Below are 144,179 nucleotides of genomic sequence, written 5' to 3'. Positions count from 1 at the left end.
CAAGATCATGGTTACCTGCTGCCATCACATGCTACTCCTTGGGGTGAAGCATCAAGAACATGGTTACCTGCTGCCATCACAGGCTACTCCTTGGGGTAAAGCAACAAGGGTTACCTGCTGCCATCACAGGCTACTCCTTGGGGTAAAGCAACAAGAACATGGTTACCTGCTGCCATCACAGGCTACTCCTTGGGGTAAAGCAACAAGAACATGGTTACCTGCTGCCATCACAGGCTACTCCTTGGGGTAAAGCAACAAGAACATGGTTACCTGCTGCCATCACAGGCTACTCCTTAAAGCAACAAGAACATGGTTACCTGCTGCCATCACAGCTACTCCTTGGGGTAAAGCAAGAACATGGTTACCTGCTGCCATCACAGGCTACTCCTTGGGGTAAAGCAACAAGAACATGGTTACCTGCTGCCATCACAGGCTACTCCTTGGGGTAAAGCAACAAGAACATGGTTACCTGCTGCCATCACAGGCTACTCCTTGGGTAAAGCAACAAGAACATGGTTACCTGCTGCCATCACAGGCTACTCCTTGGGGTAAAGCAACAAGAACATGGTTACCTGCTGCCATCACAGGCTACTCCTTGGGGTAAAGCAACAAGAACATGGTTACCTACTGCCATCACAGGCTACTCCTTGGGGTAAAGCAACAAGAACATGGTTACCTGCTGCCATCACAGGCTACTCCTTGGGGTAAAGCAACAAGAACATGGTTACCTGCTGCCATCACAGGCTACTCCTTGGGGTAAAGCAACAAGAACATGGTTACCTGCTGCCATCACAGGCTACTCCTTGGGGTAAAGCAACAAGAACATGGTTACCTGCTGCCATCACAGGCTACTCCTTGGGGTAAAGCAACAAGAACATGGTTACCTCCTGCCATCACAGGCTACTCCTTGGGGTAAAGCAACAAGAACATGGTTACCTCCTGCCATGACAGGCTACTCCTTGGGGTAAAGCAACAAGAACATGGTTACCTGCTGCCATCACAGGCTACTCCCTGGGCTAAAGCAACAAGAACATGGTTACCTCCTGCCATCACAGGCTACTCCCTGGGGTAAAGCAACAAGAACATGGTTACCTCCTGCCATCACAGGCTACTCCTTGGGGTAAAGCAACAAGAACATGGTTACCTACTGCCATCACAGGCTACTCCTTGGGGTAAAGCAACAAGAACATGGTTACCTGCTGCCATCACAGGCTACTCCTTGGAGTAAAGCAACAAGAACATGGTTACCTGCTGCCATCACAGGCTACTCCTTGGGGTAAAGCAACAAGAACATGGTTACCTGCTGCCATCACATGCTACTCCTTGGGGTGAAGCATCAAGAACATGGTTACCTCCTGCCATCACAGGCTACTCCTTGGGGTAAAGCAACAAGAACATGGTTACCTCCTGCCATGACAGGCTACTCCTTGGGGTGAAGCATCAAGAACATGGTTACCTCCTGCCATCACAGGCTACTCCTTGGGGTAAAGCAACAAGATCTTTTATATGTACTTTCTCATAGACAGAACAGTACATACCATTGTCTTTGTGGATGGGGAAAAGAACCAGAGTCCATTGAGGGCTTGACTTCATGCACCTCTGGCAAGTACTCAACTGAGCTATGTTCCACCTGAAAAAATTAATGGTGCAATGTACAAGTTTATACATGGAGTAATGTCAAGCTTTTGAATAATAGATATTACTAGTAGAGCATTGTGGTATATTTTGAATTTAGCTTTTCTGTATTGAAACAGGTGGGCAAATGGGGGCAGATCACTGTCTTTAACACCCCTCCTAGAGCCAACACTTCTGTCCCAGTCAGACGTTGTTTTTTTGAGAGAGTGAAAACCATAATCTTGTGAAGTCAAAACATATACAAAATGGTAACAGGTTTTAATAATACCAATCTTAGTAATGTGTAGTCCACAGCATCAGTGCAGCACATCAATATTTGGTTAGTTTAATTATAGCATATTATATTGTATTCTTGTGCTTTATTATGTTTGACTTGGATCTGAGACAATTATCATCAATGAGCAAACCTTCATTGATTTCCCAAAATATTCACAGATAAAAATATTTTGTCTTTGTCAACAGTTGGAAAATTTGTTGGAAGGCGATGAACATATTTTAATTAGTGATTAATCAAGAGATTGAGGTTGGTTCATGCTTAGCCTATATAAAACATTTGTCTTGTGAAAAAATGATTCTGCCATGTACTATGTTGGATGAGCTTTTTACATAGGCTGGCATCCCTCTGTCTCTCAGTCTGTCTGTCTCTATCTCTCTGTTTGTCTGTCTCTATCAGTCTGTATGTCTCTATCTCTCAGTCTGTCTATATCAGTCTGTCTGTCTCTATCAGTATGTCTGTCTCTATCTATCTGTCTGTCTCTCTTTCATCTCTCTCTCCCTCCATCCCTCTCTCTCTCTCTCTCCTCTCTCTCTCTCTCTCTCTCTCTCTCTCTCTCTCTCTCTCTCTCTCTCTCTCTCTCCTAACACTCAACTCTGTCTCTCTCTCTCCTGAGAACTGATATGTAGTAATATATTAAAAAAAACATATATTTGTTGTGAATTATTTTCTGCAACATCACAACATAACTATGTTGATGTAATGCTAGGGCTATTGTGATTTAGCACTATCTTCATAATTTTTAAAAGCACACCTACCATACTTATCCCGCTATGATCGTATTACCCTTCACATTTTTACTTTTCTAACATACATTTTTATTACAACCCAAATGTCAGGAAAGTGCATCTCCAAGTATAGCATTTCAAAACAAAAATGTCCCAGGTGAGGCATACCATGACTACCCATCCCTCCACTGTGGGATCTATAAGTACCTGCATAATAAAATATGTTAAATTTTAAATGCTGTTGATGATGGTGGAGGTGGAAAAACATCGAGGGAATAAAAGCCGAGGCTCTACCAAATGGAGGAAATTACAAAACAACATTCAGCATGGCGTCAACAACGAGCAAACGTGTTGTTTACGTTGGTTTGTAGCTGTTTTATCGGTCACTTCTTTATTAATTATTGTGTATTTATGTTGTAAAAATATTTTATATATTGTGTATCAGACGAAGTAAGTTGATAAAGGTATTAATTAGACTAACTACTGTAAATGGCACGGTAAAGTTTCAAGTTGGGCTCGACCGTAGTCACGTTAGTGTTACTGTTAGTTCATCAAGATTAACCTCGAATGCAAGTGCAAGCACAAGCCAAGGTTATTTGGAGTAACGCATTGGCATGAGTTCGACCCTTTCAGTGGTTAAGGTTAGTGTTAGGGTTAGTCTTTAGAGCTTTGTTATAGAGGAGTGCTGTTCAAACTCTTTGCAACGCATTATGATTATCATTGGACGATTATCATTATGCCTGTAGCGAGCTCTGAACGGTTCAGAGCAATTTTGCTCGGAGTGGAATTGCGGTCAGAATAGCGACTACCATCACGTTTTCCCACCCTAATTGTGTATTGTGATCTATTTTTCGAGCTTATGGAGACCAAGAAATACTTACTTTGAAACGATCTTCACTTTGAATTAAAGAAAAAAAGTCTGACTGTGTGGGGTTTTTTAAAACACATGGTTATTGTTATCTGCCCGTATTGGAGGAAAATAAAACTTTGATTAGTCTTGTATGAGGAAAAGGATCGGTGAAGTCATTTCTAAAAGTTTTGCTACGCCATTTTCTGTCTTCTGATGTGAACAAGCGGGTGTCGGATAGATTACTATGCGACACCACAGACATAATAGTAATAATACAAAATATTCAATTAGCATAATAGCGATCTCGTTGGCTAAAACATTTTTGTTATGACTAATAAAAATCTCATTTGGCTAATGTTTTGGCTACATGTATTTTTGATCCAGGATGAACACTGTTTGGTAATACACCATTAAAACAAGAAATATAAATTTTATTATGTCATTTACTTTTTTTTTCAGGTGGCCTAGCTGAGGAAGTTGATGACAAGATTATTCAAGAAGCTTTTATCCCATTTGGAGAATTGGTTGATATAAACATTCCACTGGATTATGAAACAGGTATTAGAGATGGCAAATCAGGGGTGGATGCAGAAAATCTTCCTTTTTGTTTAAACATATTATAAAATCTATTTTAAAATACTATATATTGTACAGAGAAGCCTTCACATAGGCTATGCCTGTTGTAAAATGTGAAGTGTACGGTGCAGTAAATTGTTTAAACTATGAGATTAAGACTAGTAACAATAAATGTAATCTTTCTACTGCACTATATATAATTGATAGTGCATGTTACTAGTTTCTTCGGGATGCTTCTAAAGCATGTAACGAGCCTTATTCTATTTTGTAATGGAATGAACTGAATAAGAATTGTGTTAGATATGTATATCATGTAGTTAGGCTCCTGTTTCATTCTAAGCTTGTCTATACTTTACATAACTGGATTCATTACTTTGGGTATTTTATTTGAGTTATAAAATTAAGCTACTAATAATTATGATGAGTAATTAATTATTATATGGTGATTATAGTGAAATATTTGTATCTGATGTTTTACAGAAAAACACAGAGGCTTTGCATTTATTGAGTTTGAATTGGCTGAGGTAAGATAAATTTTTGTGCTAACTTATAGTATTGGATTTTTTTTTTAGATGTACAAACTTTTTATTATTTTATTTAGGTTGGCATTACAAATTGTTAAAAAAAAACTTTTAGCTCACCCTGTCCATTGCCAAATTAGCCAGTTGCTATTTTTTATATAAAGTAGCTATAATATTCAGTCTTTGGTTAAAATACTTCATAAATTAACCACATTTTATTAACTTTTAAAGGGACATTCCTGAGTTTGCTGCATTGTAAGATGTTTCCGACTAATAAAATAGTTCTACGATTAAACTTACATATTAAATATATTTTCTTGTTTAGAATATCAGTGTCTGTATATTCAATATGTTTCTGGTCGTCTTAATATTTGAAAGAAGCCCAAACTGGATTTTGTCTTCAAATAATTTCGTACATACGAAAAAATAATATTTTAGGAAATAAAATGAAATTTAACCTAGTACAAATATTAGAACAATCAGAAACACGTTTAATATTAGAACGATCAGAAACACGTTTAATATACAGCTACTAATATTTATGCAGAAAAATATATTTGATACGTAATTATAATCGTTAAAAAGTCTCCGTTAGTCAATAACATCTTTAAAATTGCAGCAAACTCAGGAATGTCCCTTTAAGGAAATACTCTACATATCTGAAAATTGGATAAACCGATATTTGACCCAGTGTCAGCCCTGTAACTGATCCTGCTTAAATTTGTTTCAATGTGATATTTTTCAAACACTTTCTTTTGTTTTTTTACAGGATGCAGCTGCAGCTATTGACAATATGGTAGGAACCTTTATAGTGTTACCTATAACTAACACAGAGTTAGGTTCAGATAGCTCATTCTGCCTTGGATTTTTATTGGATTTATTGTTCTTTTTATGAGATACAAACCAGCTGTATAATTTTCTAAGATTTAAAACTTTTTTATTCAAAGGTAGACATTTTTCCTAAATAATCATATTGATATACTTACCTTTGTTTGGCTGATCTGTCGTTAAACATTCATTCATTTATTGGTTCACATTTTTCCTTTTAATTATTTCAGAATGACTCTGAACTTTTTGGAAGGACTATTCGTGTGAATTTAGCTAAACCCATGAAAATGAAGGAAGGAGCATCAAGAGCAGGTTCGATAAGCATTAACAATAATATCTTGTTACCTTTGTAAAACTTTGTGATCGCTTTGTTTAGTGATATGTGGGACATTCTTATATTGACTTTTGTGTAATGATTTATGCATATTCAGAGCTTCTAGATTATGGTAGCCCCACTCCCATGGCTAGTGATATTCAATGTTGAGCTAGTAAATAACTACTATTGCTATGCCTGATGGCTAGTGAAAACCATTTGTCAAATGTTGCAGTTAAGTCTATTTTGTAAATCTGAATATCCTTCCCTCTCCCCAAACCCCCAATGTTAGTGTTTTTAAGCTCTATCTCCCTCTTTAGGTGACATATCTGATTATTACAGTAACTATTATTTAGTAAAATTGTATTAACTTAGAGTAGGGCTAGTAAATTTTTAAAATCACTGATCCCATGGCTAGTGGATTTAAACAAAATTCTAGAAGCCCTGCATATTATTACAGGTTGAAAAAGATTTGTATTAGACATGTTACAATTGTTACACGACAGGACCATATATATTCCAAGGCTAGCTTTGGGTGATCAGAATATTTCACCAAATTGTATAAAAAATTTAAAACCTATAGTTATTTTCCAACAAAATATCAATCAATATATAATTTTTTTCCTCCAAATTAAAATAACATTTGTCAAATTTTTTCTTAAAGTTATTTAAACTTAAAGTGGCAAAATGAGCCCTGTGTTCTGTTTAAAGTCATAATGAACTCAAAGGTCTTGTATTTAAAGGTGGATTTACAGAGTGCAAACCTTCAGTATAGTCACCTAGGCATAGATGGCAAGCTACAAGATTTATAGCATGTTTCACATATCGCCTGGGTAACCAAAGTAAAGTTTAAGAGTAGTTTGTTGAATCGGTTATTTAGGCCCGTAAGTAGCTGGGTCCATAACCTTGTACTGGTGGGTTCAGCCAGGGTAATTACATATGTCATAGAGCGGCACACATTTTGCTTCAGAAAAAGATTGTTGGATGACTTCATTGTTGTGTCAGGGTGGGACATAGGCAACTTGTAAAGCGTTTGCTTGATGCACAGTCAGTCTAGGATCAATCCCAGTAGATGGACCCATTGGGCTATTTCTCGTTCCAGCCAGTGCTCTACAACTGGTGTAACAAAGGCCGTGGTATGTACTATCCTGTCTGTGGAATGGTGCATATAAAAGATCCCTTGCTGCTAATCGAAAAGAGTAGCCCATGAAGTAGTGACAGCAGATTTCCTCTCGCAGTATCTGTGTGGTCCTTTACCATATATTCGATCCCATATAACCGTAAATAAAATGTGTTGATTGCATCAGTAAATAAAACATTTCCTCCTCCTTCATTGTTGTGTCAGCCATGATATGTGCTATCCTGTCTGTGGGATGGTGCATGTAAAATATCCCTTGCTACTAATGGGAAACTGTAGCAGGTTTCCTCTTTAATTATTTGTCAAAATTACCAAATGTTTGACATCCAATAGCCGATGATTAATTAATCAATGTGCTCTAGTGGTGTTGTTAAACACAAACAAATAATTGTTATGTCATGTACTGTAGTGGTAGTTTTATTTTGTATTGATCAGTATGGTTTTATTCTGTGTTGATCAGTCTGGTTTTATTCTGTGTTGAACAGTGTGGTTTTATTCTGTATTGATCAATATGGTTTTATTCTGTATTGATCAGTGTGGTTTTATTCTGTATTGATCAGTGTGGTTTTATTCTGTATTGATCAATATGGTTTTATTCTGTATTGATCAATGTGGTTTTATTCTGTGTTGATCAGTGTGGTTTTATTCTACGTTGATCAGTGTGGTTTTATTCAGGATTGATCAGTTTGGTTTTATTCTGTGTTGATCAGTGTGGTTTTATTCTGTGTTGATCAGTGTGGTTTTATTCTGTATTGATCAATGTGGTTTTATTATGTGTTGATCAGTGTGTTTTTATTCTGTATTGATCAATGTGGTTTTATTCTGTATTGATCAGTGTGGTTTTATTCTGTATTGATCAATGTGGTTTTATTCTGTATTGATCAGTGTGGTTTTATTCTGTACTGAACAATATGGTTTTATTCTGTATTGATCAGTGTGGTTTTATTCTGTATTGATCAGTGTGGTTTTATTCTGTTTTGAACAGTATGGTTTTACTCTGTATTGATCAGTGTGGTTTCATTCTGTATTGATCAGTGTGGTTTTATTCTACATTGATCAGTGTGGTTTTATTCTGTATTGATCAATGTGGTTTTATTTTGTGTTGATCAGTGTGGTTTTATTCTGTATTGAACAATATGGTTTTATTCTGGATTGATCAGTGTGGTTTTATTCTACGTTGATCTGTGTGGTTTTATTCTACGTTGATCAGAGTGGTTTTATTCTGTATTGATCAGTGTGGGGGGTTTTCTGTATTGATCAGTGTGGTTTTATTCTGTATTGATCAGTGTTTTTTTTCTGTATTGATCAGTGTGGTTATATTCTGTATTGATCAGTTTGGTTTTATTCTGTATTGATCAGTGTGGTTTTATTCTGTATTGATCAGTGTGGTTTTTTCTGTATTGATCAGTGTGGTTTTATTCTGTATTGATCAGTGTGGGGGGTTTTCTGTATTGATCAGTGTGGGGGGTTTTCTGTATTGATCAGTGTGGTTTTATTCTGTATTGATCAGTGTTTTTTTTTCTGTATTGATCAATGTGGTTATATTCTGTATTGATCAGTTTGGTTTTATTCTGTATTGATCAGTGTGGTTTTATTCTGTATTGATCAGTGTGGGTTTTTTTCTGTATTGATCAGTGTGGTTTTATTCTGTATTGATCATTGTGGTTTTTTCTGTATTGATCAGTGTGGTTTTATTCTGTATTGATCAGTGTGTTTTTTTCTGTATTGATCAGTGTGGTTTTTTTCTGTATTGATCAGTGTGGTTTTATTCTGTATTGATCAGTGTGGGTTTTTTTCTGTATTGATCAGTGTGGGTTTTTTTCTGTATTGATCAGTGTGGGATTTTTTCTGTATTGATCAGTGTGGTTTTATTCTGTATTGATCAGTGTGGGGTTTTTTCTGTATTGATCAGTGTGGGATTTTTTCTGTATTGAACAGTGTGGGCTGAGGACTCGTGGTTACAGAAGCATGCCGGTGAAACACTCAACAACAAGGACACAGAAGAAGAAGAAGAAGGAGGAGATGGGGATGGGGAACAAGGCACTAAAAGATCAGCTGAAGAAACAGATGAGGTGAAATGTGGTTCACTCCATGTTGGTTTTATATCAGACTCTGTACAAAAAACTCATTTCAGGGCTAGCTCTGGGTGTGTAAAACAATTTGCCTAATTATCTATTAAATGCTAAAAATTGAACAAACCCACCATTATTTTGAACAAAATATCAATTATTACATGAAATGTTTTCACCAAATTAAAATAAAATTTGCCAATTGTGTTTAAAATTTACAATATTTGCGAATTTGGCAAGTGCCAGAGCTAGTCCTGCATTTCTTGTTACTTTGATTTATAGTAAGAGTGAAACAATGACTTTAGATATGGAAATACATATAAATCCATACACTGCCTCTATAGATATCATGGTTTTCTTTTAGCATCATAAAGAACTGGAAATGTGGGGACCAAAGAATGTGTCAGTTTACACAATACTATATTTAATTATTTTTTATTTACTAACTACCAATTTGTTATTACAAATTTAATCCTCAGAGATGCCAGTTTAGAAAATAGTTTCTTTTTATTTTATAAAATTTGTTAAAATATTACGAGTTTGCTTGTTTTTGTCATACAAAAGATGTAGAAATTTGAACTTTAGCTCAAAGATGGCCTGTTTATGATCAGTCTGTTTTATTTATTTCAGTCATCACAGCCTGTAGTAAAGAAATCACGTGAAAATCCTCAGGTGTATTTTGATATTACGATTGGTGGTCGTCAGACAGGGAGAATAGTCATTGAACTGAAGGCAGACGTCGTACCGAAAACTGCAGGTTTAAATTAACATCATATTATTGTTATATTGTTTGCTGCATTCTTTTACTACATTTGTTATCTCTATTTATAATGCATGTTTTCAGTACTACAGCTGGTTGTTAATTATTGTTGTAGAAGTACTTTTGATATTGTTAAAGCAATTTACATAAGTGCTTCTTTACTCAGATTGATAATTATCTTTGTGTCATTACTAATAAGGGCACAGAACAAAATTGGTTAGTTAGAGAAATAAGTTTTTGATGAAATATCTATCAGTCTTGCTTGTCCTCTTAAAAACAATTGACTATGAAGTCAGCGATGCTTTTATAATGATCCCATTAAATATACTTTATTTAAATGTATGCAAATTTTAGTAGATAGTATTATGAACAGTTTCTTATATTTATGTGGTTCTGATGACATATAACCGTAATTAAAATGTGTTGTGTGTGTGTTGTTAAATAAAACATTCTTTCCTTCAAGTGGGTTTTAAAAAATATTTATCTTTTTCGTCATTTGGTCACTGTAAAGAGATATCACAAGCAATGGTTGTCCATATAATAATTCATAATTGTCTGTGTTTTACAAAAGATATGTATCTTGACAAATATATTACAAGAGTATCTGATGTAATACTTCAAATATGTTTCTTTTTTCCTTAGAAAATTTCCGATGTTTGTGTACTCACGAGAAAGGCTTTGGCTACAAGGGCAGCACATTCCACAGAATTATTCCCTCTTTTGTATCCTTTAATCTAGTGTACCATGTTACTACTACCAGTCCAAACATTGTTTAATATGCTTATACAAGATATAAAAGAAGATAGTAACATTATACTTGTAAAAGTCATTTATGAAATTTTGACTTTTTTTAATGGTAACTCTTTCAACTAAAGTCATACCTTAGGGTGACTAGTTTCTTTAATGGTAACTCTTTCAACTAAAGTCATACCTTAGGGTGACTAGTTTCTTTCTGGATGTTTTAACTAATCGTAATCTTTTAACACAAATTTGAGGGACAATATTTTTTAATATTACTATTTTATTCACGAAAATGTATTGAACTAATTTTTATATCTTTTATGTGTAGTACATAAGTTTATGCTCATCCTTGTTGATGTAGGCAATACATTTATTGCAGTGTACAGTTCTGGCAAAGCACCACAACTGTTTAATGTTCATAATATATGTCTATTTGATTCCTTGTAAACCTTAACAGTGCATAGATGTGTCAAGGAGGAGATTTTACAAATCATAATGGTACTGGAGGAAAATCCATATATGGAAAAAAGTTTGAAGATGAAAACTTTGTCCTGAAACATACATCACCAGGTAATTATTATTTTTTTTCTTCATTAAATGTGTAATTGACTTTATGCCGAAAAGTATCAAGAATGATTTCAAAGCATTAATTAGTCTCAGAAATTCAATAAACTACTTTCAGTCATAGTGATTATTAGATTTTTAAAACTTTGAGGTGATGTAATTATTTATCGACATTAAATGCATTAAAATATAAAGTTCTTACATATACGAAAGACTTGGAATTACATCCATTATGATATAGAAAATGAACATTGTGATTTCCTTTTTTTTCCTTTTTGGGGATTTTTGTTAGAAGTTTAAGTCTTTCATGTTGTTGTTTTTCAGGTACTTTATCCATGGCAAATTCAGGGCCCAACACGAATGGATCACAGTTTTTCCTTACTACAGAGAAAACAGACTGGTATGTTGGTAATCTTTAATTAAACTGGTAATTATTGTGTGTGTCCATGTTTACTACAGAGAAAACAGACTGGTATGTTGGTAACCTTTAATTAAACTGGTAATTATTGTGTGTGTCCGTGTTGACTTTCATCTTGACAATGTTATTGCAATCTGACCAGAGACATTGTCACTTCATATCTAATCTAACCCTAAAGTGTTTTGATATATTTCTATTTGGATAGTCTCCCCATTCAACCAGTGATCTTAGCGAGCTTAACCAAAAGCGAATACTGGTTTGCCTGGCCTTAAATGTAAAAATAATCTATAGCCGCATAAGCAGTAAAGGTGTCTTTTAACTAAAATATTTGTTTAAACAGGACATCAGTGGTTGCAAAATGAAGTACTAGAAGGCGTTGGAACTGTCGGAGTAGGAGTTGGGGGAGGGGGGCTATCAAGAGCTACAGACACTCAGTAACGGGGGGGGGGGGGGGGGGGGGGGAGAGGGGGCTCTATGGGCCGGAGTCGGTTACCCCACAAGTGTGCAATGTAGTCCACTAGTAATGCATATAGTTGGTGAAATTGTTGGCCCAAGATTGGAACAAGTATGACTCACATTTCTATCCTTGAATGTGATTGGTCAGTGCAGGAATAAGCGATATCCAACTGTTACAAGCGTTCCATGTACATGGTGTTCTAGATTTTTTTTTTTTTTTTTAATTCACTTGCCATAGGACCAGTGGATTTGAAAATTTACTGGTCATGGTGAAAAATTCACTTGCCCAATTTTAACTGTTTATAAAACACAAAACCCCATTAAATTGAAATAACTAACTTTTTAATATACATTTTGCATACTAAGATTATGTTAAATCAATTTGTCAATTTACACATAACACAACATGCTCATTGTGCATATTTTATGGTATGTTTAGAAAAACATGCAAACAATTGTCATCAGTTTAGAATAAAGTTACTTATTAATATTTAAAAATATTTGTTTCCAATAATACCACCTAAGTTAAAAAAACTATCCATGTTACCTATTAGAACAATTAATAGCATTAAAAACAAATTAATATTTTATCACTTATAAATGTGTATATATATATATATATATATATATATATATATATTTATTTACTTATAAATGGCAATTCCTCCCCCACCCACCCCAAAAAAATAAATAATAATAATAATAAATAAATAAAAAACTCAAAAAGAAACAAGAACCTTTATTAGCATAAACTGTACATGTGTTATAGGTTAAGACATACAATTCTACCCCACACATCAAATTAGTAATTTTTCAATGTAGATACTTTGTTAAATTTATCTATTCCATGATATTGTGTATTTAATTTTATATATATATATATATATATATTATTTATTTTTTTTGCAATTTATTTGATATTTTATAAATTAAATTAATAATTTCTACTTTTAAAGTTTTGCAAACGTAAATGGTGGCTTGCAACCTTTAAACTAATAAAATACTGGTTACCGTTTGGCACTCTATTAATATTAGTATCAAAGGAACAACTATTTGGATTCCAGTGCAAGAAAAACAACAAAATGGCAGCGATACGATGAACTTTTGTTTTTTTCAATGTTTACATTTTATAACTTGAATAAAGTTACATCGGTAGGTATATTGATGTCGTGGATGAGTCAAAGATTACTGGTGATCAACTATTTGTCAGTAAAATATTGCATGTGACAGCAAATCGAAAAAAGTGGCTTTTAGGTGTTTCTTTTGTTTTCGTACGATAGTATGTGTTCAAGAAAATATGAACTGGAGTCTGAGCAACTGTGGTGAAAATAGACGTTGGAAATGAGGGTAGTAAACGTCGCATGCGACGCCTTGTTTTGCAATCGCTGGACATACCATGGCTTTTGATACATCAATTACAGAACACCCTATGTGTGTTTTTGTTGATATAAACACACAAATTCATATAATTTTAGCCAGCAAGATGAGAAATTTATGACAGTAACACCATGCACAAGCTAATTTTAATTACAACACTTAATTTCCAAATGCTTCGATTTCAGGTTAGATGGCAAGCATGTTGTTTTTGGCCGTGTCACAGAAGGGATGGATGTGGTGAGGAAAATGGAGGTTGGTACCTGTTTTCGCTTTGTAAACTTATGACAGACATGTTATAAATAAAACAATGACTTTTATTATCAATTTAATTAAAAATGTATTTATTACTTTGCAATATTCATTACTGCATGAAGTAAAATTTTACATTTGTTCGGTTTTTGTCCAGTAGTACCCGATTATATAGAGAATACTACATGAGTGGCTGTTATATACCAGTTAGATACGAGTTGTTTTAAAACGTATCTAACAAGCAAAAGTGAGTTGGATACGTTTTTAAACTAGTTGTAAGATAAGTGGTATCTAACGGACATAAATGTTGTATTCTATTTTTTACATATCCCCAAAAACCGATTTTAAAATAAATTTAAATGCCTTTTCTAACGCAAACCTATTTATGGCCCTTGTGCTTATAGTTAACTTGTACATAACAGACAAGACAATTTCAGATCAACTTGTACGTCACAGAGTGACCCGATTCAATCATTATTTTTTTCATTGGATGGTATGACATTGATGACGTTATTGCATATATATGTGTTAACAACCATGTGTTATCAAAAATAACAAGTGATGTTTTCACCAACAGGTGTGTAAGAAATTAAAATAAAGGTAGAGCCATATTTTTATTATACTAGCAACAATAATCACCGTGTTAAAATTTACATATTAATTTTTTTTTATTATTTACTTCTTTGCAGACTTGTGGAAGTAAGGGTGGAGAACCAACCAATAAAGTCGCCATAGCTAATTGTGGAGAGTTTGTTTAGCAGTGACTTCAGGTGTGGAATGTGTACAAATACATTATGAATGGAATCAACGTAAGCACACTAAATGACATGTAGCATTGTGGTCAACATAATTCAGTTTGTCGTCAAAGACATTAATAACTGTCAAGAGGACAGAATGGCTTGTGCTACTTTACATAAAGTAAAATGCCAACAGTTTTTACCAAATTACTTTAGGGTAAGAATAAAAGTTCATTTTTAATGGATGGATGGATGGTTCTTCCTTTAGAAGTGGTGGTGACTCGGTCATTATTCTTCCTGAAGGAAATACTAGTTGTACCTTACAAAAGTAATGTTGGTCAACAGTTTGAGTGGACGTCACAAACACGACACGACTAGCCGTCTGCTGTAGTAAGTAGTTGCAGTGGGTAGCAGCTAAAGTGTTTCTTCATTTACAAATGGAACAGCGATTAACGGAAACATTTTAATCAGTGATAAAGGGAAAATTTCTTTTAGTGTTTTCCCCATCTTCATTTCTGGAGCAGCAGTTAATTGTGTGAACAAAAATATAACATAAAAACAGATGTTATACCAAACTGCTGAAGAGTATTCTGCTCAAACTTCTTTGAAAAAGTCTGTTTACATATGTGTTGTGTAATTGTGAAACTTTTAATTAAAAAAAAACGTATACCAAACAAGAAATGCATTTCTTTTGATGTTTAGTACACTTAACATCATGTTTCAATTTTTTTTTTTAATTTTTTAAAGGGACACACCCTAGTTACGGTTAGTTGTTAACCATTACGGCGTTTTTTTTCGCTATTAAACCCATTTTTTCACAAATAAAATTGCACTTTATTTACCGTTTATTATTTAGAATATACATTTCCATTCACCTGAAGTGTTTTTTGGTAATCCTGGTTTTTGTAATACCACAAAATGCATTTTTCGTATTTCTTAAAAACGGACGCACATTTGAGAAAAAAACTTTGAGCAGACAAGGTCTAATCTATTTTTAGATGGGATATTTCCATTTCAATGTCACAGACGTTGGTATACCACGTGATCATTATCATTTTGGTTTGGTTTGTTTTCTCGTGCACGGTTCGCGCAATCAACATCCGATTTGTTGTTCATTTGTGAGATTTTTCTTCACAGTTCGTGAACATTTTCAGTAACAATAAAGTTCAGACAAGTAAGTGTCTCAATACAAAACGTTACAAACCCTTAAAACCAATAATTTTGCTACGTCTTACGATATCTGGAGAGGGGATACAACCAGGACAGAACAGTTGGAACATGTCCAGGAGAGGTGAAAAGAACGCACCCCAAGTCTGTGCGAACTCTGTGAAATTTGTCGTGACGTAGGCATTGTTGTGCTTGAGCAACATCTACCGGTGATATCAGAATACTAACTTTCAAAATTATTTCAAGCAACTGGGACATGGGGATTCCCATGGTATTTATCGATATAAAACCTGCTTTTTCACTCCATTTGATAAAAACGTGATCTAAGTGTGTTACAGGTTTGTAGATTAACCAAATTATACTTTATTTTCGCTGGATGGAACTAGGGTGTGCGGCTTTAATACATGATCTACATGTATAGTTTGATACTAGTGGTATCATTAAATTAAGTATATGAAGCTTAATGGATCATCAAATGTTTTATTGTACCAAGTATCATTATTACGTTCTGTCCCACAATTCAACTTGGAAATCATACTTTCTAGCTGTTATAGGCAAGACATATATGATGTTCAATTCATTATAATGGAGTAGGATATACCGGTAGGTCACTGGCAGAGCACTTGCTGAAGGTTTGATGGATCATAGGATCAATCATTCACAATGGACTGTTCACCCCCCCCCCCCCCCCAGCCCAACCAATGATCCACAACTGGTACATCGATATAGGGAAGTGCATATAAAATAGCCCTAGCTGCTTTTGTGGTAGGATTAACCTAAGTGGCATCTCCCTCTCTCTCCCCCCCCCCCCCCCCCCCAAGTGTATGTTAGACACCAAATAGCCAGAGTTTATGTTAATAAAGAAATATTCATTTCTTTCCTTCATTTAAACATGTGTGCATTACAGATGAGATATTGTGAAGCTTTTTGTTGAATATGTTTTGATTCAGTGAGTGAAGTCTGCAATTTGTGTTGTATTTTACGTTATACCAACGTGTGGATTATATGTAGCTCTGGCTGAACAATGATCTGCAGGTTAAATGGCCATTTCTGTCGCTGGTCCACAAGGAGATAATTTATTAGTGTGTGGAAAACAATCAATGGTCCTCAACTAGTATATTTAAGGACATGTTATTTTGTAGATTATGGTAGCTTCACTCCCATGGCTAGTGAAATTCACTGTTGGGTTTGTAAATAACTATTATTGCTATGCCAGATGGCTAGTGAAATTTTGTGGATATGAATATCCTGCCCTCTGCCCAAATGTTAGTGTTTTTAAGCTCTCTCTCTCTTCAGGTGACATCCATACAATTTTTACTTTTATTTAGTAAAATTGTATCAACTTAAAGTAAATTAGGGCTAGAGAATTTTAAAAATCACTGATCCCATGGCTAATGGATTTTACAGACTTTCGTTTTTGACAGGCCCAAGCGCTATCACGCCCGTGAACCCCCGTCAACTCAATCCGACAGGCGTGAAATAACGTGCCCCTAAATTGAACAAATCACGCTTGTATTTTTATTTATTTTTGAACTCCATTTGCCATTTTAATTGTTTATTGAATCCAATCCACAATGCCACAAACCTTTCCATTCTGTTCACAATGAACTTCCTAGAATACCTTTTATAAATTGAAACAAGATTGGTTGGTTATCTTTACACTGAGCCAATCAGATCTCGTCAGTTTTGTTGTTTAATTTCGTACAATGCAGGTAACATCGCAAAATATATTTTACATTGTCGTTGTTTTGATCACGTACAGAAAACATAATATGGTAGGTGTGTTGTCCAATAGTTTTTTTCTTTTCTTAAGTTGCTATAATTCATGTTAATAGTATAATAAATGACATGTTAACTACGCGTACAGTACACCGATAAAGTTAATCCTGTTTGTAAAAATATATATTTATAAAAGATGTATTTGGGTAGAAAACAATAGCTGTTGACATTTTCTCTGTTATGACATCATTATTTTTTTAAATAGAGAATTTGCAGGTACATAACATGTATATTATGATATGATATATGTGATAACCCTGTGCCATGTGGTTGTTACACTTTTACATTCAGTTCACAGGTTTGTGTCCATGGAGAAATATGATTCTGTAATGAAAACTAAAATTATTGTACTTGTTTAAATAAAACAGAATAAGTACAAACAAATCAGTTTCAATTCCTTATTCATAAATAGTCAACAGATTATCATGATTCAGAATTTTAATGCAACATATGCACATAATACATAAGAAATCGACAAATGTTGTGTTCATGGTAGTGTTTTCCCTAGCTTGTTTTAGCATGGTGCAGCACCATGCCTCAGTAGTCTAGCACCATCTTGCCTTAATCAGCACCATGTTGCCACGAGATTAAACAAGCCTTTTTTTAGAAATTAATTCTAAAATTGCCTTTATAAAACACCCAAAAAGGTATTATTAGTTAATAAAATATTCCTTTTATATCTTTTGCCATTCATTTATTAAAGCAAGCACATAAATTACATTAATGTTTATTTCAATTAATTTTTGTGTATTTTTAATTTAAATACAAATGCCCCGAAAATGGTGAAAATGCCCCAAAAGTGTTTGGTCTACCATGCCTTGCCAAATTTCAAGGGAAATCACTACATGGTGTTTCTTTTTCTTGTGTAAGACTGCAATGACCCATTCCTTCCATCTTTGAAAACAACCATCATATATATTAGTTAAATTAAGATATTTATTTTGAAAACACAAAACATTAACCCTTAAGATATTCAATTTAGAAACTATTACTCCTCAAACTTAATCATGTTCATGGGTGCAATTCCTTCGTCTCTTGCTTCTAATTCTGATTATTTTGAGGGGTGCGATTTCCACCCCCCCTCGTAAGCATTTTGAGGAGTGCAATTTTTAGCACTCACGTTTTTTTTTTTTAAATGAAAGTGATTTTATAAAAATTCTAGAAGCCCTGCAAAAAGTATTGACTATGTAATAAAAGCAGATATTTTCTGTCTATATGTCATAACTAACCTGTTTGATACTTAATATTCTTTAAATAGATATTTTCTGTCTATATGTCATAACTAACCTGTTTGACACTTAATATTCTTTAAATAGATATTTTCTGTCTATATGTCATAACTAACCTGTTTCATAACTTAATATTCTTTAAATAGATATTTTCTGTCTATATGTCATAACTAACCTGTTTGACACTTAATATTCTTTAAATAGATATTTTCTGTCTATATGTCATAACTAACCTGTTTGACACTTAATATTCTTTAAATAGATATTTTCTGTCTATATGTAATAACTAACCTGTTTAATAACTTAATATTCTTTAAATAGATATTTTCTGTCTATATGTCATAACTAACCTGTTTAATAACTTAATATTCTTTAAATAGATATTTTCTGTCTATGTCATAACTAACCTGTTTAATAACTTAATATTCTTTAAATAGATATTTTCTGTCTATATGTCATAACTAACCTGTTTGACACTTAATATTCTTTAAATAGATATTTTCTGTCTATATGTCATAACTAACCTGTTTAATAACTTAATATTCTTTAAATAGATATTTTCTGTCTATATGTCATAACTAACCTGTTTGACACTTAATATTCTTTAAATAGATATTTTCTGTCTATATGTCATAACTAACCTGTTTGACACTTAATATTCTTTAAATAGATATTTTCTGTCTATATGTCATAACTAACCTGTTTCATAACTTAATATTCTTTAAATAGATATTTTCTGTCTATATGTCATAACTAACCTGTTTGACACTTAATATTCTTTAAATAGATATTTTCTGTCTATATGTCATAACTAACCTGTTTAATAACTTAATATTCTTTAAATAGATATTTTCTGTCTATATGTCATAACTAACCTGTTTAATAACTTAATATTCTTTAAATAGATATTTTCTGTCTATATGTCATAACTAACCTGTTTGACACTTAATATTCTTTAAATAGATATTTTCTGTCTATATGTCATAACTAACCTGTTTAATAACTTAATATTCTTTAAATAAACATTTCTATTTGATACTTTTATATTACATGCTGCACACAAGTGGAAAAATATATAATTTGTTGTGATGCACCATTTAGGCTACTATAATAATATAGCTAAAACAAACAACAACATTAGATGAGTTTATGTTTATTACACTGTAAGTTAACAAAAGATCTTGATAAAATAAACAGACCTGTAACGGTAAAAGTATTCAATGCCTGTGATAAAAATAGAAATTTAAAAGCATCCCATTGGACTAGTCATAGCAACACAATTTTGTTAAATATGAAAATGTCATCAGGGAACATATCTGATGACATCATGTTATATTAAAAAGAAAGAAATAAGTATGTTCATCGTGGTATGAACAGATTAAAAAAAAAAAAGGCAATAGTTTCTGGCACTCGTCCTTTTGTAGATGGTTTTTCTGACACTCGTCTCAAGAAAATCAATCGTTGGAGCAAACTTTAGCGAGCTCCAAGGATTGATTTTCTTGACTCATGTCAGAAAAAACATTACAAAAGGACGAGTGCCAAAAATATTTTCTAGTTCAATCATACTTATAATTTTAGTATAATTATTATAAAATTCACTGCTCACAGCTTATATATATATATATATATATATATATATATATATATAATTTGATCAGTGGTATGCCACACATAAAGATACATGTTCTAAAAATCACCATGGATCTGCCGGGGCAATGGAACCTACATATGTGCAGAATATCTATGCAAGATCAGAAGTAACACATAATTTGCAATACACAGGCTACATGGGTCATGGTGATTCCAAAAGCTATTTCCGGTTAGTGGCATCGGACCCCCTGGTCTATCCAGGAAAGACGATTCAAAAACTAGTGTTGTGGACATGTCCAAAAAATAATGGGTCAACGCCTGACGGACAAAATCAGTCAGTGCAAGAATAAAACCTATACACATAACGGAAAAAACATATAAATGAATAGGGGGAATTGGCAAGCTAACAAAAAAGGCAGGGACGTTATGGGGCGGCCATAAAGAATAACTCCGGAAACTTGGCTGCAATGAAAAAGGCAGTGTGGGCGATATGGCACCACTGTAAAGATTGTCATAAGACCTGTGACTCTTGGGTGTCCTGCAACTAAAGGGGACTACGGCTAAGAAAAACGTGTTAAATGAAATTAAGCCAGTTTTCGAATTTCTTGGCAGTGACAAACTATTGTTAAAATGTCTTCATGGCGGTACACAGAATATCTGGAACCTGTTCTCAAAAGAAGTTTTTGTTGGAAGGAGGAGGTTGGAGATAGCTTTACAGCTACTGTACTGTTTAATGATGGGGAATGTGCCAGCGCTGCCTTTCTCAGACAACTTGGAATAGAGCCAGGACAGTACTATTTCAGCATTATGAAGGATCGTGACACTGGTCGAATCGCAGCTGCCAACATCTCCATAAATGAAAATGTCATACTTAAAAGAAAGAAAACACAAGGGAAAAACAAAGAAATTGACACTGTTGATGACTATATACCTGGTGGACATTAACACGTAACTTATATGTAAGGTATGCCCATTTTGCATTGGTATAAACTTTAAAGGACGTTTTCTCATTTTCACCATGTTTTATCATGTAAAAATACTGATACTCCAAAAGTTTTATAGATATCAAGCTACAATTTGGAGGACATAATCATGACATGCAAGTCTTAAAACTGAACTACAATCAGCTGAATAGATGTAATAATTATTAGTTTTGTTATGTGGCAAATACCAGTGATAACACATAATATTTCTTGATCGTCAGCATTTTCGAAATAATTTTTTTTTTAACATCATTGCAAAGCCATGATTTTAGTTCATTTGCAAGAAGACATACTGTTAATCATTTCTGCCAAATTTTATAAAATTTGTGCTATTATTTTTGGAGTTTTAAAGTTTTATTATATACACACATAATTTCGTGTTCGGCCATCTTGGATTTCATTACTAAATTTCAAAATGAGGCTTAAATGTAACGTTTGTTTAATACTATAAATAATAACATTATCCTGAAAATTTGAAGTTATTATCTTCATTATTAAGCATTTTAGCCCTCTAGGGTTTGGTCTGACCTTAATGAACAGGTGGCAATGGTCATCTACCTCCTAAACGATTAGAAACCAATTAACCAATGAAAAGGGAGCCTTTTCATCTAGGGGACATGCGCTAGATGATCTTTCTAGCACGGCTTTCTGGCACCTTTCTACAGGTTGATTGAACTAGAATATAGTTTCTTTAAGATTTAACATTTACGGTCATTTCTTATTTAGTGATAAATGCACACAAACCATGCACATAAGGCCCTGTATGTCTATATCAAAATATGCAGGACCACCTGCCTATTGGTTGCATTATTTAATGGGAGTACATTTTTTTTATTCCAAAAATAAATATACATGTATATTTTACAAATTATTATTACATTCAAATTCCATATAACAATAGAGTACATGTTATTGTGACTAGAATAATTTTTCATTTGCAACAGTAATTTGCCTACAGCAAATCTCTTTAATCTAAGCAGGGCTTCTAGAATTCTATAAAAATCCACTAGCCATGGGATCAGTGATTTTAAAAATGTACTAGCCATGATTAAAAATTCACTAGCCCTACTTTAAAAAAATACAATTTTACTAGTAGTAATAATCAGATATGTCACCTAAAGAGGGAGATTGAGCTTAAAAATCCTTAGATTGGGGTGGAAAGAGGGAGCAGGATATTCATATTTACAAAATATGTAAATGCAGCATTTGACAATGGGTATTTCACAAGCCATCGGGCTAGTTATAGTAATTATTTACTAGCCCAACACTGAATATCACTAGCCATGGGAGTGGGGCTACCATAATCTAGAAGCCCTGCTAAGTATGTTACAAAAGAATATAAACATGTTTATCATCCAATTGAGTATGATTAGTACTGGAATATTAAGTTAAGGTTATTTCAACCTGAAAATCATGGGATACTCTAGATATAATGATTTACTTGACAAATTAATCAACCCCAAAAATTACAAGTTAAACAAATTTATCATGTGGGTTGTTGTTGTTTTTTGCAATATTTCTTCAAAATTAACACATTTGTGGTTGTATTCATTCTGAAAGACAAATATTCAACCAATTTATCAGATGTATGCCATTACTGTGAAATAACTTTTTTCGTGGTGATCTAATTTGTGTGCAATTCGTGAATAAGTGCAGTCAACAAATTTTAAGAACAAAAACAATACATGTGTAATACAAATTTATGATATTACCGGTACCTTTTCGATTCACAAATTTAAGTACCAAACGAAATGTATTTTCTAGCAAAACTATCAAAATATAATCTCACAAAAATAAAGGATTTCACAATAGCTGTGATTGAGGACACTCGTAAATTTACATTCAATTATACATTTCCATATTTAAAAAAAATATCTCTTCAGTCCTAGATTTTCATTTATGTGCAACCTGAATGCTATAAAATATAATATAAAAAAAACCTATGCAATGAAAGAATTTAATTTGGGATTCTTAACCAAGAATTGTGTTCAACTTTCCTGAAAACAAATATAAACACATGTTCTGAGTAGATCTAGTATGATCAGATATGTGTTAAGGCCAAACTCTACATAGCTGTTTTTATGGATATATATTTCTTGCATTGGTCTTTATTTACGTTTGATGTCATACCAATGCCATGACACCATGCCTTTAATAATGTTATTAGATTATCGTCAGTTTATAACTTTTAATGTTTTATTAGTTTATAGAAAATTATGTAAAGTACAAGAACGCTGAAGCCTATTAAATGTCTGTCTGTTGCTATTTCTGTTGTCGTTATCATGGCTGTTAACTGTCAAGTGAATGCTTTACCACTGGGTTACGTCCCACCCCATTTCAGGTAGGTGCTGCAAGGGTTCTTAAAGCTGATGTGTCAATAACCATAACCAGAATTTTTTTTTAAAACCCACTAACAATCAGTGCTGGTTTATATAGGCATTCATTTCATGAATGAACAGTATGCTGATTACATGAAAAATACATTGGCTATTGGGTGTCAAACAAAGGTTTGTCCCAACAAAGAAAACGGTAGACACATATTAAACTGATGTGGTGGATCACACTGGGGGAGTGGATGCCCAGTAGCCAAGCAATAACTATGTTTTTGTATAAAACAGGGATCAATGATCTACATTTTGTATAAAACAAGGATCAAAGACCAATTTTTTTTTTTTTAATTCTTCTTTTCTTGTTATAATCAGCAGTTTTACTTAAAATACAATTCTGTGTATTTCTTAAATTATACAACAGCCAATGTAATATTTAAAAAATTTAAAAACTGTCTCTTGCTATTACAAAATATAGATTTGTTCTGCAGGAGTACTAAACTATGGTTTCTTCCTGTTAAACATGTGGTATTGATAGATTTACTGATATGTTCTCCAAAAAGACCAATTTGAAGACACATTTAATGGCAAAACCTCATCAACAGCTCACAGATGTTTGCATGTGGTGCCTTTTCATCAATAAAGGTTTTTCACAGATCACTAGATCAAGAGAGGCACTGTATGGAGTGGAATGGAGTTAAAATTGCAACAACTCGGGGAAGCAGGGCTAACCACAAGCAAACTATGAGAAGTACTATGTTTGAGTTATAAGTAAGTCAGTTGAGGATAACAAGGTGGCCTGACTCTTTAAGGTAGTCATGTTAGGTTTAAAAAGCCAATTCATTCTTTTGGTGAATGGATCTGATCTGATCTGAATTGGTTTAACTTGCTACGGTTTCAAGCATGTCTGTCCCGGGACAGAAAATTTAAGGGGGCAATTTAGATTATTATAGCCAAAAGGAAAAAAATAAACAAAAAAATAAAAATATAAAACTCATTGATGATTTTGGCTCAATTTAGAGCAGGCTTCCCAAACTAAAATAATATATTCAAATTTAATGTAATATTAGCCCTTAGGAGGTCGGAAGAGCACCATTCGTATTGGGAGTGTCAGTGTGACCAGCCGGGGGAACCAGACAAACCTAGCTCACCCTATGGCCGAAACTGCCTACACACCCTACCCCTAACTTTCCAGTGGAACAACACTCCCCCCCCCAGTGAGTCCAACCGTTGTGCCCTCCAGTCATGGCGCTCCTTAAAATTATGTAAAGAGTCCAACGTTGGCACCACTAGTAGAGTGGTGCAAATCCAATGCTGGTATTGTAGAGAAGAGGAAAGGTTTTAGGAAAGTTTTGCGTCTGGTGAGCCGTGAGGAGTGAAACGCATTTTGTAGATCCTGAAGAAAAAGAGGCGCCTCTCTGTTGACCAAGAGAACAAAAACGTTATGTCATTCAGTCGATGCTGACGTCATTATAATGTTTAAAAACCGAGCAGGGGGTGGGGGGGGGGGGGGGGGGAACAAGGTAAAAACCAAGCCTCCCTCATCGGCATAAGATAGTATACCGCCATAATTAATGTTTTTTTGTTTTGTTTTTTTAAAGCAAGTATGTGGTAAAAACAGAATAAGAAATATGATAATTTTAAAAACAATAACACCAAATTAAAAATTAAATAAAAATGGTTAAGCCAGAAAGCGGGGAGTGTATCACTGCCAGGTAATATTCCTCCCCCCCACCCTAAATAAATTCACACACATTCAAACAACACAAATAAAATACAAAAAATAAAATCTTATGTAGAAGAATATTTAATTAATTTTATATATAATAAAAATATAAAATATAATGTATGTACACATTACTTTAATAATCAATAATAAGTCTGGTAGAAAGTTTTTAAAATTAATAATTATACATCAACTGGCCAGGCGCGGCGATATACCAAATGGGTTAAAAGGAACAGCCTGTCAAGGCCGTTATAGCCAGACAAAATGGCTGTTCTGTCTAGACAAGAAAGGTACAGCACCGAAAAACAAGGTATTAACAATAAATAAGGCCATAAAAGCCAGACAGAATGGCTGTTCTGTCTAGACAGGCAAGGTAGAGTGCCGAAAAACAAGAGATTAATAATAAATAAGGCCATAAACGCCAGACAAAATGGCTGTTCTGTCTAGACAGGCAAGGTAGAGTGCCGAAAAACAAGGTATTTACAAAAAAATAAGGCCATAAAAGCCAGACAAAATGGCTGTTCTATCTAGACAGGCAAGGTAGAGTGCCGAAAAACAAGGGATTAACAATAAATAAGGTACGTGATATAGTAGGATTAATTAACTAATAATAAATAATAAACTTCCCATCAGACCCCTACCAGCCAGGCCCCATTTACTTCCTCATCCCAAGGAAATGTGCCATTTTTGGAATTTGCTGCGAAGCCTTGCCACAGTAAATTAATTACCTGATAGATGAGGGGATGTCATCATCAAAGGGGTCAAATGCTGTTATTTCACTTTCTCTGAAACCAGTGTCTTGAAGAGACTGATTTGGACCTCCACTGTGACAATTGTTCAGGATAGAACAAAAGTAAGTACATGATTTGGTACCTCTGCTGGAGAGTACTCCATCAACTTCACAGGTCAATAACCTTAGATTACTGGACATCCAAAATTTGCACCAGATTGGGGTTTTGGCTTATTTAAACAGACATTCAGGAGGACCCTTGTCAACACTCTTGACGACATCAGCAAGGTGGTACAAGCTACAACCCTGATAGGCGTGAACAGACCCCAGCTAGTTGATAATGAGGGAGGCCCGGCTTTCGTTAAACAGTACGACTGGCAGGCACTCTTCACACCCTAAAACTTGCAGGAATAAAGACTTCACAAAATAAGGTATGTAAGGCCTTTTAAAAAAAAAAATCTGGTAACCCGGTCATACCTTAAATAAAAGCCTGACCATAGTTTTTTTTAATAATATGTACGTGAAAAGAGTGAAAGTATATAGTAAAAACTAAAAATAAAAATAATAGGCAACCTACCCTACCTAATTATTTTTGGCATGTTACAGGAAACATGCAACATAATTTTTAGGGTCGGGGGATAGTTTGGGCTTCCACTAATGGCCGACTTACCGACAGATGTACAGCCAAGCTTATTTGAAGGTAATGACGTTGATAAAATTATTTTGCCAATTGAGAGCATCCTAACTATGCTTGGTTTGCACATGGCCGCAGAAACAAAAGAAAAATAATTAAAGGAGAGTATGTAGGTTTGGCGACCTTATTTGGGAATGCAAATTTAGAATTTAGAATTTTGTTATCGGGAAAGGGTGTCAGCTGATCACAAAAGAAAAAAGCAATACTAAAATTACCAACATGGAGACCTGGACAAATTCATTTTTAATCTCTATTAGCATTTATGTGGCAGTGCATCAAAGCAAAATTCAAGAGCTCTTGAAATACTTTCATGACATCAGGCTGGTGGCTTCGTGTACCGGTTTGCTTCGATGGAAAGTTTATGATGAGCAATTTCAAAAATATTCAAGCAGAAACTTCTGAAGAAAAGGAAGATCTGTACAAAGACCTCGAAATGGACGAACTAGGCAATCTTTTGAGGGCCTATCAAAACGACATTCCACCTACTGAGCACCCAGGAGAAGAAAAAGACATGGACACGTAATTTCTGGACAAGCTTGTTGTTCCCTGGAGTACAGAAAACAACAAAAACAGACAGAGAAGAAGAAATTAACAAGTTGACCACCTGTGTCTCCAGGATGGCAACTTTTCAGGAAAGGGCAATGGCCTGCCATGCCTTTTTTACAACACATATCGGTGTCTTTCGCACCTCAGACAGCACAGAACGATGTGCAGTCGAAGAAGACCCGACAAAGACGACACCCCACCTGCAAAAAAATCACAAACGGACAAACCTTCAATGTCAATAGAACCCCCAACCAAAAAACAAAGATCCATCAACCAGTTTGGCGGTGCTGGTCCAGCAATGAACGTAGACAACAACCCATCACCTTAGGACTTAAAAAATAATAATAATAATAATAATAAAATAAATAAATAAATTTTAATAATTAATTTTATTTTTTTAAATATAATATAATTTATATTCAATATATTGAAATTTATTAAAAAAACGGTAGAAAATTTAAAATTTAATAATAGTACATCAACCGACTAGGTGCAACGGTGCAATGAACGGATAGGGAGGAATATCCAGTCAAGGCCACAAGAAACCAGACAAAATGGTTGATCGGTCTAGACAGGTTTAGTGCAGCACTATATTGAGGAAAAGTGTGGACTCATCAAGCATTTACTCGATCAACTTGATAATTTGTAGACCGCACCCAATCTCTACTCGAACATACACAAATTCTATCCGATCATACCCGACTGCCTCAATATTCTATTCAAGGATCAATGTCAATGTCAGTGGGCATTTTGGCAGGGTTTTTCATAACTTGCCGGGATTCCATCGAAGCTACATCTACCTTCTGCTAGAGGTCACCATGCCAAGGGGAAGAAAGAACAGCCCAGCTGCTGCTTAAATCAATGATGAGGCCGCCGAGGACAGCAGGTCGCCGTCGCCCCCAGAAGTGCACAACACCCAGAAGAGGAAGGGGAAGACCAGCACTGCTTCCTGTAGTACTTCTGCCAAGAATACAAGGACCCAGACCAGCCATGTCTCTCCTGAGAAAGAGGTAAATTCCTATATATTTTGTATATGCTATAAATTTACTTAAGAATATTATTCATGTAGTTATTATTGTACCATTATAATTTTGTTTTATTATATTATTATGGAACAGTTTATATACCTGTAAACTGACAAAAAATAATAAATATTTCTTACATAAACTAACAGGCAAAAGAAACTTTTAAAATAAGTTTATCTGAATTAAAGATACTGCAATAAGTTTGAAAGTAATGAGAAAACATTCGCCAAAACACTGTGTTTCCGAAAAGTCACTGTTTCTGGATTTAGTGAATTTCGTGCAGTCATGAAAAATGTGAAAAACAGCATAATTTGAATTTGTTAAAAATGCTCATGCATGATTGTTGCATAAATACCGGTGTGGGACAAAGCAAGAGCAGTATCAAAAAGAACATCAGAGAGATGCCGAGACTTACCCAAGCAGAACGCAACAGAGCTATCGGTATGGCCGATATGGGGCCCTCTCAATGATAGATTGCAAGAACCTTCAACTGCAGTCAAGCCGCCATCAGTAACTTGTTGAGCTGTTATCAGCAGACAGGCCAGGCACAAGACCGTGCAAGATCAGGAAGACCAAGGGTCACAATGCCAGCTGAAGACCCCTACATCTGGACAATCCACCTGCGGAACCGATTCGTGACGGCGATATCAACGGCACTGGGACACCCCATCAGCAGACGAACAGTCTTACGAAGACTACGCAGGGCTGGTATCAGAGCTTTCCGCCCCTTCCGTAGAATGGCCTTGACCCCTCTACACTGTCAACGCAGATTACAATGGGCACGAACTGTACGTTGGTGGCAGTGGCGTGATTGGGAAAAGGTGCTGTTCACGTATGAAAGTCACTTGAACATGTTCCGAAAAGATGGCCGAGTTCAAAGACAAGAAGTTTCCAAGCCTGATCGCCCAAGTGCCGAGTTCTGGATATGTACAGAGGGACCACTTCAGTCGATCGTCCATACAATGTCTGGAGTGGATCCAACAGAAACACCCACGCACATTGAGCGGCAGCAGATACCAACTTTCAGCTCTATGGGTACTGCACCAAGATGAACACGAATTTAATGAATGCATGTGGCATGGATGTAAAATGCGATAAACGCCACAAAACGTTTATAGCAAAACGCGATATATCATCTTGACCAATCGGCGCCGGTAATTTATTCGACATGGCCGCGCCCATGATTTAGCGTGTTAGCGTTATTTCGCTAATCATTGTTCACCAAAAATTAACAATTTTGATGGTTCAGACGAATCTGTGATGGTTTCTGCAGGAGGTAGAAAATGTAAGTTAAATAAGGATGGACATTTTCGTGAGAAAAAGAAGAAAATGCGACATTCTGGTGGGGGAACGTTCCCTAATTTTGAGTGTAAACACACTGCTGAACTGAACTCTCACTTTTGCCATGCTAATAAGCTAACAAACAGCGATCTTGCGTTGAACTTTAACAAATTTTACGAAACACCAAACAAAACTGATCAGGACAGGACGTTGGTGCAATTGATGACAATAACCAAGGCGAAACGGAGACGCAAAACGGTCGATGCGGAAGACCGCAGAAAAGACCAGAATGTCACAGTAAAATATAGTCTGCTGACTGAGAGCCACCCAGAGAAACTGCCTGTTTGTAAAGATACTTTTATCAAAGTACTAGGTGAGTATTATTGTCTTTATTTCAAAACTATTTTCCTTCAACCCTTGCACGACCCTCGTTTAATCTCTAATGGTCACATTCCTATCACACGTAACTTTCCAGCGTTACATTTTTCATGACCCCAAGTAACATTAGTTTGTTAGAATGCAGTGACGTAACTGGGGGGGGGCCTGGGGGCCCCCCCACACATGGCCCCCCATTTGACATTTGATTGTACACAATAAATATGACGGAAAAACTGCAGTAGCATATAGCAGCCCCCCCCCCCCCCCCCCCCCCCCCGACGAAGGTCTTGCCCCCCTTTGGCCCCCCCAAAAATAAACTCAGTTACGCCACTGTTAGAATGCTGAATAAAATACTTTAGATGGTATCATAATTTATCACATAACAGCCTATGATTATTGACACAACAAAACGTAGTGGTAAAGAAATAAACACGCCCGTTTAATTCTATCAGCAACATTCTAGAATTTACGGATGCATTCATAGTTATAAAACAAAAACATTTCAATAGCAATTTTAGATTGTAAGTTGTTCAACATTCTGAAAATAAACGCGTTAGAACTAGTGTCATGTAGTGTATAGGCATCGCAAATGATGTTGTTGAAATATGAGGTCATTTTCATCCAGAAATATCCCACGTCGCCTATTCTTGCGTCATTTTAATATCGAGTAATGGCTGACTCGAATTATAATTAAGGTGTAAACATTTTATTAAAGTTGATTTGTTTAACGACACCACTGAAACACATCGATTAATTAATCGTCGGCTATTGAATGTCAAACATCTGGTTATTTCGACACATGGTCCGCCATACAGGCTACTGTTTTTCGATTAGCAGTAAGGGATCGTTTATATGCAAACAGGATAGCACATACCACAGCCTTTGGTGTACCAGTCGTGGACCACTGGTTGGAACTGAAAAGGCCCAACAGTTCTAGCAGGTCCACTAAAAAGCACAGATCCTACAACCCCACGCACCTTTGGCTGGACGCTTTAACCAATGAACAAGATTCTGACCCTTTATGGTTCTTGTCATTTCAGGAATCAGCAAGGACCGAGTTTCACGAGTGGCTCGTTACTATGCTAGGACAGCTGATGCACGTCCCGAGAGAAGAGGTGGTGCCCGAAATGTAGCAGAAAATGACAGGAGGAGGGAACTAATAGTTCAGCATATAAGAACTTTTACATGCAGAGCCAGCCATTATGGACGCAGGGGAGCCCCTGGGCAGAAATATCTACCGAGTGACTTAAGTGTGAATAAAATGCATCAACTCTTTGAGGCTCAAAACCATGCCCAAGTTAGTTATTCACTTTATTACTCTATCTTCTCTGCCAAATTCAATCTGGGTTTTGGACATCCAGCCACGGATGCCTGTTCAATATGTACCAAGTACAAGATGAAGATTACAGATCCCAACATGACTGAAATTGAAAAGCAGAATGAGACGGCTGCTTTCATTTTGCACCGGCGACGAGCTCGTGTATTTTATGACCTACTAGGGAGAGTTGATGAAGGCACAGTAACAGTTTGTTTTGACATGATGCAAAATCTAGTATTGCCCAAAACACCAATAGGACAGGCCTACTACTCCAGGCAACTCTACCTATACCTATTCGGAGTTGTCGTGCACCATGGAAAGGATAGTAGACAGAATAAAGATGATGTTCATCTTTATGCTTGGTTAGAACATCACAATAAAAAGGATAGTAATATGATAGCATCTGCCCTGAACCACTGTTTCCGACACCAACTCAATGGTCCAATACGTGAAACACTTAATACACGGAAGCAACTTCGCCTTTATAGCGATTCTTGTTTTGGACAAAATAAAAACATGAATATAGTGTCCATGCTCTTGGCACTTCGAATAGCTTTTCCTGGTCTAAACATTGAATTCACATTCCCCATCAGGGGGCACAGCTTCTTGCCTGCGGACCGTGTCTTTGGGAGAATCGAACAGAGTGTTCGCAAATTAGATACTATCTTACTACCAGATCAGTATTACTGTATCCTGAAGACATTTGGGAATGTCTATGTTTATGGAGAAGACTGGCAGTCTTTTGATTACCGCTCTGCTACTCAAGCATGCTTGAAAGTGCAAAAAACTTTCAAAATAAGTGAGGCCCGCATGCTCCAACTAAACAATGACAAAGTTGGTTTCAAACCATCATACAGTGGTGAGTACTGCTATCACAGCGTACTGAAAAGGGGCAAAAAATGGGCAGACTTCAAACCGGCCTCACTTCCGATGGAGTCAACAGTTACGGCAGCCAAGAAACGAGATGTACTGGCACTTCTTAAAGAAATAGGTGCATCTGAAGAAGTCCATGCATTTTATGATGGCGCACTGTCCCACATAAATGAGGATAAAACAGAGAGTAGTGGTGAAGAATGAGTCCGACATTTAGATCTATACATTTCAGAAGTGGGACAGACTTGTTGTGTGTTCATTTAAAATATGTTTCTTTACAATCGATTGCATTTTCTGAGATATAGCATTTTGAAGAGAATTGTTTTTGGATATATAGCGATCTGAAATTTTTTTAATATTATAACAATTTTAAAAATCCAAAATCATCTGTTACATTTGAATGTTATTATTAGACAAGTTTTATTAGTTCCAAAGTAAAACATTATAACAGAAAAAAGAAGTTTGTTAACTTTATTCTCTCCGGGCACAAATTGTAATTTTCCTCAAAACAATGAAAATGGATATTATAGCGTTTTGGAAAAGAGCTCTTCATATATAGAACACACTTTTAAATCAATTATTCCAATCAATACACATTTGGCACATATTTAAAAGCTACATAAACTGGTGACAGTTTAATGTACTACTCATAGCACAAGATTTGCTTATGATCAGTTATACACAACTAAAATTACATAATTTATGTCAGGCATGTTCCCCATTATATGGTACATATTTACAATACACCTTTAAACCAATTCCAATCAATACACATTTGGCATATATCATATATGAGCATGAAGAGTCCTTTTCACAATTATTCATCTTCCATTACCAAAGCTGAATTTTCTGTCATCTAACATCAACAACCAATTTGTTTCATCTATACAAACACTTGCTTGTTTTCCACAAGGATGTTTTCCAGTCAAACCGTAATCCACTTCTACAAGCTATAACCCATCTCTTTTACCCATTTCAGTCCCTCCACAGTGTCACCTGAAAAAAATGTAAGATCAAGTGTAAGAATGCGTTATTATGAAACAAATCTACCTACTCTGAATGAATTAAACCAGTGGCTTTTTACCCAAGAATCCAGTTTTTTACAGACTGGTGAATGAGAAATTGTATGGCTAGTAGAATCATTTCACTACTAAAATACTCTTCCTTTTGCTGGTTCTGTCTGGATCACTTGGTAAAATTAGGTAATACAGTCAAATCCGCTTATTTGGATGTGCCTCGTGCAACAAAAATATATTCAAATAAGCGGCATATTCAATAAACCGAAGGTACAGTTTCGACATACGATATACCCAATTAAGACCTCGTTGATTTATGCAAACCCTAATTACGATTCTCCCAATTTGGGCCTCATGACATGTGGAATTTTCGTCAAAAACCGGTAAGTATTTTGTGTTAATAAAATACCGATTCCAAGTTCCATATTGTGACTCTGTTGCCATTATCAAGTTTGTCTATAAACTTGATAAATACAAGAGACAACAGTTAATGCCGTTTGTACGCCTAGAAGCAGAAGTGACTAAACATCTAATGACCAGATAAAACCACCGGAAGCTCAATTAGACTGGCCACAGTCAAATAATTAAAAGGCCGTTATTAACTTCTTGATAATTAAATGGCCATTATTAACTTCTTTGTACATTTGTAAATCAAGTGCAACAAGACCCCACCCCAACCACCCAATATAATCTTGAATAAGTAGTCATTTCCATGTTCTGTATTTTACCAGGACGTCTATCTGACTATTATCTGTGTGCATTTGTAACTGATTTGACAGGTAAACTAGACTGGCCAAAGTCAAATAAGTGAAAGGCCGTTATTCAATGTAACAGAAGGAAAAACACAAACACAAACGCTAATATTGGGCCCGATATTGGAATGTCTTTTTGTCTGGCGACGGAAAACCATTCTGATAAGGCCTTCTCCACATTGGCTGCTTTTCCTGTTCTCTGTCTTTTTCGTTCTGGGTTAGCATTGGCTAGATACTGGGCACATATCTCGTCGTATTTCTGAGCCAAAGATAAATCGTTTCCTTTCCGTTTATTTGCCATGTTGACATTGTGAAAAAAAAAGAGTTCTTGTCAATATTTATAGCCAAAAGATGATTAATCCAACTTGCTAAGAAAATCTCCTACAACTTACCTTTTGTCGGCATTTAACAATTTAAACAATAATCACCATAATCGGTCACCCCAAATGGGGCCTCACATTGTGAGCTGCAGAGGAAAAATCACGTGATCAAAAGATCCCGCTAAAAATAACACTAGTAGCAAACGGCTTTTGTTTGTTACTGTCACCGACAATTCATAGAGAAAAATATCTGACAAGTGTTTATTTATGGATTAAACATACACTGCTTCAAAAGTGGCCGACATGAGATTAAGGGATGCCTGCTTACGAAACGCACATGGCCGCCAACAAGGTGGGAATGACCGACTTTGATCCTTGATTGTCCTGCATTGTCTCGGCCATTGGGTCACATTTGAGATGAATCTCAGAGTTGGATTAATTACGATGTATTGTATTGATTAATAACGAGTCATCCGAAATAATTTAAGAAACAAGAAAACAATTTGTTGAAATGTATTGATTAATAACGAGTCATTTTAAATAAAATTAAAAGTATTAATTTTTGCATGTACGATAGTATGGTATTACGTACGATCATAAATTAAAAAAAAACACATCAAGTAACACAAACTTTCCTATGTTTTACGTGCAATTGCCATTCGGCAAGGATAATTTTATATTCAAATATCCGAAAACACGTTAAAAAACACATCCAATTAACCGTTGGATTTTGTATTGTCATAATGGCAAATGGTTCCGTGCAGGACAAACATATTCAAATATCCGAAATATTCAATAATCCGACATCCAATTAAGTGGATTTGACTGTATTACAACTACTACAATTATATGCTCTCACATCAGATTTACTTGACAAGGGTGAGATCATGTTTAATAGATGGCATTTAGCCAGACTCTGCCACTATAGCCAAGAGCAATACAATAACTTCATTAAATTAGAGGGTTTATTGTTTCGACCAAGTAAGGACAATAAAGAAGCAAAAACCTTCTTTTTTTAAATAAATAAAAATAATAAAATGACTATTTTTGTATAACCGACAAACCTCTAGGTTTGTACTCAAGGCCAATGTAGCCATCATAGTGCAAGTCTTCCAGCAATTTGAAGATGTAGCGGTAGTTAATCTCTCCCCCATCATCAGGCTCCCCTCTGTCGGGAACCTGGGAAATCTGAATGTGTCCTGCAATAAACAAAACTATGTCAATTAACCAGAATATGTTTTCTTTTCTAACTGGAACTAGTACAAAGGGATTTGCCTAGAAATGTCAAAGTTGTAAAAATAGCATGTCAAAGTGCGAAATTTACTACATTATTATCCACATGGTTCAACATAACGGAGTTAACAAAAATCATATGAGTAAAGTTTGTTTTATTTAACGACGCCACTAGAGCACATTGATTTTTTATCTTATCATCGGCTATTGGACGTCAAACATATGGTCATTCTGACACTGTTTTTTTTTAGAGGAAACCCGCTGTCGCCACATAGGCTACTCTTTTTACGACAGGCAGCAAGGGATCTTTTATTTGCGCTTCCCACAGGCAGGATAGCACAAACCATGGCCTTTGTTGAACCAGTTATGGATCACTGGTCGGTGCAAGTGGTTTACACCTACCCATTGAGCCTTGCGGAGCACTCACTCAGGGTTTGGAGTCGGTATCTCGATTAAAAATCCCATGCCTCGACTGGGATCCGAACCCAGTACCTACCAGCCTGTAGACCGATGGCCTGCCACGACGCCACCGAGGCCGGTCAAAAATCATATGAAGCACATGTGTAATAACAAGTGTAATGAAATCATTTTGGCAAGCGGCATCATATCATGATGTTGCTTCACCAGTCTTTACTCATAGTCTCTTTATAATTAGAAAATTTGTTTTTAATTTTCATTATTATTCATACTTACCTAGTGCTAGCACCACAAATATGCTATTCAACCTGAGTCATACCTACACACTGCAGAATTCTCTCCCTTGCCGGATATGCGCAATGCTATTCTTGCACGGGCTACCTGTAACTTTATTCTCGGTTCAAAATCAACCCAAACCCACCAAGGGAAAGCCTCATAGGGGTGGGTGGGAGGTATAGTTTGTTGTCCTAGCACTAGGTAAGTATGAAAAATAATGAAAATTAGAAACAAATTTTCTAATAGTCTTATTCAACTTACTGTGCTAGCACAACAAATATGCTATAACGGACGTGCAATGACACCGTTAGAGCACGTGAATTCAACATTAATGGGAAGAGGTAAGAAAATAGAGGACTTACCCGTACCCAAAAAGCTCCTTTGAAGTAATGACATGGAGATAGGACGAACCACGACATACAGTAACAAGGCGTCAAAAACAAAACTTTTGGGAATAAAAAGGGGCTTCCCAAAACAAAAACTCATCCCCATGAAAGGGAGGAAAAACATCTCCCCAGGGAGAGGAAATGGTAGACAACACTACAAAAAAACCCATGCCTCAGAAAAGGGTGGAGTGTTAAACATGTCCAAAGTGTGAAACGATGGCAGTCGGACGGAAAAAGAGGTCGACCCCTTTCCGCTGCCCTGCGCACAGACACGACGTGTTGAGCCGCAATGACTGTCTGGATCCTACGCGTACCGTCAGGACCAAAAGAAAACTTTTTGCCAAAGCTTAAACAGGTGTTAACAGGTGGACTGCAGAATTGAGAATGTAGTTACAGGTAACCCGTGCAAGGATAGCATTGCGCATATCCGGCAAGGGAGAGAATTCTGCAGTGTGTAGGTATGACTCAGGTTGAATAGCATATTTGTTGTGCTAGCACAGTAAGTTGAATAAGACTATTGTGGTTGAAACATTTTGAGACGATCCTAGTTATTCATAAAAAAATAACTAATAATATGGATAATAAAGAAATTATTACACTCATGTGTGTAAATTTTAAATGAAAGAAAGAAGTGTTTTATTTAACGACGCACTCAACACATTTTATTTACGGTTATATGGCGTCAGACATATGGTTAAGGACCACACAGATTTGGAGAGGAAACCCGCTGTCGCCACATAGGCTACTCTTTTACGACAGGCAGCAAGGGATCTTTTATTTGCGCTTCCCACAGGCAGGATAGCACAAACCATGGCCTTTGTTGAACCAGTTATGGATCACTGGTCAGTGCAAGTGGTTTACACCTACCCACTGAGCCTTGCGGAGCACTCACTCAGGGTTTGGAGTCGGAATCTGAATTAAAAATCCCATGCCTCGACTGGGATCCGAACCCAGTACCTACCAGCCTGTAGACCGATGGCCTGCCACGACGCCACCGAGGCCGGTCAAAAATTTAAATGATTAAAAGATATCTGTTGGACAAACAAGTTAAACTGGTTACACAGATGACATCTGAACCAGAAACTACTCAACTCACCAAATCCAAGGAATAAATTTGAAAAATTATTTAACAATAACCAGGGTTCAACAAATCCACTAACAACTGAATTGTTTACCTGGGCTACTGCAAATAATCAACTGTATAACTATAATGTACAGGACACTAACCAAAGCTTCTGTGAAGACTAGAGACTTTCTCAACATTTGTTGCACACTGCAATAACCCAGCAAGAAAAATACATCGGCTACTGGCCCAAGCAAAGAAGACAGTATTTAGACCATAGAGTGTTTTGGGGGATTATACTTACCGATGTGTGGTAAATATTCTTTTAATTTACTTGTAAGATTACCATCCATGATTTGCACATGAAAAAAGTCCTGAAATGAAATAATGTAAAATGTAAAAAAATATATGAACTGCAATACTTAAAAATATGACAATAGTCAATAAACAGTGAAAACAATAAAAACTAAATCTAGAACTGGAAACAGATGTGATGTCAGCCATTGTAATTCTGGGTAAACTGTGAAGGATCAATGGATGCAGGATATGTGAATTTATTACCTACATGGGCCATTAGCCTACAATAAACAGTTTCATAAATACCATATTTTCCCGTCCTATCTTTATGGCATGGGTCATAATAATACATTGAAAACTGTTATAGCACACTTCTAACATCACTATTAAGTTAAGCTGTAAGCTTGCAGCAGTCGCGGTTTCTGAAATTGACATTATTCAATGTCATTGTAACTGACATCGCAGAATGTTATCAACATCAATTGTGAAGCGATTACACTCATATTTAATGTTTGTTATAAATCACAGTTTGTGAATAATAAATAAATTATGGAATGCCATACAAAATTTGTGAAACTCATTTGAGAAATTCATATGCAATAATCTCAGAGTAATCATAATTTTTGTTATTCATGTTACAGTCTATTTGTGTATATATTTCCATCCATAAGAAACTGGCCATGTGTTATAACATGCATGCAAAGACTTACAAACTGCATTTTCAGGTTTGGATGATTCACTTTCTTTACATATTTCAAAGCTGCAAAAAACAAAAACAACGAAAGAACTACAATCACATAATCATATTTCAACATGATCTTAATACAAAAACTTCAAGTAAGTAGGAATAAATCATACATATTTGAAAAGTATACTTCTTTAGGGGTCATAATCATAATCATATTTCAGCATGATCTTAATGCAAAAACTTCAAGTAAGTAGGAATAAATCATACATATTTGAAAAGTGTACTTCTTTAGGGGTAATCAAATCAAAAACAAAAAAGTCAACTTGATTGCCTGTCTGATACCTAAATAAAATGCAACTAATTCGGTCTGAATTTTAAATCAACTGTTGGATAGGAATCACTTTTTTTATATTAGGGGGCGAGACGTAGCCCAGTGGTAAAGTGCTCGCTTGATGCTCGGTCGGTTTGGGATCAATCCCTGTCACTGGGCCCAATGGGCCATTTCTCGCTCCAGCCAGTACACCACGACTGGTACGTGGTATGTGTTATCCTGTCTGTGGGATGGTGCATATAAAAGATCTCTTGCTGCTAATCGAAAAGAGTAGCCCATGAAGTGGTGACAGCGGGTTTCCTCCCTCAATACCTGTGTAGACCTCAACCATGTCAGACGCCATATAACCATAAATAAAATGTGTTGAGTGCAACGTTAAATAAACCATTTCCTTCCTTGTTTATATTAAATCAGGGAACATTTTGTTTTCAAAATCTTGATTAGAGATATTTCTAATCAATTTTCACCAAGATTTAATTTTCTAAAATTGTGTAGCAATCTTAAAAATTTGTGTAACGAATCACGACGTGATACTGAACCAAATGGTCCCTGTAAATGCCAGGTTTTTCACTCACCAGGAGCAGGCAGTCTGGTCTTTTGATCACAACTGCCATTTATTCTCTTGAATTATTGATTAATAATTACTGTATTTCTTGTGTTATAATGTTTCAAACATGTAGAGTTAGAAAACACCCGACATACGAGGTAAGCCAATAATGATCACTGGATTTACTGGCTGTACAACTCACCTTTTTCTGGTTGTGATAAGAAGTATTTTGGGAACGAAACCCTCGAGTTAATAGGCTCAATCAGTGCTAAGATACCTTCCTGAAACATGATAATATTTAATGCAGTAATAGTTCTGTAAAATAACATCCAAATACGTTTAACATATTCAAAATCTTGACCCAAGGCAGTATTTGGTCAAAATTCAGACACCCTGTTCAAAATTACTATTGCAAAGGACAGAAACGGATGACATTCATTAAAAAAAAAGTTTTTATTTTTCTTTATATACTAAAGGGCAAAAGTTATTGTGACACACAAAAGACAAAGATAATTGATGATAAGTTTTCACTGCTGTGTATGAAATGTTATAACATGGAAAGACAAATGTCCGAAGATACAAATGTATGGAAACAAGCAATAGTGCATCAAAAGGGCGCATCTGCCATATGCAAATGAGCCACATACTAGAGGGGGTCCAGAGCGAAGTTCACACAGTCAGTAGCGAGTGTGTCCACCTTGAGCATTGATACAGGCCTGGCACCGTCGGCTCATTGAGGTAACTAAATGCTGGAGAAAGGGATCGTACAGGCTGTGAGGGTTGCTGGCTGGAACCTGTTTCACAGATGCGTGGTTCGGATCCATGTGTCTTGGCGAGGGGTTGTCATGGGTGGTTGGCCGCTATGGGGACGGTCCCTGACCTGGTTGTTTTGTTGATATAGTCGCCATAAGTGCCACATGGTGTTTCTGTGGATGTTGAATTGATGTGCAATGTCACGCTGCGAGTCCCAAATTCAAGCATCCCCAAGACTCGCCATCTGTCATTTTCACCGAGGTGTGGCATGAAGACATTGCATCAAACAGTTCACTAATGGTGTTTTTCTGATGTCTGGACTTCCGAAGGCTGCACAGAGTGGCAATGATTTGTGACTGAATGTGTGGCCTTTTATGGTAAACACTGGACAGCATTTCTCCCGAATATTCCATGTTTCTTGCACAAAGCATGCAATCGCTGCAACAACTGCTTGGTTGTATTTCTTTGAGCTGTTTCATGCACATTTTCTCTGGTTTACATCCATAAATCCATTCACAAATTTATTACTCCAAACAATCCATGTCACAATAACTTTTGCCTTTGAGTATATAAGGGTAGTAACTAGTGTGTGTTTGTTAAAGTTTGTTTTGTTTGTAACCACTAACAACTAACCCACTATCCTGGACAGACAGCCCAGATAGCAGAGGTGTGTACTCAGGACAACGTGCTTCAAACTTAATTGGATATAAACACGAAAATAAGTTGAAATGAAATGTTTTGTTTAACGATACCACTGGAGCAAATTGATTAATTAATCATCAGCTATTGGATGTCAAACATTTGGTAATTTTGTCATGTAGTCATCGGAGGAAACTCCACATTTTTCCTAATGCAGTAAGGGATCTTTTATATGCACTTTCCAACAGACTAGAAAGCACACACCACAGCTTTTGTCCAGTTGTGGTGCACTGGCTGGAACGAGAAAATATCCAATCAGTTGAACGGATCCACTGAGGTGGTTTGATACTGTGACGCAAACACCTCAGGCGAGCACTCAACCAACTGAGCTAAATCCTGCTCCCTTTTGTTTGTTATTTTACTTGCCACACTCTTTGCCCTGCATTTGAACACAAACCTTTTGTAACCTAGTGGCTGCATACTCTATGTTGTTTAGATATTCTTCTTCCATAGTTTTGTCATCATACACAGGCTGGAGTCCTGCCAGTATATGCATTCTAGTAGAATAAATAAATAAACATAAAATATAAAATTTAGTTACAATAGACTACATATAAATAAAATATACCTCAGGAATAGAAAGCCGACTATGGTAATCTTAATTAAGAGCCATTATTACATTTTAGATTCATTAACTTAAAGACATTAAGCATGACAAGGTTTGTTATCAAAAACTGAAATTAAATGATTATAAATGAAAATGATATTAACTTGGGAGAGGCAGGATGTAGCCCAGTGGTAAAGCTTTATGCGTTGTCAGTCTAGGAATGATTCCAGTCTGTGGGACCTGGGTTACAATTTATGTTCACCCAAAAATTGGCAATCTGCAAATTCTTTCACAAATTCCAATATGCATATGCCAAATTTTTATATTTTTTTCCCTAAAAAAAAAAAGTGTTATATTCATAGAAATGCTCAAATATTCTCATTACATTTAGTCTTGCATTACAGATTGTTAAGGGTTTCTTGTATAATAGAGGAATACACAAATGAAGTCAAAATCATTAAAAATTCAATAAAACAGTTTGTTTTCAAATTTAATATCAAATACATTTCATGTTCATGCTCTACAATTGTCAAAGAGCCACCAATAAATAACACATCAATACATGAATTACATAGTGTAATAGATGAATGCACAGATGAAGTCAAAAGCATCAAGCATTTTGATATCCAATAAATCTAGTGGTGTCGTTAATAAACTAACTTTTTTTGTGTTAACTTGGGATGCCAGAAATAGCAATTTTACTGCCCAACACATTTTCCTCAATCCACTGCAGAAGCAATTACATCATAAATCAGTCCCAAGCACACGCCTCGGCTACATCTGGTTTATCCACCCAGTTGAACTGGTGTAACAAAGGCTGTGGTATGTACTATCCTGACTGTGGGATGGTGCACATAAAAGATCCCTTGCTGCTAATCGAAAAGAGTAGCCCATTAAGTGACGACAGTGAGTTTCCTCTCTCTATATCTGTGTGGTCCTTAACCATATGTCTGACACCATATAACCATATATAAAATGTGTTGAGTGTGTCGTTAAATTAAAATTTTTTTTTTTAAAAATACCCCCCACCCCCATTTCCGCCCAGTTGTTAATGGGTAGTAAGAGAGGTCCCCATTGATCAATTAAATTATACTGAATGGCAGCAAATACTGGGATGTGAACCACTACACTACACAAACAAGTATTTAGTCATTTATAATCCACATGCGTGCACATACACATATATATTCTAAGAAACATTTGAAATAGTGTTTAAATTATGGATATATTAACTTTTGTGAATAAACAAATCATAAGTTCTGTCATTAAATGTTTAAAAGGTGCTTATAATAAACCCAAACATTTTTATAAATGATCAATTCAGTTGTTAACAATAAACAAATTTGGTCATACCGTTTACAGTCTAGAGCTCTGGCATACTGTATAGACAGCTCGAGCTTGTCCTGGAATTCTTTTCGTTTATGTGGCAGAGCAGCTATACCCATTTCACCATTCTTGAGGTCACCTAAAAATTAATTGCCATCTAATAAGACACAAGGTCTATGGGGGGGGGGGGGGAGAGATAATGTCAAATTGGCAAATAACAACGCCTTAATTAACCTAAAAATAATATGTGGGAGAGAATAAAAAATAGATAAAAAATAATTTTGTAAATCCTAGCACTCTAATTAATATATAGAATCTTCTATTGCTATACTAAAATTACATTTTTAAATTAAAAAAGACACTTTTTGTCTTTTGGGGAGCCAGAGAACAACTAATAAAATTATAAATCTGCCAATGTTATTTCTAGAAACTTAATGAATTAAAATTTGTTGCCAAAATGCTAACATTTTATCTGACCAGTTTACAGTTCAACCATGACAAATATGCCTTTCCTTTTTTCCCATCCCAACCAAGTGGTTCTGAACAAATAAAACATATATCATAAGTGCCTCTACTAGGTGGTTATGAGCTTTATTCAGATTTTCAAATTGGACACTGCATTTTATGTACTTTGATGAATTTTAATTTTGTTTATGAATTGCTATGTTTCTAAAACTTATAGAAATGTATACATTAATTACCAAGATTTTAATGTACGTAATTTTACCCTCCTCTAGCAGAAAACCTGTATCCACAGCTCTCAACATCACTTTCAATCTGCCAACTATTCAGATTGCTAATCTAACATTCAGAGGTGGGTCTAGAGGGGTCCCAGAAATTCTTGAAATCCTAGGTTAAAATCTGTGCCATCTGACATTTTTGGAGGAAAGGACGATTAAAATGCAAGGAAATGCAATGTTCCATGAGAGGAAAACAGCTGATACGAGGAGAATTCCTACCCCTGAACATTAAACTTATATGTTGTTAACTAGTACCAACGCTACACAAAGAAACTTGACACATGCGCTGTACTTTCTTGTGGTGACACAGAGCAAAGTGTGTGCCCATGTGACACTGGTCAACAACATGTAAAGGACGAAATCGTCTGCAGTTCCAGATCTACAATGTACGCAAACTACTTTACACTTTTTTCTTTTTTTTTTTAAATAAATCTTTGCAGATTTTTTTTTTCACTTTCAGTATGAGCAAAAAATATAAAATAATAATAACTAGTTGAAAAATAATTCACTATTATATATTATGTACTTGTGCCTGCTTATATATATTTTTTTTTATCAGTGATACCTTTTTATGTAACTTGTGTTGAGTTAAATAATTAACAGTAGGCCTATATATAATGTATTTGTGCTAATATAGAGTAATCCATACTTCAAAAAAAATATATATATATAAAGTGTCTACAACATTTTGAGCTATATTTGTTTACAGCCCCAGACCAAAATCGTAGCAGCAAAGACGTAGTCTGGTCAATCCGGCACTGTCAAAATATAGAACATGTTCAATAATATCATCTCCAGCCAGGACCCATATTCACAAAACATCGTAAGCCTAGATTTACACGTAAACTTAAATCTACGACTGAAGAGCTATTCACGAAACAACGAAAACGCAAGTTACATGTTAAGTTGGACGTAAATATAACAGTGCCTCCGGTTGCAACCAATGCTGCACGTAAGTCGTGTATATATAATAAATCAAGCACGATCGCCGTTAGTTACTATTATTTACAGAAACTGGCAGTATTTCCAATAACTGAAGCAGTTTGGGATGGCAAATGCCAAAGGATTTAACATATTTTTGTTGGTGATTGAACGGATGTTTTCGACTAGGCCAATTTCTCCTGAGTTATCTTTTCCTTTTTAAGAAATGTCCTGAAGTTCGTACCAAAATGTGGATCCTCACCAATACCAAAATGTCCTGGTTTGCCGTTTGCGATGCTATTGTTAGCAGACGACAAACGAAATTGCGTTTTGCACATTTGTTATCTACCCGGTAGCCATCATTTCTCCGGTGAGTGTTAAATCGTAGATTTATGTCCAACTAAGTTACGTTTACATTTACGAGAGTCTTTGAGAATAAGGTGCTTCTTGCGTGTAAACATAAATTCTACAGCAGATGCAAGTGCTAGTCGTAGAATTAAATTTACACCTTTTTAAAGTTTCCGGTACACCATTGCCGAATGCAAAGTTTGAAAAGCACATGTAAGTTAACGTCTATAAAACATTTGTTTAATATTGGAAGAATACCAGTACTTGTAACAGGTATAAAATACATTAATAAAACTTTATAACAAATATAGAACTTATGTTATTTGTCACTTTACTTTATAACAAATATAGAACTTATGTTATTTGTCACTTTACTCTACTCTTTTCATTTAGCATCAAGGGATCTTTTATATGCACCATCCCACAGACAGGATAGTACACACCACAGCCTTATAATCTATTCTAAAGTGGGACCCAGGTAAAAATGTCAACTTTGACATTATACTTAATGTGTAAAAAAAACTTTTTAAAATCCTAACTACATGTATTCTACTACTTTGTTTCACCAATTAAACCACTGTTTGCACACCTTTGACACATGGGTGTCGATCGGTGGGGGACAGAGTGGACACGCCCCCCTCAGTTTTCAACGCAGGGGGACAATCTATATAAATGTCCCCCCCCCCCCCCACTTTTTCGTATAGCAAAAGCAACACCACCACCACCAACAACAACAACAACAACAAAAAAAGTTTTAACCACTAATGTGTAGCTTTATTTTCATTGACATTCCTTTATCACACACACATACACACACACACACTAACACGTCCCCATCACTTTTAAAGCCGGATTGACGCCCATGCTTTGACAATGACAGCACTAAATGTGTATATAATTCTCAGTAACACAGCAAAGGTGATGTAATTTTGTTTTTTAATGCCACTAACTTATGTTTTTTAAAATCAAAGACAGGCTGGCTAATAAGCCATACAACCAACAATGAAGCATTGTCTAATTATTCCAAATTTTGTAATTATGAAGAAACTAAATTTCCAAAAACCTAACACATACATCTGTTATCTCTCTTGCTCTGTCCTTCTTTTCCTCTCCCCCCCCCCCCGTCTTACTTCTCTCTTCTCTCCATCTCTCATATAACACACACATAAGTTGACATTTTGACAGACATACAACATTAATGGTACACATTTTGTCCTCTTACATATTGACCATTGACCTGTGCATCACTTTTTCCATGGCCGACTGATGCTCTTTACTCAGTACAATTGAATGCTGTGATAATGAAGGTAACAAATGAGGAGAACTTTACTGATTACTCTATGTGGCACATGACGATGATGGTATTGTTCATTTGTAATGCACAAATGAGTTTTATTACATTCCACATGTTGTATGATAATATGCTTATGCGACACAAATGGCCGTTCTCTTATGTTGAACCCTTGGAGGTGGATGGGTATTATAATGACCAATTAGTCGATTATACTGATTATATTAATGGTATTGAAGGTATTTTATTTGAAAATAATGAATACATTCCTACAATTTTGAGTGTGCCAAACTTCGTTTTTTTTTTTTTGGTTTTTTTTTTTTGCAAAACGGAGTTACCTACCCTAATTACAAAATATTTATTTTGGGGGTCAGGGCCGATTTTTTTTTTTTTTTTTTTTTTTTATTATTCTTTTAAATGTATTTCTTCAGTATAACGAACAATCAATATCATTCTTGTCATATTTACGCGGTCCCTATAGATCTATAGTTCGCGCCAGCAGAGACGCAGTCTTTTGTCACATTCATGACATTGATCATTCGATTCAGTTAGTGCATTTTTTTATTTATTTTGGTACTAAGATCAAATCTCAATGAAAAACGTTACCCGGGTAAGCATTGACAAGCACTTGTTCAATGCCAGCCTCCTTTTTTGCATTGACAATACTTTCCAGCGATTCACCGCAATCATAAGGAAAACCAACTTCTACGAACTTAAAACCTGCATCTTTAGCGGCTCTATATCGCTTTGACAAATTTTGTTCCTCTTGGAACATAAACGACAAGTTGGCAGCAAATTTTAAAGACATGTCAGATAAATAATTTCGAGATATTTTTCTGCAAAACCGCCACGAAAGCCTTCCACGAGAATACATATGGGTGACAGGTCAAGAGGTCAAGGTTACTTTTAGCACGACTTCTCGCGAGGTTTGCTGTTGTCGAGGTGACGTAATCAAACAAGATGGAGGAATACATGCAGGTGCTTGTTTATGTCAAATGTTTACAAACGTTTTTCTAATCGATCTAATATTAGAGACATAGCAGATTATGATGTGAAATAATTATAAATAGTTATTACATTATGATACGATGATTTTGAATAGTATAATACAAGTGTTTTCTTGTTAATAGTGGAGTAATCAAGAGTAGTGCAGGGGCGGGATGTACTGTAGTCCAGTGTTAAACTTAAAGCGCTCGCTTGATGCGCGGTCAGTCAGGGGTCGATCCCCGTCGGTGGGCCCATTGGGCTATTTCTTGTCACAGCCAGTGCATCACGACTGGTATATCAAATACTGTGGTATGTGCTATCCAGTCTGTGGGATGGTGCATATAAAACATCCCTTGTTACTAATGGCCTACTCTGACTGTAAGAGAGCTAGACGGACATTTGGACAGTTATACACTCTCATTACAGTCCGAGACCAAGTTATGTCATTTTCTTTCGATCGCTGCCCACCAAAGAGTAGTCAAAGATTCCCGCTATAATACAACAACAATCCTATTTTGACATCAAATACATTTACATCAATCATTTTCGAGTTCCGTGATGAAAAAAATCCAGATATTAATCACTAATAACATACTTTCTTTTTAATTTCAGAACTAAAAGCATAAATAAAAACATGGATAAAGCTCACCGACATAAGGTTGCCAAGCCTTTGCTGCCCACTGGTCGGGTTAAATCAGCACGTCTTTACCTGAATCACAAACCTGGTCCTTCTCATCTGGACATTGAAGATGGACCACTCTACAAAATGAAGGGGAAACGAAGAACATCCCTCATTGGATCAGATGCACTGATTCTTGTTTTGGAGCTACTTCAGATACTGGCCGTATTGCAGTCAATGTCTTTGAAGTGGGTGTGGCCAACAGCGTGGTTAACTTATGCCAACTTTATCTTAATTTTCAACCTGGATGTGTGGGACTTTGTGAAGGTTAGCAGTGGAGTCTTCAAAGGTGTTCAGAACTATGACATACCCAGTTCAGTGTTACCTTATTCATTCAACTACATGGTTCTCGGTTGGGGTGTTCTTATTTTCTTGCTTTTTACAGCATTTATTGTGGTATACTGTATCCTGCGATACAGAAGACGGCCGTATCTCTTGGTCCATACTGCTAAAATGGAACGAGGAATCATAATTATTTGTCAGATTCTTGCCCTACCCATTGGAACAGTTTTTTTCAAACTGTTCCATTGTACAAGTACAGGCACGGTGGATGTCTTGAATGATTTAACCTGCTTCAGTGCTATTCATTGGGCATACTTACTGTTTGGACTTGTCATCATTGTGGCACTGTTCATTGTCCTCCCAGCATGGATGATATACCGAACGAGACACGAGGTTGTGGGTTCAACGTCCAAACACCACGAGAGCTACCTGCAGTTGAAGGAAATGGAATACATGTCTGGACTGGATGTCATCTGGTTGGTGAAGGGCTTCCACATATTTTCATCTTTCAGACTGAATGGTGTTCACTACCGGTCGGCCATGCACATCTTCAAGCTGCTGCTTCTCATTGCGTATGCTTCCCTGTATGAATACATTTTACCACAAGCAGTAACCACAGCCGTGCTGCTGATCTTGATGTGGCTTCTTTTTGTCATCATCCTTCCTTTCAGGATCTTAAGCTTCAACCTACTTTTCATCATCTGTTTCCTGTGCCTCATTGGGGATGCTGTGTTTGGAGCCAGTATTGCCAATGTCCGTCCATCAGACGTGTCATCACCATGGCTTGTTGAGCCGTACGCATCATGGGTGATGGTCACGTTGAATGTTTTCATGGCTATTGTGATCTTTGCGTTTCTGGTGTATCTCATCATAGCTCACTCATGCTGTGGTGGAAGACGTGGTAAACCTCCAATTTGGCCAGCGATGAATTACCAAGGAGCTGACCAGCTGAGCTTTGAAACAAACAAGTTTATGAATGCAGTGCTTAGAGGAAGAACAATTCTTGGTAATATATTTAGCTGAATGTTTCACTTTTTTGTATTTTCTATTATCTCTTGTTAATATTGTTTTTAAAACACCACATTAATAAATCATATAAAGCTATTAAAACTGAATTTAATAAATATAGTACTATTAAAACGTAATTTAATAAATATAGTACTATTAAAACTGAATTATTAGAAGTTAAAAAGATGACCGAAAAGATGACTCTATACAATAATCTTGTATAACTTAACATTATTTATGTTTCAACTGTGATTTTTATATACATGTGTATACTAATGATCTCTTCTTTTTTTTCTTTTTCTTTTTTAAAACTGACTTTTATTTCAATTACCGGATTTGTGAAATAGATTTTTTTCCTTTTAATTTATATAATAGAACTTTAAATATTGTACATTTTGTTTAGTAATAATGATCAAGTACATTATAATCAAACCAGAAATATGTGAAACTTTCATTGATATTTTTCAACTCCAAAATCATTTTACTTCACAGAAAAGTGTCGCAGTGTGCATCCAATGTTTGCACCAGTGCACGAGCTGTCACAACAGATTCAGGTGATTAATGCCTATCTGAGGGAAGCGGAACTGCTGTCCGACGCTCTTCATGGGACTCTGTGGGATCTGCTAGATGAAATGATCTTGGCCTATGAGAAACTTGAACCTAAGTCTCTGTTTGGTGGTACGTACTAGAGCCTCCATGAGTACATTGGACTCAAGTACTCGAGGGTCAAACTCGACCCATACCCAAGTACCCGACACTTACTAGATGATAATCGGACTAAGGAATAAAGTGAAATAGCATTATGCATCTTAATTCCAGCGCTGAACATGGATGACAAATCATGCCATTGTATTGCATTCCACACATTCGACTTTTGTTTTCACTCCATGTCTCATAGCCCTATAGTGTAACCAGTGGCAAGCATAATACATTCTGGAGACTTGTTAAATGCAGAAGTTTACCACTGTGACCTACTTTTTATGGATCAAATAATCACAGAAAAACTTTGTCTGACTTGTGTTTCACATTCAGTTAAAATACTGGATAAAAAATTCTGATGTTGTTCATATACTGTTTTCAGTATGGTTTGGGTCACTGTAATATTTGTTATATTCTTAGTACAACAAACATGGTATAGTAATACTTTATACATACCATGTTTTAAAATCTGGTCCCACTAACCTTGTTTTCATGTATCACAAAAATAAAACTGTGTGGCCCTCATGTGTTATATCCTTGAACATAATACTTCAATAAATTTAATCATTTACTGTAAAAATGTACCTTCATATGTAAATATGTGTAATATGTCGTTAATTTTTGCAGAAAGTGTGAAAGATTCCATCCGCAGTACCTCTGCTGATCTGATGAAGATGATGCCCATGTTCTCTCGACGAATGGCTCAGCGAGACTATGACCTCATTCTTGTGTCACCAATGAAAAGGAGAATGCTTCTTAAAATGTTTGTTATGGGTCAGTTGATTGATTGATTGAAAACATATTTTATTGTACAAAGAATAAAATGATTGGGAAAAGTCCACTAACTTATGAGGCCCTCTCCTATATATGTGGCAACTTTCTTACATAATAATATATTTAAAACATTTAAATATCCAAAACTAACTTGAAGAAAGATGGACATTATATATGCAAAATATTATAAGAAAAAATGCATTATATTGTGTTGATTACTAATTTACTTCTAACAACATTGAACTTAAAGATGTGAATTTTACTGTTATAACATGCATGTATAATTTATTTGACCTACTTTCATTACTGTAGATACAAGATGTTCAAACATGATGTTGGTTCACTATAGACAATGGATGTATTGAATATTTGTTAAGTTATGTGCTCATAAGTTAAGCAGTACAGAATTGAAAAGTTAACTGTGGAATTGTGTTGCAGATGAGGCACCAAAAAGAAATCAATGATGTTAAGACTTAAAATAAAAACTTCATAATATTTATAATGATGTAAAAAAATTAATAATATACTTAATATGAAATTTATATGACAAATATGATATGATAAATTTCTTTCAATTCAGGAGTGTTTTTAAATGGGCGTTCAGAAAAGGTTGCTAAGCAACAGATTACAGGTCCTGAGTTGGATAGGATTTGGCCAGAATCATCTTCCAATCCTGTAATTGAAGGTTTGTGTTACACTTGTTAAATTGTTGTATGTTTTACTTACATGACTTGGAATATGTAACACAGGTGTCTCAAACATATGAATGAGCTAGTTCTACATCACAAAAATATTCATTGCTAGTGAAACATACAAATATGAATTAACAGTGTGAAATAAGAATGTCATTGGCATTGTATTGGTTTAACAAAGGGTTTACTACTAGTTATTCTTCTGGTTTTGTATAAAATAAAATGCAATTCTAAAATTTCAGTTTATTATAATATTAACTGGAACTGCTTGATGATTTTATAATATTAACTGGAACTGCTTGATGATTTTTTTCCTCTTTTTTCAGACAAGCATGAGTACTTTGAAGACCTGTACCCAGAACCTCTCTGTGGTCCTGACCAAGAAGAGATGTACGCTGATGAGTCACTCAATCTCCCACTGGATCTCTTGGAGTTAGATGAGGTAATAGCTTTTGTGTGGAGGTTCTTGGAAATATTGTAGCCTCAAAAAAAGGATGCTGTCCCAGACCAGGCCACTGGCTATCCAGAGACGTGGCCCGTGACAGACATGCCTGACACCGTAGCGATACATGGGCATGTTAATGGTACTCTCTCTCTCTCAAAAAATAGATGGATAACTACTTTAACATGCTCATATACCACTAGGGTTTCGAACACGCCCATCCAGAGTCTGACCTCCGATAAGATCGGTGGCCTGACTCGGGATGGGAGAAGTCTATTGATCAAAGACTATATATTGTTGAAGCAATGTTTCTAAGCATTGTGTTTGACTACTGCTAGGATTGGTGACTACTGAGAGTACTTAGCCATCTCCATTTCTAGTATATCAAAGGCCCTACATAGTGCAAAGCCTATTATGTATCATATTTATCGACACCATACTAATGTGATTGCAGTATACCAAACAAAATGGTTATTATGTTGTTTTTTGGGGTGGTGGTGGTGGTGTATGCTTTAGGTCTTGGGGAGAACTGAACAATTGATCAATCAGTGCTTCCTTTTCAAGTTAATCTGACCTCCATCCAGTGACATTTTTCCCAATTGCAGATTTTATTTCACTGGCTCTTGGGATGTCTAATGGAATAAGGGGAATTATATATGGTGTCAGACATATGGTTAAGGACCACACGGATATTGAGAGAGGAAACCTGCTGTCACCACTTCGTGGCCTACTCTTTTCGATTAGCAGCAAGGGATCTTTTATATGCACCATCCCACAGACAGGATTGTACATACTATGGCCTTTGATATACCAGTCGTGGTGCACTGGCTGGAACGAGAAATAACCCAATGGGCCCACCGACAAGGATCGATCATGCATCAAGCGAGCACTTTACCACTGGGCTGCATCCCGCCCCTCTCTAATGGAATAGGGGGAAATGATATTGGTTAGGTCAGGTTAAGTACAAATGAAAAGAGAAAATAATCCAAGTTTCTACATTGTAACAAAGTGAGTTATTTATCTTCATATTATATATATATATATATGTTTTGTAGGATGAGAAGAGTATTTCCTCTTTCATTAAGGGAGCTCCAGACTTGTTAAGTTTTCCACCTACAAGCTCAAGGTCAGTAATTTTGTTCTTTGACAAAATAATGTTGTTGTTTTGCTCTTAGTGTGAGAAAATACAACACTTATCTGTCACTTTACAATTTTAGTTTAATTGTTTCCATGGTACATGTTAGATTGTATATGACCATGCATATTTAATCAAAAAAAATTTGGCATGATATGATCAATACTTGACATCTAGAATTAATTCCAAATTTGCATTGTGGGCTAAAGTTAATTTTATTGAGCCTAAGATTATTTTCTGGTCTGTTAATTTATGTTTGTTCATTTAGACAAGGCTCCAGTCTGTCGGAAGACAGCAGGACTGGTTACATTAACCCAGCATTTGTCTCTGATACAACACCTGCTATTACCACAGAAAACACTCAGGGCAAACAGCAACCTGAGATCACTTTGGACGACTTTGAAGAAGGAGAAACATCTACTGACAACACAAAAGGTAAGGCGGAAAGATAGGGCGTACCACTGCATTTGGCATTAACTGGCGTAATACTAGTGTAAAAAATACTGTTACAAATAATAAATATTTGTATTTTAAACATTCTTTCTTCTGGTTCAGTTTTTAAAGTACTCACTTCTCTGTACTACTATACTAGGAGGAATTTATTCTAAATATATGTCGAGGTTTTTTTTATCAAGTACTATAGTGTGTTTTGTTTGCATGTACTTTGTATTCATATTTCCTTTTGTATAAGTTTCATTGCTGTGTTTGATCTCATTTTAAAAGTGTGGTTCTTGTGATTTTAGTCCAACAAGAGGTAACAGCAGCAGATGTTCATGTTAAGACAGGAACTCGGGGCCAACATTCAGAAAGAACTAACGATGGTGGCAAGAAAAAGAAAAACCGAGACCCAAGTCCAAAGAAGTACAAGAGCAAGCCTGATACAAAGAGTAAGTTGTGCATGCTCCTGAAAACACATATTTGAAAAACAATTGTTTTTTAAATGTCAAATTTATAATAATAATGATAATGATAATGATAATAATTCATAATAAATTCTTTAGAGGCTTTGTTATAATGTACTCAATATCTACAAATCTAATTTGTATCTAATCAATATTTACAAATTGACCGATCCAAACACCTTCATGTGGAGACACAGTCTTATATATATCGAAGTCATATCTGAAGTCCCCTTTATAGATAAGTGGTCGTTATTATGTTAATGTAAGATATAAATATTTGTGTCAGTAGTTTTCATGATTCTGGTATTATTTCATAGAACTTTATTGGACAATGTTTGATACATCTATTGTTAGTATTACAAGTTACCCTTTATACATGTTTTTCACGATTATTCAGAACATCTTATTTATCTCCCTTTTGCCGTAGTTTAAATATTTTCATTTGCAGTAGGTCAGTTACTTTAATTTTATGAGCCTTGTTTTATTTCAGAACCTGCTGCCACTGATAAATCAGGAAAAGACCCTACATCAACAGTGATTGCTGCTCCTCCAGAGAATGAATTGGCTTTACCACAGGTCAGCAAGTTGGACACTGAGTCTTCTGATCAGAGCAAACCCACAACAGAAAGGAGTCAGCCTTCGTCAGAACACGTCACTTCGGAGAAAGAGAAGTCCAGTGAAGTTCTGAGTGGCGATAGAGATGCGGAAGGAGTTAAACACAAAAAACATAAAAGTTTGAAAAAGAAGAAAAGTCATGGAAAGATAAAGTGAAGGATGTACGATGAAACCATTTCTGGAGATGTTTAATGTACACTGGTCACTTAAGACAGTGGTGTCTATTTAAAAATTAACTTATTCAGGACTATAAAATAGTGACCACTGGAAAATGAAATAATTTGGGACATTAAAATATTTTGAAGTATAAAACAGTGGCTTTTTAAAAGGTAATTAATCTAAAACTTTAGACAGATGTCTTCTTAATAATAATGACACTTTGGGAGTTTTACTACACAATGGCGATTTTTAAAAAAGATTTTTAAGGGATAGCAAATTTGTGATATTTTTTATTTATATATCCTGTCAATTAGAAATGATGATTTTGTGATAAAGGTGACACATAAGTGAGTTTTACCATATACATTTGTGTATATGGGCTGTTGACTGTAAATTACAAATGTGATAGCAAAGTTGTGATATTTTTTATTTATATACCATGTCAATTTGGTGTGACGATTGTTTTCTTATTTTGATTAGCATGTTTCTTGCAAGTTAAAATTGAAGATTTAACTTTTTTAACTTTATTTTTTATATTGTTAATGGTCTTTTAATATAAGGTGTTGTAACTTTATATTTAAATTTATTTTTGTTTATATTATTTTGTAATCAAACAAAAATACATTTTAATCTGTAACTTGTATTTGTGAGCTCTGATTTACAGTTTGATTATTTTTTAATATTACACACACACTTGCACACTTTTAACTCTGTTTTTTTTTTATCTTAAAGATATATATTTTCAAATTTTAAATATTTTATTTACTGTTTTTCTGTTTACTTAATTTTTAGCTGAATAATGCATATTTAAGTATTTTAAGAAAAAGAAAGATGAAAAAAAAATCGTATTGTTTTGATATAATTATGAAAATATCTAATTAATGTTGTTTTATAATCATGTGCTTAAGCTATATATTTTTTGAAAAGTTACATTACTGAAAATACAAAATAGTGTTGAGAGATTTTCAACTTTAAGTGAATTTTAAAAAACTTGGCTAGTGCTGTCTATAAAATTATTGAAGTCCAGACTCAATATTTTAGTAAATCCTTGAATGTAGGTTTTAAAGTTTAATTAGCACAGGACCTCATATTTACTTTTTGTGTATTCTGCATTTATTAATTTCTTTGTTGTCTTTACCTTTAATGTTTGACTTTGACACTCTTTGTCATCAATCAAAATGTATTTTACTAATCAAATTTTAAACTTATTTTATTTTTATTGGAGCCGGCTCCTATCTTACATACCAAAAGATTGTTATCAGTATTTGTTATCAAATTCAGTATTTTACAATGAAATTTTCTAGTTGTGTTATATTAGTTTTTACTAGTTAAAATAGACCTCTTTTGAATGGATTTTGAACATCTCCTGTAGTGGTGGTGGCAGGTTACAACCCTCTTTCTTGACCAAGTGTGTAACTACCATATGCATTTACAGTGATGGTAGGGTCAATGGAGCCCAGATTAGTGAAGTTTAAAATTACTTTCCTTTCCTTTTGATGGCTAATAGTTTCTATAAGCATACATCTGTTGAATTAACTTTTAAATGAAACTTCTTTAACATTTGTTTGGTCTTTATGGGCCCATATTTTCTAAGCTATCTTAGTGCTACCAAATTGTAAAATTATCCCGCAGCAATGGTTTATATATATTTTTACATGTATTGGCACCCTTCTACACGTGTGCATCGTAAGCTATGATGTCACTTGTAGTGATGTTATAGCCTATGATGGTTTTACAATTTTGTAGTGCCAAGATTGCTTCAAAAACATTGGCCCACATCCTTTTGATGATGGTCATTAGGACTATTTAATATTATTTGTATACGTTTTGCTCGTTTCTATTTTGTTACAACAGACTGAATGCTGGACCATTCATATTCGTACAATAAAGCTTTTTTACTTTGACCATCTTGTTATTTTTTGAGATTTTGTTTTATTGGTAGACGACCATTCATTTGTATTGACCATTTTGAATGCATGTGAAGACTGCTAATATCAAGTAAAAGCACCAGTCATCACCTGCCAATAATCATAACCACACATCCATGATATTGTAAGACAAATACAAATTGAAATAAGTAATTTAATGATCAAATTGGTGTCCTTTAAACCTAGAAAATGAGGGACAGGAGAGGGAAAATACCCCTTCTACTATCACTATACCCCCTAAATAACAAATTGGTGTCCTTTAAACCTGGGCTGGCAGGACGTACAACAGTGGTAAAGTGTTCGCTTGATGCGCGGTCAGTGTGGGATCCATCCAGTCTGAGCCCATTGGGCTTATTTGATACACTCCACGACTGGTATATCAAAGACCGTAGTATGTTATCCTGTCTGTGGGATGGTGCTAATCGAAAAAGAGTAGCCCATGAAGTGGTGACAGAGGGTTTCCTCTCTCAATGTGTTGTCCTCAACCACATAACCGTAAATAAAATGAGACCGGAGAGGGCAAATCCCCATTCTGCTATTTATTATAAACCCTCACTACTATCAAATTCGCGTCCTTTAAACCTGGAAAATGGGGGACGGGAGATGGCAAAACCCCATTCTGCTATCTATCGCTATAACCCCTATCAAATTGAAGTCCTTTAAACCTGGAAAATGTGGGACAGGAAGGTAAATTCCCATTCTGCTATTGCTGTAACCTCTATCAAATTGGAGTCCTTTAAACCTGGATAATGTGGGACAGGAGTTCGCAAACCCCCATTCTGCTATCGCTATAACCCCTATCAAATTGGTGTTCTTTTAACCTGGAAAATATGGGATGGGAGAGGGCAAACCCCCATTCTACTACCTATCGCTATAACCACCATCAAACTGGCGTCTTTAAACCTGGAAAATTAGGGACGAGAGAGGGCAAATCCCCATTCTGCTACCTATCGCTATAACCCCTAACTATCAGAGGGGTCCAAATCTTGGAAGTGTGGGACTGGAGAGGGAAAATCCCCATTCTGCTACCTATCCTTACTGTTGGACCCATACCATCTTTAATATGGTTTGGAAAACTAGCTTGTTATGTGATAATAAACAACCAACAAAAAAGATGTTAAATGACTTTATTTATTACTTCCATCTACTGACAGTGGAGTGGCTACAATAACCTGCATGCTAGTCTTTATGTAAGTAATTTGGTTTAATAAGTCAACAGAAAAACATCAAACAGTATGTGAAGGAACAATCTTGTAAGTTGTATACCCTAACACGTCCCAACATTGTTTTCAAAAGTACGTGTATAACACACACTCATAACGCCTAACGTAGAGACACTTATACAGGCCTATGGCCCACTTGCCAATTCATTAATATAAATAATATTGTTTAAATCACAACTAACACTTACTCTGAAACAATAAATCTACATCATGACTACAAATAAGACTGAAATTGTGTTACATAAAACATACACATTTAGACAGTTCTCTCAATCATGGCATACGAGTGTGTAATACAACGTTTAGCAATCTTTTTGTTTTAGAAACGCTTTCATAAGTACATTTTAATTAATAATTACATTACACATTTTAATGCCCTTTGAAATGTTAAGTTATATTTTAGAATTCCATTGCGAAGAAAAAGGTTGAAAAGCACTGCCTTGGTAAACTAATGAACCTTAATAATGAAATTGTGTAAACATTATTGCTTTCCTTGCATGTGAACAATATTATTACTACAATATTTTTTAAAACTCCCAATAAAATCAAGTTTTAATACCAAAAGCGTCAATTGTTTTAATTTTTTTTTATTTCAAAGCTTATGAGAATTCGCACTGGGAAAATGGAGAAAAACAATTTGCCAAGTTTCCCATTCTTAAAGCCATTGTATTATTAATCATCTAACTAAATGTTGGTGAATAAATATTGGGAACTGGACAAATGAGATTTGAATGGTTTAGTTATTTTCTTTCCTACATTTTAGGTGGTTTAACAAATCATTTTATGTTAATATATTTATTTGAAAATTACCCTTAATTATCGCAGGAACAAAAACAATGTTGGGCTCTATATATTTCTAAACATTACACGATCAACTTTAAGTGTCCAATCTGAAGTCTATCACTATTATACAATGTTAGTCATAAATTATGATTAATAAATAAAGTAAATATGTTTCTGCTGACATTTATCAGACCTTAGGTATTGAATAACTCAGATTTCTTGAAAAAGTTATCATACAGCCACCACGACAGAGGTGCAACAGGATACTTTAACTCCATTACTTCAATAGCTTTAGGGAGATAGGTGTACAAGGGCTGTGGTGGGCATTTGCACACAGTGTTAAGTGTGGTTGTGGTGGGCATTTGCATACAGACATTCTACCAATCAAAAATGCATTGATAAAATGGGTCAATCAAAACACAAACCTTGTAATCAATCTAGTTAATCAGCTCATTTCATATTCTCAAACTGTAAAGAAGCTGGTGGTATGGGAAAATGCGAGCTATATAGGGTTGAGTGTGGGCATGGGCGAGTTGTTTCAATTCTCCCATTCTGTCATCATTTTAACTTTTCATCAATAATAATGCTAATTTTGTACATCATATTACTGGAGACTAAAACTACCATTATAAACAATTGTTTCATTTTTCCTTTCTATGATAATATATATTATTAAGAGCCATTACTAAATTATTGATTCAGCTATTAAGATGTCAGATATATGGTAACAATGACATGGTATTGAGAATGAGAAACAAAATCGTCTGATGTCAATGCATAACCTAGTTCTTTCAGTGTGGATGTGGGATTCTTCAATCAGAGGACTGTTCAAGCACGCCTGTCATGGGCACAAATCTTTAACTTCACCAGAGAGTTTTGTCCTTGACAGGGGTTCTTTCAGTGATTAGCAAGGTATTTTAAATGCACTCTCTTACAGACAGCATTAAACAATCTTTGATATACCAAGTTCCACCAAGGAACAACTACTGCTGACTTCACAACGATGGCAAGTGTATGACGTGTTAATACTTGTACACCAGGTGCTTGCATTGTTTATAATTTCTGTCTCTGTGTTTTGTCTGCCTTTCTAACACCCAGCAAGAAACCTAAGGTCTGATTGATGTTTCTGAATTGTATAAATAAAAATTGGAAAATCAAGAAAAAGAATAACAGAAATACATAGTATTTACAAAATTACAATCAACAAGAAAAATCACAGTAATGTACATGTGTGTATGTCACAATAAGCTTTCAACAAGACAAAAAAGGAATAACAAAAAGAAAACCATCATTGGATTGGAATGCAAAATGTAAAATTATACTTTGACTATTGAACAACTGAACTGTTTTGATGAGATCTAATAAATGCACAAATAAAAAGTGATTTATAAATTGCACGTACAAAGTGTATCAATCCTAAAGGCAATAGTTTCTATAGTTTAATAGAAGAAGAATAATTCATCAATTTCTCAGCATGTAACCAGTTATATTTTTCAAGATACATGTATGAGACGTTTTGGCTATGGACCCCCAATTGTTAATGCTCTTTCATACATTTTAAAACAAATTAACTTAATTTTGAACTGCACTACAAACAAGGTATCAAAGAAAAAATGGGTTACACTGGTATGGTTAATTTGTCAAGAATCAAAGAAACGAAACTGTGGCTCTGACCATTTGGCAATTGTTATAAAATACTTCATAATGACAGAAACTGTTCTATTATGGTAGATTCTGTTAATACCTTGTACAGAGGTAGTGAACAACCAGTGTTTATATTGCACAAAATTATCATATTCAATTATTCATAGTTAGTTGGGACCTTATATTATTAATTCTTATATTGCTGTTTGTAAGAATCTACTGATAGCAAATTGGAATAAATCACCTTAGTGACATAAAGAAACTACATGTATTTGTATATTATCTAACAGTATATAGTTGTGGAAGGTTTAACATAAGATTGATCAACACATCAGCATGTAATAGGTACAAACATTGCACAAATTCCTCTGATTTATATCAACATTCTATAATTAACAGTCAAAACTAAAAAATTAACATAATTACATTAACATAGTTTCTACATTTAAATAACTAGTTTTTACATGGAAACAATAGCTTAAATAATTACAGCAAGATCTATTGACAAGTAAGTAAATATGTCAATTATGAACTTCACTTTTCTATCCTAGAAGTTACGTCATGCAGTATATTACAGCATATTCATCAGTTTAAATCATCAGTGAAAACTTGTATCCCTTTCTCAAATACACTCCCAAACAAATTAGGGTACATTGGTCAGGATTTTCCAAATCTTTTTTCCAGGTGAACTTACAAGCAAAATGACACACCCGATAGGCTCTCATTTGACAGACATAACAGACAGAATGAAACAGACGACCCATGTATACTTTTCTCAAATGTGGAGAACTTAATATGTTGATACACCAAACCATTTTCAACATTTCAGAAACAACAGAATGAAACATGATTTGAAACACATAGTCTACATACTAATTTCTCAAATGAACTACCACAACTCATTTAATAATAATATAACCCGACTGCTTAATCCCAAACCTAAACATTCTTTTCACAGACTGAATTTAACAAATAAACTCCGGGAATATGCAAGTAAACATGGATATGAGGTGGTTTAAAGTATCATGGGGACAGACTGAATTTAACAAATAAACTCTGGGAATATGCAAGTAAACATGGATATGAGGTGGTTTAAAGTATCATGGGGACAGACTGAATTTAACACATAAACTCCCAAGAATATGCAAGTAAACATGGATATGAGTGGTGGTTTAAAGCATTGTTAATCATGGGAACAGACTGAATTTAACAAATATACTCCCAGGAATATGTCAGTTGACATGGATTAAAGCATTGTTTATCATGGGGATGATCTATTACTGGGAATGTGGAAAATAGTATATTAAATCAATACGTTCCAATATTTAAAATATTCAGAAATTGAGGGTCATCTTGTTCTATTTTTCTAACAAAAGGATAAAACAAAACCAACCCTCCAAAAAAAATAAAACAACCCAGAATGCACAGCACTGAATAACAAATTTATACTGTTTATTTATATTATGCAATACAATATAGTCAATCTTGGTTTTTTGCGTAGCTAAAGCAAGTTGTGAAATTATAAGAATGTATCTAAGCATGATAAGCTGTTTAAAAGATAGAACTCAAGACATCATGATATTTTACTAATAGCACACCTATAACTTGCTGTGCTTTAGAATACCTAGGAGATTCAGTCTCACGGATTTGTTTCATAGTACGTGATTACAAATATTCTTATTCTCCATAATCCTACATACACCAATTAAACACTAACAATAATAAGTATGAACAAAATAATCTGTAAATGCCTGATGTAGAGATTTATGGCAAAAGTAAACCAAAGTACCTTCTATCAGTGTTCTAAAATCCATGGAGATTACTAGCACACTATTCAACAGCCCCTAGCTTTTTTATGATTTGTCAATCAATACTGTTATCAGTGTTCTAAAATCCATGGAGCTTACTAGCACACTATTCAACAGCCACTAGCTTTTTTATGACTTGTCAATCAATACTATTATCAGTGTTCTAAAATCCATGGAGCTTACTAGCACACTATTCAACAGCCACTAGCTTTTTTATGACTCGTCAATCAATACTATTATCAGTGTTCTAAAATCCATGGAGCTTACTAGCACACTATTCAACAGCCACTAGCTTTTTTATGACTTGTCAATCAATACTATTGTGAAGGGTAAACTCTAGGTATATAGCTCTCTAATTAGGGCCTACTATTACCACAGCTAGAGTTCTACTGAGACATTTGCAACAAAGATGAGATCACATGCTCTCATAAATATAAGTGAACTAAAAGAGATTATTATGAATACTACATTTTATTATGCTAAAACCTTGAAGTAAATCTTATAATGCAGACATTCATTATTTAAGTGCCCTTTCTTTTGCCTATACTCATACTGTTATCCTTTGTAATTCTAACAAATTAGCAGTCAAAACAATAAGAGTTTTGCTTTGGAATGAATTGTTATGGACTACAAAACGTACAATCTATGTATTGATGGAATGACTTACCAAGAGGTATACTTTACTTCCGTAGGAATGTATGTGGTAATTTATGCAAAGTAATCATTCGTTAATATCCACCTCACAGATGTAAATAATTATGCAGATGTATAGGACTACAAAGTAAACATTGGTGATTACAAAAATCCACATACAAATGTAGATAAATATGTAGGTATATTTGACCAGTATTCACAACAATGTAGCAAATGCATTTCTAATATTACTCTAATAGCTTTAAGATCTAGTATCCATATATTAATGATAAACCAAAAATTTACTATATAGATCAGACATATCAACAGGTTATGAAAAACGTTAAAGAGACAGACAATATTTTAAAAGTCATACAAAAGCTATTTTCATTTGTTGAACCCTAAACCTAGAAGTAAAATGATTCTTGTGCCAGTATAGAAATAAAATATCTGCAAAATCAGTTCTGACAAATTAAAAATTATAATCAATGATTGTACAAAGAGATTAGGAATGTTGATACAGTTAAATGAGCATACAAAAATCTTACAGTTTCCCTGTCACTTTTCTTATTCACTATTCTTCCATATTATACTATAACAGTTGGGTAATTGAAGAAATACTAATTACCTAATAGCTGTAGTATCTATGGTAAATCTAGGGATGAAAACAAATTACAAAGGCTTTTCATTAAACAGTATCTACACAAAAAAAGAAAGAAAAAAAAGATGGAAAAAAATTATGTAACATTATGTGTATTATCTAGATACTGCCCACGAAGATAAATTTGTTTAGAAAATATTAACTTCCACTTCCAGGAATTCAAAAAACAAATGCAATTTTGAGATTTCAACAGTTAGGACTAAAGTTTAGTCCTTGCACCTCAGTTTACATTTATGCACCAGCTTACAATATAAATAAATGCACCAAAATATTAACACAATGTAAGACTTAGTCTGGTAATACAAACCAGTTTCCAAACTTATATCCCCCTAAGACCCAGCACAATCAAAGAGCTAGGGTATTAGGGATGTGATATTAACTCCCATTTTCTTCACAAGCTCAATAAGTTTTGTTTTCAAAATTAGTATTCTCTAAGTTAATCACTCTAAAACATTTCTACTAACATCAAATGGAAAACATGACAGGGAAACCATTTGCAGAAATGCCCAACTTCCAGGAATTCAAGTGTATATTATATGGTAAGTAAAACAGGGGAAAAAGGAGATACATTAAATTAGTAAATATAAACATAATTTATATTGGAATATAGAATATAATTATATAACAAGTAAAATAAAAAATAAATAGAGCGTAACAAAAATAATAATGCTGTAGTAGCACATTAGTACACTGAGAACCTAAAATACCACAAAACTGTCATGGTTCTTAGTGTCACAGTGAAAATATGCTTGTCAGAATCATGAGATGATATCAGATGAAAAACAGGAAATGAACTGTGATTTTAATTAATATGTATGACGACTGCTGTGTAAAAGTCGTATGTGTCAGCTGTGCCAAAAAAATAACTATAAAGAAAAATAAAATAAGTTAAGAACCCATCCGTATTCTGATAATGGAATGAAAGTTTATAATATTTCGATTGTTTGTTGAAGCATAGCTCATAGTTGTAAAAGCAGATTTTTGTTTTACTGCTATTATCTAAACAAATGATTAATACCTGACATTTAAGAAAACAATGTGAAACTTTTTTTTTTCTTCACCATTTGCCAAGATGGCAATCCAAATATAAATCAAGATAACATTAGTAAAAAAAGAAGAGAAAAAGCCTCAGAATTCTTATGTGATAATATATGCCAGAAAAAGATATAACTAAAGTTAGAATATTTGGCCATAGACTTCAAATGTTGGCTCTGTGTGTTACTGGGTATAACAAGTTGAATGTAGTTTTTGTGGCAGTAGTGTTGTAATCCATCTCCAAAATATATTAATAACAAGGTAACATTTTTAGTCGCATGATATAAATTAACCAAAGTATATTTAAGAATGTCACATGGTTGGTCACAATTAAACCATACTTCCCAGAATGTCCTATGAGTAGTCACACGACAAATAGTATTAAGACTGTCAAGTGATCACAAACAGTATTTATATAGATGCGTTGAAAATATTACAAGACCAGGTCAAATAACTAACAAATACAATCTAGCGTCCAACACATTTTTGTTTTATCACATGATGATCAAGTCACATGATCAGATATCACTAAGGTGATGTCCAATAATACATCACTCACCTCTATTTCAAATAATTAGCCATTAATGTGACATGATCAAGTGATGTACATCAAACAATTGATAAGCATTGTGGAGTTAGCTCAATTTACATATTCGTACCAAGATTAGCTCAATTTACATATTCGTACAAAGATTATTGAGCATAAACTATGAAAAACTCTTCTCTTTTTTTTCTTTTCGTCTAGCTAAAAACAAAAAACAAACAGATTCAAACAGAACGTTTCACTTGAGCAAAAGCTCTATCAGAACTGATGGACATAAATGAATTTGTTTTTCTTTTAAACAATTCAAAATTAAATTAAATACAATGTTACTATTTAATTTATACACCAAATTCACTGGGTAAGTTATCTAACCTCCCAATGCTTCTTTTAATCCTTTTACCCCTACATTTCATAATTAGACAATCCAATACATTTATCTAGCATGGTCTAATATGAGCTGCAGGGGTGAATGGGTTAATACTATACAGTAACTGTGCACTGTCCTCATGGCAATCATTTTTTTTCTCGTGTATTTATGCAAATATCAGAGGAGATAAGGAAAAGAAATCTATTCTCGTAATTCACACATTGGTTCACCAAAACACTGCTTTCAAACATGAGTAGACGCAGTCATCTTCAGAAAATTCAGCAGTTCTAAGCCACTAAGAGCTTTGACTACAGAGGGTACACAAGTTATCTCCCCTTGATAAGTGCACATCCGGGTTTTATCAGCATTGACAGCTACTGCCCTGCGGGTTGGGATTCTCCGTTAGTCGTGTAGCTTTCGTCTGGCTGTTGACAAGGGTTGGGTCGGAGTCGAGACTCTCCGACATCTTGTCGCAGATGATGTCAACAAGACGCTCGAATACAGCTTTTACATTTATGTTCTCTTTGGCGGAGGTCTCAAAAAATTCCAGTCCTGAAAAATTAAATATATTTTTAATGAATATGTACATTAAAAACCCACTCACAAAATTATCTTTCTAATAATATGAATAAGCACTAAAACTAAATATATATTCTAAACCACATTAGATGAAGAAAGAAAATAATTGTCTGTCTGTCTCTCCGTCTGTTTGTTTCTCCCTCAGTCAGTCTGTATGTCTCTCTGTTTGTCTGTCCCCTCCCTCCCTCCGTCCCTCCCTCCGTCCGTCCGTCCGTCCGTCCGTCCCTCCCTCCCTCCTTCATTTAAAAATTTTAAAATAATGTTGCACCACCATATAAGAGTATTAAATTTTATAGAATTAAAGATATTAAAAAAGATATAGAATATAAACATTAGGTAGAGGAATATGCTACTGGCAATAAAATACAGATTAAGTGGTCACACGGTGAATGACAAGAAAAAGACGTGAGCTATGTAATGATTTACCCCGAGACCAATGTTTATACCAACTAAAACACATTCAGAAACACTGGTCTGTATAAACAAGAAAGGACCCTGCAAGGCTTGTAACACACACAACACAACAAGACTTTAAAGTAAAGACATTATTGTTATCTCCACATCTTTAAGTTTAGAAGTATGTTTCTAAGTTACAATAATATGTACCAAATGACAGAACATACACACATTATTTATCCCAAACAATCAAAGTTATAATCCATCCACTGAAAGCCATGATGGTCTGCAGGTATCATGTGGTTAAGACACACGGTTATCCGCTATAGCTTTATATAATTTACCGGCCTCTGTGGTGTCGTGGCAGGCCATCGGTCTACAGGCTGGTAGGTACTGGGTTCGGATCCCAGTCGAGGCATGAGATTTTTAATCCAGATACCGACTCCAAACCCTGAGTGAGTGCTCCGCAAGGCTCAATGGGTAGGTGTAAACCACTTGCACCGGCCAGTGATCCATAACTGGTTCAACAAAGGCCATGGTTTGTGCTATCCTGCCTGTGGGAAGTGCAAATAAAAGATCCCTTGCTGCTAATCGGAAGAGTAGCCCATGTTGTGGCGACAGCGGGTTTCCTCTCAAAATCTGTGTGGTCCTTAACCATATGTCTGACGCTATATAACCGTAAATAAAATGTGTTGAGTGCGTCGTTAAATAAAACACTTCTTTCTTTCTTTTATACCTTTTGTACCAGTCAAATACTATAGAACAGAACATGAGCCTTATTTACAAGTTTTTTATACTACACTGCAGATCATTCTGTATATTTCACAATGATCTGATACCACAGTACAGTCAGATATGGAGAATAACCGGCTACTGCCTTAAGACATTGGCTTTATTCTGCAAAGGTCAGAATGACTTTATCGTGACACCAAACGTTATTTGTAAATATACTGTGCCAATGTATATATTGATTGCAGGATGAAATACACTACTGATCATGCTGCATAGTTTACAATGAGATACATTAGTCTGTTTGCATAAAAGGGAATTGATGAACCGACATACAACTGTACTAAATTCTCATATATCAAAACATATTATTAAGTCTTCAAGACAAACCAACTCATAAAAAAATATATATAAAATTTCTATGCAAATGAAAAAGTCTCTCAATAAATCATATTTTCAATTGATATAGATTGAATCTTCATTTTAAATGGGAATGAGGACAAAATGTTGGAACAGCCAAGGTATGCAGTTTCACTTAAACTGTTACTGGTAACCAACAATGAAGTACAGAGTAAATGCAGAACTGTGCTTGCAATTGCTTTAAAAAAAAGATGTAACCTAAGCAATTTGAAGGTACATGTAATGTGTAAAGAAAGTGTTTTATTTACAATGAGATTTTTATTTCAAAAAATGTTATACAAGTTGGTATGGGTGGTTTATAACTTAATATTATATTTGTATATGGATAGTAAAATTATTCATTATAGAGCTACATGCCGATTTAAACAGACTATACAATACTGATCATGCTAAATAGTTTACTATATACAACATGCTGTATATTTTACAATGGTTAGTTACTACACTACACTACACATCATGCTGTACATTTTACAGTTAAATACACTACACTACAGATCATGCTGTATATTTTACAGTTAAATACACTACACTACAGATCATGTTGTATATTTTACAGTTAAATACACTACACTACAGATCATGCTGTATATTTTTCACCAGGCAGATACTACATTACACTACAAATTGTGTTGAATGCTTTACAATGGTTAGGTACCACACTACACATGGTGCTGTATATTTTTACAATGGTTAGTTACCACACTGCACATTATGCTTTTTTGTTTTTGCTAATCAGTTACTACACTGGATGGTTAGTTACTACACTACATATCATGCTAAGCAAATATACAATAGCAATTACTACACTACATAACATGCTGAATATTTGTACAAGGCAGATACTACATGCTAGAGATCATGGTGTATATTCAGACTACACTACATGTGGTGCAGTGAGATACCTAGTTGGTCTGCTAGCTGTTTGCCTCGTTCATTGGACACAACTCGCTCATCTTCCAAATCACATTTGTTGCCCACTAATACAACCTGGGCATTATCCCAAGAATATGTCTTGATCTGAGTACACCTGTGAACAAAAAACATTAGTTGAACACAACCCGTTGTATGCCACCAAACACCCTTTCCGTGCAGAACTAGTTTATATGTTCAACAATCGTTGTTGAATTTTTCAAGTCACTTTTGCACACCTCAAAGTTTTCAGCGATAAAACGATACTGGAAAATTCTGAAGGGTCTTGAAAAGTTATTGGGAGTTTTTCATCAAAGAACAAGGAAAGAAACTGTTTTTTGGTAGTACAGTGGAACCTGTTTTAATCGGATTACCCAAAGGACCTAATATTTATCCGATTTAAACAAGATCCAGTGCTTAGAAGGTTGTGTTTTAGAATTTTAAAAACTTTGGACCTAGAAACTTGGCGGTTTTTAAATGATTCTGATTTGTTTGTTCAGTGTTTGTTCTGATTTGTTTGTTCAGTGTCCAGTTTAGACAGGTTTCACTGTAGTGAAATCTAGAATGCTGGTAAAATCCAGGATTTTCATCTCCATTTGTTAAAACATCATTAAAAATTTGAATCTAAATGATATTCTAAGAATATTATCAATCCTGAATTGTTTATCAGTTTCATTGTAAAATTGATACTGGAAAAGAAAGGTGGAAGGGGGAAATAGTTTCTGGGGCCTAGCTTGGGTAATACGCAGACTTTTTCGGCAAGTATGTACATAGAGCATACATGCATTTACATCATATATTTAATAAAAAAATATATATTTGTAATCTCAGGTGGTATGTAGCTGCATACCTGCGTATATGGAAGCTAGGCCCCCCCCCCGAGTTCTATAAAATCAAAACCAATTTAAAAAAAAGAAGAGAGAATAAAAATTAGTTGCATACAATGGAAGAAGGCCATCTGCCTAAATCTGTAATGGTTCTCATTCTTCATTGGACAGTAAATAGAAGCAAAAGAATGTTTAATGATACCACAGCACACTGCCATTTAGTGGTACAACACGAGAATATTAAAAGTAACAACTAAATGTACTGTTAAAACAGAATATGTCTGAAGTGATATTAAATCAATTCTGATGCTGGTGGTTTGTCACACTGAAAGTCCCAACAGGTTAACATGTAACAAATACATGTAGCACTCCCACACACATGTCGTCATATGATTTATTTTATCGCCTAAATATTCTTACTATAATGAATCTCAGCGATAGAACTGATGAATCTACATCCAGATAAAATTAGCGGCCCAATTGTCATGTGATTTTGTTTCATTCCCCCGCAAATTAATATTGAAATAGATTCCACTCTGAAGGATCTATATTTAAGTAAAGATGGGCTTATGACTGAGGAGCTGGGTACATTACCCATACATACTCTCAATTTCATTACAACTGTCATGAAGGATCTATATTTAAGTAAAGATGGGCTTATGACTGAGGAGCTGGGTACATTACCCATACATACTCTCAATTTCATTACAACTGTCATGAAGGATCTATATTTAAGTAAAGATGGGCTTATGACTGAGGAGCTGGGTACATTACCCATACATACTCTCAATTTCATTACAACTGTCATGAAGGATCTATATTTAAGTAAAGATGGGCTTATGACTGAGGAGCTGGGTACATTACCCATACATACTCTCAATTTCATTACAACTGTCATGAAGGATCTATTTTTAAGTAAAGATGGGCTTATGACTGAGGAGCTGGGTACATTACCCATACATACTCTCAATTTCATTACAACTGTCATGAAGGATCTATATTTAAGTAAAGATGGGCTTATGACTGAGGAGCTGGGTACATTACCCATACATACTCTCAATTTCATTACAATTGTCATGAAGGATCTATATTTAAGTAAAGATGGGCTTATGACTGAGGAGCTGGGTACATTACCCATACATACTCTCAATTTCATTACAATTGTCATGAAGGATCTATTTTTAAGTAAAGATGGGCTTATGACTGAGGAGCTGGGTACATTACCCATACATACTCTCAATTTCATTACAATTGTCATGAAGGATCTATTTTTAAGTAAAGATGGGCTTATGACGGAGGAGCTGGGTACATTTCCCATACATACTCTCAATTTCATTACAATTGTCATGAAGGATCTATTTTTAAGTAAAGATGGGCTTATGACTGAGGAGCTGGGTACAGTACCCATACATACCCTCATATCCATTACAACTGTTATGAAACAGTTTATGTTTGTGTGAAGAAAATGTCCATTTTGGAATTTTATTAAGAAATAACCTGGTTTTGCACAGAAAGGTATGGGCAACATACCAGAACGGTAATACATATAGTGAGTTTGTAACAACAGATCATAACATCAGCTTAAATTGCTGCAAAACATACCCAATACAGTTACTGTAACCAAAGAATGAAAGAAAAAAGAACAAACACCCCAAAGCACACGCCTCACCAAAATTAAAAAGTATTTTTACCATTGCAAATTGTCAAATAATGCCATAACATTTGTTACTTATTTGTTGTTGAGTTGAGTGTTCAGTTAGATTGGTTCCTTAAGATAATTGAGAAAACAAAAGATTTATTTTACTATAAAGCAATTTGTTTTTGTTTTTTTTAAATAAAAAATAATTATATAAACATTATACACATTATATAATACTAAAATATTAATTATTTTTTGCAACCAAATTGTTAACTTATCAATATGATTATTATACAACTGTAAGGTATTGTAAGGGCATTATTTAAAATTGAAAATGGCACATTTGCAGAAAGCAAAAAACCAACCAAAAAACCCTCAAGAAATGCAAAAGATTGAACCAAACCACAAATGCCAGCTAGAACCTAAACCTAAAATTAGTTTCAACAGCATACAGGGTTTAAAAGTCACAGCGAGAATGTCAAACCTCAAACTACTTGAACAACTCTTTAAAGCAAAAATTTAATATTATATTACTGAGCAAGTAAAGAAAAACAAGCTTGAATAATTACACAGATACCTAGTATCCACTTCCCCAAACCACCAGTCAAACAATTACCACTGACAATCATTACAAGTATATGATCACATATCAGTTAACACAACAAGCAAAAGAAGCACAGTTTTAGGTTGTTGTTTTTTAAACCTCAACAACCCATTACATTACAGTAATTCTCTGTGAATTTCATACCCTGTGGTGAAAATGGAAAGCGATGTAATGCCATGAATAACATGAAGCTATGAAAACAAAATATGGAACATGCATACCTAGGTCACGAGCAAGTTTCTTACTTTTACTCGCCGGCACAACACGCAATTCCTCAAGGTCACATTTATTGCCGACCAGAGCAACAACTGCGTTACTCCATGCGTGTGTCTTGATTTGCATACACCTTTAGTAACATGCAGGAGGAAATGATAAGATATGCATAGATACACTAATAATGAGTCAACAGAAAACAGCAGGTAAACCCCTTATAATCAACTGCTACTCATTTTGGACAGGAAAAGAAAAAACCCTAAATATATATTTTAAAATAAAACAATTGCGTAAGGCCATTGTAAAATAAATCCTATATTTGCATCCCCACTTGGACCAATGTAAAAAGGTCTGTCCCTGGGTTTTTTCCCATTTGCCCCACTTTATAAAAATGTTTTATTTGATATGCGATATTTTTAATGACTTGAAAATAAAAAATTAAAATTAAATTACACCAGTACCCCTACCCCTACCCCACACCCACTCTATCCCAATACATTTTTTATAAAAAAAAGAAATTGATGAAAAACTAAAATTTAATTTATAATGGTCTAATACAAAATGCATGAAACAGGTTTTTAGGAATATAAAACTAGATAAAGATTTGTTAAGTAGCTTGAAATATAAGGGATTTACATAAATAAAATTAAAATTAAAAAATACTTTCTACAAACTGATTTAATGGAAATGAATCTATGATTATCAGCCATTTTTGCGTGTTCAACAATCCTGACATACTTTAGAGTGTGAGAAAGAAGCTTGCTGTGCTTTCTCATGGACAGGACAGCATGTACCATCACTTTTAATTTACCAGTTGTGGAGTAATGAACATGTGATAAATATGTGTGATGAACTAAAACAAAGTGTGATAATGACACCAACAACAATGAATGACCACCACCAGCATTATCAGTTAGTTTTTACAATTCAGTTTCACAAATTTATCATAAAATACCTTTTGACAAATTAAACTGTTTAAAATAACTTAGAACATTTCAGGCTTAAACTATCATCAACTATTGGATATCACACATATAACATATGGTAAGAAAAGAAACCAGTTGTTGTGAGTCCATGGATGGGAATAAAATTCAAATTCTTTACTGTGTATATTTAGATCCAGCTGTTAACGCACATGCCTGTCACGGACACAGGGTCTGACCTATGCCAGTCCCTCCGTCCATAACAGGGGGAATAAAACCGAAGATAAAATACTAGAATTCATACAGACTTCCATAATTATGAAAAATAAGTAATATTGTAATTATTACTATTAGCAATTTAAATCAAAAGCAGAGGGCCCAGGCACACCCAGTGATTATTCTTAAGGATTTGATCTACTCACTTTAGTCCACTTTTTACAAAAGAAAAAGAAAAAAAAATCTATTTGCATCCAATGTCTCAGTTAACTGCATTAGTCTCACTGAATTTTGTGATCATAGATTTATGATTCAGAAATATTATGTCCCCCAAAATAAAGATATTAGAAGACTGACTAGTGTTAATAAGGATCATTCATTTAGTGTAGAACCACAAATAAAGCTAATAAAGCAGAAGATCCAGCCAATACATCTGCCATAAAATTCACTTTTAGACTACAGAGCTCCTACAACCAATACTATCTTCATCTGAATTAACACTAAACTTGCATTCTTATTTATTTTCATCAGTTTTGAAAGGGGATGACTGACTTGTGTTTAGACATATTTCCATTGCATAATTGGAAGCAAAGTCAGAATAAAATTGTAGTTCACTTCTTTTAGTGTTATATGTACAAGCTATGCATCTTATTCAAGTCTAATCTGAAAATATATGTAGCTGTGACTATACAAATAATTTTCAAAACCATTACAAAGTACTTGATCAGGTCAATACTAAAAATGATTTATTGAGTCTAAAACATGATATAAGTACATTATATATGTCATCAAAAATTACAAATTTATTCTATGCATTTTGAAGTCTAACTTTGCCGAGATACCTACCAATCTTGAACTGCATTAAACGACTCTTCATTGGTTACATCGTACATAAGTATAAAACCCATTGCGCCTCTATAATATGCTGTTGTTATCGTCCTGTATCGTTCCTGGCCAGCCGTGTCCTGTAAATACAAACATACACAACTTCAGACAAATAACAATTATTATGTGTCAAATAACTGGTAATTTTGAATACTTTATCTCAAGATTTAGAGAAGAAACCCACTACTCTGCTGCAAAAACACTCTCTGTTAACTGGAATTTGCTTAAACCCAAATGTTTTTCATGGTCCTTTATAAATATTAGTATAGAACATACCCACTCTAAACTGGATACCCCTTAAAACCGGACTTTTTACTTGGTCCCATGGCTGTCCGGTTTAAAAGGGTTTTAGTGTATTTTCCCCACAGAAAGGACAGTGTATGAAAGACCTTTGATATATCAGTAAATGAGTATTGTTTGGAACACGAAATAAACCAGTGTAGTACCAGAGGACAATAAATATGTCGTTCTGAATTCACATAACACATGGAACAACCAACAATAAATATGTTGTTCTGAATTCACATAACACATGGAACAACCAACAATAAATATGTCGTTCTGAATTCACATAACACATGGAACAACCAACAATAAATATGTTGTTCTGAATTCACATAACACATGGAACAACCAACAATAAATATGTCGTTCTGAATTCACATAACACATGGAACAACCAACAATAAATATGTTGTTCTAAATTCATATAACAGATGGAACAACCAACAATAAATATGTCATTCTGAATTCATATAATAGATGGAACGACCAACAATGAATATGTCGTTCTGAATTCACACAAGCCCACATTTTTTTTTTTTTATATGATTACGGATTTTTTTTTGAAGGAGACAATGTCAGAGGATGGAATAAAAATAAAAATAAAATTCACCCAATTCCTCTTGTTATTATAATTATTTTTGTATTACGGATGTTTTCAGTAAGACAACCGATTTCAGTCAAAACAATGACGGGTATAAATTAAAGTATTAACACCATTCAAAACATACTTTGTACTACTTTTAATAAAAATCCATCAAGATAAACTTAAATAAACGTATTAAATAATTAATAAAATGTCAAGGGAGAGAACGAGTCTTCAGCACTCAGTTTCAGATGGGATTGAATTCCACTTTTCTATATACCACTCCACTCCAGGTTGCACAGCACCAAATAAAATACTTTCGGATCGAAGCTGAAAGTGCACCGACAAAATCTTACGGAGTTGGAATTGGATGAGCTTGTAAATGCTGATTTAGCTTCATATTTCAAGGCTTGTATTTTTATTTATTTTGTATTTCCCCGACACCGCCACTGTAAAAATCATAAGTAGGCGGGAAAATAAAATAACAAATTGGCTGAATTATATATATTTTTTTCATTTTGGCAAAATTAACGTCGGCGGATCCGTAATCCGAAAAGAAAAAAAAAGTGTGGCCTAACACATGGAACAAGCAACAATAAATATGTCGTTCGAAATTCATATAATAGATGGAACAACCAACAATGAATATGTCGTCCTGAATTCACATAACACATGGAACAACCAACAATAAATATGTCGTTCTGAATTCATATAATAAATGGAACAACCAACAATGAATATGTCATTCTGAATTCATGTAATAGATGGAACAACCAACAATAAATGTTGTTCTGAATTCATATAATAGATGGAACACCCAACAATGAATATGTCGTTCTGAATTCACATAACACATGGAACAACCAACAATAAATATGTCGTTCTGAATTCATATAATAGATGGAACAACCAACAATGAATATGTCGTTCTGAATTCATATAATAGATGGAACAACCAACAATGAATATGTCGTTCTGAATTCACATAACACATGGAACAACCAACAATAAATATGTCGTTCTGAATTCACATAACACATGGAACAACCAACAATAAATATGTCGTTCTGAATTCATATAAAAAGATGGAACAACCAACAATAAATGTTGTTCTGAATTCATGTAATAGATGGAACAATTTAACCAACAAGAATAGGAGCTAACTTTCAACCAACTAAGTCAAATCAACCAAATAGCTCCATTTTAATTTCAATGATCCCCTCCAAATTATGCATCAAATTTACTTCACAAAATTACACATCCTTTTCTTTTTGGACATAATCCTACGGGACATTTACAAATTTCACAGCACCAAAACCAACCCTCGCCCACGGCCGACCCTGATCGGGCTGCTTGTGCTCCCATGCACAGGCCAGCATGGGCGAACCCATCTCCCACTCACCCCCAAACCCTTTCCTTTCCTGGACAGAGGTGCCAGTGGAAGTAGATATATGTACCTATGACAGGCGTGCACTACAACATCTTGCTCTGAATTTGTACATCAAACTTTATGACCATGACAAGAATATTTTGGCACTCTCAGAATAATGGATACATTTTAACGAAGATGACGAAAGGTTTTTTTTACATGAACTTTTAAACAAATCAGAGGGCTGAGGTTTGTCCCTTCGATATTATGCATCGAGCTGTGCCTGGATATAGACACAAAAATAAATTACAACAATACAGTGCAACTACAAACTGAAATGAAACTGATGAAACAGCAAAACGAGATAAAGTAACACTGCTTCACATTTATTGTCATTCTGGTCATATAATAAAGAGTCCACAACAGTTTCTGTATGTTCTGGTCATGTGGTTAATATGAAGAGGTCGTCACCAGCTGTTACCACACACCAGGTGTTCCCAATCACAGTACAAGATGCAGAAACATGATATATATACCACAGCCTGCATGTCCACACACTATTAGAATAACATACATAATCACTCAATCAATATTCTCAACAATCTAATTTATTAGTGGCCATTCACAACATTTTCATGTATGAAGTATTACTACTGTTGTTTTTTTTTACCTAAAATTCTGTGCATAAAAAAATGCTGATTTTGCACGGAGTATATATTCAATTCAGATTTTTGGGAGGTGGGTGGGTAAAGCATAAATTTAACATTTTATTTTATATTCTCGTTATTAAATGCAACATCAGAGACACATTAATAGCACCATATTACAAACAATAAGCTTGCAGTAGTCAAACACTGGTGATGTCACGAGTTTCCAGTAACAGTGTTTTTATGGCACACATGCCATAAAGATAGCATCAAATAATGATTTTTTATTACACACCCATTTATTCTTATTATAGTAATAAAGACCATTCTGACTGCAGTAAAAAAATATTTTATTGAACGTGTGTAATATAAAATCTTTCAAGCGTAGTTCATGTGTTCACTCGACTGACGTCATATTTCTAGCCAGGACAATCAGAATTCTATCAATTCCACAAAATTCAACTAACTTTCCAGACAACGAAGTAAATTGTGTTATTTAATTAAAACTTTTATTAATCGTAATATACAAAGATGGTATGTAATAAATACAGAACCACATATCAGTTGTTTTGCCATGCTATTTATTACACTCGTTTATAGTGCGCTAGATTTATACCACTCGACCACTAGGTGGTTTTGTGGTATAATATTCTTGCACACTATAAACTCGTGCAATAAACAACATAGGGAAAACAACTGGCATGTACCGATAGTTCTGTATATTTATTGCAAACCATGGAAAATTAAATATTTATTTAGGTTGTAAGGTTTTTACAGCTGAATTCTGCATTGGTTATTTTTCCTTTTAGGCTTGTACATTTAACATACATGGTATTGTATATTTCACGTCTCTTTTCATGATCACCTGCTTTTATGTGTTGGTCATGTGGTTTTTAAAACAATAACCCGATATGAATAGTGGTGGTAGATATTACTACTTTCAAGGACATAAGTATTGGTTCCAATTTTTACCGAAGCCAATGGACCACAGTCTGGCTCCAATGCCAAAACTTCATGGCTGTGCTCATATTACTCTGACATACTTGTAAATACACGTAGTTTTATCCAGATTGTGGGTACCACTTTGGAGAATGTGACCTCCACAGTGGTGATAATTACCTAGATTTATACATATTGGGTATAATTGGAGCTTGGGCACTATAATGTCAGCTGAACAGATATCAAGCACAGGGAAAACAAAATCCTGAGCACTTTGTCACCAATATTCTGTTATAGATTCTATATTCAGGCCTCTCCATTTGGAAATAGCAGGAGACCTTTAACAAAAATGAAGCCATATAACAAAATAGAAACACCTCTTTCCATGTTTAGTTGAGTATGAGGTGAGAGCAAACAACAGCCTGTCTCAAAAGGAGAAATCTGTGGGCAAGACATAACCCAGTGGTAAAGCGCTCATTTGATGTGCATTCAGTCTAGAATCGATGCCCATCAGTGGACCCATTGGGCTATTTCTCGTTCCAGCCAGTGCACCACAATTGGTATATCAAAGGTTGTGGTATGTGCTATCCTGTCTGTGGGATGGTGCATATAAAATATTCCTTGCTATTAATGGAAAAATGTAGCCGGTTTCTTCTCTAAGACTATATGTCAGAATTACCAAATGTATGACATTCAATAGCTGATAATTATTAAATCAATGCGTTCTAGTATTGTTTAAAAAAAAAAAAACCCAACTTTAACCCTATTATCTTTGACTTCAAAAACCAAAATCTATCTTATGTACTTTTGGAATTATTAAATTCCAAAATAGTTTCAAACATATAACCGCTTTCATGTTTTTCTGATGTCCTTTATTTTTCTGTTTATTTTCACATATATTTACAGCACCCAGCTCCTCTATTTCAAACTACACACTTTTTTCCCACACTAAAAAAAAGGATCAGCCTGCACACTAGACATAAAAGGAAATGAACCACGGTGAGTAGGCTTACAAAAACACAACAGATGAAAAACCGTAACATAATTTAACAACATGTCCAATACCAGTATCCATTTGTATGTTTAATACACAAAATAACAGTTATATTTTATTTGAGCAATGGAAATGTTTTACATTTATCGTTTCGGCAATCTCCGACTGAAAACGAAACTACTTTTTATCAGCTGGTGATATTAATGCAATCAATTCATTCACAGAAGATGAAAATAAAATGAACAGAAAAATTATATCCCATATTAGGGGATCACTTTTTAAAAATCTGTATTATTATTTTTTATCAGCTGGTGATATTAATGCAATCGATTCATTCACAGAAGATGAAAATAAAATGAACAGAAAAATGATATCCCACATTAGGGGATCACTTTTTAAAAATCTGTATTATTTTTCCAATATTTTTAAATCCTTATTAAAATAATAACGAATGCCTGTGAATGTCAGACTGACGATATGTCTAGTTCAACTAATAGTACATAAAATATGGGTCAGCTTGTACATGGTACCAATTTTTTGGTATCGGATACTGACGGGCAAAATAAGGAGCAACAAAGCTTTTTTTTTCCAAAAGGGTAGGGTAGAACAGTGTGTTGCGTGGTCGCCCTTCTTTAATTTTTAAACAGCAAGAACACTGACAATACAGATCATAAATATAAAATTACCCAATGCCATCCATAAAATTTAAAATCGTCATGCAATATTTTGCATGAACGCTTCTGATAAATGAAAATTAAATTGGCTGAGCTATTTTGGTAATGGCAGGAATAGAACAACAGTGCTTGGAACATGCCTGTAGACATTCTCTCAAGACGAATCAATCAAACGAGAAACGACAGGCACTCACGGTGAATCCTCCCACTACACAGCATCAACTTCACACGCTGACATTTCATAATGGATTTATTGATGAATCACCATGTCAACGTGACGACAGTACACGCAACAGCCATTACAACTTTATGATAAGAACAGTACACACACCATTCACCCAAAACTACATGGCTGAAATTAGGATAATACTGAAAAACAAATAGTTTCAGGGCTCACTGTGTGTCCATTGCCAAATTAGCCTAATTCTAATTTTTATACAAAGTGGCTACAACAACTGAGCCAAACTTACAAAGCCTGCTTATGTCTTACACGCATGTAACTACACACATTTACAATGTTTAAACAAACACCTGTGTTCAAGAAAAACAAGCTTTGTAAATTCGGCCCATATATAGTCTTTGGCTAATAAAATTTACCTTAAATTAACCACATTTTATTAAATTTTCAAAGAAATACACTACATATCTGAAAATTGGCTAAACCGGAATTTATTCCAGTGTGAACCCTATATTTTCTTGAACCCCAATCTCATAAAATTGCATCTGTACAACTTGTTCAGTATTGATTTTAGTTACTAAAAGAATATTCAATACACATCGTCGTTTTTTACATAGTTATATTTTTAAAAACATAAAATCCAGGCAATTAAGTGAGAAAAAAAAGTAAAGCACTTCCTTTCTTCTGAAAAACCTCCAACAAAAACACAATAAAACAAAAACAAACCCACCATCATCACCACTGCTTGTAGGAGGAACCTGTACTACAGCTATCATTACCATAAGTACAAATATGATTAGACTAATGGTGAAGCTGACATTTCACTGTATGACCAGATGCCATGCTTTCATGCATTTTATTGGCAGTTGGCCACATGGCTTTAGGCTACTGTCCTTGAAACACTGGAATTAATGTCACAGCTTCACCAGGAATTGCTGTCCTCAGAATATATACACACTAGAATAGAGCCTGTGATTTTTTAAATTAGCAGTCACCATCTCCAATCTAATGAAGTAAGCATTTATTAAAGATCCATTTTAGTTTCATGTTTTTGTTCAACTAAGTTAAAGTATCCTGTACAAAATAATGGCTCATTTTCCTGGGCAGTCTTTCCTGGGCGGAGGTTAATGCATTAGTCAAAGGTAAATCAGCTACTGCCATTTTTTCTTCCAATTAACAGCAAGGTACCTTTTCATATGCAATGTTCTCAGGCAAGATGCACAGGTACTTTTCACTCTTTGATAAAGCATATATGAGGATGTGAACTGGGCCCTGTTCCACGAAGCGATCTTAGCCCTAAGATCAACTTAAGTGCATAGGGTGACTATGTGCTTAAGGTAATCTTAGGGCTAAGATCGCTTCGTGTAACGGGGCCCTGGTCAGTATCTACCACTCTGAAGCCTTATGGTAGGGCTGGCATTCGCCAAAGTCACAAATTGCAAATTAAAAACAAAAAGGTGAATTTTTTTTAATTTAATAATTTAGCCAAATTTTCTGCTGACCCAAAGCTATCCCTGTATGAACATAACACAACCACTGAACTAGAGAATGGTTCATCGTGTCAAAACAAAAAATAATAATAAAATAAAACAATAATAAAAATAAAAAATAAAATTATCTCATCATTAGCTCTGATCTTTTTCTTTCTCTTTTGTAACAGGAGCGTCGGAAGTAATTAAAAGTTGGTACGGCCATGAAAGCAATGTATATGAAGACATATATACTATGCGAGCTCCATAGGAAAAGAGAAAAAAATGTTCCTGGCCCAAAAAGTGGTACAGCCATGGCCGCACCGGCCGTACCGCTTCCAACACCCCTGTTGTATAATGTATCTGCGTAAGCTTGCCTTTTTTTGTAAAAATATGTAAAATAGTTCTTGTGCTATGCTAATAAGCTTGATTAAAGACATTTATACATTTAACACCAGAGTCAAACTACTATTCAATCTATGTATGGCATTATTTATTGCACAGAAGTAGCCATTAAACCCAGCCAAAAGAATCCCAGACTCCTGCCATCATGTTATTTATATACACTGGCCAATACGATCAATACCATTTTGTAGGTGAAGCGCTGTTGCTCTGCACAGCTATTTGCTTTATCAAATGTATCAATCAGCTAATACACAAAGGAATGCGCCTGGTGGATTTAAGTGTTCAATGAAATCGCCCCGGGTCTCATGTGTGACCAGTTACTTCCCCTGTTTTTGAACGTCTGTGCTCATTTATCTAATCAAATTGGATGAAGTCTGTGGTATATCCAGGAGCAGTCCTAGCAGTGGCTACGTGTAGTTCTGATGATTGATGTTGCAGTGTGACGTGGCCCTCAGATGTTATTTTTATTTTACTTTTTAACATTCAGAGTACCGTATTTTCCCATGTATTATGCGCACCGGTGTATAATGCGCACCCCCCACTTTGAACGTTTATTCCAAGAAAAAAACACATGAACCACAATATAATGCGCACCGTTTTTTTAAACCACAAAATCGACAGTGAATGCAAGATGTACCGTTTTCCCCCCGTCACCAAAATTAACGAAAAGCGAAAGAAGCGGTATATTCAAGAAACCAAGAAACAAAACTTAAGTTAGGTATTTGAGTACATAGACCTACATGTCACATTAAACAAAGGCTAGTACTTGTGTACTTACATGTCACAGACTCACACGTGCATAAATCAAAACAAAGTTATATACCCCATACACTGTAAATGACTAATAAATATATGAAAACAAAAATATAGCATATTACATTTCGTTCTCGTGGCTAACGTGAATGCGAGAGATTTCTAAATTTATAATAGTGTGGTATATTTCCGGTTTGCCGGAAATGGCCGAATTAAATCTCATGGAAATTAAAAATATTTACGGTCCAGTTTTGTCATTTTTGTGCACTTTTTGGCGAGGTATGGATACTTTTGTAGATTTATTTTGCATTTATTACAACCATCACAAGTGAAAAGCGATTTTTAAGAGTGTTTTGGCGTTTCATTGTAATGAACACTGTCAATAACCTGTAAAGTACCGTAAACTACCGATCGGCGATTTTTCATGGGTGATCGCTGGACATTTTTAAAAGATATTTTTTCTATTGCTATGTATAGTGCGCACCCCCATTTTTAACCTGTATTTTCTGGGAAAAAAGTGCGCATAATACATGGGAAAATACGGTAGTGCATGCAGACTTGAGCAGCAGTTAGCCCCGATGATGGATTTATCTTAACAGTGTACTCAATCAATAAAATGGAAGCCATCTACATGAAATGCTCTCTTTCTGTCTCTGTCTCTGTTTCTCTGTGTCTGTGTCTTTCTGTCTCTCTGTCTCTCTCTCTCTCAACTGACAGTGTGTAATAATTTAGACTTAATTAACGCACAAACAGAACAACATTTCGCACTAATAAGAGGGATGATTTTTAGCTTGTAAATAAATGAGATTATTCTTGTATGCTTGTTTGCTGTTACCATTTTACCCTTACTTTTTTTAGTTCTATATATGTACAAATATAATGCAGCTTAAAATATTAATAGTATTCACTGAATTTCTTTATAAGAAAGAGGTTACTATAAACAGACATATTTAGATATAATCTATAATCTGATAGTTATAGTTTTTCATCAAATTAAAATGTCCATAAAATGCTGTTTATTATGTTTTCTCCATTATGTTGAAAACTTGGAGCATTTATACTATGTATTTGTAATTGTTTTAGAAAATTTGTTTCTAATTTTCATTATTATTCATACTTACCTAGTACTAGCACAACTACCGTTACCTCCCACCCACCCCGAGGGAGGTCTTTTTTGATTCAATCATTCCGGACTTTGAATCGATAACAAGGATATACGGTCTACCCATGCGCGGGTGTAGGTTATACATCCGGCAAGGGGAGATAATTCTGCAGTGGAGGTTATAACTCAAGGTCGTATAGCATTGATGTTGTGCTAGTACTAGGTAAGTATGAATAATAATGAAAATTAGAAACAAATTTTCTAATAGTCTTATTCAACTTACCGTACTAGCACAACAACAATGCTATAACAGACGTGATATAACACCGTTAAAGCACGAGAATTTAACATTAAAGGGAGGAGGTAAGAAAACATTCAACCAGTAGTGTTCATCTCAAGTAATGATACAGTGAAAAAGCAACCCACATCATACGAGGTATAAAATGTCAAAGTGACTTTTAAATTGAAGAACTACAACCCCAATTAAAGGTAAACCAAGGTGAGGAAACCCGCACACCAAGTAATGGTAAAAGACAGTCGACTGCCCCAGATAGTCAACCATCCACCCCCCACTCTCCAAACAGGAGGTGGAGAACTATCTCCCGGAAAGACTGCCGCTAGCGACCGGACGAAATAAAGGTCGCCCCCTACTCGTGGCCCTGCGCACCGAAATGAGTTGCTGCCCTGCAATGACTGACTGAATCCGCCGAGTTCCGTCCAGACCAACAGCCATATCACGGAAATAAAACTGGTCAAACGTGTGTCGACCTTTCCAAAATCCCGCACTCATGACCGTGAAAATGTCCAAAGAATCATGGAAATTAAGGGAACCAGAAATCGCCCGAATCTCATGAGATCGAACGGAGAAATTCCGCAGAACATGATCACCCACCTTCTCATATGCTAGTTTGATGGTTGCAGCAATCCATCTCGACAAAGCATTCTTCGTAATGTCTCCTGGATGGCATGTGAAAGAGATAAACAGTCTCTTAGTGTTTTGCCGGAGATTTCTAGTACGTTCCAAATAGAATTTCAAAGCCCGCACCGAACAAAGAAGTCTTATCAGAATTATCCACAGAAAGCGTACGAGATAAACACTGAATGATGGCCGGAGGAAACTCTTCCCCTGGCACCTGGTTCTTAGCCACGAAAACAGGATCAGTATGTAATGTAACTGACCCGTCCGTATTGTAATCCACCAAATCATGCAAAAAGCATGAATCTCACGAATACGACGGCAAGCCACTAGTGAGACTAGAAACAAAGTTTTCCACATCAAATGACGAAGACTGGCGAATTTCAAAGGCTCATAGTGCATGCAGAACCAGAAAAACATTCCATTTAGGCAAAATGGAAGGCTTCTCAACCGTGTTTTGCAACGACTTAAGCAAGTCATGCAACACGAGATTCGTTGAGAAATCTTGACGTCCACACTGCCTCAGAGTAGTGAAAATGGACGACTGGTGACTTCTCACTGTTTGAACCTTCAGCTGTCTTTCTTGGACAAGAGCCAGAAAGTACTCAGCTAAATCATTAACAGTAGGCGACAAGGGATCCACGTCCCTCTCAGTCGCCCAACGAATCCAAGCGCGCCAGTGACACTGGTAGACCCTCTCCGTAGACTGGCGCTTCGACGAGGAGACGAGCTCAGCAACCAGTTTAGAAAAGCCTCGGTTTCAGAGGGAAACCCTGACAACCGCCATGCGTGAAGTTGGAAAACCTCCAAGTTTGGATGCCACTCTGTCCGACGCAGTCTCTGACTGAGCAGATCGGGTATCAACGGCAACCACACCGGCTCCTGCACTAAAAGTGACAGGAGCAGAGGAAACCAGGCTTGAGCTGCCCAACTCGGGGCTACGAGCGTGACACGACAAGGTTGCTGTCTGATCTTTGCCAGAACCTTACCAATCAGCACTGGAGGGGGAAAGGCGTAAAAATCCAGTCCCGTCCAGTCCATGCTCAACGCATCGTACTCCAGTGCCAGTAGGTCTGGTACCGGCAATACAAACACTGGCAACTGACTGTTCAGGCGAGTGGCAAACATATCGAGTTGAGGACTCCCCCACAACTGAAGAACTCAATAAGCCACCATCCGGTGCAACATCCACTCCGTCTGAACCGGGGAACGACGACTCAAAGCGTCCGCCAAGACGTTCACGGACGAAGGAATGTGTTTGGCCGATAACACCACTCCCCAATCATCGCACCATTCCAGAATCTCCAAAGCCGCAAGACTCAATGACAGGGATTTGGTGCCTCCCCACCGATTGAGGTACGCAACAACCGACGCGTTGTCCGACCTCAACAAAATTTGACAATGTCGAATAACAGTCCTGAAATGGAGACAAGCGCGACGCACTGCTTCCATCTCCAACAGGTTGATGTGATGACTCCTCTCTGAAGGAGTCCACACCCCTGACAGATGTTGATCCAAAAGGTGTTCACCGAACCCCTCGAGGGAAGCATCGGTAAACAGGACCAACTCTGGAGAAAGTGGGTGTAAAGGAACGGCCTGGGACATACATTTGTCCACTAGACACTCTTGGATCGGAAGAATGAACCAAGGCCCCAATGGTATCACCAAATCCCAGCTGAGACCATCCCACACTCGGGACAAATGCCATTGAAGCGGTCTCTTGAACCGCCTGAACCGCACTTTGCTCCACCAGAAGACGTTGCACCAACGTCCTGAAACCTGCATTTGCACTAATTCCGACTTGACCCAACTGGGAATAAACCCCAATCGGAGAATCATGTCGGTCACGAACTCCACGCCCACAAGACATGCCGTCTGTGACGCCGCCGGAATTAACCAATCGTCCAGGTAATTGTGCATCCGTATACCCAACAGATGTACACGCCCCACCACTGCCTTTACTACCAGAGTAAAGACGTGAGAGCTTGTGGCCAATCCGAAAGGCAGAACCTGAAACTTGTAAGCTCTGCCGTCGTAGAGGAACCGCAAGTACTTCCAAAAATCCCGATGGATTGGAACATGCAGGTAAGCGTCCTTCAAATCGATGGACGCCCCCATTCCCCCACCTGAAGCAAAGCGTGAACAGACTGAACCGTCTCCATCTTCATAGATGGAATAACGTAATAATTCAGCGGCTTCAGGTTTAGAATTGGTCGCCACTCGCCATTCTTCTTCTGGGCAAAGAACAGATGGGAATAAAATCCCGGAGTGCCCAAATCCACCTCCTGGATGGCTTTCTTGTCGAGAAACTCAACAACCATCTTCTCCACCAGTACTCGTTTGTCGACAGGCGGTACTGCAGGTAACCGGGGGGAGGACGTCAGTGGAGGGGGTGAAGAAAACGGAATTCTGTATCCATTGCGGACAACTGACAAAACCCATGGGTCCAGATCTGGCAGTTCGCACCAACTTTTAACAAAATGGCGCAATCTGCCCCCCACAGGAAGATCTGCTAACGGAACCTCCGTAAGCAGATGTCGATTGTCCACGCACCCTCATCCCGGCCGCTTTCCACCCCTGGGCCCCTTGCCCCGAGCGGAACCACGAAAACGTGCCGGCTTCCCCCGAAAACGTCCCTGTTTCGATGAACCACGGTAATTACCAGACTGCATGCCCGAATCAGACACCACAGGGATCTGACAACTGTCAAGAAAAGTTGATTTCTTAACAGGTGGAGGCTTAAAAGTAGACGCCACCTGGCACTTACGAGCAGTTCGGGACAGAGCAGCAGGGACGAATTTCGCCGCTTCTTGGTCCATGACCAAGTTAAAATTGGTCCCAAAAAGTAAGGTTTCCCTTACTAAGCGACTACGAAAGTAGGTTTTAACCACACCCGTCGCTCTTAGTCCCGCCAGGTAGTGATCCCGACGCAGAAGTAGACTGTTGGCAAAAACACGCCCAGCAAGCTGAGCGACGTGATGAGAGGCTTTAGAAGCCGCCAACAAACATCCCTTAGCCATCGGCGGAAGACCCGTGACTGCTTTATCTAACCCAAATAGGAACGTACCTAAATGGTTATTGACTTGAAAAAGAAGTTTAGATAACCTCTCCAAAGTCTCTAAATCCGTGAGTGGCACACTGACATTAGGAGATGGGTGGCAGTCTGCCTTCACCCTAGCGGAAACGACCGCTGGATGTGAAAGGAAGGAAGCTCCCAATGTCTTATACGAAGACGTGGACAAAACGCTGCCGGAAACTCTTCCACCACCGCCACCAAAATACGATCGCTACCCGCAATCAAAGCATCAATCTCCGCAAGAGATTCATGCGCCTCGTGCGCTAACAGCAAGCCAAAATCCTGCCGCGGAGCGTCCGTCGCTAAAGGCCGGTTTTCAAACGAAACACCCTTGTAAGACTGAACAGCCTCCTCCGACGGAATTGCATCCACGCACACCAGTCGGACCTGTTCCCGTACAAAACCAAGAACCGCCTGGTAATCATAATCGCTGTCTGGCGTACCATCGGCCAAATTGGGAATCTCGTCAAGCACCGAACCTGGTGCCGACCCTTTCCCCGAACCACACACCGATTCGGAGGGAAAATCCTCTTCCGAAGAAGAAATTTTTTCAAACGACGCGCCATGCGCTGACCGTAACGGAAACAAAACTGCATGGGCAGACCGGCCGAATCTGCAAACTGGTCCAACCCCGGTCTCGCTGGAAACCCCGGCGGTGGAGGGACTTGTGGAGGGACTGGTGGAGGCGATTCCCCTAGCCAGGCCATGAAATTATCAAAAAGAGAAACATAGTCCCCCCGAGTCCACCCCTGAGGGCGACCCGAAACCATCGGACCCTGAACGAAAGGTTCCGCCCATGCAGTAGAGGGAACCTCTACCCCGATCTGACAGGTCCAGATTGACCATCGGTGTAGACACAGGCGCACCCAAAAAAGCTGCAGTTTGCCTGATCCTTGCCGAAGCAGACAACGGGACTGGTGGTGTCGGTTGAACCGGACCGTCAGGAAATTCGTACACGTACAAATCCTGCTCCGAATTCTGAACCCAACGTACCACGTGTGGATTAGCCAACCCAGTTGACATAGCCACATGCGAACGATCTAAAAGTTGATGACGCTGTACAGGCTCCCAACAACAGAAGGGACGCCCACTGGCGTCGCACCCGAAACAACGCCACCCGGCTCCGTGACCGAGACAACGTTGTAAGACTTCGCGATTTCGCCAAGTGGCTCGATCACCAAAATAGCGCCGAAAGACGCGTTGGCCGAAACGGCGCCCTCGGACGCCACGACCAACCCTGCACCAGAAATCTGGTGAGACAAACGGCGCCGCGAAGCGGACTTCATTCTAGAGCTAATCGACCCCTCCACAGAAGGACCGATAACCCTGCCCCCATCAGCAAGATGGGAGTCGGAACTGAGAGACACAGTCGTTCCTGCCACGACTGCACTCCTTCCGACTGACGCCCCCATTACAACCGTAACCGGCGCTGCCTCCACCGAAGGAGGCAAAAGCAAATCCCCAGGTGGAACGGAGCCCGACCTGGAAGAAATCTTCCCTGCTTCAGCCGAAACAGGGAGCAACAGCGCCCCCTCCGCGCCAAGCGGCGCTTCGGGTTTACTGGTATCACCATGAAGATGGTGAACAGACGAGGAGGCACCCTTGCGCCTACCACTTGTCCGCGAGCTCTTTGAACTGGACACAGACTTGCCGACCGCTGGCAAATCAGTATGGAGCACGACCCCGGAGGTTGCCACTGTGCTCCGCCCGTCCCATTCACGTCTAATCATCCTCTTCCGCTCGGCATCTTTTGACAGCTTCTTAGCCTTCCCCCACTTGGAGGGGGACCAATTTACACAGATATGACACTGGCATTCAAAACAACAAGAACGACATGCCCGACATAACAAATGCTGATCAAACTGGGGCAGTCATTTAAGACAACCCCCCTCGGCACACACAACCAACCGGTTGGAGCCCGAGGAAGCCGTGTCAGACATTAACCCCCTGTGTAAATTACCCAAAAGACCTCGTATGACAGAGTAAAACCAAATTACAAATTAATAAACAATTTAACAATTTGACAAAAAATGTACTACAGAACTCGAACACGACTGCAATGGAGGACTGCAGAATAAAAAAAACGAGGATATACGGTCTACCCATGCGCGGGTGTAGGTTATACATCCGGCAAGGGGAGATAATTTTGCAGTGGAGGTTATAACTCAGGGTCGTATAGCATTGTTGTTGTGCTAGTACGGTAAGTTGAATAAGACTATTAGACATTTATAGAAGGAAAAATCATCATTATGCAGCAGTATTAAACAGTTTTTAAACATCTTTTTTTTCTTTCTTTTTTTTAATATATACTTTGCTGGAAAATATAAATTGAAGTCAACAAAAGATATTAATTTGTGTTTAATTTCACACGGACTTGTCCTCAAATAGGAATGGCCTATAGGGTCATATAGAATCAGATGTTAATCACTGTGACAGCTTGCACATTAAATCTAATGGTAGGTTGAAATTCCCTAGAACTTGATTGATAAATTACATTGGTATTACATGTATAATAACATTACACAACTGTTATGGTGTGGCACTACAAAAGTAGATCCATGGCCCGTAACAAGAAAAGGTAACTACTGAAAGTCGTGGGTGTTAGGGGAAATCAAGAGTGAACAGACTTGACAAAAGACCATGAAAACATTTGCGGCATTTAAAAAGTTGGGTGTTAATATGATATTTGCATCCATAAACAAGAACATGAACCGTTTAAAGGAGGCACTGATGTCATAATTTTCTAATTATCAGAAGGCTTTTCATTTTTGATATATCACACTCATCAAAACAGATTGTGAACAGACTTTTAGCAAACCAATGTTTTTTTTAATGTCAACTTGTTTTCCTTTTGCCACATGCTAGTCAATTCTACATTCTACACATGCACTCTACTCATCCAACGGGCGGGACGTAGCCCAATGGTACAGCGCTCACTCGATGCACGATCGGTGTGGGATCGATCCCAGTCAGTGGGCCCATTGGGCTATTTCCCGTTTCAGCCAGTGCACCGCGACTGGTGTATCAAAGGCCGTGGTATGTACTACCCTGTCTGTGGGATGGTGCATATAAAAGATCCCTTGCTGCTAACCAAAAAGAGTAGCCCATGAAGTGGCGACAGCAGGTTTCTTCTCTCAATATCTGTGTGGACCATAACCATATGTCTGACGCCACATAACCGTAAATAAAATGTGTTTAGTGCGTCGTTAAATAAAACATTTCTTTCTTTCTTTTCTACTCACCCATATTTGTAGCTTGACTCTCTTATCCTGTCTAAAAACAGTCTTCACCTTGAAGTCTATGCCCACTGTACTAACAAAAGCCGATGTGAAGGAATCGTCAGCGTAGCGGAACAGAAAGGATGTTTTACCAACAGAACTGTTGCCAATTATTAACAATTTGAACATGTAATCAAAGTTCTGGTCCGCTGCATCTTTCTGCCACTTCGAGTCGTTGGTTGCTGAGGCCATCTGCAAGTAACAAAACAAAACACTTTATAACAGAAGCTTTAAACAAAATGTTTAACTGAATTACAGATTATTTCTCTTTCCAAGCAACATTCCATCAGTGATGTACTTTATAGCAGTGGGGTATGTGCAGTTCTATTTTCTAAGAAAATATCAAAGATCCAAAGATGGCATCCTGGGACATGATAATTAAAAAATTTGTAAATCAGAATTTTAGTAATTTTAGTTATTACATATGGGTAATCAGGATGATATAACAACCAGTAGTGCACTTAGCATCTGGTATCTCATCTGTACAACTTTTTATTCCTTGTATTCAGCTCAGACCATATACCAACCAGTAGTGCACTTAGCATCTGGTATGTCATCTGTATAACCTTTTATTCCTTGTATTCAGCTCAGACGATGTAACAACCTGTAGTGCATCTGATATGTCATCTGTGCAACCTTTTATTCCTTGTATTCAGCTCAGACGATGTAACAACCTGTAGTGCATCTGATATGTCATCTGTGCAACCTTTTATTCCTTGTATTCAGCTCAGACGATGTAACAACCTGTAGTGCATCTGATATGTCATCTGTGCAACCTTTTATTCCTTGTATTCAGCTCAGACGATGTAACAACCTGTAGTGCATCTGATATGTCATCTGTGCAACCTTTTATTCCTTGTATTCAGCTCAGACGATGTAACAACCTGTAGTGCATCTGATATGTCATCTGTGCAACCTTTTATTCCTTGTATTCAGCTCAGACGATGTAACAACCTGTAGTGCATCTGATATGTCATCTGTGCAACCTTTTATTCCTTGTATTCAGCTCAGACGATGTAACAACCTGTAGTGCATCTGATATGTCATCTGTGCAACCTTTTATTCCTTGTATTCAGCTCAGACGATGTAACAACCTGTAGTGCATCTGATATGTCATCTGTGCAACCTTTTATTCCTTGTATTCAGCTCAGACGATGTAACAACCTGTAGTGCATCTGATATGTCATCTGTGCAACCTTTTATTCCTTGTATTCAGCTCAGACGATGTAACAACCTGTAGTGCATCTGATATGTCATCTGTGCAACCTTTTATTCCTTGTATTCAGCTCAGACGATGTAACAACCTGTAGTGCATCTGATATGTCATCTGTGCAACCTTTTATTCCTTGTATTCAGCTCAGACGATGTAACAACCTGTAGTGCATCTGATATGTCATCTGTGCAACCTTTTATTCCTTGTATTCAGCTCAGACGATGTAACAACCTGTAGTGCATCTGATATGTCATCTGTGCAACCTTTTATTCCTTGTATTCAGCTCAGACGATGTAACAACCTGTAGTGCATCTGATATGTCATCTGTGCAACCTTTTATTCCTTGTATTCAGCTCAGACGATGTAACAACCTGTAGTGCATCTGATATGTCATCTGTGCAACCTTTTATTCCTTGTATTCAGCTCAGACGATGTAACAACCTGTAGTGCATCTGATATGTCATCTGTGCAACCTTTTATTCCTTGTATTCAGCTCAGACGATGTAACAACCTGTAGTGCATCTGATATGTCATCTGTGCAACCTTTTATTCCTTGTATTCAGCTCAGACGATGTAACAACCTGTAGTGCATCTGATATGTCATCTGTGCAACCTTTTATTCCTTGTATTCAGCTCAGACGATGTAACAACCTGTAGTGCATCTGATATGTCATCTGTGCAACCTTTTATTCCTTGTATTCAGCTCAGACGATGTAACAACCTGTAGTGCATCTGATATGTCATCTGTGCAACCTTTTATTCCTTGTATTCAGCTCAGACGATGTAACAACCTGTAGTGCATCTGATATGTCATCTGTGCAACCTTTTATTCCTTGTATTCAGCTCAGACGATGTAACAACCTGTAGTGCATCTGATATGTCATCTGTGCAACCTTTTATTCCTTGTATTCAGCTCAGACGATGTAACAACCTGTAGTGCATCTGATATGTCATCTGTGCAACCTTTTATTCCTTGTATTCAGCTCAGACGATGTAACAACCTGTAGTGCATCTGATATGTCATCTGTGCAACCTTTTATTCCTTGTATTCAGCTCAGACGATGTAACAACCTGTAGTGCATCTGATATGTCATCTGTGCAACCTTTTATTCCTTGTATTCAGCTCAGACGATGTAACAACCTGTAGTGCATCTGATATGTCATCTGTGCAACCTTTTATTCCTTGTATTCAGCTCAGACGATGTAACAACCTGTAGTGCATCTGATATGTCATCTGTGCAACCTTTTATTCCTTGTATTCAGCTCAGACGATGTAACAACCTGTAGTGCATCTGATATGTCATCTGTGCAACCTTTTATTCCTTGTATTCAGCTCAGACGATGTAACAACCTGTAGTGCATCTGATATGTCATCTGTATAACCTTTTATTCCTTGTATTCAGCTCAGACGATGTAACAACCTGTAGTGCATCTGGTATGTCATCGGTAGAACCTTTTATTCCTTGTATTCAGCTCAGACGATGTAACAACCAGTAGTGCATCGGATATGTCATCGGTATAACCTTTTATTCCTTGTATTCAGCTCAGACGATGTAACAACCTGTAGTGCATCTGATATGTCATCTTGTAAAATTTAATTTAAAAATAATAAATAATAATAATAACGTTTATTGAACACCGAAAACAAATATGGTAGTGCCAGGATTGGGGCCCTGGTATGCCGACGTTGTAAAAATTACACATTAACTTAAAATCTAAAAGAACAGGTAGCATATTGGCAGTTATTCAAGACCGCTCATGACCATGGCATTATAAAACAAATTTTTTTTTTATTTAAAATATCAAACATTTTTACTACCAAGGTCATACTAAAAGGATTCGTGATAGCAGCAATTTTCTTCTCTTTCATTTGTGCTAAAGCTTTTTCAATTTCAATTTCAAGGACTGTATTTACAGTCTTAATAGACTTTTCATTTCAGCACCCAGCCAAGTGTTTAAAATAAAAAATTTCTCGAAGACAATCAAGTATGAACTAGATTTGTCTCCAGGACACCGGCCACCAACAGCGAATCGCTCTTCATCCACAAGTCGCCAGCCTGCATCAAGACATTTATATCCGGAGCCTTTTAAAACATTAATAACATGACTGATGTAATTACTGTGCTACAGATAAATAAAATAGTTTTACTCTTAACGACCATCATGCCAGTCTCACAGAGAAAGGCCAGTTCTATGGTGCAGCGTATGGCTGGCTGGAGAGACAAGTCTGTTCATTATTGATAAAGTACTCAAATCTATATCCAGCACTTAGAGAGTGACACGTTATGGACGACTCCAAGGAAACAAAATGGAATAATTTTAATGACACCAACGCATTGTTTATCTGCCTCAGATCTATTTGGAATTTTTTGCATTCAACAGCATTAATAACTTGTGCAGTGGAAAGACATTATTTTATTGAATTATATATGCATGGAAGTAAATATTTAATGAATGAATGTTTAAGGATGATGAATTGGCATATTACTCTATAATGAATCAAGTTAAAATTTATAGCAAAACATATTATGAAGTTTAAAACCCATACCAACTAGCATATTTTTGAGAAAAAAAAACATCTGTGTAAATAAGTTTCTTTACAAATTACTATCAAACCCTTTTCTTGATGCAGGTATGAAAATAAGTTTGTTTTGTTTAACGACACCACTAGAGCACATTGATTTATTAATCCTCAGCTATTGGATGTCAAATATTTTATTATTTGACTCCTAGTCAGAAGAAACCCACTACACTTTTCCTAATGCAGCAAGGGATCTTTTATATGCACATTCCCACAGACAGAAAAATACATACCACGACCTTTGATCAGTTGAATGGATCTATGTGGTTCGATCCTGCGAGCACTCAACTGACTGAGCTAAATCCCGCCCCTGCAGGCATGAAAGCAACTGATAGAACAGCGAAAGTGAAGCACAGTTCTGCCTTTGTAATATTGAATTTCTCGCTCCACCACGATTGGTATATCAAAGGCCTTGTGGGATGGTGCATATAAAAGATCTCTTGTTGCTAATGGAAAAGAGTAGCCCATGAAGTGGCGACAGCGGTTTCCTCTCTCAATATCTGTGGTCCTTTACCATGTCTGATGCCTTTTAACCATAAATAAAATGTGTTGAGTGTGTCGTTGAAAAAACAACATTTCCTTCCTTCCTTCCTTGTAATATTGATTACTAGTAACAATACATATGAAACCAGACCTTGGCTGTTGAAGTATTTAGCTTTCAACCCTGTATTAAAATTAGCTTTAATCTATACAATCCGATAGTAATTTAAGACATTTTTATTTTCATACAAAAAAAAACCCACAAAGACATGGATATGCACTGAAATCACCCTCCATAGATGCATCTATAAACCATGTTTCATTTATCTAGTACTTGCAGTTGGTGAAAATGGAACCATCATAAAAAACTTAAATGTTAAAGCAAAATGCCATCCCCATACATAAAACCAAACACACTCAACAGACAATATTTACCTTCTATAGAAATATAGCAACATTATTTTAATTTCCTGCTAAACATTGTGTGTTTACTTACAGCACAAGATTAACACACATCCAGATGATGGAAGACTGTTTAAAACCTCTTTTCTTCAGAAAAATCTGGTGAAGTTATCTCCAAATGGAATTAAATATGGCTGCCACAGTATGGCTTCCAGACAACTTATGGCACAGACTAAGATCGAAAATTAAATATCCTAGAATGAAAACCATCTACAACGCCTAGTACTTCAGTAATATTGATTTGTGTTGTCCATGTTAGTAAATAAAATGCATTTATGCATCTATATTCAATGCTACCGTCCGTTCAGTGCCGACATCTGTCGCTTATGAATACTGCATAAACTAGCTAGCAGAAAATGTCACTGGGTTACGAGACAGTGGGAGGGATAATTGACACCCTGCCAAATGCATTAACATCCATTACGGTCTAAACATAGATGTCTTTTCCTTGTACTTGATCCAAGTAATATTCAAAATTGGACATATTCCAAGTCTTTTCTAAAACCTGCAAAAATTTTGAAATAGATAATTACTAAGCTGAGTAATAATATTCAGTTTTTGGGGGTTTTAAAAAAAAGAATACTACTGCCAACTGTGAATAAGAGTTCAGTGGTGAAATTAAACTATTGTTCTTCGAGTAAACGGCTCTCAAAGGAAATCCATGCATGCTCTATGCATGGGGTCATATGATACAAGTTAGAAATCAATTTATTTAATGGTCTAGATTGATTATAAAAAAAGAATAATAATTTAAAAAATCCACTAAACAAAAGCAACACCAACAGTAATAATATATTATGCACCTTTCATTTTTTACAGACATAAGGTTGGTAGATACTGGTTAGGTATAAGACCACTACACTCTCTTCTCTCTCACTAATCACTAACAACTAACCCACTGTCCTGCACAGACAACTCGGATAGCTGAGGTGTGCCTAGGACAGTGTGCTTGAACCTTAATTGGATATAAGCATGGAAATAAGTTCAAATGAATAAATGAAATCAAATGAAATGAGATAGCCTTAATAGTCCACATAGTCCACATACATTTCTTTAATTGAACAGAGGACAGAAATGTAATTCAGTGGTAAACAAATCTACCGAGGTACGACATTGGGTCAATAGCCTTCAATGGACTTCATGGGTCATGGGTAGTGTTCTTAACAGTGATTCGTAATCAATGTTTCAAATGTGGTATGTTTATGGTAAATTGAAAATAAAAATCTATTTCTACTATTCAGAAAGAGTAGCAGCACAGACCAAGCATCAACAACAGCTGCTGATTAAATAATAAGCTGAAGTATTGTTTTAACACATTTCTTTTCTAGTCTTCTTGGGCCAACACATTTTCAACTTCATTAAGCAGCCATCTAAGGACTTCAGGCGTCTGCTTAATACAGGCCAATCTGTAGAGACTGGATGTTGGTGAGAACCGGCAATTGAGCAAGTGGCTGCTGAATACAGGAAAGGAAAGAAATGTTTTATTTAACGACACACTCAACACATTTTTTATTTACAGTTATATGGCATCGGACATATGATGAAGGACCACACAGATATTGAGAGAGGAAACCCGCTGTCGCCACTTTATGGGCTACTCTTTTCGATTAGCAACAACGGATCTTTTATATGCACCATCCCATAGCACATACCACGGCCTTTGTTATACCAGTCGTGGTGCACTAGCTGGAGCGAGAAATAGCCCAATGAACCCACTGACGGGGATCAATCCCAAACCGACAGCGCATCGAGCAAGCGCTTTACCACTGGGCTAAATCCCGCCCCTGGTTAGAAACAGCAACTGAGCAAGTGGCTGCTTAATACAGGTCAATCTGTAGACTGGATGTTGGTGAGAACCGGCAACTGAGCAAGTGGCTGCTTAATACAGGTCAATCTGTAGACTGGATGTTGGTGAGAACCGGCAAATGAGCAAGTGGCTGCTTAACACAGGTCAATCTGTAGAGACTGGATGTTGGCGAGAACCGGCAACTGAGCAAGTGGCTGCTTAACACAGGTCAATCTGTAGAGACTGGATGTTGGCGAGAACCGGCAACTGAGCAAGTGGCTGCTTAACACAGGTCAATAAGACACAGGTCAATCTGTAGAGACTGGATGTTGGCGAGAACCGGCAACTGAGCAAGTGGCTGCTTAACACAGGTCAATCTGTAGAGACTGGATGTTGGCGAGAACCGGCAACTGAGCAAGTGGCTGCTGAACACAGGTCAATCTGTAGAGACTGGATGTTGGCGAGAACCGGCAACTGGCAAGTGGCTGCTGAGGTCAAGTAGGACTGGATGTTGGCGAGAACCGGCAACTGAGCAAGTGGCTGCTGAACACAGGTCAATCTGTAGAGACTGGATGTTGGCGAGAACCGGCAACTGAGCAAGTGGCTGCTGAACACAGGTCAATCTGTAGAGACTGGATGTTGGCGAGAACCGGCAACTGAGCAAGTGGCTGCTGAATCTGTAGAGACAGGGCGAGAACCGGCAACTGAGCAAGTGGCTGCTGAACACAGGTCAATCTGTAGAGGCTGGATGTTGGCGAGAACCGGCAACTGAGCAAGTGGCTGCTGAACACAGGTCAATCTGTAGAGGCTGGATGTTGGCGAGAACCGGCAACTGAGCAAGTGGCTGCTGAACACAGGTCAATCTGTAGAGCCTGGATGTTGGTGAGAACCGGCAACTGAGCAACTGAGCTTAACAGAACTGCTTTCTACCTGCACTAAAGCTGCTGTATTATTTATTTTTCTCACCACTGTCAATTATCCATTTGCAGGTATCTCCTCTGATGTGTGAGCTCTAAATATCTGCTTGACTGTCCTCAGGGATGGTCATATCAATCATTTATTTAAGATGACAGGTTCCACGTGGATTGTCTTAGGACAGTACTAAAATAAATTGGCGCTGCTGCCTGCATGGTGCTGGGAAATTTTAACCATTTTCTTACAATTCGTTACTAGATGCAGATGTTTGGGTTTTTGACACCTCACTTTGTTCAACCAGTGATATTTGGAAGTTAGGGCATATTCAAGTCACAGATGTTAGTATAATACATGGAAGTTAAGACTACATAAATATACGTCGGAACTGAAAATGTACTTATTTTGTTAATCAAGAAAATATGTGCATTAAAAACACTGTATCATTAGAAATGTGTTAAAATGTTACTAACTGTTCTGTTATTTCAAAACACTTTTATTTATTTTAGTAGTTGTGCAAGTGTCCCCTAAACCACATCCCTACAACCATTCCAAAACAATGGATTGGAGTATATATCAAAAAAAGACTATACTATAGCATTCCTTGAAACTAGTTTGACACATTTATCAAGGTAATAATATTGTGCATTTGATGTACTAATGATTAATTAATGAAATTAGCCAATATACATCAAACGTAAACATTGCAGTAAACATTTAGTCAGCAAATCTGCTGATGCAGGTTAAAGACCTTCATATTACCATGACTTAGTGAGCAACCATACTGCTGGCTGGCTTAAAAAAACACATTTGATTGGCAACAAAGAATCCTTTTACATGTAATCTCTACCCCCAACATAAAAGCACATAAAATGGCATTTGATTTACTAATACCAGCAGGAATAGAAATAATAAATTTTTGATATTTACTTTTGACACCCAATAGCCAATATAATGTTTCATGCTGTGGTGCCATTAAACATTCATTCATTCAGAATATATAGAGGATTCGTCACAAGTGTTTTTTAATATGGAAAATATCAACTGAGTTTATGCTAATCGGTATTTGTCAAGGCTCTGCCGAGACAAATACTGATTAGTTGAGGTTGATATTTTACATATTAAAAAACACGAGTAGCGAATTCTATTTATCCTATAACACTTCTAAAATAACATTTTAATTAAACTTTTAGTAAATCACAGTACTAAAGTCGCCGCCATCGGTAATATGACGTCATCACGATTAGCACAAATTAAGTTTGACGTCACGATCAGGCTCAGGTACACAACTTGTAAGCAAATGACCCATCCACAGCAACACATTACCTAGAGACATTGCTAATGGGTTAATACACTAAATTATCACATGGGTTTATGACATGGATATCATGGGTAAGTTGTACGATAAAAACAAATACATAATGTATTGGGGATCGATCCTACAACCTATCGCATTGAAGGTAGATGTTATGCAACATCTTACTCTGGCATATGGCACTTACTGAATACCAGTTAAAAACAATGCAAGGTTTGGCACAACAAATAACTGTGAAACAGTAGCATTCATTTTAACCATCAGATAGATGTAGGAGTGTCAAGATATAATGACAAGTTAAAAAACACTGCAATATTTGTTACCTTACACAGCTTTGAATTTGAATAAGTTTCTGACTTCACTGTCAAACAATCCAAATAGTAAAATAATCTTCAGCAACTAACAGATATTGACCGAGATGTAAACAGAAAGTGGCGTCAACACGTCCTACACAATATCGTCCTACACAAACTAATTAAACATGGCGGCCGGTTCATCATAATGGCAGACTGGTATTCAATGGTGCTAGACTGGTGGACACAGATTGATCGCCCTCAAAATAGAAACATGTCAAGATTTGTTCTACCCAATTACCACATAATTAGTTATGACATCTTTATCAGCAAGACTTCCTGGTGCTTATGCATTATTGATGAGGGCTTTGTAAAATATCTCTTCATCTATGAATGTCAAAAGCAGACATATGTGAAGAACACAATAACAACAACAGTGGCATTTGTTCAGTTATTCAGTACAGTCGGTACATAAAAAGATTTATGTTTGACACTCACAGCATTTCTGGCCTTAATGACTGTTATGGACCTTAAAAAAATTGAAGGAAATAGTATTTTTATTATGCAGAAAATGTATAAGACTGGGAACCCCCAGGGGATGGGTCCACAAGCAGAAATCAATCTTATGACCCACTGAACCTTAAGGCACTACCTTAAAGGGACAGACTTTTTAGTTTGCTTCCATTGAGTCTTTCTGACGATGAACATTCCATACTACAGATCTCTGAAAATTGCGAGAACAATCATTTCGTTCGTGTATCTTTCATGCAAATCTAATTTAGTGTAACCTAGGAGATAACCATATGGAGTGTTTAGATTTGCAGGTGTTATTGCCTATTTGATCCCGCAAATGTCATTTGTGACCAAAGGCCCCGACATTAAAAATGAAACATTTGTGGGCATCAAATAAACAATAACACCCGCACATCTAAAGCTAAAACTCCATATAGTTATGTCCACTGTAAACTGAATCATTTTTCTATGGAACCGATGTAAAAAAAAAAAAAATTGAAACAAAATCCTGGCTACAATCTGACTGTAGACCCTTGAACCGTCAACGTAGCCTGTTCCAATTGCTAATGTCACTTTCTAATGATCTCATTAGCTTTCCGGGTGTTATTTTCATTTGATCCCGGAAAAAGAATGTAATTAACCAATCACAATACAGAACACACTCGCCATCAGTTTACAATTTCCGTTCGCGCATTAAATTTAGGACATTATTTATATGAACCCAACGGTTTACCCAAACAGAATATGGTTTACCTGAATTTACTTTTGTGTAACCGATAAATGGTTTACGCAAATATTGACTTCTCAGAGGCTTGTACTAAAAGCATTTTCTTGTTTAGAATATCGCTGTCAGTATAAAGAAGGCTTCTGTTGTTATGCTCATGTTTATGGTAGCCCAAACCAGATTTTACCAGCAAATAATGTCCTACGTACGGAATTGTTTTTATATGTAATACTAGGTAAAATGAAAAATAACTGCTGCAAACATTAGCACATGATGACAAATATATGTAATATACAGACACTGATATTTAAACAAGAAAATTTATTTAATACATAATTTTAGGAAGGAAGACGCACTCAAAACATTTTATTTTATGGTCATATGGCGTCGGACATACAGTTAAAAAAAAAAAAAAAAAACATTATTTAACGATGCACTCAACATATTTTATTTATGGTTATATGGCATCAGACATACGGTTAAGGACCACACAGATATTGAGAAAGGAAACCCGCTGTCGCCACTTCATGGGCTACTCTTTTCAATTAACAACAAGGTATCTTTTATATGCACCATCCCACAAAGACAATAGTAAATTAACACTTTACATTTACAACCACCACCCACAAAGACAATAGTAAATTAACACTTTATGTTTACAAGCATTACCCACAAAGACAATAGTAAATTAACACTTTATGTTTACAAGCACCACCCACAAAGACAATAGTAAATTAACACTTTACATTTACAAGCACCACCCACAAAGACAATAGTAAATTAACACTTTATGTTTACAAGCACCACCCACAAAGACAATAGTAAATTAACACTTTATGTTTACAAGCACCACCCACAAAGACAATAGTAAATTAACACTTTACATTTACAAGCACCACCCACAAAGACAATAGTAAATTAACACTTTACGTTTACAAGCACCACCCACAAAGACAATAGTAAATTAACACTTTATGTTTACAAGCACCACCCACAAAGACAATAGTAAATTAACACTTTATGTTTACAAGCACCACCCACAAAGACAATAGTAAATTAACACTTTATGTTTACAAGCACCACCCACAAAGACAATAGTAAATTAACACTTTATGTTTACAAGCACCACCCACAAAGACTAGTAAATTAACACTTTATGTTTACAAGTACCACCCACAAAGACAATCGGTGAAATCAGCTGGAAATCGTCTAGCGGACCACACCTCTAGCTGACTTACTGAAGGTTTGCGTGTTATGTACTTACCACGTAAGTTTGTTCAATATTACAAATTATATAGATTTTTTGTTTAAAGTGAAGCAAATGAAAATGTTATGGTTTAACTTGATTTGTACATGATGTGTGCAAATTACTCATTTGTTTATTTCCACAAAACAAGAATTATGCGGAATTAAATGTCTTGCCTACTATAAACCTGATACTAGTGATAGTAATGTATTCCAACAGAATACAGCCAAGATTATCGGAAACTGAATCAGAAATCAGAGATCACATGTTTAGCTCGTGTCATCCATTATTGAGGATTTACTGGCAGAATCGGTCAGGTTGTCCGAAAAGATCCTATAATTTTGTGTTACCGGTATTAACTTTTGTAAATATTCTTTGTTATTTTAACCAATATTTTCATTACAAAATATATATTAATTTAGCAGTCATGTAAAAAAACATTTTTATTGAATAATGGATTTAGATGGATAATGCACTCAGAAGTGTAAATTTACGGTCATGAATTATTTTTTTAACAAATCTACACCCCATCTTACACTACCTCCTGTGACTGTTAATATCAAGTCATAGAATTTAATTTTGATGCTGTGTTTATAAAAGATTTCTTGCTCTTAACTGAAGGAATTCTCTAACTTTAAATTAAGTGTCACAGTTAGACATATACAATTGCACATGCCTGCACACCAGAGTAAAAGTAAAGTAAAGTAAAATTTTGTTTTATTTAACGACACCACTAGAGCACATTGATTTATTAATTATCGGCTATTGGATGTCAAACATATGGTCATTTTAACAGTCATAGAGAGGAAACCCGCTACATTTTTCCATGAGTAGCAAGGGATCTTTTACATGAACCATCCCACAGACAGGATAGTACATACCACAGCCTTTGGTGGTGCACTAGCTGGAACAAGAAACAGACCAATGGGCCCACCGACAGGGATGCACACCAGAGTACATCCTATCAGAACTACCGTGTCTCAACAAGAGATACTAGATGTCGTGTCCTGAGGTGTGCGGAATGCAGAACTGTTTGACATGCCCCTATCCAACATAGGTTCGGGCACGCCCACCCCGGATTTGGCCTCTGACATAGCCAGTGAGCAACTCTGGGGCAAGAGTTTTGAGGTGTGGCGAGTTATACAGTGCGACTTGGTATTTAACGTGTTATTTTAAATTTACAATTGCATGAAAATGTACCAGTATGCCTTTTATATACATCGATAGTATTCATCTGTTACATCCTGTAATGACATACTATTATGGCATAATACTATTAGTATAATACTAGTATCTTACACCCACAAATTAAGAAATCGATAAGAATAATGCTGGTCATTAACACAATGTAAATGGATCAATACGCAAACAGACTTAACGTACACTTGCTTAATGGCATTCTGTCATTTATGCATCATTGGTTTAACAGGTGCCAAATGCATGGCAATGTGACTCAAGCAGTAAGTAAACCAGACGATAAACATTTTGTCATTTTAAATATTATTTCAGAAGACAGAGCTAAATTTGTAATGTTCCACTGATAGATTGTAATCGAAAATTGATTGGTTGCGCTCCACTGATGTGATAATTGATTATCAAACTACATAACTGATTCTTGCTAAAAATAATAACTAATTGTTCAGATGACAATCTAATATAAATATGCTGCGGTTTGCGGGGTTTTGTTAAAGAACACAAATACTGAAGAGGCATCAAGGGTAAAATAGGCCAGGGACGTAGCCCAGTGGTAAAGAGCTCGCTTGATGCGTGGTTGGTTTAGGATCGATTCCCGTCGGTGGGCCCATTGGGCTATTTGTCATTTTAGACAGTAGTATGTGCTATCCTGTCTATAAAATTCCAACTGATGCCAAACTGTAACCTCAATGTAGTAATTGCTTACAACTTTCAGCTGAAGTATGATGCCCTTTGTACAATCTTAATTTATTATTTTTCCCATTCCAAGCAGTGCTCTATGGCTGAATAATATCAAATATGTGTTATGTTTTGTTCTGTCTGTAGGAAGTACATATTTAGTAACAGCAGTGGGTTTCTGCTTTAAATCCCCAGAGCAATATGGCATTAACACATAATTTGTGAAATAATTTTCATTGTCACTCTCTAGTTTGTAACAATTGAAAATTATTTCACTCAGGACAAAAACATGATATGAAACTGAAGCTCATTTAATATCCTACAAGTCTCACCCAATTACCGTTACCACCGCTATTTTTTATGTATATATTAATAATGTCTTTAGATGTCAAAATAGATATATTCCTTTCTTTTTTAATGTCATCATGAAACAAGGTAGGTGTAATAAATATATTACCGGTAAACTAATGGAAACTGAAGGTGAGAGGAGGCCAACTCAAATATCAAACTGTACAGGGACAAAAATCAATTCATCTACAGCTCACTGTACATGTACATGCAAGATTAATGATGCCAGCAGTCAACAGCTGGTTACCCGTGATCAGTAATTACTGTTACCATGACGAAATTACACCACAATGTCTCATTAAAACTGCTAGCCGGGAATCTGGTGGTATAATTACAAAGATCCTAGGTTAACAATATGAAAATGTCACGATGAAAAAAATGTCATAGAACATTAGTCATGACCCAATACAAACACATATAAAAGTCAAGAGAATTTACAGAGTAAATGTTACAGAATGAGTTGTTTCAAAATGCATTTAACAAGTGAAAGTTGAATACATTTCGAAACGAGTGATAAAATAAATGTTATTTTGCCTTTATGTGAAATTATTTGGTTTTAACAATATTTATTAACCATTAAATATGCAGTTTTGGAATCGGCCAACAAGCTTGAGGCTATATATTAAGGCCTCTCCCTACATTTTTCAAATACAAATACACCCAAGATTGATATTTGTAAACAAAGACAAATGAAGTGAACGAAAGGAGAAAGGGGGAGAGAAAGAAAGAAACTAAGTAGAAAACAATGTCCATACAAAATAAAAGTGATTATGTAATATGTACCACATTTATAAAGCAAGAAAAAAACCTAACAAGAATTCCGTGGAAATATGTCTCACCTACCAAAACCGTTTGGGGTACATGGTGATGAACATCAATAGGTGCAACTATAAACCAAGTTTTACTGACTAATGCGGTTTGTGAGAAACTGATCTAAAAACTTGAAACTTTAAATGCAAAAGTTGACACTGTCATTGCTGCTGATGCCACCGTCAGAAAGATAAAAACTATATTTTGTCTTTCTACCTCGTAAAGGTGAGATAAAAACAATACTGCCTGAAGCTAACTGTACTTAATGGCAATCAAGTCAAAGGAAAATGGATTTTATGACTTTTCACTAATGGATTTTATACATATTACAAATCTAGATAGGCTCTTTTTGTTAATGGAGCAAGAGCACGGGAACAGTCCATCCAGTTTGACTGAATCATCCCAAAATATCTCCATCTCGGCCCAACGCACTCCAGTCTGTGCTGTAATGAACTAGAATTAGCAACCACTCCTGCCACTCTCATTGCCAGTGGAAATCAATATTCCTTTGGTAAGTGGTGACTCCCAGCTCACTATATACACATTCCTCAATTGTCATCGATCACGTCAATATACGTACACATAATGCATAATGTATTGTTTTCGGCAGTAAATTACCAAGTAATGAATCTAACACACATTAATTAACACCTTTCAGTAAGGAGAATGCAATAGTCTAACAGCAGAATAATAAATATATACAGGCATATGGAGCCTGTGGTTCAAATGTTTGTTAGCTTAACCAGCTGTTAACTGAAATTTTTAAAACCAAGGAGGGATGAATCAATATAAATAATAATTGAAAACTGTTAAAACTAGATTTCGGACAACCAAAGGTATCCATCCATAATCAAATCTAAAGATTATCTGAACAATAATAATTAAAAGGAAAATATTACATTAATCCAACGTTAATTTAACTATGCTTTGAACAACTGGATCCTAATGTACAACTATAATGTGTCACGGTATGCAGGGGATATATTTTTCTCATAAAGCCAGCCACAGCATAAATTTGTCTCTTTTTCCCCAAAAGAAGGGACCCATAAAGGTGTTTTAAGCACAACCCACCCCCCACTCCCCACCCCCACCCCCAGCCATAGTGGGCAATATTCTGTTTGTAAAATGTGGTATTCTTCACTTCAATTAAACAAGAATATGATTGCAATATATACAGGGCTAAAAAAAATAGCGGCCTGCGAAGAGTGAAAAGCAGTCCAGTGAAATAACCTGCTAAAGTACTAAAAAATTGCAAGTCATTTTTCAAACTAAAAATGTATGTACAATCATCACATTTAGGAGACAACCATATGGACTTTTTAGATTTGCGGGTGTTACTGTCTATTTGATCCTGCAAATGTCATTTTTGACCGAAGGCCATTGTAAACTGAATTGTTTTTCTACAGAACAAACTGTGTATTTGGCATTTCTTGAAAAAAAAACCTGGCTACTACCCAACTGTAGACCCTTAAATCGTTAACTTCGCCTGTTCCAATTGCTAATGACGTCATTAGCTTTCCCGAAAAATGAATGTAATTAACCAATCACAATACAAAACACACTCCATGCAGTTTACAATTTCTATTTAGCCAAGGCTAAGCTCTTGATTCTGTAATTTTATTTTAAAATGTGCAGATAAATTCTGTTTTTATAGCCAAAAAGGGCTTAACATTCACTTTTTAGCAAATAGCTTTTGCACATAGCTTTTGCACGATATGTTTATTATTTTTAAAAAACCCACAAAGTGCAATAAAAGACCCTTAGAGCTGCAGCTTGGTGGTCAATGTAGCTTATTTGTTAAATCACTAGATGTGCTACACAAATACGGCAACTTCATCTTGCGTCACCCATTTTTCATTATGTCAATTAATTAATAACAAAAATTACTAATACAAAAACAGAAATCTATTTCACCGAGCTTAGAGCTATAAATATGTTTAGCATCTTTGGAAGGTGGTGAAGTGTCATTAATGTACTTGTTATTCGTCTGTTGACCAATTTCAAATAATTGCAGTAGTCTTGACGTCATAGAACAAAACTCCATTTCCTCCATGAAAAACAGAAACACAACACTTTAATGCAATTACTACTTGACAATCATCGGATGGCCAACAACCATTAATTCCAACAGGCTTTTTTTCCCTGCAGATTCCTACTTTATCTCCCACTACATTGTCTAATTACATGTCTCCAGGGAACATCCGTTTCCAGTGAGCATTATTCTTGTACCATTACATTGACTAAAATTAGATACTCTTTTGGCTGGCATTTGTCAAGGTCATAATCAGAATTTAGTACTGGAGCAAGCATCGACTGGCAGTTGAAACTGTTCAGATGTTGGTTTTGGCATTAAACGTTTGGGAAAAATAAACAGAAATTAACACTTTAGCAGATGGAATGAGTTGTACCATAAATTAACAGCCTAAATGATTATTTTTCAATTGGGAATTAATGACACTAGCAATTAAAAAAAACTATAATAAAAATTTATGACAACACATAAACTGAATACAGAATCATGTTTGGGTGGGAGTTTTTAATTGTTACAATAAAATAATCACAGACAGGTAACTCTAAACTTACTCTAGTATATTACCGTAGCAACAAATGCAATAGTTTTGATAAAATCCTCTACTGAAGAAATAATTACTGTAAATGTGATACAACATATTTATTACGCTTCTTTATTGGTACAGATAAAAATACAAGTTTACATCGAAAGTTGTCCAATGTTCCTGTGTGTGATTATGTAAGTAGATTGAAAAATGAAGTTATTCCTATAATGAAATCATTCCCATGCATATATTTTTACATGATTTAAATACTGAGTAATGACTGACTAGAATTATATTTGAGTATAACGATTAATATCAGATATTATAAATAAAAATAATGTATTAATTTATGCTTGCCAGAGGCTTTTATAATACAATTTTTATTCTATAGTTACAATACCAACACACACTCTGGTAATAACCTCTATATGTATATGTACCGGTACATACATATAGAGGTTATTACCAGAGTGTGTTTATATATATACCGAGTCAAATTTAAAACTTTACAACCGTTTCATCTTGGCTAATTAGCAAATATGACAGAAGAACGTGTTAAATAAGGTGGGTTTTTTTTATTGTATGACGTCTAAAGAAAGAATAGGAATAAATGTTAAGTCAAAAATCTGTTCAATGCACCCACAGCATTCATCAAAACCACAGTCAAAATGGTAATTCACAAGCAGGGTCGTCTGATGAAATCACAGGTTCAGTAGCACGTATGCCCTCCATGTGTACCCACAACCGCAAGGCAATGCCTCCTCATTGACTGCCCGATGCGTGTAAACACTGCATTAGGGATATAGCCCCACTGTTCCACTAATGAGGCACCAAGTTTCTGCAAAGTCTGTGGAGGGTTCCTGAAAGTGCGCAGGCATCTTCCCAGCACATCCCAGATGTGCTTGATGGGATTCAGGTCGGCCGACCTTGAAGGCCAATCCCTGACATTGATGCCCACGTTCCTCAGGCAATCCTTTGTCAAGTTGGCCGTGTGGGGTATGGCGTTGTCATGCTGAAAAATCAGGCCTGGACCATGAGCTGCCATGAAGGGCACAAGTTCCTGGGCCAGCACCTGGTCGCGGTATGCAGCAGCGTGGAGGTTGCCATGGATGACAAGAAGTCGAGAAGTCCATTTCCACAGAAAGCTCCCCAAACCATTACATTTCCGCCTCTGAATCTGTCAACTTCACTGACACAACACTGAGCATGACGTTCACCATGTCATCTCTAAACCCTCTGTATGCCATCGGCAATTCGCAGTGTGAATCTTAATTCATCACTAAACACAACTCTATTCCATTCCCTCTGCATCAATCACAAGTGGTGTTGTGCCCACACTTGACATTGACATCGAAATTGGGTCAAAATGGTCCCAACATATAGGCGCTGTGTGTGGTGCACGGTTCACAGCAGATTTCGTATTGTTTGCACAGACATCCAACATCTGAACAGTTCATTACTTGTTGCTGTAGCCGTCATGAAACGGTTGCAGAGGTGACGTCACACGTGGTCTACCCGGTCGGGGGTGATCATCTGTGGTGCCCATCAACTGCAACCCAACGCCCTTGCAATGTCAGCTACTGACATTCCCACGTGTAACATGCCGACGGCACGTTTACGCTGCACATTTGTGAGGCATGGCAACGAAACAGGTCATAACAAATATCGTTTTAATGTGTTTTTTCGTTGTGTCAGACTACTGTGAGCAAGTAACCATGAAAACATGTGCTATTGTAGTCACGTGACCAGTAGCAATGGTGCTGTGCACGTGCTATGGATCAGGTCAAGTGGGCTATGATGGGCTTCAAATGAAGTGTCAACATTGCCATTACAATATTTATTCCTGAATTTTATTTGGCTAATGATATTGTGAGATCATTGTTTAACTCAGGCATTTGGGTACAAAAAGGTACTCGAGTAACAATGAGGAAAAAGCCCTTATTGCTTCTTCACAGACATTCTGCTACACCCAACTGAAACCTGTAAAGAAAGCCTCAGTTCTGGGGTGCAGGGTAACATAACAGGGCTTGAAATACAAAGTACAATATGGCCAGCCATTTAGTTTTTTTAAAAACAGCAGTCTAAAAGAAATAAAGTAAAGTAAAGTTTGTTTTATTTAACGACGCCGCTAGAGCACTTGTTTTTTTATCTTATCATCGGCTATTGGACGTCAAACATATGGTCATTCTGACACTGTTTTTAGAGGAAACCCACTGTCGCCACATAGGCTACTCTTTTTACGACAGGCAGCAAGCAAGGGATCTTTTATTTGCGCTTCCCACAGGCAGGATAGCACAAACCATGGCCTTTGTTGAACCAGTTATGGATCACTGGTCGGTGCAAGTGGTTTACACCTACCCATTGAGCCTTGCGGAGCACTCACTCAGGGTTTGGAGTCGGTATCTCGATTAAAAATCCCATGCCTCGACTGGGATCCGAACCCAGTACCTACCAGCCTGTAGACCGATGGCCTGCCACGACGCCACTGAGGCCGGTCTAAAAGAAATATGTCCTGCTAAGAAAATAATATGACCTGTTAGAATAAAAGACGGCAGAGGTGAGGGAAGGATTTAGGACAGTGTGCAAAACAAAGTAGGACCTCTGATATGTAGTTTAAATAATTATCTATTAATAATTACTATCCACAATTAATAATTCACTAGCCCTACTTTACTTTACTTAATACAATAAGTTAATACAATTTTACTAAATAACATTAATAATCAGACATGTCACCTAAAGGGCTTAAAATCGGGGTGTTGGAAGGATATTCATATTTACAAAATAGACTTAACTGCAACATATGACAATTTTTTTTCACTAGCTGTCGGGCATGGCAATAGTAGTTATTTACTAGCCCAACATTGAATATCACCTTGCCATGGGAGTGGGGCTACCATAATCTGGAAGCCCCGCTATAACCGAATCAAAAGATAAATAGGTTTTTTTTTACAGGAGGTTTGACTGTGCGTTTGTGTGTGCCCTGAAATGAACAGAACAATTTGATATTCATTGCTGAGATAATAAGAAAGGGCTGAGTAGTCTGGAGCATCAGACAATAAGATATTTTGTGTTATGGGATCTAATTCACAAAGGTCTCTTAGGTTCTGCTAGACAACAAAGCATCCTCTTTGCAAGTCTTTTAGCATTGCATTGCAAGATCGCAGTTGCGAGAGTTTAGTGAATTAGGCCCCTGATGTATAATCTGACAGATTTGATCACAGCAATCAAATCGGGTAATCTTATGAATCATGATTGACAAAAATCAATTGTTTGTGAACTGCATAAAATAGCATATTTCCTGTATGTAGAAGTGAGTACAGGGTGGGACCTAGCTTAGTTGCAAGAGTGCTCACCTGATGTGATTGGGTTAGTGAACCAATTTTCTGTTTGGGTTTTCCCGTCCCAACCAGTGCACCAAGACTGTTATATCAAGAGCCATGATATGTGTACTGTCTTGTTTGTGCGTAAGCTTTTGCTGCTAATGGAAATATTACCAAATGTTTGACATCCAGTAGCTGCTGATTAATAAATCAATGTGAACTAGTGGTGTCCTTAAACAAAACAAACTCATTCACTAGAAGCAAATACATAATGCAATTGTTTTGTTGCTGACCTGTACTGACAGTTATATGGCTATTGAAACGTTTATGGTTTTTTAGTGTTGCTGTAGTACATTTGCTTACATGTCAAAAAAGTAGTCCCATGACCTGATTAATATGCATCTGATTTGCAAATTATCATTTTCTGTAAGTATGTGACCTGAATAATATCACATTATGTTTCGCGTTTTTTATTGGTTACACTATCTATTATATGATAATCATGTATATTTTGAAGACTAAATAATTTTAATAAGGAAATTCCTATCCGTGATGGCAATCTAAGTAAACAGTAATCTACTTTGTGCATATCATGCCTGGAAGAAATTACTTGTACCAAGCATGAAAAAATCAATAGCAAACCAAGAATTTTATTCAATCAATTATGTTAGCCGATTATTCTACAAAGAAAATCCATAAGATAGCTCGAGACCAAAGAAAGTCAAATGGTGTAATTTACACTTGGAATACATGTCTGCAGGCCGTGAGGTAAAAGAATGGAAGGTCTTCCAGGGCATATAAAAACAAGTCTATAAGCTAATTAATTATTCAAAAACAGCAATTAGATAAAGCAGATGTACCTAGGTAAAAGGTGAAGCATTGTGACGGCAAGTAAATGAAGAAACAAGTCTTTTTTATAGTATTCTTCAGCACAACTTTAATACTTGTGGAGCAAGCACGTGCACTGAAACCCCATTCCCACCCATGGATAATTTAATCTGTATACTGTATGTTTTTAATTTGTATATTGTATGAAGTCTCTTGAGGGCAATGATTTATTATACATTATTAATGCCTGCCACAATCTAGATAATACTAATAATAATAAAATTCTTTATTTTCAGAGGGTAAATACATTCAACTTCATGAGGCCCTCTCTAATCTATACATGATATTATACATACATACATTCAAAGAAACAACATCAACATACTTGTAATATGAATAGCATGAGAAACAATAGCACATATTATGAATATTTAAATAATATTTAAATCAATTTGTTAAGAAACTTAAGTCAGTGATAACTCAATACATCATAATTAACAAACACATCAAAATCAACAACAAAGGTATATCTTAAAATTGATTATTATTTGAATAGTGCTTAAAATAACTGGATTTGAATGAAGCGAGGGACTGAGAATATTTTATCTTTGAAGGTAGTGTGTTCCACAGTTTAGCTCCCCTGCATGAAAAACTATGGCGATAAAATTAAGTTCTTGGTTTTAATTCATAAAGATGATTATGTTGATACCTCCACTCACTGCAAAACACCACGACTGGTATATCAAAGGTACATGTATGTACTACCCTGTCTGTGGGATGGTGCATATAAAAGAACCCTTGCTGCTAATCAAAAAGAATAGCCCATGAAGTGGTCCTTAACCATATATCCGACGTCATATAACTGTAAATAAAATGACTGAATAAAAAAAAAAAAATTCTCTCTCTCCATTGCAAAAATTCTTGGATTGTTCTCAAAATGTTGATGCCACTGCACCAAACATTTGTTTTTATAACAGTACCGTATTCCCGTGTCAGCTAGTACTCCATTACTAGTATATTAAAATCTGGAGCATGTGAAGACAAACCACAATCCTAACAGCCCGTTTAAGCGATACACCAACCACCCTAGGTTCATATAACATCAGATCCAATTTAGACTCAATTTTGAAAATCTGACTATTTTTCAGCCGAACCATTCAAAATAAGCATTCAATCACCAAAATCTTTTAGAACACAACCTTTTGGCTTAATTCTATTACTGAGAACCATTCAAACCTCACATCTTCCTTCTCTGTCTCCTTTACATTGGACATCGACTGGATTTATGTGTTTTCAAGTGCACAAGTTGTAAGCGAGATATCCCCCCCCTTTTCCCTCCTCCCCTTTTTGTCTTAAGAGGCAAGGGAATTTGCATCCATGACATGCGTGAACTACAATGACTTGCTCTGAATGTGCACGTTAAACTTTATGACCTGACCTGTGCTGCCCTGATTATGGAAAAGTACAGATATAAAAAGATCCCTTGCTCCTTATCAGTATGACCAGGCTATGTGGCATTAGTAAATTTCTTCTCTGACACACTAGATTGACCGACACCATTACAGTGGACTGTCTAAACTGATTTCAAGAGAGACTAATGAAATGCATCAGTATACACAACTATAAAAGATCTCTTGCTCCTTTAATCAGTATGACCACACTATGTGGCATTAGAAAATGTCTTCTCTTGGGTGTATACCACCAAATCAAATCACATAGACAACCATAGTAACATATGTGGCTAAAACTCCTATCTGCAGCATATCAATGGACATATAAATATTACCACCCCCAATGACCACCCCTCAACCTTAAAATGAATCAGAAAACATTAGATGTGAATTAAGCTGCTTATTTCAGAGATAACGGGTACCCTAGTTCAGCACAAAATTTTAGTACTTTTTTTTTCACAGGTACCCCCATACATGTTTTAAGCACAAGGCTACATGACAGTGGTATACTAGAAGAAATAAAATTGTATACTTGTTTTGCACAGATGAAATTTTTTTTTTTTTACAACCAACACACTCACATTTATTACCAATCACAGGACTTGTAGTATTAACTGCTCTATCAAAAGTTTGATGGACCTCGACCATTGACCCAGCCAGAAGTTATTTGGTTTAGTACTACCTTTTGACACACTAGATTAACTGTCACCATTACAGTGGACTGTCTAAACTGGATTCAAAGGGGTCTGATAAAATGTGCCAGTATACAGTATACCAGATTAGACAGAAGAAGTTTGTTTTGGTTAACGACAACACTAGAGCACATTGATTTATTAATCATCGGCTATAAGATGTCAAACATATGGTCATTTTGACACAGTCATAGAGATGAAACCCGTTACGTGTTTTCCATTAGTAGCAAGGGATCTTTTTATATTCACCATCCCACAGACAGGATAGAACATACCACGGCCTTTGATATATACCAGTCGTGGTGCACTGGCTAGAGCAGGAAATAGCCCAATAGGCCCACCGACAGGGCAGATTAGACAGCGGAGATGTTACTCAAGCTAAACTGTCACGGGACAGGACTGAAATATTTATAGTTCCAGTTTGCACAGAAATCCAGACTGCACAGATACATGTTTGGACAGAGCACACTGTACCTTACATGTATCTTTGAAAATGACCTGCCATTGAATAAACAATATGCTGGTTTGTCTCATTAGACATGCATTTATTTTCTTTGAAGATGGCAAAATTTTTAATTTTTTTGAAGGCAGCAAAACATTTCTTTCTGTGAAGACCCAAAAATAAAGTTAATTTGTTATTATTTGCATCAATAAACAAAAAGGAATTTTATTATTTTTTCATATTTTGTTTTTACTCTAAAGCAAGTGAATAATTCGGCTGGCTGAGTTTACTTTTTTTTTTTCAAACTGCTGAGATATTCACAATACAACTAAGCCAACATGATCAAAGTGACATTTCCCTCACTTTATCTCGTCGGCAGTACTGCCAGCTTCTGCAATCCTTGGGTAGTTTGTAAATGTGATTTGGTCGAGGATGAATTCTTTGAAGACATAAAAGAATCGATGTCGGGAGGACCTGACACAAACATGATTTCAGTACAACTCCACCGGAGAGGACAAGAATGTTTAATGACATTTTAGCACCATGTTTAATCACCAACTGTCGGAAGTTAAACACTTAGTGGGTAGGATCACAACACTATCGCAGCTAATCATCGACTTGCAGGTAATAAACATGACTGCACTGGGGGAGAAAAAAAACAACCTTTTTTTAATGTTATTTTGTTTTAATCAGAACTGAGTTGACTGCAAGGTCATGCAATGTTCAAAGGGTACAGGCCAACTCCCATAAACAAGGTATAAAAACAGGGTTGATATCTGTATTGAGAACTCCGTGCCATATCATGTGTAATCAGTTATTATTTTTAAATTTTATTTTATTATAATCAAGTCACAGAGTAGAAACTTAAATATTGGGGGGGGGGGGGGATGTTCCGGTGTAATTGCTACAAAGAATAATGTTTGCATGCTTGGTTATGTAAAAACAGTAGTGGTGAGATACTTAGAACACTGTCCAGAGGACGACTTTATTATTGGGTTGGAGGTTTTTTTTTTGGGTTTAATTGGTATAAAGGCTAATGTTAATATGCTTGGCTATGCAAAAACAATAGTGGTGAGATACTTGGAACACTGTCCAACCTTACTGCTTTCCATATTGTGATATTTTCCAAATCACTGATAAAAATAAAAATAAAATTATTATTAAAAAGGTTGGAAAGTTATACCACACTGAAATAAAGGACATTTTTTCAGCACTGTAAAAAAAAAAAAGAGAAAAAAAGATGGAAAATAAAGAAGATAAAGCTATAAAATCACATCCCTGCTATACACATTATTCCAGACAGAATGACATAAGCCATGTTTTTTTGACATTTTAGTCATGAAACATACTGCACAGAATGTGGCAGGTGAAAAACTCCATAAAGGCTATATCTTACTAATCACAAAGCATTGTCAAAAACAAAGCTAACTTTTGTAATAGATAAGGAAGGAAATGTTTTATTTAACGACGCATTCAACACATTTTATTTATGGTTATATGGTGTCAGACATATAGTTAAGGACCACACAGATATAGAGAGAGGAAACCTGCTGTCGCCACTTCATGGGCTACTCTTTTTAATTAGCAGCAAGGGATCTTTTATATGCACCATCCCAGACAGGATAGTACATACCATGGCCTTTGTCACACCAGTTGTGGAGCAGTGACTGGAACGAGGAATAGCCCAATTAGCCCACCGACGGGAATCAATCCTAAACCGACCGCATATCAAGCGGGCGCTTTACCACTGGGCTACATCCCGCTCCCATTGTAATAGCTAATAGCTGCATAGTCAAATAACACAAATAAAGTTTTATTTATTTATTCACAGAAAAAAGTTCCTGTAATATCTTTGCACAAGATTTATATTTAACGGCACTTAAGCAAAAATCAAGTCGTCTTCAAGCAATAATTTATTGGTTATTCGTACACATTATGGGGGCAGGATCCAGCTCAGTGAGTAGAGCACTCGCTTGAGGTGCTTGTATGGATTGTACCACCTCGGAGGATCCATTCTCATATTGATCCCATGCTGCTAAGACAGATATGCTCCGGAAATGAAAAGTTTACCAACAGGCGGACAACACAATACCAAAGAAGGGTGTATAAAAATGTAGCGGGTTTCCTCTGAAGACTACAAGTCAAAATTACTGAGTGTTTTGATATCTAATAGCTAATGATTAATAAATCAATGTGCTCCAGTGGTGTCATTAAACAAAGCAAACTTTAACTTTTGTAGACATCATGAGACAATTTGCAAAAATTATGGTATGTCCACATGGATCAGAAATTTCAACCATTTACAAACTTTTACAAATGTTTAGAGACCATTTAATTTATTGCACAGGAATGTTTTTTGTGAATAGCGTAGAACATTATTCCATGGTAGAACATCACAAATGAATCTATATTTCATATCATAGTTAAGAATCCCATAGACTAGCATGATAGGGTAGCATATACAAAGTTAGATTTTTTAAAAACTTTTATATAATAACCAAGAATACTAAAGTTAGAAAACATGACCTTTAATATAGCAGATATGGAACACTGATTTAAATAGAAAATAACTCATTAGGTTTACTGAGAGGAATCATGCCAAGAGCTATGACACTTCAGGAAGGCATTCTGACAACCACTGTGAACGACATTAATATTGTGACATGGGTGTTTTCCTGTGACATGTAAATTTTGCTAACAACCATTAACATATACAATGCATACCTCCAATAAAATTAATGTATGCATGCATATAAATTTTGAAACTTGAGGTTGGGCACGAATGATGCAAAATGTAGTTTTTTTTCTTCTCAGTTTACAGTACATCCTGCTCCCTACAACGTTTAATCTTTTAACATTTCAAAAACAGAAAAAAATTAATTTCTTAATTTTGGTATAGGTACTGAAAATACATGTTTTTCCCACCACAGGGAACATTTTGTTCAATATCATGTCGCAATTTGCTACGCAAGTTTCAGAGATCACTACACAATTTTAAAACATTAAACAGTAATTACAATTACTTTTCAATATATTAAAAATATATCTAATCAAGATTTTGAAAACAAAATGTTCCCTGCATAAAATACACACTTTTTAAAACATTATGCACTTGGAAATATATGCATTAGGGCCACTATACCATATGTGCCATTCTCTGGTACCGTACAGCACAGAACACAAGCCACGCCAGAAAAAGAAAACATGGATGACTTCAATCAATACTAAAGCTTGAGACGACGGTACCATCATAATGCAGCCAAAAAGAGATGCAAACAAAATCATTAATACTTTCAAATAATAAAGAAAGCTTACCATAATGTAGAAGGAAAGAGAATTGTTATTTGTTTCAGTGAAGATGTATGTTCCCAGAACGAGTGCAATTCATTGGGCGATGATCAAGTCAGCTGTTCAGACATTGGGCGAACAAGACGGGAGAGAGCAATGAGCACGCTCGCAGATAAGCCAACACTGGCGTGGGAATGTACCAAGACCGTGTAGTGGAAATGAGAAACTCGATAAATTCCTTCAATGAACACAGAGCGTTGCCATGGGAACTGCAACGCAAACTCTTTCGTTAAGCCTATCTTCCCCTACATGATTAATAAACGAGAACACACACACAAAAACACACAGGGCAATGCTCATGAAGGATGAAGGGTAGAAATTAAGATGAAAAAAGGGGGAAAAGAAGAAGATAGAATGCTGAGAATTGAACATTGCCAAAATTATGGGGTTTGGGTTTTTTATTGTGCGGGGTTTTTGGTTTTTTTCTCCCTTGATGTGGAGATATTTTTATGTGTATTGGAAATAACAAGATAACAATGCACAGGCAGAGGTTGCCTCTGAAACTGGCAGATTGAGACTCATCATCAACTATTGGAAAACACTGTTGAAGCGGTGAAGAGCCATTCAGTAGGTATTGAGCGTCCCAGGCGGCCACCGAACACGGATTTGGCTGGGTACACAGACCATGATGTGGACGGCAAGGCAGTTAAACAATACAGCCATCAACCCATTGTCAGTGGGTCAGTATTGATTTGTGTGATATCTGCTGGCAGGAGACCATAGAACGAAATGCTATGACTTTGCCGTTTATTAGACTATACCCAGTATATCATATTAGAGAAGAAGTGGGAATATGTCCAATGTCAGGGCTCTTGAACTGTCATGCAATCAAACAGTAATGGAAAATACATGTAGGAACTGGCAATGTGTGGGGGTAGGGGAGGGTGTTTTTGAAGAGAAATACAAATATGGAAAGAACTGTTTAAATTACAATAATCAAATTGCCGTTACACATTCATTACAACATAACGTCATCTCATTTGTCCAGTCGTAGCCACGAGTTTGTTCATTTCTCCATGAACATAAAAATTACGTTGTCAGGGAATGTGATATCTGATGTCATTTTATTGCAAGTTGTCTTATTATGGATAAAAAAATAATTCAAAATAAAGTATCAAGTTTAAGTGTTATTATTAGCCTGTATGACTCAATTTTAATTATAAGTATTGTCTATTATTTCTTTTACGTTCATCTGGGTATGAACAAAAAAATCATATGCAAACTTATGTGTGAATGGCTTCGCCGATTCACAGTTTGCGGATGATTTTTTTGGTTCATACCCCAATGAACATAAAAGAAATAAGAGACTAAATTAATTAAATATGACTGACCATCTACATATTTCTTTCTTTTCATACATATATAGTTTGTTCATATTCTTACGCTCAACAGGGAAAGGAAAGAAAGAAAGAAAGAAATGTTTTATTTAACGACGCACTCAACACATTTTATTTACGGTTATATGGCGTCAGACATATGGTTAAGGACCACACAGATTTTGAGAGGAAACCCGCTGTCGCCACTACATGGGCTACTCTTTCTGATTAACAGCAAGGGATCTTTTATTTGCGCTTCCCACAGGCAGGATAGCACAAACTATGGCCTTTGTTGAACCAGTTATGGATCACTGGTCGGTGCAAGTGGTTTAAACCTACCCATTGAGCCTTGCGGAGCACTCACTCAGGGTTTGGAGTCGGTATCTGGATTAAAAATCCCATGCCTGGACTAGGATCCGAACCCAGTACCTACCAGCCTGTAGACCGATGGCCTAACCATGACGCCACCGAGGCCGGTCAACAGGGAAAGGAAGATACAGGAAGACAATAAGGAAGGGAAAGGAAAGAAGAGGAAAGTTTATTGGTACCCCATCACATGTGAAGTCAGTGTCATTAGGGGTCTAACAAATTAAGAACAAACATTATCACCACATAGGCTATTCCTTCCAAACACATGTTGTATGTATGCACTTTCAGACAGGGCAGCGTATACAACAGCCTACTGGTTGAATTAGGAAACCCAACGTCTCCAACAAAGGGACTGATTCAACAATTCAAAGCACCTAAAGCATGTGCTCTACAGAGCTTGCAGGATTTTCCTTGTAGAGCTGGGCGGTATACTGTATATACCGTTCGGTATCGGTATCATGTCAATATCAATTTACCGTACGGAGCAAATTTCTAAATACCATAATTTTTGTATTGAAAAATGTGTTCTGCCATTTAGTAAAGCACTAACAATAATATGTCTGACAAAAGCAAAATGGGTTGGGTATAAATCAAGACGACATCCTTGTGTATGGAATTTAATTTTATTTAGATGAAATTAGCGGGTGAGCCTGAATTCAGGCATGCATTTAAAGCTGAGGATACCGAAAATACCACTAGATATGGGTATCGGAATTGGTACTGTGTCAATACCGAATACCGTACCGAAAGCGAACCTCAAATTTCAGTGCCGCCCAGCTCTATTTCCTTGTACACATGTAACAAATACCATGCTTTGTTAATTTCCTTGGTTCCCTTATTTGGCTGTTTAAACAATTTGATTAAAAGCAACTTATTTACATAGTAATTGCTTCTTTTCTAATTAATTGGAAAACCGAATAATCACCAAAATTCTTGCTTTTGTTTTTTGTTGTGGTATCTCAGAATTTTCATTTTGTATGCAAAGTCTGACAATTTAATTTAAAAACATTTAAATGTATTTAAAAATAAAACAATAAAAACATGAACAAAGTGAATTTACACATTTGCAATGGTGAGTTGCAGGTTTGCCAGAAGACAGACACAGCAGAGCAAAGCTGTAGGTTGTTTTTTTCAGTGCAGTGGATCTAGTTATTTATTAAACAAATTGATTTCTTTTGTTCATGATTTGCCTCATATATCAATGCCATCTTCTGAAGAAAATCTACTGGTAGTCCTCACATCACTAACAAGTAACTAAATAGTTTATGAAGCACTAAATTTAATCATTAGTCTAGAGAAAACTTGATAATGTCACTACACTTATCAACATCTTTGGTTGCAGAGATATTTACAGGGAACACACAATCTTATCTAGCTTCAAGACATACAGAAAGACATTGTATTCAGCAGTATGCAAGGAGAAAGCAAAGAAAAAAGGTAATTGAAAACAAAGGGAAATTAATGAGGAATGTACACTATTCCATTATGTGGGAGGTAAAAAGGATGGGTAAATGGAGAAAAACAAACAAGGAATAGATATTAAAAGGAAGGTGGGCAGGGACATGGAATAGAATGAAATGAGAGTATTTAATGATACCTCGGCAGTTTTAAAGCCAGGGCTCACCCTGTACATTGCCATATTAGCCAATTGCTAATTTTTACGTAAAATAGCTAAAACATTTAGACTTCGGCTAATAAAATAGTCCTTAAATTAACCACATTTTAATGATTTTCAAGGAAATACTCTACATATCTGAAAATCGACTAAACTAAAACAAATGCCAGTGTGAGCCCTGTATAGCTATGGTAGCTGGCAAATGATTATTTTGACAATTGGTTATTTTCACAAATGGTTATTTTGACAATGGTCACCAAAGAAAACCTGTTGCTGCCACATAGGATACTCTTAAGAATAAAGCAGCAAAGTGTCTTTTAGACACTTTCTCATATTCCACCAATTTTGAACAGGAAAAACTGAAGTGGAAGACAGATCAATCCTTCAACCCCCTCAAACTGTGGTGAGCTCTACCACTGAATGATGTAGAGGGGAAATGAAACAGACTGGAGTGGAAGGAAATAGCTTTTATAAGATAAAGGAAGGGGACACACAATGGTATTTGTGTTAACTAGATCAATTATATTGATAATAAATATATCAGAGCTGTATTCAGCATATAGGTTTTTATCACAAGCACCCGTACAGATCTACCTATGAATTTTTTTTTTACCTTAAAACTATTTAAGACACACTGCCATACTGAACATTGATATTTAATCTATTTGAAATTGTAGTTGGGTTTTTTTTTTAATTATTCAAATACTAAGGGAAGTTAAAAATGACTTTCCTTGAACTAGTCTCAAGGGAATGATGGAAGGCCAGCATAAAATTCCCCTTAGACAGCGAGGTCTACCAGTAAATCCCAACTGGTTATAGCCTCATAACATTCAGTTAACATTAAGCTAAAAAATCTGGCTAATGAACATTTAATAACATCAAAGTATCAAATATATCACATTACGTTATGCACTTTCATACTTCTGGGCTAACTCTAGGTAAGCAGAAAATTTGCTCAAACAGCAGAAAATGACAAATTCTTTCAATAAAATATCTATCATCAGAAGAAATTATTTCTCAAAATTAAAATAAAAAGTCCCAATTGTTTTAAATTTGCAACTGGTAAACATTAGCAACAAAATAGTTTACACTGGCACTGCAGCTGAGGCATTTACACTTATTGTCATAATTACTGCATATCATTACTCATAAAGAGTAATCGTAACTCAGGTGGAAATGACAGTAATGTTTTCAAACAAGGTGGTAATTAGCAATTTCCACCGAGAACTGCCGGAGCACCATACTATGTGTGGGGGAGATTTTGCCAATCAATGCTGTAGCAATAAAGTAGAAGCAATCAATAACACCGAGTGCAAGAACCAGAAAAATCAATAAGCAGGGTATTATTAGTCTGATAACATCCATTTCTTATTACGCAGCTTCTCGTCACAAAGTCTATAAAATTTCAAAATCAAACTATCATAGCACCAATCCCTGCTGGTTTTTGATGTGCACATATCATGCTGAACGCAATTATTTGTGGGAACATCAATACAAAATAATAATAATAAATGTAATCTATGAACATAAACAAATATTTTAGGGCTAATTTATCATTTTCAATGTACCAGTATGTGAGTATATATATATATATATATATATATATATATATTTTAGTATATATATCATTATATATATATATATATATAGATAGTATTTATATATATATTATACGTCACACATACACACACCTATCCTGACGTATATATATATACACACATGTATTTTGATATAGTTCTGTCCGAGAGTCTCATATATGACGTCAGGAGCACATACACACACAGCGTGACGTCACCTATATATATACACACGTATAAGGCGATATTTATCATATAATAATCTTACATTTTCAGTGCAATCAAAGTATGTGATATTTTTTAGATCACATACTTTGAGAATTTGATAACTTTGCAAATTAGATGTAAATTAGTCGAGGTCTCGGCACTAGGTTTATTGATATTTAAGCAAACTTACTTGGGTGACAAAGTCCATGATTGACGTACTGAATTCATAGTCATCAAATAAAAACATTTCAATGGCAATTTGACACTGAAAGCTGTCCAGCGTTCAGAAAACAAAACATGTTAGGCATAACTTTATTTTGATGTAAGGACATCCAAAATGACGTCTTTCGAGTTTGACGTCATTTCCATTCAAAAATACACCACGCCACATATTCTTACGTCATTTGAATATCTAGTAATGGCGGACTGGAATTAAAGTTGTCTGTACAGTTCACAAAAACACGTTGTATTAAGCTTGAGCTTATATGATAAAGAGATTATTACCCTCGTGTATTTCGGTATCGTCAATATCATATATTAGGAATAAAAATAATGTATTATGCTCACCAGAGGTTCGCATAATACAATTTTTATTCCTAATATTTGATATTGACGATACCGAAAAACACTCTGGTAATAACCTCTATATATATATATATATATATATACACACACACCTCTATATATATATATATATATATATATATATATATACACACACACACACATATATATATATATATATACATATACATACATACATACATACAATCAAGGAAACTTGAACAAAACGGGCATTCTGAGAGTACTGCTAAGCAATAAATGTCTCAGGGCCCAACAAATTTTTGCATCTCCATAACTCGGTCTAAAATGGGTAATTGGCCATGAAAGTCAAACTAGTCTTGATCTGTAACAGTACATTATAAAGCTATACAAAACACTTAGCTCAATATTTTGAAGAATTATGAAAAAACTATATGTGTGACAGGACAGATGTACAGACAGAAGGACAGAAACAAAACCAATAGTCCCCTCTGCTTGGACTGGTAGGGGACTAATAATTTACACAAAACATTACTACTTAAGGTATTAAGGAAAAATATTGTGCCTTTGTTTTTAGTCCCCTACTGGTCCAACCGCAATAGACTATAGGTTTCATCTCCGTCCTTCTGTCTGTCTGTCCATCCGTTTATCCACATAGTTTTCCGGATGTTTTTTTTTTTTCGACAATGCATCAAGATATTGAATTGACATTTTGTGTATAGCTTTATCATGTGCTGTTATTGATAAAGTTTGACTTCCATGGCAATTTATCCATTTGTGGCATGGTATTATGGCCCTTGCACTAGGAGATAAGGAAATTTGTTTTCCTTTGCTTTTGCAATGCCTCAAGTTACCCAGCTGAAATTTTGTGTATAGCTTTATCATGTGCTGTTATTGATCAAGTTTGACTTCCATGGCACTTTATCCATTTGTGGCATGGTATTATGGCCCTTGTACTAGGAGATACGGAAATTTGTTTTCCTGACTTTGCTTTTGCAATGCCTCAAGTTACCCAGCTGAAATTTTGTGTATAGCTTTATCATGTTCTGTTAGAGATAAATTTTAACTTTCATTGTGATTTACCCATTGTACACAGTTATGGGCCCTTGAAGTTAGGTGGATTGAAAATTTGTTGGGCCTGCTAAGGAACATGTATTGCTTTAATTAAAGATAGAATATTTTAATGCATCAAACTGAATAGTTCCAATCAGAAAAATAAATAAAGTGTAATGTAACAGGTTTAGTTTTTTTCAATTGTATTTTATACCCCTGAAAATCGGCATCACCTAATAGGCCAGCTTGATCCTTTTGCCAACCAACTTCAGAGTGTTCCCAAATAATGACTGCTGGATCAAAAATGATGTCTATAGCATACAGGTACACATATGTATTTATCACAGCAGCACAAGACAGGAGTCGGGAAAAGGTGATGGAGGGAGAAATAGGAGCAGACCCTACAACTTGGCAACTAAGGCAAACACTGTATTTTTGTTTTAGCAAATAACTTAATTTTATCTTTTAAAATATCAGGACAGTGTCTTTCTAATCCTAAGTAATGTGTCAACCGCCGATTCTATTCACAGAATATGACAGATAAAGCATAGTCATATCCTACTACTAGTAGGATATGACTTTTGACGTCACATGAGTAACATCATACGCATAGTTACATTACAAAATCGCTCATTTGCCCTCTAGGTCATTGTACAATGTGGCTAAAAAACAGAAATAATAGCTTTCTCCCTTAACTTTTATGGTCTGCAGAATAAAGATAATATCTAGTTAACAATGCTGAATAGCTGCTTTATCATGTTCAGGCTGAACAAGAAATTCCACTCGGCAGAGTCTCGTGAAATTTCCCATTCTTACCGTCACAGACTAAAGCAGATATCCGATGTCACTAACTAATTATTCTCTATATACATAAAAATGTGTTTCTTCTCAAAAACAGTACATTAAGTTTCAAATACCAAACACCTGTTGGTTAACAAAATAATAAGGAATCATCATTTGAATGATCATTTCTTTAACATACAGACTTAAAAACACCTACTATTTGTTGGTCTCTTTATACCATGTTCAAGGACCAGTAGCTACACATCTAGAATGACACTTTCATTGCTTTTATGTTTCTGCATGAACAGTTTTACTTTCACTGACAATACAATGATATTTGTACAAAGAATAAATATTAATATACTTAGCAACAAAAACCACAGTCTTCGTGGTTAAAAACTATTTATACATATATCTGTCAAACAACAAAAGGATACAAATAAGAAAGGATTACTATTTTATCAGGATGCTGTACATATAAAAATATTTTAAAAATCAATGTCATATTGACTCTTTAAATCTCTTATTTGTTATATATTTGCACCATTTTTTCTTTGCCGAGTATACACATATCTATATATTGTCAACAGGTCAAACAGCTCACGCTACAACACATACAAAAATCTTTGCAACTCCACTATGGTAGGCATAAAGAAAAAAGAATGAGCTCGGTAGTCCATGCACGAACAATACAGTGAAGAATTTCCATAAACCTCAAGTTATGAAGTACATTAGTTAATTATTAAATTATTTTTTATCACTCACAAATGCAGAGCCATGCCTACCAAATTGTAGTCTAGAACATTCATTTCATTTCAACTTATTTTCGTGCTTATAGCCAATTACAGTTCAAGCACGCTGTCCTGGGCGCACACACCTCAGCTATATGGGCTGTTTGTCCAGGACAGTGAGTTAGTTGTTAGTGGTTAGTGAGAGAGAAGAAGGTGTAGTGGTCTTACACCTACCCATTGAGTCATTAAAACTAGCTCTGGGTGGGCTGCGAACCCTGTACCTACCAGCCTTATGTCCCATGGCTTAAACACGACACACCGGCCTCAGTGGCGTCATAGTTAGGCCATTGGTCTACAGGTTGGTAGGTACTGGGTTCGGATCCCAGTTGAGGCATTGGATTTTTAATCCAGATACAGACTCCAAACCCTGAGTGAGCGTTCCACAAGGCTCAATGGGTAGGTGTAAACCACTTGCACCGACCAGGGATCCATAACTGGTTCAACAAAGGCCATGGTTTGTGCTATCCTGCCTGTGGGAAGCGAAAATAAAAGATCCCTTGCTGCCTGTTATAAAAGAGTAGCCTATGTGGCGACAGTGGGTTTCCTCTAAAAAACAGTGTCAGAATGACCATATGTTTAATGTCCAACAGCCGATGATAAGATTAAAAATCAATGTGCTCTAGTGGCATCGTTAAATAAAACAAACTTTACTCTTTTTTTTTTAATCATGACACCACCGAGGCTGGTAGTCTAGAACAAAGAAAGTTTGTTTAATGACACATCAACATATGTAACTAACAACTACTTACAGGCAATAGTTGCAGGTATTAATGTTGGCTTTGTCATAAATTAATGTACGTTTTCCGAGTGATCCATAGCAGATTTCTTACATACCCCTTAGTGAGAACATCATTTGTTATTTTACATGTACGTGTTAACAATTTCAAGACATGACTGGCTGCTCCTAGGTGATGACCAGATCACTAGTGCTATATGTCCAATAAAAAACCAACACGAAGGAAATCAATTAAACTGTGACGTATATTTAACATGACAATCATGTGTCTGTGACACATAAGTCAGCTACAAGTGCAACAGTTGTAAATAACTTTTAGGCTTAAAACCTGGTTTTTGAAGATATAATACATTTCTGTCCGTTAGATACCATTTATCTCACAACTCGTTTTCACTCATTAGATATATTTTTACATTTTAAAACAACTTGTTGAGATAAATGGTATCTAACGGCCACTCACGTATTATTCTCTATATTTGCAACACCAAAATCATACTTCAACATCTACAAAATTTAATGGTATATACATGTACCATAACTGTTCCCACTTATAAATCAATTAACACTTTTTTATCAATACGAACAATTCATATAGCTATAGACCCTTTTCGTAATAGGGCGCTTTAAATGCTGCAAGAACAAAAAGAATGTTTTTTCTGCTACACAAGAATGGTTTATTTGGTGCACATGTACATGAAATCAAAAAGAAATTAATGATCTACAAAACTGGCATAAGAAAACCTTTAGGTTCCCGGAAACTTTTCTCTTTTTTTTGTGTGCCTTACTGCTGTAACTTAACTTTAAATTCAAACATCAAGCCTGATGAAAAATTTATGAAGGGCAGTATTTTGTTCCAAAATCATTGTTCAGTAACACAATTTAAATTCATGGAAACCACCAATTTAACAGTTACCAACTAGTACATACATTTTTAAAGATTTACTTTGGAACATGAATAATACTATATTATTTTCAAAATAATTTGTTTAAAATACATCAGGAATGTCATTGTTATCAAAACAGCAGTACACATTACAATTAGGTTAGTCACTGATTAAGCAAATTTAAGTCACCTAACTGAATAATTAGTTACTCATGTACATAAAAATGTCACAAACAGACTTGTTACCTAAAATTTCGAAATACATAATGTATTACCCCTTACTTTACTATTACTATAATTTCAATATTGTATAATTTAAATTTTAAATATTTTTGAAATTATGTTATGTTTATTAAATACTGGTATTTTTATATACAACTATGTCAATAATTCTTTATTTCAATATTAAATCACACATACCAATTGCTGTTCCTTATTATTCAATCAGAAATGTCAACAGGAATCAAAGAACACAACAAAGCAACTGTCACAGGTTTTGAAGAAATGCTGACAGCATACACAATAGCATAATATTGGCTAACCATCTTGGAACAGCTTATCGTTAACATTAATTAAGATTTCTCTGGAAACTAAATCAAATTCTAGAACCATTCAGTTCAGATTCTATCCACACAAGACTTCAAATAAAGCAAAACACAACATCAACACAGCAACTGCAGCTCTAGTAGGAGTACAACAACTGAAGACAAACACACACACTATAACAATCAACAATACCTGTGAATGTCCGTCTTGTCGCATTGCCTATCTGAAACACCAAAACCACATATCAACCACCACCAACCAAAATTTGAAATTTAGGACTTTATCAATGAAATGTGTTGCAAGTTTTACATCCTCACAATATCAGTTTCGAAGCCGATAAGCAACAATCTTGCATGATGCAGAACTAATGATGCTTTTCTTATTATTGGCAGATACATAACCTAATGTATATACATGATCAAAATATAATAATATATTATTGAAAAAATATTTTTTGTGGGGAAGCCCCTTCCCAGACCTCCACAATAGGAAAAATAGTTTGCAAAGGCAAAACCATCACAACTTTATCCCAGTTTCAATGGCTGTAGACAGCTATGTAGTCCTTAGTCTGTCCCATCATTCTATAAAACTGTTTTTGTAAATAATTAGTTTGGTTTGACGAAAGAAGAAAAGTAAAAGTGTTTTAAAAATAACAAAAAAACTATTTTTGTGTGCAATTTATAAATCAATTGGCTCCAGAAATATAAATCTGTGTAAATTGTAGCAAATTTCATTGTATGAAAAAAGGCGTTCCCTAGGGGACGGACTATATTGCAGCATTTGAGTAAATTCTATTGTAATTTTTTTTAAAACAGTTCTTTCAGCAATATGGTATTGTTAATTGTTTATACATGTACTTACCACAAACATGCATATTGTAAACAATGCTTTATTTTTATCAGTAACAGTAACAAAAACATCTGCACTTGATGCCATGGCTTTTCTTAGATGACACACAATTGTTATTTAAAGATAATGTTTCAAAACCAATACCATGCTCAAAATACACATCCAAATTTTTGCTATCCACCAGCATTACATGAAAGAAAGAAAGAAATGTTTTATTTCACAACGCATGTCAACACATTTTATTTACGGTTATATGGCGTCAGACATATGGTTATGGACCACACAGATTTTGAGAGGAAATCCGATGTCGCCACTACATGGGCTACTCTTTCCGATTAGCAGCAAGGGATCTTTTTATTTGCACTTCCCACAGGCAGGATAGCACAAACCATGGCCTTTGTTGAACCAGGTATGGATCACTGGTTGGTGCAAATGGTTTACACCTACCCATTTGCATTACATGAAGACAAAAAGAATCTATTATGACGGAATTTCTTATAAATGTGTCAATTTCTGCAGTTTTAGTTTTCATTGTTAGTTAGTTTGTTTTGTTTAACAACACCACTAGAGCACACTGATTTATTAATCATCGGCTAATAATGTCAACCATTTGGTAATTGTGACATATACATGTAGTTTTGGAGAAGAAACCCACTACATTTTTCCATTAGTAGCATGGGATTTTTTATATTTACCATCCGATGAAAACAAGATAGAACATACCACATGGGTGCATTGGCTGGAACAAGAAATAGCCCAATGGGGCCCACCGATGGGGACTGATCCCAGAACGACAGCGCTTCAGATGAGTGCTTTTACCACTGTACATCCCTTACAAAGAATAACATCATGCATCTTTAAGTCCCACAGCAAATAATTTTGTTTGATTGCAGAATAAAAACCTCCTTTTTTGCTTTAAAAAAAAAAAAGATTTTAGGATAATGACAATGTGACATTCAGAAACATAATATACATAATCAGTCACCATCAATGTCTGGGGTTTTTCTAAGCTTATGACCACAATCATAAATAAAAGATCTGTCCACCTAAGGGGGTCACGGAAAGTGTTGATGATCGATAAAATCAAACCATCCAGTTCTGCTTCAGAAAACAAGTTTGCACAAGTAAAAAGTTGTGAGGTGTATCCTGAACAATGGTGATTATACTATATGGAGAAAGAAATATTTTCTTACACTGATTTTTGTTATCTCACGTCCATCTCCCATGCAAGTGGGTTATCAGTTTAAAGACATCTATCAGCTATTCCATAGTGATGACAAGGCACAGCAGCCAATGAAATTAACAATACTGAAACTAACTGCACTGTTACTGTATGACCATGTTAACAGTGAATGTGCAGTGTTAAAAATATGTTTTCATTACAAAAGACAAGATAAATGATATGTAGTATGTAAAGACTCCTTTCATAATAAGGCCATAGAAAGTTAGTTTCTTATATAATGTTACTATTTTTCACAAGATACAACTAAAAGGAAATGAACAGTTTGCTTGCGTAAAGAATATTTTTTTTATAAATTATTGTAGTAGACAGACTGAAAAACAGAGTGAACAAATTTCAGTTATGGAACAGCTTTTGTAGGTTTCAATCATTGAAAATGCTAATACATGTACAGTATATTCTATTACAGCAGACAAAATTTACCTGATTACAAATTCTTCCTTAAAATCCCGTACACCAATGCACAAGCTTGATGATGGATGTCATATTTATATCCATTATCTTGTTACCATGACTTTTTGTACTGTGTACCATAGTTCTTTGACCTGAACCAGATATCGTTAACAAGGAAGCAATTTCATGCATATTCTTAGCTCAGGATTTGACAGAAGAATTAAGACAAAAATACCAGAAAACAAAAGCTATTTTTAACAGAATTCAATTGACTGACCTTTGAGTGACTCTTTGCAAGAGGATATATATCGTTGAGTCATTGACTCTTTGCAATCCCATCCCATGTTTTCCCTACATGTGAGGTTTGATGATCCTGAATGCATCTGTATGTCACATATGGTCCAGACAAGAAAAAGTTAATAGATGGACGACGGACGGACGCACTTACAACACCATACCATAATAAGACCCATCATAGACAGCCATATAAAAAAAGATTCAAGTTTATTTCACATTTGGCGAGTTGGCTTAAACCCTGGGTACTTACACATTAATAACCTTTTAGCAAATGAGTTGAAAGGCATAAATTCTACATCAATTTAAAACAAATATAAGAATGGCTCAGTGACAACACACAAAAACAAAACAAAAATAAAGGCTGACAATGTTTTCTAAGTGTCAAATTTATAAAGCTTGTTGGAGTCTTACAGGCATGTAACTACATACATTTACAATGCTTAAACACCTGTTTATGTCTTACACATGTACATACATTTACAATGCTTAAACACCTGCTTTTAGAAAAACAGGCTTTGTAAATTTGGCCCTTAATGTTTAAGTACTGTATATAAAAAAAATATACCTGAGATTAAGCTGTAACTGTCACACCAGAAAGACAAAATATTTTTACATTAATTAATAAGCTTCAAGATACTGGTATCCATTCCAGGCATCTGTCACTCCAATATACTTACCAACCAATCAATTATCGTAACCAGCAGAAACCTGTCAATCACACCTGTCAAAGACTGCATGCATGTGCCAACATTTGCACTTACAAATTAATCACCACGATCTTTAAAGGGACACACCCTAGTTGTTAACCATTACGGCCGTAGTTTTTCGCTATTAAACCCATTTTTTCACAAATAAAATTGCACTTTACTTACCGTTTATTATTTAGAATATACATTTCCATTCACCTGAAGTGTTTTTTGGTAATCCTGGTTTTTGTAATACCACAAAATGCATTTTTCATATTTCTTAAAAAGGCACGTGCCTCTGAGAAGAAAACGTTGAGCAGACAAGGTCTAATCTATTTTTAGAGGGGATATTCCCATTTCAATGTCACAGACGCTGGTATACCATGTGACCATTATCATTTTGGTTCGGTTTGTTTTCTCATGCACGGTTCGCGCAATCAATATCCGATTTGTTGTTGTTTGCTTGTTGTTCATTTGTGAGGTTTTTCTTCACAGTTCGTGAACATTTTCATTAACAATAAAGTTCAGACAAGCAAGTATCTCAATACAAAACGTTACAAACCCTACAAACCAATAATTTTGCTAAGTCTTACGATATCTGGAGAGGGGATACAACCTTGGGGGGTGGGTGTGTGGGACACAAGCTATATTGTTACCTTTATTTAAATAGAGTAGGAAAAATAAATCTTACATTTTCGTCCTGGGGAGGGGAAGTGCCTCTCCACCCCTGACGACAGTGACTACTACTACTACTACCACCACCACCACTACCACTACCACCCACCACCAATAATAAACGGTGCATCTAATTGCTAATAACAATAGGTTAGGCACTAGTACCCGGTTCCGAATAGCAAATGTAGGCTAATTGCGGTTTATACAAAATATATAAGAGTTATTATTTCAAACACTGTAGTATAGTCAACATGGTCAGTGTCGTCTTATTCAAGTATCATGATTGCCGCAGCAGCCACTTCCTAAACAGAAGCACCCATGTTCATAAAGTAACTTCCTGTTCCAAACTCATTCCTTTCGCTGCCCAGGACAGAACAGTTGGAACATGTCCAGGAGAGGTGAAAGGAACGCACGCACCCAAAGTCTGTCCGCACTCGGTGAAATTTGTTGTGACGTAGGCATTTTTGTGCTTCGAGCGACATCTACCGGTGACATCAGAATACTAACTTTCAACATTATTTCAAGCAATTGGGACATGGGGATTCCCATGTATTTATCGATATAAAACCTGCTTTTTCTCTCCATTTTATAAAAACGTGATCTAAGTGTGTTACAGTTTTGTAGATTAACCAAAATTATAATTTATTTTCGTTGGATGGAACTAGGGCGTGCGGCTTTAATAGGTTCAAGACACTATATATAAACAGTCATAAACAGCTGTCATTACCGGCCTCAGTGGTGACGTGGTAAAGCCATCAGACATAAGGCTGGTAGGTACAGGGTTCACACTGTTATAATCTTCTTCTGTTTTTAATTATATACAGTATATGACTAAATTAATTACCTACAATGGGTCTTTTACATGCATTTCCAGAAGGAAAGCTTACCACATCTTTTCATATACGGCACCATACTGTATTAAGAAATACATTATGAGTTCATGATTGGGATTGACAGTTTAACAATTTGCTTTAGATCATTATAAATATGAAAAAGTTTAATTCAGTTTACAGACTGGCACTCATCAAATTCACCAACTGTGAATTTTAAAAACAATTAGCTAATTTTATTTTAATTTGGTGAATTAAATGCAGGTAAAAATTGGTATTTTTTTTTACAAAATAAAAAGGTTCCCGCAATTTTAACAGATAATTTAATTTGAAGAAATTTTCTGCTCACCCAGAGCTAGCCTTGGCATATTAGACATATATCCCAATCACCTATAGGGCATGGTATAAAATTCTTAGAAACAGAAAATGGGCACCTGATTCAGCAGGGTTTCTGCCAGAGTAAAACAGGTATGGTGCCATACCCAATTTTTTGTTAACCGTTTGACAAAATTAATGACTCTTATCATTACTGTATTTTTTTCTTAATCTTAACCCTAAACATAACCTTTTTTTTTCTGGGGTAGGCCCCCATAGCCCCTGTTGATTGTGATCACATTCAATTCCACAGTGCCATGCCCCAAAAATTCCTTTCTGGCAGAAACACTGGATTGGAAGGAAAAACAAATTGGAAAAGACAACATTCATTGTAGTACTGGTCGATGCAGTGTGGTGCCTTTCAGAAGCACTTGAAACGTCGAGAGAAGACTAGATGTTGCTTTGTTAAAGATCATAATTTTTTTAAATAGCTATATATATCTACAAACGACACATGGTTTTTGAACTAGCTCTTTGATGAATTGGTAATGACATATTTTTACCAAATTCAACTTCAAAATGTATTTGGCAATTTGGCAAATGACAGTTTAAACCCTGTATATCTACTTTATGTAATGAAATGGTATGTTTGATGGAAGGGGTTACATGTATCGTTTTTTTTAATATATCTTTATACAGTCAAATCCACTTAATTGGATATCGGATTATTGTATATTTCAGATATTTGAATATGTTTGTCCTGCACGGAACCATTTGCCATTATGACAATACAAAATCCAACGGTTAATTGGATGTGTTTTTTAAACGTGTTTTCGGATATTTGAATATAAAATTATCCTTGCCGAATGGCAATTGCATGTAAAACAGGAAAGTTTCTGTTACTTGATGTGTTTTTGTAAAATTTATGATCGTACGTAATACCATACTATCGTACATGCAGAAATGAATACTTTTAATTTTATTTAATTTTATTGTTAAAAAAAGAGAAAAGGCTTACAACAAACTTGTTTTCTTGTTTCTTAAATTATTTCAGACGACTCGTTATTAATCAATACATTTCCTAATTACATAGTAATTAATCCATGAACTCTGAGATTCATCTCAAAAGTGACCCAATGACCGAGACAATGCAGGACAATCAAGGATCAAAGTCGGTCATTCCCACCTTGTTGGCGGCCATGTGCGTTTCGTAAGCAGGCATCCCTTAATCTCATGTCGGCCACGTTTGAAGCAGTGTATGTTTAATCCATAAATAAATACCTGTCAGATATTTTTCTCTATGAATTGTCCGTGACAGTAACAAACAAAAGCCGTTTGCTACTAGTGTTATTTTTAGCGGGATCTTTTGATCACGTGATTTTTCCTCTGCAGCTCACAATGTGAGGCCCCATTTGGGGTGACCGATTATGGTGATTACTGTTTAAATTGTTAAATGCCGACAAGTTGTAGGAGATTTTCTTAGCAAGTTGGATTAATTATCTTTTGGCTATAAATATTGACAAGAACTTTTTTTTTTCACAATGTCAACATGGCAAATAAACGGAAACGAAACGATTTATCTTTGGCTCAGAAATACGACGAGATATGTGCCCAGTATCTCGCCAATGCTAACCCAGAACGAAAAAGACAGAGAACGGGAAAAGCAGCTCAGAAATACGACGAGATATGTGCCCAGTATCTCGCCAATGCTAACCCAGAACGAAAAAGACAGAGAACGGGAAAAGCAGCCAATGTGGAGAAGGCCTTATCAGAATGGTTTTCCGTCGCCAGACAAAAAGACATTGCAATATCGGGCCCAATATTAGCATTTGTATTTGTGTTTTTCCTTCTGTTACACTGAATAACGGCCTTTCACTTATTTGACTTTGGCCAGTCTAGTTTACCTGTCAAATCAGTTACAAATGCACAGATAATAGTCAGATAGATGTCCTGGTAAAATACAGAACATGGAAATGACTACTTATTCAAGATTATATTGGGTGGTGGGGGTGGGGTCTTGTTGCATTTGATTTACAAATGTACAAAGAAGTTAATAACGGCCGTTTAATTATCAAGAAGTTAATAACGGCCTTTTAATTATTTGACTGTGGCCAGTCTAATTGAGCTTCCGGTCGTTTTATCTGGGTCATTAGATGTTTAGTCACTTCTACTTCTAGGCGTACAAACGGCATTAACTGTTAACTCTTGTATTTATCAAGTTTATAGACAAACTTGATAATGATAACAGTCACAATATGGAACTTGGAATCGGTATTTTATTAACACAAAATACCGGTCTCTGGCGAAAATTCCACATCATGAGGCCCAAATTGGGAGAATCGTAATTAGGGTTTGTATAAATCAACAAGAGGTCTTAATTGGATATATCGTATTTCGAAATTGTATCTTCGGTTTATTGAATATGCCGCTTATTTGAATATAATTTTGTTGCACGAGGCACATCCAAATAAGCGGATTTGACTATAATAATAAAAACAGGAATATTTACATTCAGATTTTGAATTTTTTCCCCTCCAAAATTGATAATTCTTTTGGGGAATTGATGGGGGAGGAATGATGCTGAATATCCGAGTTTACAAACGCAAGTGATTTTGTCACTTGATCACGAGTACCATTTTTGTGTCCCACAGCTAAATGGCTGGTTACAACCCCTGCAATTGCCCATGACAATTGGCAATGCTGTGGAGTTTTTAATTTTCCACGGCACTTTTTTGCAGTAAACTATATATTCAGGTGTTTTTTCAATGGCCAGCATGTTTTTTTTTTTGCTATAGACATTTTTTATTGCAGGGGTCGGGTTATAAGCTGTGAAATAAGGGGCTTGTAAACAAGTTTTCATTGAGCAAATAAATTTATTATTATATAACAAAATATTGGATGTGTAACCAATAGAATTATAAAATCTTACATGCTTCAACAGCATATTTTACTTTTAGCGCTAGACATGGGTGTGGTCTGGTCTACATTGCCTATCTCTAAGCCTGTCGCTTGATTGTATAGCACCAGGGTGTCATTTCACGCTAAAATACTATCTTTGAATAGGTATTCAGATATTTATCCAGGTGTTATGTGGGTCCGAACATAGGCCCCTTCCCCCCAAAAAGTGGCAAACACTCAACACAAAATCAATTGCTCCACCAATACAATCATAGTAACAACAATAAAAAATAACTTATTTGAGTACATATGTATATACATACTGGCCTACACTCAAGACGGCAAACGTTTGTCAATTAAAATTATCACACAAAACCATTCCACACCACTCAAACAAAAACAATAAATTGCAACTGCAGTCAAAACAAACCGTACACAAAATAATGTCTGGTTTTTTTCAATGCAACTTGTTGGTTCAGGCAAGGCATCTTCAGTGAATAAAGGGGCGGGATGTAGCCCAGTGGTAAAGCACTCGCTCGAAGCATGGTCGGTCTGGGATCGATCCCTGTCGATCGATCCATTGGGCTACTTCTCAGTCCAGCCAGTGCACCACGACTGGTATATCAAAGGCTGTGGTATGTACTACTCTGTCTGTGGGATGGTGCATGTAAAAGAACCCTTGAAAAGAGTAGCCCATGAAGTGGCGACAGCGGGTTTCTCTCAATATCTGTGTGGTCCTTAACCATATGTCCGACACCATATAACAGTAAATAAAATGTGTTGAGTGCATTGTTAAATAAAACATTCCTTTCTTTCTGTCTTTCTTCAGTGAATAAAATATGACATTATTATGAACAAACCAAAATCCGGTCAAAACCAGCCAAATTTCATGGTATCAATTTTCTAAATTCAATAACCGTGACCCTTTAAAAACCAAAACCTGCATATCTGACAAATATTACGCCCCTAGCATGATCCTGTTCAGAGAGGTTTCATTGTGTATTATTTATGTTTTTATAAATATAGTGGTAAAAAACAGATCACCCTAGATTTTTCATGCAAATTATATCACTCTTTAATGGAGTTAAGCAATGCTACTATTTTTTTAGCATCAAAAAGCATAATTTAAAAAACCCTGAAACAGCCGTTATTCAAAATGAATGAAAAGACAGATTTTTTAAATTTAACTATGCACTAATTTTAATTACGGTTAAATGGCGTCAGACATATGGTTAAAGACGAAGATCACAAAGATAATTAGAAAGGAAACCTGCTGCCACTACTCAATGGGCTACTCTTCGAGGATGTAGTGTTAAAGGATCTTTCATATGCACTATTCCACGGACAACATAGTACATACTACAGCCTTTGTAACACCATACGATTTAACTCCAGTACCGTTTGAGAACTAGACAACATCTATGTATGTAACTGAAACATTTTATTGAAAGGGGATGGTGTCAGGTTTCTTCTTGTAGTGTGTTAATATGAGAAATATTTGTTATCGACAAAATTCAAAATGATCAATGTAATGGAATTTCACATCAAACATAGGGTTATTGTTGTATTAGAGGAGGAATCATTGCCTGTACATGATGGTAGGCAGCTATTCTGTGTTTTTTCTATAAACGTCTCTCTGGCTGACAGTGCGATCATAACTGTCCAAATGTCCCTATAGCTCCCCAACAGCAGAGTATTCATTAATCGTGTTCGCTGATTGTTCCATAACACCTGTGCAGCTAGTCATTAATTGTGATGTGTGACCGTATGATACGGCCCCTGCAAGTAAGCATGCAAGGCGTGTCACATCACTATGAGTCACTACAAGAAAGTACAATGCAGGTTCGTTTCGCATAGGGACATCGGGTTTCTTCATGTAGTGTTGGTACTGCATGGTTAACAATATGTAAATTTTATGTCATAAGAATGATCAAACTAAAGCTCTGTGGCATAAGATTTAGGATTTCTTTTTTATTTTAGACACAGTAGCAAAAAGAAAGAAAGAAATGTTTTGTTTAAAAACGCACTTGACACATTTTATTTACGGTTATATGGCGTCTCAGACATACATATATGGCTAGGGGTCAGATTTAGGATTTTAATTTATTTTAGACACAGTAGAAAAAAGAAAGAAAGAAATGCTTTATTTAACAACGCACTCAACACATTTTATTTACGGTTATATGGTGTCTCAGACATATGGTTAAGGATCACACAGATATTGAAAGACGAAACCCACTGTCGCCACTTCATGGGCTACTCTTTTCGATTAGATGCAAGGGATCTTTTATATGCACCATCCCAGACAGGGTAGTACATACCACAGCCTTTGATATACCAGTCGTGGTGCACTGGCTGGAACGAGAAATAGCCCAATGGTCTCACCGACGGGGATCGATCCCACACCAACCACTAATCGAGCGAGCGCTGTACCACTGGGCTACATCCCACCCTAGACACAGTAGCTTGCAACCATTTGGTTGATGATTGCCAAAGCATTACATAGTTTCCTCTAGCCTTACCCCACATATCAATATCAATAACGGGTAGGGCTGAAAGAAAGAAATTTTTATTTAATGACGCACTCAACACATTTTATTTACGGTTATATGGCGTCAGACATATGGTTAAGGACCACGCAGATTTTGAGAGGAAACCCGCTGTCGCCACTACATGGGCTACTCTTTCCGATTAGCAGCAAGGGATCTTTTATTTGCGCTTCCCACAGGCAGGATAGCACAAACCATGGCCTTTGTTGAACCAGTTACGGATCACTGGTCGATGCAAGTGGTTTACACCTACCCAATGAGCCTTGCGGAGCACTCACTCAGGGTTTGGAGTCGGTATCTGGATTAAAAATCCCATGCCTCGACTGGGATCCGAACCCAGTACCTACCAGCCTGTAGACCGATGGCCTAACCACGACACTACCGAGGCTGGTAGAGTAGGGCTGAAGGCAAGTGAGCTAACTTAATGTCAACTTCTAATATTTACTCCAACTTTGCAAATCAATTAGGGGGGGTGGGGTGTTGTTTTTCTTGAGATGGGGAGCTTAGTCAATTTATGTTTAGTTCATCAAAGTATAAAGTAAACTTTTAATGATGTGAGTGGTCGTGTGTAACAATAACAGGACCCCACCACTTCAAAATACTGGGACAATACTAGCCAAGATAGTGCACGGGGCACATTATGTCAATATTTTTCTTAACCACACATTGTGACATTCTATGTCCCTTCGGCCAAGATTAAAAATGACCTAGCATACCTTTTCATTCACTGATTCAGTGCAACACTGCAAGTCCGTGAAAGCAGACACTAGACAGCTGTCAAGAATGCATAAAATAAATAACTATTCAAGCATTATAAACCTGTATACTAGTGTGCGACTAAAAACCGGTCAAAACACGTGATATTGACAATCAATACTGGCGGAAAAAAAAAACAATTTTGCTTTCATGGTGGACATACGCCGATATGGTCAGTTATTAAACGATATATTTTACAGTATGACATAAAATATGCAGTGTTACTGGAACACAAACATCAAGAGTAAAGGTTTAAATAGAATACTTTGCAAAAATAAAGCTAAAACCTCATTCAAAATACTCGCCATCTTACCTTGAGCTTTTCAGTCAATCGATAAATGCAGGTGCCCGGATGGCTTCGTGAATTTACGGTGGGCGTTGGTGATCGCAAGATCGGACGTTGACGTGGAAATGTTATGCCCACGCCAAAATAAAAACAAATCAATGACAAAAACATTTCAACAGTTTAATCAGTTCAAGCTGGAGTTGAAATGAATCCATACAAAAAAGCCAACTATTCAGCAAGATAGAGGCTAAAATAATAGTAACTGAATAATCTTGGACTTCATTACTATAAATAGATAAGGCGTGAATTTAAATGGGGGGGGGGGGGGACAAGGCATTAAGGCAGGGGTGGAACCTTTTTTTTTTAAACGGGGGTGGTGGGGTGGTCGGTCATAAAAATTCGAAAAAAATGAGTTTGTCAAAAGCATAAAAATGGAAGGGGGGGGGGGTGGATCAGTGGCATTCATAACAAGCTGTTGTGGCGCACGCCTGTCGTGGGCACAAGAGCCGGCCTTGGCCGGCTCCTCCGTCCATGACAGAAAAGGTGGGGGGAGGGGAGAGGAGGGACCGCCTGCACTGGCAGGTGCAAGGGAGCACCAGCAGCCCGATCAAATCGGTAGCAGGCGGGTGGGGGTGGTGGTGGTGCTATGGAATACTCCTCGGAATGTCTTTAAATAAAGATGCCCAGAGATGCTTTCAGGGCAATTTAGTGTTGTATATGAAAGAAAATAATAATTTAAAAATGTTGTCATTTAAAAGGGCACTCCAAAGATGAGGTTCATGTGACACCACCCCCACCACCCCCTCACGCCCCGGGTGTGTCAATCTTTGTGAACATCACTACATTATGTTTATGCCCCACATCAAACCCCACAATTAGAATGAAACTTAGATATGTGACTGTATGAAATATGGGAGTGGTATATAAATATTTAATCTGTATGTTTAATGTAGCACAATTATTAATATAGTGTTTATGACCCCAAATTTATCCATCCAATTTTTTTATTTTTTTTATTTTATTTTTTTAAATAAATAAAACATAATTGTAATAATGGTAAACAAAAAAATAGCAAACATATATTTTAATCTATTAAAACAATATCCATTATGGTTTAAGTGTAGGCCTATCATTTCAGGGTGGATGGTGTGAGAAAAAAATAAATATATAAAAAGTAAATAAAAAACACAAAAAACATTTCATAGATTAAAATAATTATATAAATGAATTAATGAACCATTGTAAACAATGTAAAGTGTTCATGAGAAATATGATAATCATATTAATTTCCCTCTTTCTCATTTGTACTTTTCCTTCAGTCCAGTAGTCTACATATCAGTGTAATTTATCAACAGCCCATTTGCTACACACACACAATTTGGCAATGTATTCATCTTTGGACTGTTTCAAGCCAGCAGATCCAGATAACCTGAGCTCCTTTTTCATTTTTAATCATCCACCCTTTACCAATAGGGCTTGGCACATTCAGTTGTTGCTCCAGACACTCCTCTCAATATCCTTCACATCAAGGTCTGAAGCAGTATCTATAACCTGGAGGCTGATGACTTTCTACATCAACTTTCGTCACACAAAACGGGATGTACCTGAGATCATTGACCTTAGTGTATGATGCACTGAGGACACAGAAGAGACATGTGAATGCCTTTACTTTGGAGTTTTTAGTTCTCTGGGGAATCTATTGCTGACCTGACTAAAATAAATGTCCTAGGTTTCCCTTTGGTGGCAAATTAGTGGCTAAAGAATAGCTTTGTTAGTCTTTCTAAGTAATAACTCTGGCATGGACAGAGCTCACAGTAATGATCCAAAGGATTGAGATAAAAGACCCTCCATGTGGAGCTTGTTAAACCACAAAGATGCAACCAAACAAAGAACAATCTGCTTTTATGGTGATCACTCTCCCTTTTGCTTTCAAAACAGACCCTCCATGTGGAGCTTGTGTCCTTGCTACACCACAAGGATGCAACCAAAGAAAGAACAATCTGCTTTTATGGTGATCACTCTCTCTTTTGCTTTTACTTCTTTTTTATATATAATGCTAAACCTCGACATCATGTTAGTTTTCATTAGGTTTTGGAATTGGTTTGCCGGTGGGTCTCTTTCTAGTCTCTCATGTTTAAAGGCTTTCATGAGTCTAAAGGTGGTGTTATCTCTGGGAGCTACCTTTGCAGTAGAAATGCTAATGACGTCCTACTTTTCGGTGAATGGACCTATCCTTTAATGACAAAAAGAACTGCTTATACTGCTTCCTGGTCTTTTTGTTTTCTTGTATTCAGTAAGTATGATGGAAGTTTTGTTACCTTTTAACTGACCTAGGAATGTACTGCTGGGTTCAGCTGTTAATAATAGTTTAATAACTCCAACATCCAGGCTCTACTCCCAGCAGTCTGAGTATCTTTATTGTGACCCCAGTGGTCTAGACATCTGCATTCATAAGTGGCCCATTTTTCAAGCTTAATTCTTATCAGGATTCATCTCTGGGAAATTCATCTTCAGACCAAAGTGTGGGGCTATATATAGGTACTTGGCATAGTTGATCTTATTATAGGCAAAACAACATGAGATCATAGTTCTTATGGCATTAAGGTGCAAATTCCAGTTCCCAACACGAAAAGCACACAGAAGGCCAAGTACATGTATTACATTGTCTAGCATGTGTATGTAGGACATCCAGTATGTGGATAGCTCTCCATTCTTGTGAATTAGGTGTTCTATTAAATATATCCACATTGTTATAAACTCTCCTTAGAGTGGACTTTACAAGACACTATTGAATTTTTTTTCAAATCTATGACCATGCTAAGAATGATGATCAATTGATTATCAAATGATTGCTGCCTTAAACATTGTCCTTCATCCACATTATAAATCCCCCTTACAGTACTAATTTCATAATGGTTTCTTAAACATACATATGTACTCTGACAGCATGATTGCAGTGTTTACAAGCATGGACCCCAGTGATGGACACCTTAGAAGAATGTTTAAAACCTTCAAAATATCTTCAGTAGCTTTTACAAAAAGTGTTTCGATCCATAATGACCATAATGTTTCAGCAAGTGGTTCCTCCCTGATTAGTTCTGTTTGAAGATTTCAAACACTGTGGTTACCTTTGTGGCTGGTGCATTGAGAAGGGCAGATACCCAGCATCCTCCGAGCTTGGCATTTGGTCGATGTTAAATCCGGTCTACCTTGGGATTCGCCAACCCTTTGGACGTTTCCCTGCAAGGATCCAAATCAGGTTCTTCTTACAGGAAACTTTTAACAGCTTCCTTGATTTTTCTGGATATGGTTCTCTCTGGTTAGATGAAGCCATATAGGTTCATGCGTGCACCGGCTACATAGATGCCCAGCACTTGGTGGTGTGTTGACAAATATCTACTTTAGTCATCGAGTCTGTGGCATAAAGTTAGGCAAGGGTTTATGGATCACATCATCCTAGAGTCGAACTTCAACACACTGAAAACCTAAGATCCACCACACACCAAAGCTGGGTCTGGTTAGTCTAATACTGTCAAATTATGTTAGATCATGTTGCAGCCAGAACAGATGCCTCGTGTTTTGTCACATTCGATTCAGTGCGTTTCTTTTTCAACTGGTACCATACTCACCAGCCTCAGTCCCAGCCCCATCTCCAGCCCAGGTGTGTCTTGGGCACACACCATACCAAAGCTTGTGCAGTACCTGGATGATCTCAGCGTTTCCAATAAGTGTTTTCACAAAATCTTTTGGAGGTTATGTTGTCGACATGTCACAGCAAATATCATGTCCTGGTTAAAAGACTGGACATAAGTGGTGATCCCGTATGTTTGGAAAGTGGTGTCAGGGTGTCTAGTTAGGAGCCCGAAAAGAAATCACTTTGGTTTATTTGGTATATAGAAAGTAGCACCGTTATTCTTCTGAAATTTTCATAAGGTATGCATATATTTATTGATTTTTAAATGATTTTTTAATAGCGAATGATATTAAACACCACATCATGTACTGTCCTATCAAAAGTGCATATCTATTTTATGAGGGGACAGTGGGCTTCTATTTTCAAGATGGTGATCAAGTGTAAATTACCATGTTAGTCACTGATTAAACAGTGTGTTGGGGGGGGGGGGGGTTCTTGTACAAATATTCCTTTCCTTTAACGCCCATATAAATATCCAGATTAACAGTAAAACAAATAACAAACTACAAAGTTCATTCTTTTTTTTATTATTAATTAGCTTGGTAAATAATTTGGTGGATACGTATAACCAGTGAGGTTTGAAATAATTTTCTTGCTATAAATTTTATGAAAATATTATACACCGATGCAAATGATAATATGAAATATTACAAAATATAACAATGAAAACAAGATCCATTTAATAATGTACTTGAAATCTAGATAAAACAAACAATTAATTAATATATAAAACAAAAAGATAAAATCTCCATGATTGTATTTTTTGTAGGGAGAAGATGGGTGTTCATTGCAGCATTACACCCTACAATTGTAAAGGTAGTAACTAGTACAACTCTCTACTTCAACACATTTCCTGTTTGAATAATAATAGGACCTGTTCTGAGTAATCGCTTTGGTAAAAGACAATAATTTAAACAAAATCCAGTTGATATTTTTACAAAACCTGAACATGTTTTATAATAAAAGTGAAAAGAACTTGAATTAAAAAATAATAATAATAATAAACCCTGCAAAACCCCCCCAAACAACCCAACAACATATCTACTGAAAACATTCTCAATTAAGGAAGCATAGGCACAAAGGCAGAAAGCCAAAATTGATAGAACCGGTCAACAGTTTTAGTGCCAAAGTACAGGCTATGTTTGCCTTTCAACTAGTGTTTGACAAAATCAAAAATATTTCTTGTTATACATTCCCGAGGCACAAAATGCATAACGTTATCCTTGAACCTAGATGGAAAAAAAATAACAACATAT

General features: G+C 36.1%; 4 protein-coding genes across 8 annotated transcripts; 2 read left to right on the top strand and 2 right to left on the bottom strand.

The window, feature by feature from the left end:
- Window positions 1–2,943: 2,943 nt before the first annotated feature.
- On the top strand, window positions 2,944–14,911 carry LOC121374872 (peptidyl-prolyl cis-trans isomerase E-like). The gene is made up of 12 exons (XM_041501983.1): window positions 2,944–3,000; window positions 3,947–4,045; window positions 4,544–4,587; window positions 5,354–5,380; window positions 5,643–5,724; window positions 8,802–8,935; window positions 9,563–9,689; window positions 10,335–10,414; window positions 10,898–11,003; window positions 11,322–11,397; window positions 13,434–13,500; window positions 14,187–14,911. The coding sequence occupies exons 1-12, from the start codon at window positions 2,964–2,966 to the stop codon at window positions 14,253–14,255; spliced, it is 948 nt and encodes a 315-aa protein (XP_041357917.1). The 5' UTR covers window positions 2,944–2,963; the 3' UTR covers window positions 14,256–14,911.
- A 17,828-nt stretch (window positions 14,912–32,739) lies between these two features.
- LOC121376318 (putative hydroxypyruvate isomerase) lies at window positions 32,740–46,694 on the bottom strand. The gene is made up of 8 exons (XM_041504161.1): window positions 46,438–46,694; window positions 42,559–42,670; window positions 41,056–41,155; window positions 39,409–39,487; window positions 38,351–38,400; window positions 37,648–37,717; window positions 35,033–35,167; window positions 32,740–32,876 (listed from the first exon to the last, which is right to left on the bottom strand). Exons 1-8 carry the CDS (start codon window positions 46,637–46,639, stop codon window positions 32,824–32,826), a joined length of 801 nt encoding a protein of 266 aa, XP_041360095.1. The 5' UTR covers window positions 46,640–46,694; the 3' UTR covers window positions 32,740–32,823.
- Window positions 46,695–47,433: 739 nt separating this feature from the next.
- On the top strand, window positions 47,434–54,906 carry LOC121375280. The gene is made up of 9 exons (XM_041502654.1): window positions 47,434–48,785; window positions 49,280–49,465; window positions 50,114–50,260; window positions 50,841–50,945; window positions 51,279–51,394; window positions 52,450–52,520; window positions 52,798–52,964; window positions 53,273–53,416; window positions 53,922–54,906. Exons 1-9 carry the CDS (start codon window positions 47,453–47,455, stop codon window positions 54,200–54,202), a joined length of 2,550 nt encoding a protein of 849 aa, XP_041358588.1. The 5' UTR covers window positions 47,434–47,452; the 3' UTR covers window positions 54,203–54,906.
- A 2,340-nt stretch (window positions 54,907–57,246) lies between these two features.
- LOC121375307 (ras-related protein Rab-3-like) lies at window positions 57,247–139,439 on the bottom strand. Of its 5 annotated transcripts, none has more exons than XM_041502691.1 (5): window positions 139,257–139,439; window positions 89,807–90,034; window positions 73,136–73,254; window positions 71,159–71,283; window positions 57,247–65,383 (listed from the first exon to the last, which is right to left on the bottom strand). In XM_041502691.1, the coding sequence occupies exons 1-5, from the start codon at window positions 139,398–139,400 to the stop codon at window positions 65,193–65,195; spliced, it is 807 nt and encodes a 268-aa protein (XP_041358625.1). In that variant the 5' UTR covers window positions 139,401–139,439; the 3' UTR covers window positions 57,247–65,192. The 5 variants fall into 5 exon arrangements, with proteins under 5 accessions (XP_041358625.1, XP_041358624.1, XP_041358629.1 ...); XM_041502690.1 differs by lacking the exon at window positions 71,159–71,283 and adding an exon at window positions 67,861–67,985; XM_041502695.1 differs by lacking the exons at window positions 71,159–71,283; window positions 139,257–139,439 and adding exons at window positions 67,861–67,985; window positions 138,904–138,993.
- Between the last annotated feature and the right edge of the window lie 4,740 nt (window positions 139,440–144,179).

This window comes from Gigantopelta aegis, chromosome 6 (assembly GCF_016097555.1).
Source record: "Gigantopelta aegis isolate Gae_Host chromosome 6, Gae_host_genome, whole genome shotgun sequence".
In the NCBI taxonomy this organism is placed as follows: domain Eukaryota; kingdom Metazoa; phylum Mollusca; class Gastropoda; order Neomphalida; family Peltospiridae; genus Gigantopelta; species Gigantopelta aegis.
The sequence above is the reverse complement of the archived record's forward strand: the minus strand, read 5'-3'. Positions and strand labels throughout refer to the sequence as shown.

Bases quoted from the DNA above. Each gene is read 5' to 3' on its own strand.
- LOC121374872 (XM_041501983.1), top strand. From the start codon at position 2,964: ATGGCGTCAACAACGAGCAAACGTGTTGTTTACGTTG. The intron at 8,936-9,562 runs GTGAAATGTGGT...TATTTATTTCAG, and splicing joins CAGCTGAAGAAACAGATGAG to TCATCACAGCCTGTAGTAAA. The intron at 9,690-10,334 runs GTTTAAATTAAC...TTTTTTCCTTAG, and splicing joins CGTCGTACCGAAAACTGCAG to AAAATTTCCGATGTTTGTGT.
- LOC121376318 (XM_041504161.1), bottom strand. From the start codon at position 46,639: ATGTCTTTAAAATTTGCTGCCAACTTGTCGTTTATGTTCCAAGAGGAA. The intron at 42,671-46,437 runs GTAACGTTTTTC...ATTAATTTTTAG, and splicing joins GCTTGTCAATGCTTACCCGG to GTGACCTCAAGAATGGTGAA. The intron at 39,488-41,055 runs GTTTGTGTTCAA...ATCATGTTTCAG, and splicing joins CAGCCACTAGGTTACAAAAG to GAAGGTATCTTAGCACTGAT.
- LOC121375280 (XM_041502654.1), top strand. From the start codon at position 47,453: ATGGATAAAGCTCACCGACATAAGGTTGCCAAGCCTTTGCTGCCCACT. The intron at 50,946-51,278 runs GTTTGTGTTACA...CTCTTTTTTCAG, and splicing joins TTCCAATCCTGTAATTGAAG to ACAAGCATGAGTACTTTGAA. The intron at 53,417-53,921 runs GTAAGTTGTGCA...GTTTTATTTCAG, and splicing joins GAGCAAGCCTGATACAAAGA to AACCTGCTGCCACTGATAAA.
- LOC121375307 (XM_041502691.1), bottom strand. From the start codon at position 139,400: ATGTTTTTGTCATTGATTTGTTTTTATTTTGGCGTGGGCATAACATTT. The intron at 90,035-139,256 runs GTAAGATGGCGA...TGTTACTTGCAG, and splicing joins GATTGACTGAAAAGCTCAAG to ATGGCCTCAGCAACCAACGA. The intron at 71,284-73,135 runs GTAGGTATCTCG...ATGTTACTAAAG, and splicing joins TTTAATGCAGTTCAAGATTG to GTGTATGCAAATCAAGACAC.